The sequence below is a fragment of the Chironomus tepperi genome, unplaced genomic scaffold, assembly GCF_022539635.2.
Source record: "Chironomus tepperi strain 1889 unplaced genomic scaffold, CSIRO-AGI_Ctep_v1 contig_48, whole genome shotgun sequence".
In the NCBI taxonomy this organism is placed as follows: Eukaryota; Metazoa; Arthropoda; class Insecta; order Diptera; family Chironomidae; genus Chironomus; species Chironomus tepperi.
Window position 1 is genome coordinate 1664719 of NW_027226170.1, and position 115850 is coordinate 1780568.

At 32.2% G+C, this 115850-nt stretch overlaps 11 protein-coding genes and 1 long non-coding RNA gene across 24 annotated transcripts; 7 read left to right on the forward strand and 5 right to left on the reverse strand.

Annotated features, from left to right (window-relative positions):
- Nucleotides 1–545: 545 nt before the first annotated feature.
- On the reverse strand, nt 546–26266 carry LOC139099524 (solute carrier family 41 member 1). 5 transcript variants are annotated; one of them, XM_070652022.1, is made up of 9 exons: nt 26026–26266; nt 7794–8808; nt 4168–4436; nt 3462–3515; nt 2730–3057; nt 2043–2189; nt 1801–1948; nt 1310–1664; nt 546–1244 (listed from the first exon to the last, which is right to left on the reverse strand). In XM_070652022.1, the coding sequence occupies exons 2-9, from the start codon at nt 7963–7965 to the stop codon at nt 1008–1010; spliced, it is 1710 nt and encodes a 569-aa protein (XP_070508123.1). In that variant the 5' UTR covers nt 7966–8808; nt 26026–26266; the 3' UTR covers nt 546–1007. The 5 variants fall into 5 exon arrangements, with proteins under 5 accessions (XP_070508123.1, XP_070508141.1, XP_070508109.1 ...); XM_070652040.1 differs by lacking the exons at nt 7794–8808; nt 26026–26266 and adding exons at nt 13732–13883; nt 17117–17331; XM_070652008.1 differs by lacking the exon at nt 26026–26266 and adding an exon at nt 13732–13877.
- A 1325-nt stretch (nt 26267–27591) lies between these two features.
- Nucleotides 27592–33544, reverse strand: FoxK (forkhead box K). Of its 4 annotated transcripts, none has more exons than XM_070652176.1 (8): nt 32868–33355; nt 32651–32771; nt 31280–32065; nt 30679–30973; nt 30435–30616; nt 30160–30371; nt 29815–29938; nt 27592–29752 (listed from the first exon to the last, which is right to left on the reverse strand). In XM_070652176.1, the coding sequence occupies exons 3-8, from the start codon at nt 31975–31977 to the stop codon at nt 29626–29628; spliced, it is 1638 nt and encodes a 545-aa protein (XP_070508277.1). In that variant the 5' UTR covers nt 31978–32065; nt 32651–32771; nt 32868–33355; the 3' UTR covers nt 27592–29625. The 4 variants fall into 4 exon arrangements, with proteins under 4 accessions (XP_070508277.1, XP_070508260.1, XP_070508253.1 ...); XM_070652159.1 differs by having other exon boundaries at nt 32143–32771; XM_070652152.1 differs by lacking the exons at nt 32651–32771; nt 32868–33355 and adding an exon at nt 33391–33544.
- A 579-nt stretch (nt 33545–34123) lies between these two features.
- On the forward strand, nt 34124–35117 carry LOC139099948 (activator of basal transcription 1-like). The gene is made up of 2 exons (XM_070652491.1): nt 34124–34506; nt 34726–35117. The coding sequence occupies exons 1-2, from the start codon at nt 34179–34181 to the stop codon at nt 35073–35075; spliced, it is 678 nt and encodes a 225-aa protein (XP_070508592.1). The 5' UTR covers nt 34124–34178; the 3' UTR covers nt 35076–35117.
- Nucleotides 35118–35433: 316 nt separating this feature from the next.
- On the forward strand, nt 35434–75035 carry baz (par-3 family cell polarity regulator). 6 transcript variants are annotated; one of them, XM_070652556.1, is made up of 9 exons: nt 57648–57758; nt 66026–66324; nt 66921–67498; nt 67567–67749; nt 67815–69988; nt 70052–70625; nt 73107–73334; nt 73769–74141; nt 74714–75035. In XM_070652556.1, exons 2-9 carry the CDS (start codon nt 66073–66075, stop codon nt 74765–74767), a joined length of 4416 nt encoding a protein of 1471 aa, XP_070508657.1. In that variant the 5' UTR covers nt 57648–57758; nt 66026–66072; the 3' UTR covers nt 74768–75035. The 6 variants fall into 6 exon arrangements, with proteins under 6 accessions (XP_070508658.1, XP_070508662.1, XP_070508657.1 ...); XM_070652557.1 differs by lacking the exons at nt 57648–57758; nt 66026–66324 and adding an exon at nt 35434–36780; XM_070652555.1 differs by lacking the exon at nt 57648–57758 and having other exon boundaries at nt 65704–66324.
- A 2202-nt stretch (nt 75036–77237) lies between these two features.
- LOC139099457 (proton-coupled amino acid transporter-like protein CG1139) lies at nt 77238–78293 on the forward strand. The gene is made up of 3 exons (XM_070651922.1): nt 77238–77382; nt 77459–77884; nt 77944–78293. The coding sequence occupies exons 1-3, from the start codon at nt 77238–77240 to the stop codon at nt 78291–78293; spliced, it is 921 nt and encodes a 306-aa protein (XP_070508023.1).
- A 798-nt stretch (nt 78294–79091) lies between these two features.
- LOC139099462 (proton-coupled amino acid transporter-like protein CG1139) lies at nt 79092–80839 on the forward strand. The gene is made up of 5 exons (XM_070651931.1): nt 79092–79236; nt 79468–79893; nt 79953–80298; nt 80352–80398; nt 80457–80839. The coding sequence occupies exons 1-5, from the start codon at nt 79092–79094 to the stop codon at nt 80837–80839; spliced, it is 1347 nt and encodes a 448-aa protein (XP_070508032.1).
- Nucleotides 80840–81382: 543 nt separating this feature from the next.
- LOC139099470 (odorant receptor 22b-like) lies at nt 81383–81922 on the reverse strand. Its single transcript, XM_070651943.1, has 2 exons — nt 81500–81922; nt 81383–81412 (listed from the first exon to the last, which is right to left on the reverse strand). The coding sequence occupies exons 1-2, from the start codon at nt 81920–81922 to the stop codon at nt 81383–81385; spliced, it is 453 nt and encodes a 150-aa protein (XP_070508044.1).
- Nucleotides 81923–87295: 5373 nt separating this feature from the next.
- Nucleotides 87296–88424, reverse strand: LOC139099929 (RRP15-like protein). Its single transcript, XM_070652470.1, has 2 exons — nt 87923–88424; nt 87296–87846 (listed from the first exon to the last, which is right to left on the reverse strand). The coding sequence occupies exons 1-2, from the start codon at nt 88285–88287 to the stop codon at nt 87423–87425; spliced, it is 789 nt and encodes a 262-aa protein (XP_070508571.1). The 5' UTR covers nt 88288–88424; the 3' UTR covers nt 87296–87422.
- Nucleotides 88425–88596: 172 nt separating this feature from the next.
- On the forward strand, nt 88597–89755 carry LOC139099906 (RNA transcription, translation and transport factor protein). Its single transcript, XM_070652448.1, has 3 exons — nt 88597–88997; nt 89056–89160; nt 89219–89755. The coding sequence occupies exons 1-3, from the start codon at nt 88715–88717 to the stop codon at nt 89572–89574; spliced, it is 744 nt and encodes a 247-aa protein (XP_070508549.1). The 5' UTR covers nt 88597–88714; the 3' UTR covers nt 89575–89755.
- Nucleotides 89756–91075: 1320 nt separating this feature from the next.
- Lsd-2 (Lipid storage droplet-2) lies at nt 91076–93207 on the forward strand. The gene is made up of 3 exons (XM_070652527.1): nt 91076–91459; nt 92276–92716; nt 92779–93207. Exons 1-3 carry the CDS (start codon nt 91285–91287, stop codon nt 93048–93050), a joined length of 888 nt encoding a protein of 295 aa, XP_070508628.1. The 5' UTR covers nt 91076–91284; the 3' UTR covers nt 93051–93207.
- Nucleotides 93208–93494: 287 nt separating this feature from the next.
- LOC139099981 (uncharacterized) lies at nt 93495–94038 on the reverse strand. Its single transcript, XR_011545387.1, has 3 exons — nt 93886–94038; nt 93782–93823; nt 93495–93724 (listed from the first exon to the last, which is right to left on the reverse strand). It is a non-coding gene; the product is annotated as an uncharacterized lncRNA (long non-coding RNA).
- Nucleotides 94039–109264: 15226 nt separating this feature from the next.
- Nucleotides 109265–112749, forward strand: LOC139099998 (uncharacterized). Its single transcript, XM_070652574.1, has 4 exons — nt 109265–109440; nt 109618–109694; nt 112306–112378; nt 112450–112749. The coding sequence occupies exons 1-4, from the start codon at nt 109389–109391 to the stop codon at nt 112644–112646; spliced, it is 399 nt and encodes a 132-aa protein (XP_070508675.1). The 5' UTR covers nt 109265–109388; the 3' UTR covers nt 112647–112749.
- The last annotated feature ends 3101 nt before the right edge of the window (nt 112750–115850 follow it).

Consider the following 115850-nt stretch of genomic DNA (forward strand, 5'->3'; position numbering starts at 1 on the left):
ACTGACACAAGTGATACAGGAAAAGTCAAAGAAAAAAATACATCCTTAATTACGCTAAAAGGGAGAGAACAAAGAGACATGAAACATAAATGTCCTCTTAAAATAGTTTTTTCATCATTTAATATCATTATTAAAACAAGTGATTTTACTTCCACTTATTGAAACTTTGGCCTTTTCTTGTAATTTTCGTATTTTCTTTTAAATTAAAAAATAATAATAGTAATAATCTACAATTATTGTGTACTAAACAGACGAAAGCTAATTAAGTATCCCGAGTCACAGATGTTGACAATTGCCATAAAATGGTTGATACTCGGGCAGCAATCATCACGAATTTTTGTGAGGAGAAATAAAGGAGGAGACAAAAAGTTTAAGATAATGAGAAAAAAAAATTCTGTTAACTTTTCAATCAATCGATTCACATTTTTACATAGAAGTAACTTTTTTTTCTGGCTAAGGACACATATTCCGTCATCATTGATAGTTGTTTATGCATAAAATTGCTTCGATATTTCTGTTTTGTTTTGGGTTTTTCGCAGAGCATTTAGACGCTCTCAATAGTAAGTTTTCATAATATTTTCTCTACAATTAACTTGATTAATTACGTCAGCAATACAATCGGAGCTAATGTCTTTCCACTGGCATTTCTGTAGCTGCTTGAATAAATTTTTTGGTACTTTTGAATATTATATAATTATTCTTGTACAAAATAGGCATTTTCATTGAAAATATCTGTGCTGTGTACCAACTAAATGTTTCAAAAGGTTGAAATTTCGTCAATTCCCGAAGTTGAAATGCTCAATAACATAAAATATCGATCAAAAAACCTTTTGAATAAAAATAAATTTAACGGTTTTCAAAATTTTGAAAAAAATTCAAATAAATTTCCGTTAAAAAAGTTAATCAATGGAAAGACATCAGAGCAATCATGCACTACATAAGAAATGTTCTTTTAACGATTAAGCAGAAAAGAAAGGAAATTTAAATTTTTTAAAGGAACTTAGAACTTAGATTGATGAATCAGTAAAAGGATTAATTGTTGACAGGAAATCATCCATTGAAGCAGGTCGTTCTTCATACTCGTGTCCAATATGTCGCAAGAACATAAATGCAAGCAGTAAAAGACTGGAGCCAAACAGATCACCGAGTGCCGTTAAATACGGAATTGATGAACTGTCGGGATCAATCTTATACCTCCACATTGCATGTATCATAACGTGTGCAATAAAGAGAAGTAACATTATCTGTGAATGAGAAGAATATGTAAAGAATTAGGTAAGAGCTCAAGTGATGGACATTAATTCCTTACCTGAATTAAGCTAACTGTTGAATATGAGAGTACAAACGGGACACCAATTGTCGACGAAGACATGTGAATGTAATCGGCAATAAAAATAAAGAGCACCTGACCCGGAATTGACATTAAAATGAGAATGCGGGCTGTCTTTGCATATGGAGTTCCATGAAACAATGCCCGCCAAGGCATTTCAAAAATTCTTGTATGTGGAGGAACAATTCCAAGAAGTGAGCTTTGATGAAGCATCGTTGATATTTTGCTCGCTTGGACGGATACCAAATTACCACCAATTCCATTGATGATTGGCTGGAACACGACAAATCCACTGAAGTTGTCTACAGCTTGTTCCAGTACCAGTCCGCCAAGTCTAATTAATAAGAAGAAAATCATGCATTAATTTAGTACTAAAATTTGAATTTTTAACGACTTTTGAAAATTTGAATTCTATTTAACCAAAAATTCAAATATTTGAAATCCGTTACAAAAATAACTTTCAAACTTACCCACTGATGAACAATGCTGATAAGACAGGAACCCATCCATTTTTTAATACTGGTCGTGTATATCGATTACGTAATACTAACATTATCCAAAAAGGTAACAATAGGAAATAGGAACCAATCACAATATAAGTTATCCACAATGCTGTATCTGTTGATGTGTAGTAACAAGCAGAAGAAATGTGTTAATTGCCATCATTAAAGCTTACATGAGAGTAAGTAATAAGGAATAAATCTCTAATTACCTAAATTAGCAAAAAGAATTGATGTGATGAAACTGAGCATCGCGATGGAAACAAGATCTCCAATCGAGGCAGCTAGTGGAGTTGCCATATTATCAGGATTCACTTTATATTTATTTGATAATAAAATCACAGCTACCAACACAAAATCTGGGAAAATAAGTAAAGTAAATTTTAATTAATTAATATCAAATTGACAGCCGATAAGTTCCGATAATTGGTGATAACAGAAATTTGCTATTGGGCATTCTGCACACAAAACGAGTTGAAAAATTTGTACACAAACTACCTATTTCGATCATTGGATTAAATTCAAAGATTAAAAAATAACGGTCAAATATTTTTTAAAAAATTTTTGACATTTTTTTTCAAATATTTTGAAACCGTTATTTTTTGGTCAAAATTTTACACTTTTTAGTCCCTCAAAAATGAGCTTTTGTTGATCAAGAGTCACTGACCCCACTTTACAAGCGATTACTAATTGGCATTCTTTCACGTGATGCTTATAAAATGGCTTATCTAGCAATTTTATTGCCTCATCCACGCGCATTACATTTTTTATGCCTCATAATCAACTCATTAATAGTATGCAGCTATGAGACTAATTAGTCTACATATTACGGATATGCTATTGTAATTTAATCAAGTAGAACAGAATTAAATTACAATTAATCGGTTGAAATTTCTTACCTAAGACAAAACAAGACGATGTCGCTGTAAACATTGCGGATGACGTAAGAAGTAGTGCATGATCAAAATCGAAATGCCCGCCATTTGTTGCCGTTCCAACACCCATTGAGAAAATAGAAACTATAAATGCAGCCACTGTTGCCTGAACTTGAACGAGAGCGATATTTCCTACGACCATGTGTATAATTTCCTTTCCGGATGACATATTGCCCAAATTAGCCTGTGTTGAGAGTCGAGATGCAAGTGTCATGTCTAAATTTCCTTTTAGACCCAATAATGCAGGAACAAGAATAAATAGTTGTGGGATATGACGAAAAACTTCCCAGTGCTGTAGAAAATAAAATTAAGAAAATGTTAATTTTGGGGAGGTAAAGCAAGTTGTTTGACATTTTGACATTCTACATGTCTTTCAAATGAATGGCGAGTAAATGATCGGAACTAATTAATAGTGATGCAATTTTCATGACTAAGTTGATGTAAAATGGCTAAAAATAAAGCCGGTAAGTAAACACTCGACACAAAAAAATTCCCAAAAGCAAGGCACACTTGTTAGTATTTGTATGACATAACGTCACACACTTGAGGGAAGACTAAAGAATAATGGGAACTAAGTTAATACTGCAAAATTAATGAATTAATATGCTTATGAGGTTCTTTTTGGAATCATCATCATTTTTATGGACTTTAAAACCAACAAAAACAAAACGCAATTCGTATCCAGTTACTGCTTACCGCATCAAATATACTTAAGAATTCAAAATGAGCAGCATGAGAACCTCCTTTATTCTAGAAATTTACATAGTTTTTTTGTGGATTAATGGATTTCAAGGTGGAAGGGATAATAAAAGAAAGAAGAATAAAGACATAAATAAGATGTTTAAAGCTTGTGAAGAGCCTTGACATGGAACTATCAGTGATTCAATTTAGAGTGAAAATCTGAAGGACTCTTGAGAACAAGTAATGTCGTAAATTAGACAAGAGCTTCTAGTTCCAAGAAATAGCTTTTTTCTAGGTAGATGCTCGAGTACTTAAGTGTATCCATTGAAGGCTATTTGCGTATCTATTACGATTAAAGTTATTGCAAGGAAGTAAGTGCTTGTACCGAGTAATCATGTGGTTTATAGAAACCAAAAATGCCAACGTTGTTATGCTTCACATAATTTTTAATTTAAAAACATTAACTATGGCTCGTAATAACAATAAATTTGTAATGTATGTGCTCATTTCTGAATAAATCTTAATCTACTATTATTCATAAAGGTTGAATTTAATGCTTTAATAAATGTACAATTAAATCGGTCAAGACTAAGCAATAACACTTTATCACTGTTTCCCTGCTCTAATATCCTCATCCACATGTATATGTATGCATTCCTTCATGTAAGTCAGAATGAACAGAAAGATCCAGTAAAGAAATTTAATTAAAATTTAAGCTCACCTCAACTCTTCCCAAGATGATACCCGCTCCGATAGTTCCAATTCCAGCAATAAAGAATGGAATAGATACTTGAATCGTTGTTTGCCACCACTTTTCATGCTGAATTCCAATTAATTGTTTCTCGCCTTTATCATCTCCCCGTTCACTCGTACCACCATCACTACCTCCGCCACCAGCGAGATCCTTTTCTGAAACTAAAGAAGTCGTTGTGATTGAGCTTAACGAGCCAGTTGTTGATGCCGGTAAAACTGATAATTTATCATCATCACCTGTTGTCATAAAACAAAGGATGCATTCATTAATTTTTTATGCTTCTTTTGTGCCTTAATTATTTCTGAGAATTTTGTAAACTTTTCACATTTGATTGATTTAAAGAAATATTTAATTATAGTAAGCTATTCTGTTAGTTAAACACAACTAATTTAATTTAATTAAGCAAAAGAATTACAAGCAATTTTGATAGAAAATAGTAAACAGAATGTCAGAGTTGGTGTCCAAGAATCTGTACTAAAACATCAACTCTGTACTAAAAGTAAATAAAATTCAAATGCTAAAAAGCCGTTAAATAATAAAATTTATTGTAAGCTTGATTAAGTCATGCAAAAAGCTATACAAGAGAGAAGTTATGTGATTAATGATATAATTGTATGGTTGTGTCGCCAATCAATCAATTGATTAATGTACTGTGTATATTTCGAATTAAACAATGTGTCAATTTCCAAGATTACTGCATAGTATTGTGTCGCATGATTCTTTATTTCCTTCATGACTGCACTTGAAATATGATTTAAGATGATGCAAATATTGTATTTTTGTAAAAGTATAGCAAAATTTGTGCTTAAAGCTTGAGAATGTCCATTTGTGATTAGCTATTCATGATTATTGCAATTGAGCTGTGTACCTAAATGCTTGAGCAATTACGCACGGACTAATTTAATTCTTCTTGTTCTTTATGTTTAAATTAGTCACAAATATAATTAAATTTCTGGTGATTTTTTTATTTGTGGACAGAATGTGCGGTGTTCATGTTAAGTATAATCATTTATTTCATTGTTATTAAAAACGCATGAGAATTGAGGCTGTCCACATGCAAAATAATTTGGTTTAATCAGTTTCCTGTATGCTCATTAAAATTAACCTTTTAACATTGTTGAGTCGCAAAAATCCAGCTATAATTCTCACCTTCCCATATATCCACAATACTACATTTTTTATTAGATAATCTCATGTTTAATTACGCTGATAATTTTATGGAAACACTATTTGTGCATCAAGATTTATGTCAATATCAACAGAAATTCTATTCTCGGCTTATAAGCTCAGTGAAAAGCTATAATTAATATTTTTTTTTCTCATTGTCACTTGTAATTATTAACTCGTGTTATCTAACTGAAGGAGTCACGGAACAATGAAAAGCTTTGGAAAATTTATTTCTATTGAGTCATGCTGGGAATTTTTAAACAACTCAGATTTAAGCTTAAAATCACATGTTCCTTGAGAAAAAGCTTCTAAAAATGTTAATACATTAAGCTATCGATATCACATCCAGTGATTCACTTTATCATTTAATTTCAATTAGTTAATGAACGGAAAGATATAAATCGAGACAGAAGAAAGTTGATTTATATCTAAATTCCTTTGACGTTATCAAATTGAATCGACAAAGCTTCCAATAAGTTGATTGCCTGATATCAGGAATTTTCTGACATGATTCATTTAATTATTAATGAAGAAGATAAAAGATAATTTTGTGTAAAATTGATTGAGTTTCACAAATTTCCAGAGTACTTAGAACCCAAAGTAATTAAAAATGTAGATACACAGGTAATGTCAAGTTTATGGTGAAATACTTTTTATTCTGATACGTAAAAATCCCCATGAGTAGGTGGAATTTACGTAGATAGATCTTTACAATAATAATAATGTTGTGTCAAACTTATTTTTGATACCAAATTTCATCAAGCTTTCATCAAAAATTATCAATTAATTTCATCAGTCGGTCGGAACTAAAAAAAGTATCATAAATTGAAGCCTGTAAGATTCTTGTTTCAATTTCTTAATACTGGCTCGTGTTCTAGACATATCCAAGTAACCTGATCTTTTTACAGCTATTGTTAAGCAAGCTTACAGCAACAATTTATTCATATGGACTGACTAAAAGCTAACTCGAACAGACAACGAGCATATTCATGAGTGTGCTCACAAAGTTAGGCATACTCAATTATATTAATTTGAGAGTCAAAGTGTTCAGGCTATGATGGGCTCAGCATGTTATTTGAAGACCTGCACGTGCTAATAGAACTTGTGGACGACTAAAGAACTCTTGGAAGCAAACTGTCGATAGAGACATTAATGCATTTGGTATTAATAATTGGCAGACGGAAGTCAGCGATAGACCCATCTTAAGACTCGATCTGAGGGAGGTCATGAATCACAATTACTCTGGATGGTCAGTGAAGTAAGTAAGTTAGTAAAGTATAGTCATTAGCTCGCTTGCTTAGGTTAGTATGCTCATTGTCTATTAGGGTTTATTCATAATGGTCTGGTTGCCAGGAATTCTAGAATGTTTTAGTTTGTAAATCACCATAACCAAAATCGACGTAAATATACAATTTCAAGGAATTTAAACATTTAATTCATTACACTTCGATTTGTCATGAACCAAAATTAGAATTTCTCAATTCAACTATTTCTGCTTATTTTTTAGTTCATTCAATTTATTTTGACAACAATTGCAATTGGCAGCATTTGCAATTGACTTCTTTAGTTGATTAAAAGTCAACATCAACCACTCCACTCACATCTTTTGAAATTTACTCTTGCTTAAGTTAATACACTCTTATATCAATGTGAGAATTAAGTGGCAAATAGAACTCGAAGTGTCGACTCGGATTTTGTATTTAAAAGTCGTCTCAAATTCCTTTAGTCCATATACAAATTGAGCCGACTTCGAGTTCTAGTGTCAAAAAAACTATTTTTATTAAAAGTCATCAGATTCTCTCAATCATCTAAAAATAATCATTGTTCACAAAAGCTTGAAGCAGTTTAGCACACTTATAGTTTCTCCCATTGTGTATCAATCAGAGAACCTCAACCGCAGGCCAATAAATAAGCTTACACCAAAATGATTTTGATTGTTATTCAATCATATGGTGAAATTGCCATTTTTCTGGCACTTAATGTTGAAACTTAGTTTTGGCTTTAAGAAGCAACAAGAAAACAAGTTTTATTGTAGTTGTTATTTGCATTGAGCTTTCATAATGCGACGCATCAACACCTTGCTCATAATGAAATTGAGCGAGAAACAAAACAAAGTAAAATAAAACAAAAAAATCCCCAAGTCGAGACATGACGGCGCCTTGCATATAATTAGCATATAAATATAGAAATTATCGAAATAAAAAAAAGTTAGGAGGAGGTGAAAGAATTTGAAATAAAAGATAGAGAAGTAAATAAATAGTAAAAAAAAGTAATTTCCTACTTCCACATGCCAATAAATTCAACAGGTATCATCACCAGAATTAAATAAATTTAAATGTAAATCAAGCATTTAAAAATAAAGAAGAATAGCACAAAAAGGAATTGAGAAAGAAAAAAAATAAGCAGAATTGAGGTAGATAACTCACCAGGATTTCCATAAATCGTGAAAATATTGTCATCATTCTTGTACAAGCCTGGAATTCTTCCAATATCTTTTCGATTATCGACTACAGAGTCGGGCAATTGGACTTTCTTCTTGCCATTTCCGGCAAAAATTGTATTGTTATTAAGCTCATTAATCATATGAATGTTTGTCATGCTTGCAGATTTTTTTTTACAACTTTTCGTGAGTGATTGGTAAACTAATTGTTATATGTGTTTGCTTTGAGGATGGGTTTTATACTAGTTTAATTAACTTAAAAACTTATCGACGAAAATTAAAATTAACCAAAAAAAATGAAGAAGGTTTGATTTGATTTGTTCCTAAATGTTTCCTTATCTTATCATTCAAATTTAAATTCTTCTTGGTTTTTTTTGTTATTGTTTGGTCTTTCGGTATGCTTGCTTGCTTGCTTGTTCGATTTCCGTAGAGAACAAAAAAATTAAAGGTAAATTGAAATTTAATTTGCTTGACGTTCCTTTTCCTTAATGAACGTTATCACTTTTATCACTTATGAATTAATCAAGCTATTTGAGTTCTTTTGTCAGTTAAAAATAAAAGAATTTAAGAGAAATTTTGATTCTTTCTCCTTCCTTTTTTTTTCTTATCTATCGATAGTTATTTTTTCAGAATAACGTATCGATCTGGATTTAATCAGTTACATTTTCGTTTAATACACTGTTATTTCAACTTTCCGTCGCTTTTCACAAAACTCTTTGAATCTTCTCTCCTTTTTTACTTATTTATACACTAACTATTTGATTCTCGCTTTTGTCACCCGATGAAATTGGTGTTGGCATTAGACTGCTGTACTTGTGATCGTTGGTTTGATGTAATTTTAATAATTTATCAAATTGTGTCATGTGTATTATTGTTATTATTATATTTTTAGGTTATTAAATCAATCTAGGGTCTTTAATTCTGTTTTAGTGACTCAAAGACTTGCTATTAATTAGTTTTAGATTTTTTTTTGCTTATCAAAGTGTTGGAATTTCAAGGAACTGTAATGAATTTTAAAAATAGAAAAGAATTATTACAATTACTGGCAATTACTACTAGCTCTGCTGGATAGAATTGATTTAAAACTATTGTGGCTTATTTGAGTTTATTGCTTGACTATCCGGCGCCAAAATTTAAACTTGTCCGGGCAACAAAAAATAGTTAGTTGCATTTTTCGACATAAAAATGGAACTAACACTGGCGTCATGGTGCAGTCAGGCAACTTCATGACGCATCTATTATATGGCGACGCAGTGGTGCCCTAACGAACATGTTGTGCTGTTCGAGTTGTCTTGTCAAAAATCAAGATCGATCACAACATATGAAAGCAGCACAAATCGAGAAGGGTCACGGATGTCATATGGGAGTCACACAAAGGCGGCTTCGATTAGGTTTTTAATACAGGAACTAATACATTAATTGTAATACATTAATACTAGAGCTTTACCGGAGACCTTAATGCTCCACGATTTAGCCTTTATCATTTGCGTAGTTTGGGATTCAATGCCTTGATAATTAAGAATCAAATAAAAATTGCAGATTTCCCTCTCAAAATATGCATCAGCACACTTAATTGATGGTTTAAAAATAATATTTGGCAATTATAAGTTTCTGCCAATTTAAGAACGAACGCGGCATGATTAAAAGAAATCAAAGTGATTAACTTCCATCACGAATTAATTGTATTAAAATGAGAATCACCGGATGGTCTCTGGTTTTTAGCACTTTAAAGACGTTTTATTTTTACACTAAAATTAGCACTTGACAAGCACTTCCCAGGAATAAATCTGCTTTATTTGTTCTTATGGACATGAAAAATTAACACAATAAATCCACAAAAATAGCTTTAAATACGCTGATCCGGATGAGCTAGTTTCGTATGTTAAATAATTTTTTGTATAAAGGTAGTTAACAAGTGGGATGGAATTAACGGAAGTTCTTAACAGCAATAAAAAAAAAATATTTATCAGAGTGAAAGTTAACTTTAAATTCCAATTGAACCATGAAGCTATACTGCAATAGCTTTAATTAAAAACTCGATAAAAGCTTCAATAATAAATAACAATTTTTGAGGTCGGATCCAACAAAACCCATAAAACTTTCAAGAAAAATTGCACTCACAGCCTTGAACTTGTTAAAAGAAAAACTATTTTCACGACGAAAACCTGTTTGTTTATTTTTCTTCTTAATTTTCCTCAATGAGTTTTCTTTTCTTTTTTTAAGGTATTTATATATCCTTCCGATCACCTCAATGAAATCTTATTCACTAAATTGATTCACACTGTCAGTTTCTATTTCGTCTATTTATTTTCCTGGTTACGTTTTTTTGTGAAAGAAATAATAATCTAAGAGAGCTTAGACGCGCGCGATGCTTCTCGTTCGAATGCCAATCGACGAATGAAAAATTATTTCATAATTGTTTTGTGTTTTTAAAGTAAAAACAGTAATTGTTTGCAAACGCGGTCTCTCTGCATTAAATGATTTTTTTTTGTATTTTGTAGATACCTATATGCTGCTTACAAAGCTAAACGCAAAAAAAATGAAAAGAAAAAAAATGGAGAAGTCGACTAACTTTATTTATCATTTAATGAATTCCAGTTAAAAGCTTCTGATGACATTTGATCCAGGTGTGACTTTATGGCTTGAGTTTTATCACTTTTTTGAGCAATCGATCATTTTAGGTATGTTGTGCAACACAACAAATGAGACGAGATTATTTGAATTTTTAGCAAAAAAACCCCCATAAAATAGATACTTTATTACAGAGTTGCTGTCTTAGTGCTTTGATAGCTCAGACTCTGAGGTTTGGTTAACAAATCAAATATTTCCATACTTTATATCAAGTCTTGCATTGACTGCAGTCTAATTTATAATATGTCGCCTTCCTCCCTACCTCATAACTCAATCCGATCATGTACATTGATTCTAGAATGTTTGACGGCCCACCTCTTGTTTCCCACCACAATTTCTTTCAATTCCCTCTCTATTTCTTAAGCCTTACTACTGCATTACTTAGATAAAGTATGGAATTCTTTGTTCATACAATTTCCTACTGATATACAATGTAATTCCTAAACAAATTTTACAATATCCAATTCTGTCGTTCAAACATGCAATTGAAGTTGCCTGATCGTGCATTAATTATTATCACTATTCAAGCAATGCCTTAGATTTAACGATAAATTATCGGAAATGTGACTTTTATTGCTGTTTGAATAATTGGAAAATTCATTTTCGGTACGACTTCCAAGTAAGTAGGGAATAAGGGAATCCCAATTTGCTCATGAATTTTAATTTGGGAGAAGCAGATGAAATTTCAATTACGAGTTTAATTAAGAGTTTTTTCAATTACATCTGCGGTTATCTATAGAATAAAATAAGGCGCTGTACAGACATTTTTCAAACTATGGTGTTGGTTCTCGACGCTAGACTGCCACAGATGCATAAAGCAGTTTGGAGACATAGAATAACTAGCAGGATCCAACCCGTAACTATATAGAAAAACCGGTTGGAAACTAATTTGATGTTCTTCCTTATTTAAACAAAACTACATGTGCCCATGTGCCTAGCAAATGAGCATGATCAGCATATTATTTTGTTCATTTGTTGACACAATTGGCTTAATGTTTTTATTAATTTTATACGTCATATCCACATATGATATAAAAAACTCATCAATAACAGATACACGTTGATGTACGTCACCAATCGTCATATCAATACGACATAAAGGAATTTAAGTATTAACTATCAAATCTTCGAATAATACAAAAAGTGAATCCAATGCACAGGATAATGTGCGATTAATCTGTATCCACAAAGAGATTTACCATTAGCAAGTGACTGATAAGAAGTTGATAATAATCGCGTGATCATCAAAGTGAGGTTTAAATTATAATCCATTAATTCATAGTAGGCATGGAAATATCATTTTATTATAACTGTGAATATGTTTCGGCAGTCAATCGATTTAAAGTATATTAACTTCCTACATAAAGATACTTAAAGGTGAAGAATTGCGTACATTTGACCTATATTCTTTATCTCTTTGTTCCGATATGGATTAATAGTCTTTTTATACACAAATTGTTTTGACTGGCACAGTTAGATTATGACAGACCTTCTTTTAAATTTTCGGTGCTACTCGTACCATTTTGATATTATTGATTCATTTAGCAAATGAATGGAACCGGATTAAGGTGAAAGATTTCAAGAATTGGAATCATTAATGTCGAAGTTTTGAATTCTTATGATTTTCGTTAAGCTAAGCTGTTTATCTATGATCCATTTCTTAGAGATCATTAATTGGCAATAAAATTATGACAGAAGTAATCCATAATTGATTTCTTCTCAGAACCGATTGATTTTTCATATAAAAATTGTTCATATTATCCATCCATTAATATAGGAACGAATTAATTAGCTCTAATAAAGCAAATTTCGATAAATTATTTCTTGGTAGACAGATTTTCTAATCAGAAAAATTGGCATCTAAGCAAAACAATTCATCCATTATAAATATAATGATTTCCTAGATTTTCTGTATCTTTATTATGCTTAGCTATACAGGATTTTTAACGATTGAACATCATAAAGTAATTGTCTGTTGATTTATTGTCAGAATTACCTAAGTGATAAATGTTATCAACTAGAACAATTACAGCTTTAATAATTTTCAATTGCTGATTATCAGCCTGTCGATTGCAAAATTTATTTAAAAGACTGATTTTCTGTGTAATAACGGTTATTTCTAATTTGAATAAAAGTATTTAAGACGTGATTGTTTCTCCCTTTTCATACAAAAATTCAGTCATAAATTGAATTTTAATCAGTAAGCATTGCAATTCATTTAATTGCAGCACATAAAATTACAAAACTCAGTGTAGGTATTCAAAAAAGTATAGTTCCATGCATTTTATTGTTGGATATAAAATATCAATAAAACTTTGGTCAATGCCAATGAGATAGCATACTTTGCTTATCTTGATTTTGCACAAAAAAAAATCATAAAATCAATTTTAAGCTTTAGATAAAGAAAAACGTGTATGGAATGGATTTGATATAAATCAGCAAAAGGGAACTTCTCATGAACTTTTATCCATGACAACTTCATCACGATTTTGAAGGATTCCAGTCTGAATTGATAACAAATAACAAAAATTTATGGGTGTTCCAAATAAAGCAAATCAACCACTTGAATAAAGAGCTTTGATAAACAATTAACAACCGATAAACTCATTCAATACTGAATCTTAGATACCAAACTCCATTTCACTACTTAAAACTGTTAAATACCAGACATTTGCTATGTTTTGTTGCCTAAGGTAGCAAAATAACAACAAACATCCTTGAGCCAATGAAAAGTTTGTTTTGCGAAAATTGAAGCTTATCATCGTGAATACATCATACACAATGGTACACACGAAAAAAGTTTAATAAGTCAATAGTAATCTCTGATGACAGAAAAGTACACAAGGGATATTTGTGAAAATAAGAGAATCTTATCAACACTTGATTTACAATAGAAGCTTTAAGTAATAATTCTATAATTTATATCAACAGAGATCATTTCTTCAAACTTCAATCACGAGTCTAATAAGATTAAGGAACGTGTAACCTAGGATGCAGAATACTTTGGTAAGTACTTTGTAGTTTTTCCGCCAAATAATACAACTCGAGTAAACCTTTCTCAATACAAAAGGATCATCGCAGTAAGCTATCAACTTAATTACTTGTGGATTTAATATATTTTATGACTGCTAAACAAATAATCATAGGAACAATTGAGATAATGTGAGGTCATTAACACCAGTCTAACAGAGAATTTGATAAAAAAAATTTAAAGCAATTGTTTTACTGCGCATTAGTCATCTAATCAACGATGGATTTGTTAGTAAATGATACTTAATATATAATAATCTTACGTTTTTTTGCAGTATGACGTTTGCGTGGCATATTAAACAAGTAGTAGACTTTCCACCAAACTTTGGCTTTCTTGACTTAAAGTTTCAACTCCAAATTGTTGCTAATCAAAATTCTTCTTCACGTTTCTTTGTTATGTGTGAACAGCTGATTGCTATAAATAATGATTTCTTAAGCTTTTACACATAATACTTTATACATAACCTTCGAGAATTTTTGCAGCAATTTTTATGAAATGTTTCAAGGTTCAAACCTAGTTTTATGACTAATTTCAAATAATATAAAGTTTGTCAATCAGCTCAGAAACTCTTTATTTTGACAGAAACTTTTGCCTGTCAATTTAAATTAAAAACTTTTTCCTGTTGAAGGAAGTGATAAACTAGTGTCACAAAACAAAATAATAAAATGTTCTCGTGTAATTGTCGGAATTAGTAGCCAAATAGCTATAACGAGTTCAATCAATTTCGTTGTTGTATATATAACACATTCCTCACGTGTCCTCTAATTAATAGACTTTCTTTATTCGTATATAATGTCTACATTACTCTTTGACATGGGATGGCGTGAAGATGCATACAGAACAATTATTTAATTGAACATGTTTTCTCACTTTCTCGGGGCAAGTTGATAATGAGAGGCATCGTGTGGACAACTCAGTCACTTTTTATTTAAACACAGACTTAAATATTCAATTGTTTATGTCTAATCAATGAACGTGATTGTCTAAAATAACCCATAAAGCTCTATCTTCCTCATATATAGAACTCAGCTTCATTTTCATATGAATGAATGCAAATTACATCTTAGACTAAAAATAGACTTTGCCTACACAGACAATCATGACGGCGCGTCAACGCGAAATTGTCTAATGTAAATGAATTTGCAATTTTGTTGTTTTTGCCGTCTCACTATTTCCTTTTTAGTGATTCATTCATCGACTATCTTTGATTTCTATTACTAAACATTCTTTTTTATATCCCTAAAGAATCATGTGCTTCTTAGATGATATTTAAGAAGAAGATAATCCACAAAGAATAAAAGAAAAAAAAGGTTCAATGTCTGGTTTGATTCGATTTTGCAACAACACGTTCTAACGCGTTCTTAACGTCTTCATATGCTATATGTTGATGATATTCACAAGAAGAATCTTTTCGGAAATTGTTTTCATTCATTCCGCACATTCTCAAATATTCTAAGAGAGTTCATCGATGATATGATGTTCAGGTTTGCTCGCAATAGTTCGTGTATATATTTTAACAATGAATGAATGAGAATGCTGGCCTTGAAATATTCATTGACGCGTTCAAACATGCCAGTGCCCTTTCTAGTCGTGTCTTTTTATGTGTTCTATATAAACATACTTCCTCTTTGCTTACTACTTAGGTTGAGTGGGATCTTCGATTTGAATGAAATTGAGTCATTTCAAATAAAAATTTAACGGAAATCTGGCATCAAAATTAAAAGAATTTGAAATATTTCCTGCGGTAAATCTTGTATTCAAATCAAAGACCACCCGGTAGTTCTGTTGTATAAAACTTGATATTTAAGTTGATAGTTTGCAAAAAAAATATTTAAATCTATCAATTGGATTCTTTTGCTCGTTTTAGAAACACGTGCTGTAGACTAAGCAATAGAAAGTGAGCAGCATTAAAATTTATTTATATCGTATAAGCCGTCATATATAGCAATTAAATTTACGCTTCAGTAAAGTAAATTTCATTAGATCGTCGATGGCTATTGCCGATAGAATTCCGGATATTAAAAGCTTCTTCCTGTACACGATGTAGTTTATTTAAAGCTCAACCATCACACTATGCATTTATTTCATTGACATCTTCATTGAGAAAAAATTTTTGTGCCGTAAATCTTTCAGTGTGATGCATGAGATCGAGTGGAGAAGCTTTTTTGATTGATTGAGTGCAATTTCAATGTGCCTGGCAAGTTGTCACTTTAATTTAAAATGACATCAACAGATATAATTGATTGAATTTTTATGGAAAGTAATTTCTTATCATAATTGGACAAAAGCTTTATTGGTTACCCGGCAACAAAGTCAATCATTTCTCTGTAGAGGAAGTAAACGACTACATATTGATATTGCTTATCAATAAATTAAATAAACTGATATCGCTTCGTGCACATTTTCGCGGATTCTTTTTTTTGGTTTGTTAAGTAAGTTAAGTCCTTCGGGAATTTTTAAAAATCCGAAATGTTTACTAACACTTGTTGTTACTGAAAAATACCCTCATTTGTCACTATTAGTGCTACTCAGCTCGTTAATTATTATTAAAATAGTGTTTAATCACAGAAATTAATATGAACATAATCAATCATTAATCTTATCATCTATTTAATCGTTGTTACATGTTGTCAACAACAGCTTAATTGCATTTATTATTGATTTAATTAGAGTAATTAATATCTGATCACACCTCAATTATAATCATTATTTTTCAAAACAAAAAGGGTACTCAAATACGATATTTATAGCAAATAAGATATTTATAGTAACTTTTCAAACTTAAGAAACCGTTAAAATTCAATTAAATAATTCTCACATTTTTGTCTTGAATGCTCACTACAATGTGACTTATTAAAAAGAAGAGCAGCTGAAAATTTGCACTTTTCAGTTATCTTGAACTTGAAAATGATATTTTTATTACAGTGTACACTGCCTCGTGAGCTTGAAAATCCGCTCGTCAGCCTCATCACATTATATTAATTATTTTAAGCAAGTGAATCGTTATTAGAAGTAATAAGAATTTAGAGAAATTTCGTATCTCAATCTCGTAAAGATAAACTTAATTGCAATATCTCAATACCTAAAATTAGCATCATTAAGCCTGTCACTAAGTGCGCAACTTTAAAAAGCTTAATTTATCTTTAATCTATACATTGTATCTTGAGTTTTGAGCTGTAAATCATATCCTCTTCAGAAATATCTTGCCATTTGTTGCTAGAGACTGTTAATAAATCCATCGTCCATATCATCTTGCCACACGAATAACTGCTACATTGCCAAAATTTCTTATTTTTCGTAAGTACTTTTGAGGTAGTCTGAAGTACTTTTTCCCCGAAAAACCTTCAAATTTTGAACAATTTTGATATGACTCGTGCAGACTAACGATAAAGAAAGTCGGCAACAAATCAGTTCCAATCGCTGAGCTTGACTTACAATTTTATTTATTATTAAGTAATCATCGACATTTCATTTCACTTTCGATTCATTCATAAAAATTGCTTCCAAATATTCTCACGCCAATTAATCAATAAGACAATTTAGAACTTGCGATCTACTTATAGGTAGGAACACACACAAAAAAAAATAAATATATAGATTTTAAACAAAATTTTCTCACGGTCTTTAGAAACAACAAACAAACTCACAGTATGAGAAATGCCACGAATATATAATTCCTTCTTCTTCTTGTACTTCTTAAAAATTTGTGAAATTATTACGAGGAAAAAGAATGTCGAAATTAACAAAAAAATAAAAGAAAGATTTTTCTTTCGAGAGGAATTGTTGGCAGCAGTAAATATAAGAATACAGAAAAAATAAAAAATTGTATCAACCGAAACCGAAGACAATCCGATTCCAACAAACTTGAAGCGAAAACTAAAAAAAAAGAGAGAAAACAATTGAAAATTGTGAGTTTTTTTTAATGTCGGCACCAACACAAGAAAATTTCAAGTTGCAAAAAGAAGTAAGAGAAATCTTAAGGGTGTGTGTCGGGATGGCTCATGTGTGATAGCACCAAGAAAGAGTCTCTCATGTCTTGTGTCTGGTTGTAGACGAATTTAATACTCTCTTTTTTGTTCAATATACCGCTAAGACCTTCGCTGCCAAGATTCATGCTTACTTTAATTGAGAGAGCGGATCATAAAATGTAACAATTTCAAGTATAAGAATATCATTGAGTAATTCCTCTGATTTAATTAATTTCCTTCTTTTGTGTATTTAATGATCAATTTAATTACTCGGTGGGATTGTTCATTAATTACGTTACTGAATAATCAGCTTTATATGAACAATTAATTGATTTAGACTTACCAAAATCTCGATTTATCCCACCAACCTAGGAGGGTCCCAAAAAGTATATTTCGACATTATTCGAACATTTCGAACTCAACGTATTTTGAAATAAAAATTTACGTTACGAAGGAAATTAAAAATAACGGTCAAAAAAATTTGAATTTTAACGACAAAAACATTGTTTTTTGGAAAAAATTAACGGTCGTTTTTGAGACATCCACACTCTGGGGGGTCACCTCTTGAGTGCGTCACGTAATAAGTGAACGCCCCCATTTGGAATTCTCGGAATTTCGATTGTTTAAATCAGATATACCCTCGTCTTCAACGTCATAACCGAACGTCCCCTGTACGGAATGTGGAATTTATGTATTGTAATACTGATAAGGAATTTACTGTGCGTTTTTTTTTGCAAAGCATGTAGACTTCAATATTTACTACGATTGCGATTATATATATTTTTGTTCGATAATAAAACGAACGATTTGAGAGTTTAAAGTAGCTTTAAACACGTGGAACACGATTAAAGTATCGAATGATAAATTCATGTCTACTCAGTTCTCTCAGTAAAGTGTGTCAATGGGAATTGATTTTATGATCAGAATTGCGCTCCCTGTACATCATGCATGCAGATATTTAAGGTCATTAACAGAGTCATTCACCCAAGAGACTCAACATACGACAATGCATTTTGTCTTAACCTTTTCCTTGCATTTTTAATCGTCATCATAATTACAGACAAACATGAGAGTGAAATATAATGCGAGAGAAAGAGGCCCGACACGAATGTCTCTATATCATGCACGTTGTCAATTCTTTTATTTTATTTTATAAAAAATATGTAGTATAAAGTAAGTAAATATGTGTATATGAACACACGCTACTTTCCTGACCTAACTCAACTGTATCGTAAGCTCTTTCTCGTTCTCTTCGCACTCATTTACACCACACACACACACACAATATCTCGTGCAGTTAAAGGAAGACAAATAATCGAAGCGAATGCGCCAGAGCACAAGTTTTTCTCATTGTTGCTGTCGTCTATGTACTTTGTACCGTTACATTTTTAATCCTTTAATGCTTTTATTTCTCAAATAATAAGCTTTGGTAATTCTAGAGACGGAAAAAATCATTTGGAATGAGATATCCCGAGAGTCATAAAAATGAGTGATTCAGCATGAAGTCGGTGTATTGTCACTGGGAATTTCAACCACATGCTGATGCCACGCGTGCTTAAAGCCTCAATGTTATTCGAAATTGAATCCCATTGGACAACTTCCTATTGGAACTTGGAATGTTCCTGAGAAAATGTCATTAGTCGACCGTAGGTCTAGTTCTTAACTTAACATGATGTCAAGTTGTCTACTCGAGAAAGCATCTCTCATTGTTGCTTCAAAAACTGATGTTGATCTGAAGTTTGAATGAGACTTTTAATGATGATTAAGATCAACAGGTGGTTTGCAGCAGCAAGCAGAAAGCTTTCCATTGATTTCTCGGAAGACCATTCAAATGGTTTTCTTGATTACGACATGAAAAACATACCTAATTGGGAAAACAAAATAACAGCACTTAAGTATCCATGACCAAATTCCCATGAGAAATATCCTAAATTAATATTCAATGATGATTCCACAGAAAAAACAAGACCAAAACAATGAGACTGAATTCAGGTACGCAATTGTTTATCAAATGCTCTTATCCATTGAAGTGGTTCCAAGAATAGTATTTAAAAGAAATTGTGTCTTTGGTTTTCGAAAACTATAAAGCAACAAAAAAAAATTGCGTGTAATCTGAAGTGCCTCTATCGTATGTTGGAGAATTTCTTCAGATTAGAAACTTTCAAGTCATTCATGCTGAGTTTAAATCTAGAAGGCTTGATTCTGATTTTCAAGAAATCTAAATTTATAGTTCAGACATTCTTGAAATTCTAAAATTAAAATCCATCAAGCCTGCTGTGATTCGAAAGACAATCATCAATTGCCGTACACTTGCTGTCACACGCAGCTGATGAAGTTATTTCAGTTATCAATAAAGACCACCCATAATCATCGACAGACTTGTTTATAAAATCAAAGTATGGAGAAATAATTAATTTAATCTTCAAGTATCGCAAAGTACAATTGCCCCGCCATTTTTTGGTCGCCACAAATGACAAGGTTCAAATCTCACTTTTTTGACTTTAATTTATTGATAGCTTAAATGGGAAATTTATCAGATACGGAAAGAATCAATCACGGAGGTTTTCAAAAAAAAAATTATCGGCGATGTTATTGTTTTTTTTTTTTTGGTTGCACAATGAGTCATAGGACCATAATCACACCTTTTTTAAAGTTCATGGGAATCCAAATCACAGCAAATTATCACCAACAAACTGGATCCGATCAAGTAATTCCCGTATAATACAAATAAATTCCGACGTCTTTTTGGGTTAAGTTTTTTATATCATATAAAAATAAATCACGAGTGTTGTGACTACTTGAAACTTAATTACCTTTTATCGATAAGATATCTTTGATATAATTAAGAAATTTCAAAATTAAATGAATATAAAAAAATTGTCACACTATCGTAACGTGCTGTTTTAACTTCCATTACTTCCTATGGCTCTTGAACGTTCTTATACATTGATAATTTTATGGCAATAGACCTAATGCTCTCGAGGTTCATTAACTTTCAATTCTCAAGTGATCCTTCTTACCGCATAAATTCCGTAAACAAATGGTTACTTAGATTTATTCAATTGGAATTTTCCATTCAATCTAATTAAACACTTTCTATATCTATACCTATAGATAGCTATTAATCATATATAAATTATATTGACAGTTCCACATCACTTCATTAACTAATTTATTTTTCTAGGAGATGAATACTTTATTTTTTTAATTATATTTTCTTTTAAACACTTGTTGAAATATCAATTAGGTAGGAATAAACCGGAATAAATTGATTTTATCTATTTATTTCACTTATAAGTCACTTTACAGTACCGAGACAAAAATTTACGTCTTTTTAGTTCTAAGCTTCGACGATAACTGAACGTTCAGCTGATAAAAAATTAAGTCCGTAAAGCTTCTTTTCTCAATGATAAAAACATTCATTTTCGGATTTTTCGTGCAATTTCGGGTTTCTTCTCTTCTTTCATACGCTCTAAGGTCTAATTCACTTTCGGTTGTCCTAGATGAATTCGTCGTAGCATAACAAAGAAACATGAAGAAGATGGAGAGCGTGGGAAAACACGCGGGAAATATTTTTCTTGCAAATTTATATCTTTGTGTAGGCTGACACGTTCTTATGAAGAGCTTTTAAAGCTTTCTACTATGATGCGTCATCAAATTTTATCAAGTATTACGTCATGAATGTTTTAATTGTGTTTGATTTTCATTTTTATTAATGTTGTCTACGTCTATGGTGTACTGTAATGCTTGTGGCATATCTGATAATTGGAAATGGAAGAAGTTTGATTTTTACTGCGATGAGTTTTAATCAACGGAAGCAGGTATGGGTGTTTTGATTTACATTAAAGAATTCAGAGAAATTAAGTGTTATTTTAAAAGTTATTTTATAACGGTCATTAATTATTCAAATTGTATTCATTGTTTCATAGTTTACTCTCCCTTTTCACACAAAAAACATTTTTCAGTGAATTTCGAAGAGTAAACATTGCATTTTAAAAATTGTTAGATTTCTGATTAGATTCTGATATTCCAAAACTGATCTAGCAGCCTTTTACAGCATACTAAACTGCATGAAATCTAAAATCAACAATTCAAAAGCACATTATGAAACATTTCATGAATATTAATTCAAAATAAACTTTTATAATCTTATTTTCTTCAACAACTGCAATATCCAAGCAGATCCAAATATGCAACATTTGGTACAGATAACAAAGCATTGACATACATTTAGAATTCAAATTTGAATGTCACGGATATAAAATATTGCAATCTTGATCTAATTTTTTTTTTGAGAAAAGCAAGCATCTGCATAAATTATTCATCATCTTTAACACTGATCTAGATTTTCATCACCATTGAACAATTTTAAGTACGTAATCCATTATCAAAGAGACTTTAAGGACTTGAATGTTATTTGATATTCCGAAGGATATGAAGCACCGCAAATGAGCAGAGACAATTAGGTTACTCGTATTTAATTACGTTGCTTATAACTTCCGTGAAAATGTTTGTAAAGCTACCCTTAAGCTATTTATACAATAGACTTGATGTTGCATACAGCAAAGCACTTAAAATTGCACGACTGTCTCGAACATGACGGAAAAATCGATACAGAAAGTCACAAGTTTTCAAATTGCATAAAGCCAGGATTGCCGAAAGTTATGCAAGAAGTCCATAACCTTGGATGACTCAGTTCTCTTCCTTCTAGAAAATCGATTTTAAATGGGAGAGCATGCAACGTGAAAGATCAAGGACATCGATAGAAAGTTTTTCATGCTTTTTTCCCAGCTGCAGATACAACAATATTTATCTCACATGCTGTGTTTTCTGAAGGATTTTCGGAAAATTATGATGACCACTTTTGGGAATTTCATTTTATGATAATTGTTAATCCGACAGAGGAACTCCGACCGTAATCCTCGTATGATGACATATAAATGCAGATGAGGCTTTTGTTGTGAAATTAATACATTTTTGTCATCCAGATCATGCGCTGTTGCAAGCATGAAACTATTTTAAAGTAGTGCAAGGGACAAGTAAATTAAGCAGAGCTTGTTGTGGAAGTAAGATGCATTTTTCATGGTCTACTTGGATGAGTTTTCAATGGAAATTCTTTTCTATTATTAGAGATCTTTTAGTCCATTATGCTTTAGGGTCGACCATAAATGCTGGGTGATAAAAATTGAAGGAGTCCTGGAAGGGAGTCTAAACCAATGAACTGTTGAGAATGCAGGAGTTGACATCATTAAAAGTTAACCCTCCTTGATCACCACATGAAATTTTTGCGACCACATAATAATCAAGTCATTAAAAACAAACATTCATAAGATATAAAAATTAAGCATCAATTTCTCATAAACCCGAGCGACATAAGTTGCCGAGTAAGTAAGTTGCAAGTAAGGGCAACTTAATATCTCACAATTATAGCGGTACCTTAGTAAACACTTTGTACTGTTCGGGTCAGTGTCCAACATAAAACTCATTCTGTCTCGCCCGTAAGCACTAAAAAATATAAAAATTTGATTACGTTCTCATTTCTTTTTGGCCATTCACATTATGCATTAAAAGAAGCATCGCTATATGTATGAAATTCGATCTCAAAAGCAGAAAATAAAGTTTGTCCGCATAATGAAAATTGAGCCTCCCTGAAAGCAATCAGCAGGCATAATAATATATACATATACATGTAGGAGCATTGAACACGATTATGAGAGTTCAAAAATCTTTCGATGCATTAACAGACGAAATATACATGAAAAATTTGAGCATATCGGAGGAATTAAAGGGAATGAGAAGAACAACAACAATTAAATATATATATATCGCGACAGCATCATTCATCGGGTGAATGCAAATGTTGTCTGAGAATTTGAGAGTTTCCTTTTAACTTTATGCTACTTCTTATTCATCCTGCCTTATTCTTCTGTTACTATGAGTGCTAAATCTTTATGTTCACTTATTCGCTTGCTGGAGAGGTCAAAGAATCGGAGTTATGAAACATAAAACTTGTAAACAGCACAACCAAAATAAAAAAAAAATTCTCTCCCCCTTGTATATGCTGTTGTCGTTGCCGATACAGTACATAAATAGAGTAAGTAAAACAGGTTTCAATGATCTTTTTCAGTCTTCATCTTATTATTCTGCTGTTTTAGCATGAAATCAGCAGACATCGTTCATTGTCGCCGTAATTTTGTTTTAAGCAAGCATGCACAAAAAATACATGGGGAGAGAGAGTACAACAAACTGTTCATTCAGCTATGAATGAATGTTTTTTAAATTATTAGAAAAGGGACTGCAAATGTGGTATGAGAGGAGAGAGGAGATGAGAAAAAGGTACGAAATAAAAAATTAAAAGATGTCTGTAAGTGCTTTTTATTCCTGAAAGTCTGTCTAGACATGAATGACAATATTCCTTACGGTTGGATTTAACTTAGACAACTTTTAATGATGATAGTAAATTGGATAGAAAAGTAAACATTGAGGTTAGAGTTTGATTCTTATGGATGTCTGGATTGATTGGCTGATGTTGAAGACAGCCATGCTTTCATGGAAGATCAACATTTTAGATTTATATTACATTTGAGATGGAAAGGGAGATGTTAAAGCAACTAATATATTATGGATATGAAACATTCAGGTTAGGAAGAGAAACGAAAGGATCTGTTGCTTTACCAAGGAAGGTGATGCAATTGTAGTTGGTGTAAATGTAATTAACAGCCAACAGATCATGTGAAAACTCAATTCGAGCTCTGATTTGTTGACAATGATGTTTATTCTTCGGAGTTCAATAACAGACTGAACTTTTGTAATAAAAGGGGTCTTCAACTATGTAAAATAAATAATATTCAAATCTCAAATGGACGTTATAACAGAAGAAAGTAATTAAAAGGAACAAAATTCTCAAAGACCAATTTACGACATGAACATTCTTATAAGCACGACAATAATGTCTAATAAGTAATACCTTAAAGGAATCCGACTTCTATTTTCAATTCCATTTAATTTCCAATTTCCATTTATAGCCCCAAAAAAATGTTTAATTAATCAATTTAAGACTACATGAACAGCCATATCAATTTGTTTATTTATTAATCCCACTTGATTGCTGTCAACCTTCACAGTACATTTGTAATATTTTACAAATTATTTACTGTACATGAATTATTGTTATTTTAAAGACTTCCGCATTTTATAAGCACATATGCATAAACTTTTCCGCAATTGCCATTTTCCAAAGAATTTTTGTGGAAGTCTTCAATTATTATTCGATTCAAGGACTACGACGTGTGTTCCTTATATGATGCGTAAATGTGATTTGTTATGTATGTCTGTGGTTTTGACGTAAATGTCTCATTATTATTCGACTATATTTAGGTATTAAGATTATTCTGCATTATAACTGACCACGTGTTTGACATGTCATGTGTATTAAATTTGTATTACATTAACAACATATAGTCACAAAAATTAGATGAAATTATTAATTACTACTATGAAGCACTTAATACTACGAAATAAGAAAATGAAGCCTTCTTGGACCAATTTGAAATATGGCAGATATTAGCGCATTTTCCTTCCGTATGGCTCTTGTAAAAAAATAATTGAATACAAAATGTAACCGACAAAAATTATTTGAAAAATGTTATGTAAGCATTACGTTTTTACGTGAGACATTTCAATAAATTTAAGTGAAAATAACTAATTAAACAGACTTTTTAACAAACTGGATGTTGACAAAAAAGATAAACAGACAAAACGCCGACACCAGCATAACATCCCTTGTAGGAAAATGCGCTAAAAGATGAAATGAAAACTAATTTTTTTGGCGAACGTTCAATGGCGAGGATTTTTGTTTCTTGCACAATGATGTAAATTAATTATGAATGATGTGATAATGAAAATTATTATGGCACTGATGAAATGTTTATGGATGATTGATTAAGGGATTAATGCACACAAAAAAATAAATAATATTTAAATTAATTATAGGAATTAAAAGTTGTACACAGAGAACAAAAAAGAAAGCACATTGAACGACTCACTGGCATCATTTGGATAGTATTTTGTAGTTAAGTACCTAAAAGTTTTGACGTTGTTCCAACTTGTTCTGATATGATTGCAGTATACGTATAATTATTTGCAGGCTGCGTGATTTTTATGACGATTTCATGCAAGGGAATCATGGATATATCCTTTATTGTAATTGCGATGTGATTATTATTGACTTGATTATAATTTGACTATCAAGAATGGCTCTTTTATGCTCAATGAATAAAGAACAAAATTATGACATTAAAGGAAGTAAACTGTTGAATTACATTCTATTACTCTCTCTTTTTTAATGATTTTTAATGCACTTTACATAACTTTTTATCGAGATTCTTTTCTATTTGATTTTCAGCTATAATGAAAATACAAAAAAAAAAGTTAAATAGGAATTAAATGAACCTTTTCACTCTGATTTTACAGCAACTTGTGTGGTTTTGTGGGGAAAATTTCAATAACAAATAAAAGTTAAAGGATGAAAAAAAATGTCGAGAGCTTTCGAGCATCCAATATGTATTTATATATGTATGTGGACTAACCAGATGATGAAATTATTTAAAATTTTCTCATTTTCTTCCTTGCCAGACAAGGAGGAAAATTCATTCACAGCTTTTTATCGAAATTTGAGAGCACTTTAAAGAATTTCTAGAGCACTTATTGATTTTTTTTCCTTTAATTTACTACACTTTCTGCACTTTTGTGGATGTTTTGTAGGCTCTATTTAGTTTAAAATTCATCCGACAACGGAGGAAGCGAGCGCTAAAAACTTCTTGCACGTTACATTTCTTTTAACTGACTGAAAATTATTTTCGTGAGCGGAACAAATTTTTTTTATTTCCGATGAGAAAATCAAGAGAATCTTAGCCCTTTTTCCAGCACATACATGTGTTTTTATGGAATTCACTTTGACCTGAATTGAGTTTAATGCTTATTACTCTGCGGTTTGAATGGTTTGATGTTTGTGGTCACTAAAAGAATTTTAAATGATCAGTTCTACTTACCTTCATTTTTATGAGATCTACTTATGTACTGCTAACTATATCATTTATGTTGATGGCTTATGCTGGAGTATATTATTACTTTTTAATGATTTTCGCAATTTAGACAATAATTCCATGATTTTTGAATTTTTAAATTTGCTGAAAATTCAATTTCACAAAACCGATACAAAATTTGAATTCTACAAAACCGTTAAGCTTTGAATTCTAGAAAACCCATAAAAATTTGAATTCTACAAAATCGTTAAAATTTGAAACCGAAAAAAACTTTGAATTTTACAAAACCGATAAAAATTTGATAATTTCTAAACCGTTAAAATTTGAATTTTTTTCCAAAATTTTTAAATTTTTAATCTTGCAAAACCGCTAAAACTTCACAGTATTCAATACACAATTCTTCCTGACTGAGTTAAAATGCGCCTCTTCCTTACAATCAAGAATACAAAACAAGACAATATAGAGCGGATCATATGAAAGGAAAGAAAATAAAAGATTGAGAGAGAATCAATTTAATAGAAGCACACCAAAAAACATGCTTTCTGTTGCCATACATTCATCAGACAACACAAAACCTTATTCTATTCTCTCCGTGCGCATTCGCAGAGTTCTTCTGGAAAATGATTTAGGATTTTTTTTTTATTAGGACATGCTGTAAGTAAAATGCACAAACGTGAAGCGAAAAAATCAATTTCATATTAAATTTAAAAACTGCAATAATTTTCTTTTACCTTTATTACTGACAATTTCCACTATAATTTTTCATCTTTTATAAGATTTTTTTTTTTATTTTATTTATTTTCATTTGTTTCTTTTTTTGTATCATGATACACAATCATATTTATTTATTTATTTTCATCTCTTACTTGAAAAATTTGAACAGAACGAAAAAAAGTTGATTATGCCAATTATTTAATTTACTATTTAGAATGCAATTAATGGAAACAAGGCGAAAAATTTGTAAACTGTTGCTGTTTGCTCTTTTTTTTATATCTGTGAGGATGGTGGGAATTTTCACATTTTTATTTTATTGATGCTGTTTGGTCTCACATTAATGCTTGATTATTGATTTCCTTTTGAAATTCAGATATTAACTTCAAAGTCACGTGGTTATTTTTGAAACTCAATATGTGTGTCATTTGAGAATCACTTGTGCTGAATTTTGAGTTTAAAATCGCTTTTATTCGAGATCTTGACGACTTTTATGCTCAAAAAAAATTGTCAGCATAAATTTGAATTTTTATAAAACCGTTAAAATTTAAGTTCAAATTTTGAACACAGCTAAATTTAAATGTTTGAAAACCGTTAAATTTACTTTTTGTTTCACAAATTGCTGATTTGAAATCTAAAATGTCGTTAAATTAAGCAAAGGAACTCACGTGCATTTGTCGTTAATTCTAAATGGCAATTTCATGTCAATTCTTTACGTTTATGTTATTCATATAATTTATATTTAGTAAGTTAGCTTTCACAGTAGCCAAATCAATTGATTTCTATAATTATACAAAAAGTTTAATTAAAAATATGAAAAAGGAAAATCGGAGACAGACGCTGATGGACTTTTTTGTGTGTGGTTTTGGGATTAAGGGAACGGGAAAATATAGAAATCTCTTCATTTTGATGTATTTTCCTTATGATTTAGGTACGAGTTTTTTTTTTTTGTTTCATTTTTTCAATGTATTTTTTTGCTTTTTTCAAATCATTTTTCTCTTTTTTTAAGATTTTTTCAGGTTTTTTTCTGTATTTGATTAAAGAACAAGATTTTCCTCATTTATGATGCATTTTTTGCAGTCAATAATGTGTGATAAATTTCACTTTTAGTGGAATTACACGCACATATTCTCCAAAAAATTTACAATTAGTTAAATGTGTGTTTTTTCATCATTTTTTTGCTTTACTAGAATATATTTATATATTTATATTATTAATCTTAAAGTAACGACTTTACTTCACTAAGACCATTTAATTACATAAAAAGTTATGTACATAAAAAGGTGCTGTGATCCCAAAAAATCATGAAAGAAAAGAACTTTTTTATTTTTTGATTTCACTTCTCGTTCATAAAGTTTGTACGGAAAAATTCGGTTCGACTGATTTTCATTTTTTTTGGACACTGGACAGGAAGTACTATCTTGTTACAAAATTCGTCTACATGCTTGTAAGATTTAATTTTTCTAAATGCAGAGCTAGCAAGCTGATGAGTATCACTGATTTTTAATTCTCTAACGGTCATTTGGAATTCAAAAAATTTTTAGGTTGATATTCCCCTAAAACTGATTTTTTTTAACGGACATTTAAAATTTGAAAATTATGTTTCGAATAAGCCAGATTGTGCTACTTTGCAGAGCTCTGATTTAGACACGTTTTTGAAACAAATTTTAATTTTAGACAGGAAATGAAATGAAAAATTTTTTTGCTTAAAAGGATCACAATTCAAAGGAAAGTAAAAGTGAAGAAGAACGAACAGAAAAACTCACATGACGCACAATTTCCTCACTTTTGTTTTGTATCATAATAAGCAGCATTAGCAAAATAAGAAACAACAGTTAAAATGAGTTTATGTAAACATTATTTTACACCAATTTCGTTATTATTTTCAATAACAAAGTTTTCAGTTTTTCCTTCTTTTTAATTTAAAAATTTGTAAAATTTTCCTCACTAATCACTTCCATTTCTTCCTTCTTTCTTTTTAGTTTTTTTGGAATCCTAGAAATTCTTATCAATTAAATTTATTATGATTTTTTTTATTTTTTTTCTTTTCTTTTCATTTTCTATGAAATATGCATTTCAACATTACCACGACGACGACGACGATTATCAACAATTTTTTTTAGATTTTTTTTTTTCATTAATTTTTTTGTGTCTCTTATGTAAATTTTTGTTTTTAAATTCAGCGACGCATTATGAGTCATCATACATAAAACTCATTGGATATTTCTCAAAAAAAGAAAGTATGTTGGTGGTACACTTGATTTCCACGTCTAAAAAAGATTTTCCTTTCTTGATTTTTCATTACAAATATAAAATTTGTTATTTTTTTTTGTTTTCTTCTCCTTTTTTTGTGTGTATATGTGTGTGTGTGTCTGTCTGTGTTGATTAATATTATTGCAAACATCTTGGATGACAAAAAAAAATTCTCTTTTCTTAAACTTCCTTCAATCTTTTTGCTTCAAACTCTTCTTCATCAGAATATTCGTATGCTTCCTCATAATCCACCTCACGTTCACGTTTGAGACTATTATTGTTTGAATTCTGAGGACTGACAAATGAGCTGTAATGACACGTGAAAAGAAAAATTAATTCAACATCTATGTTAGATTATGTTATACTTACGCATATTGACTGTTGTATGATTGATTTCGTTCACTACCGGAATAATTATTTGAGCCTGGCGATTGGGGTGCGGATTGTAGGACAACATCGTTTAATTCTTGCGGGGAATTATCTTGAGAATTATCTGTAGATAGTAAGAATTGTCATTAATAATTTATGCTGTCATGAATTAATCAATAATTTGATAGGTCTGTAGAATGTCAAGGAAAGTAAATTTAACCTAGTTATTATCGGAAACTAGGTCAGCAAATGATTTTGTGTGACATAATTTGGGTTATATGAGATGCAAAATGAAAATTAATCTACGGATTAAAATAAACCCGAGGATTTAAAACAAGATATTACCTATGAGACTCGGCGAAACTGGAGCTGATCTTGGCATACCAAATGGTGCTCTAAAGTTTTGATTACCTCTTTGTCGTCGCTTACGAAAACTTTGATCAATCAATTTACTCTCACTCATTGGATCAATTCGCCAAAAACTTCCCTTGCCGGGCTCGTCTTGTGAGCGTGGCACTTTGATGAAGTAACGATTTAGACTGAGATTGTGACGAATACTGAACATAAAAAGGGAATACATTAGATAAGTATAGAAAGCTAAATTATGCAGGATTATATACCTATTCTGCCATCCTTTGTTAGCTCCAGTACGATAATACGGATAATTCTTAGAAATATATGAGTAGATGCCTGATAGTGTCAATTGCTTGTCCGGTGCTGCTGTGATTGATTGTACGATCAGCTGAGCATAACTATATGGTGGTTTTTCGTACTCTCCAGATGTTGAAGGCGCAGTAAATTCCTAAAAGTCATTCATCCATATTAAACTCTCACATTATAAATAAGCAATAAATATTTATGTACCTCATTAAAATTATGACTGCCATTGTTATGTTGCGAATATACATCATGATAGTTATGACGTGGACTTGTAGGGCATGAATTTGCTGCTGACATTGTACCTGTTGGTGATGGAAATGGACTTTTTATGTTCTTTAGTGCTGCTTCTTGTTCAGGTATTGAAATTTTCAATGGACGATATACGGTGTTTGTATTCTCAACAGATGTAGACTTTCCAGTTGTTTCATGTTTATGGTTTTGATCAACCAAATTCTCAAATTGTATTCGAATATTTGTACTTGGGAAACGCAATGTGCATCTACAAAAAAAAAAAATAAAACACAAAACAATAAGAAAACTTTAGTTTAAAATACGAGAAGAGTTTAATGAGGAATAAGAAGGAAATTAGAACAAGTGATTGTTGAAAAGTCATACATTCTTCACACGAGATTATCCAAATCAGTAAAAACTTTTTTTTTCCTTCATCAAAAGCGCATAAAACATTTAAAGAAAAACGGTCAAAATATATTTAAACTTATTTTTGAACTTTGAGTAAAGTTCAAAATTTTCAAATATGATTTTGCCGTTAAAATTTAAATATTTTCTGACAGTTAAAAATACTTACGAGCTGGGCAATACAGTAGGATCAGTACCCTTCCGAATAAACTGATCGTCAATGAAGACACCGTTTTTACTAGCACAGACCAAAGTGAAATCTTGTCCATCGTAATGCAAGATTAAATGTTTACGTGATACAAAACTATTTTTGCCAACATGAAAGTCGACCGATGATTTCGATGAATTGCGACCAATTTCAATGACATTTTGACTGATTAATAAGATGTTATCTTTCGATACAAGACGTCCAATAAACGATTGATATTGTTGATTAGAATTTTCTCTTTTACCAAAACTATTCATGAATGCAGGTTTTGGTGTTCGGATTCCCGTGGAAGCTTGATGACCAATTGATGACGGTAAGTATTTTTTGATACTAGGTTTATGAATAATTGTGGACGGCGGCCCATCGTCAGGAATTGTGGTCGCTATTGTCATTGTCTGGACATCCGCGCATTCAGTATCAATAACTTCACTTATAATATTGCTATCATCAAGACAATCCTCATCATACGCCTCCTCCTCCTCAATCAGATGATCTTCAACAATTTGTTCTTCCGTATCATCTGCCTCTACAGTTTGATAGTGTAAAACTATTTGAGGATTTGGCTGATCATTATGATTATTTTGATCTGCAATCTCTTGTTCCGATGAATTTTTCTGCAACATCACACGAGGCAGGTGAAAATTGTTACTGTCCGTCATATCTTTAAGTATATATTTTTTATTTCCAATTCCTTCTTATGATGCTTTTTTAGGGATGAAAATCTTCCACACTATAAATCCTTCAATTCTGGATGGATAGATAGAAAAGAAAAGATTAAGAAAATGAGAGAATGAAAGTTATGAGCAGCAGAGAGTCAGTCATACTATAATAATATTATTTTTTTGCACAACCATCAGTAGGCTGATGTTTTTATTTTCATTTATTTTTTTTCTTGTTTTTGTTGTTATTTTGTCATCGAATGGTGCTGCCTGCTATGTAAATATTTAGCCGCGCGTTGATCAAGTATGAAAAGTAAGCTTTTTGCGTCGAAAAATAAAAAGATTTCAGCACCACGTTTTTTGTGTGTTGTATATTCTTCGCAGTGCGCTTTACAATAGAACTACAATTACTTTATGTCTATTTTTCTATAATATTAAACATAAGAGACGACGAGAGATGTTGAGGAAGAGAAAATGTGTGTATAATATACACTAAAAAAAAGTTTTTTAGAAACGAACACCTCGAATAGAATTGAAATATTTTATATTGCGTAAAGCATAAGGCAGGCACAGGCAGGAAAATATTTTTGTTTTTTTCCTCTCCACTAAATACACTCCGCTCATCTCAGCAAACAAACAAATTTTCCAAAGCTTTCCCTCTTCTTATTATTACTTTTTTTTCTCCTTTCCATACTCGAACATTGTTGCTATTATTTCCATCCCTTCGATGCTTTTTTCTTTTCTTTCTTCTTCTCGTGCACAAAATCGCACAAACAGCACCAAGCAGGCAAGCACTGAGTAGTGTATATATATTTAAACATACACATAACAACAAGAAAAAAAAACATCAATCAGCTATAAACAACAGCGGAAAAAGGTCAATAAATTACAATTATTATGATTATGCCACCAAATTGCTGTTCTATTTTTCAATTTTCACCCTTTTTAAACACTTTAAGCACAGGTTCCTTTGGTTTTATAACTTTAACATCACTTCCATTAAAACTCGGATATTTTTTTTATATTATTCCATTTGACAACAGAGTGTCGAGCATAGCTTCTATACAAAACAAACTTCACATCGAGAGATATATACACGGACGGAGAAGAGAGGAAAAATGGAAGTATAAAAATAAATAAAAATGTATTTAAGTGAAAAAAAACAACGTGCTTGTATGATTTTTAATAAAATTCCGGCTTCGCGTTGCCTCAAAATCCCTACCAACTTATTTAATTAGAATCCAGCTAGTCGCTTCCAATGATATAGCAAGGCATTAGAATTAAAATGTGTTTTTATATCCTGATTTGACCCTGCAGAACTTTTTATTTATTTTTTTGTTGTTTAGGTTGTGTGTGATTTTTTTTCACGCTTTCCGATCGCTATTTTTTCCATATATTTCTAACTAATTTTACCTTCTTCCACTTCTTTGATCACTTATTAACAAGTTAAAACACTTTTTACTATAATTAAACACTCCAAATGGAATTAAAATTCAATTTTCAGTAATTCCTAATGTTTTGAATATAGATGTTTAAGGGGAACAAAAATGCGCTGAAAAAAGTTTTCAAATATTTTCTCAACCGTTATTCCCCGGTGTTTAATTCACTTCTGCATGCTTTTTTGCACGTTGAGTGCTTGTTGCAAGTTTTATAACAATTCTCATTTCACAATTTCGTGTACATTTTTGGAATAAAGTTTCAAATCTTTGAAAACTATTTGTTGTCAACTGTTTTTTGCAATTTTGAATTTTGCATTCACTGTTTTCCGAAATTTGAGATTCTAAAAAATTTCGCAATTTTTGCAACAAATTGTCATTTTTGTTCATATTACGGTATTATGCAAGATAAATGTTGTGCTATTAGGTTCTTGATCCTTTGAATATAATTTTTGTGTATTTTTTGAAGATTTTTGAAACTTTTTAAAGGCATCCAATTTCGAAAAAATTCGGAGATAAGATTCTAAAACTTAAAAACCGTTACACAATTTAAAATTTTTTTTCCGTTATTTCTGGTAAAATTAAGTTTTTATTCAATAAAACATGAATTAAAGTTATATAAAATAATATAATTTGTTTAAATTGAGTGAATTCAATTCAGCATAACAAAACCGTCAAATTAAATTTAAACATTCGAACATAAATATAAATAAAGAGAACTCAATACACGTGCATAGAAAAATATTAAAAAAAATTATTAAAAATATGAAAAAATCTAATAAACCAGGAAGTTTGCTTAGAGTTAAGCAATTCAGTGAATCTGAAAGTGATGGAGAGCAGGAAAATGATGAAGTCATTGAGAATCAAGCTGAAAATTCAGTAGAAAGCGAAGAAATGGACCAAACATCAGAAATTGAAGAAACTCCAGAGGAACCAACAACCAGCAAAGATAAAAAACAGAAAAAGACTCGAAAGAAAGGTATAATTTACATAGGAAACATCCCACAACATATGAATGTAGCAATTTGTCGAGAATTTATGGAACCGTTTGGCGAAGTTGGTCGAATATTCTTACAACCGGACAAGAAAGGAAGTAAGTTAGCCACTCTAATTTGTATAATATTTTTATTGCATTTTTGAAACTTGTTTGGTGACTTGAATCTTACCAGATCTTGTTTTAGATCCGGAAAGTGGCTTGAGTCTTACTGGATCTTTTATTATGATCAGAAACTGGACAAAAATGCGCAAAAGTTACTCTATAAGAACGAGTCCTGTTGTATTTATTTAACTAATCATTGAAATTTAATTATAGTGACAAAGAAAGCAAATAAAAAGAAGAAGAACGTAACATTCACAGAAGGTTGGGTGGAATTTGAGAAGAAGAAGGTAGCAAAATGGGTAGCACAACACATCAACAATACACCGATCACGACGAAAAAAGGATCAAAATTCTGTGATATTCTGTGGAGCATAAAGTATCTCTCAGGATTCAAATGGATTCATCTTAGTGAAAGACTGACATACGAGAGAGCTGTACAACATCAACGAAAACAAATGGCCATTAGTAAAGCTCGAAAAGAAGCCAGCTTCTTCCAAAATAATCTCGACAAGAGCGAGAGATCTGGGAAAATCAGAAAAAAGAAATCCAAGACAAGTGAATAAAAAATTGTTTATTTTACAAACTCAAAAAGGAATATTGAAGAATTGTGCCTGTATATTCCATAAATTTGTTTATTATTGCTTCTTAAGTTAGTCTCTCACATTTCAGGTAGATTCGGTTTACAGAAGTTTTAATGGGAATGTAAAGGGTGACTAGCTTGCTTTGATTTTTGAATTATTAAGTTTGTGGACGAAGATTCCTAATTAATTAAATAATTAAAGTAATTAAATTAAATTAATAATCATTAGAATCGACGCAATTAAGAATGTCAAGCAATAATTTTAATGTACGTGACAAAAGAGAGTGAGAGAAGTCTAGTCAGCCTCTCACCACTGAAGAAATTTGTCAGTTGAGTTTGTATTTTGAACGCGCGTAGACGTATTTTTCGTTTACTCTAAAACGATAAATAATGTGTTTTTATTCAACATGTAGCGGATAAAAAATTGTTTTTAGTTTATCGTCACCTTGTATCGATAGATTAAGTTAAATCACAGATGCCATAATTAACAAAAAAGTTAGAAAAACAAACATTTTTGCAATTTTTTAAGAGAGTGAAGGGAAATAAAAAAAAAGTTTGAAAAAAATTTCATCAATGTTGAGCAGGTGTGAGGCACAAAGAACGTCGATTTTGTTGTGCTGTTTGCGTTTCAACTGAAAAAAATAAGTTTTATTATCAGAAAATAATATAAAGTTTAATAAAATAGTGAAAAAGCAATTTGATTAGAAAAAAGTGGCAAGAATGTGTAAAGTGTAAGAAGTGCATTAAGGCGGAGATATTCACCACTATACTACCGAGTTATTAAGGCTATTTAAAGAAATAAAATAAAAAAAAAAAATTCTTCCTCTCTTTGAATAAAAAGAGTATATAAGGAGTCCAGTCAGTGAGCCAGCACACAAGCATAATAATAAGAAATATATATACATATATCCAGCAGATACATGAAAAACCTGTTTCTATACCTCGTAAGGTCTCTCGCGTAGTATTAAACGTTTTTTTTTCTTCTTTCATTCTTCTGGTCTTAAATAATCGAAAGCACCAACAAGAATATCAACAACAACAAACTCGCGGAATGAAATGAGACAAAAGGAATTCTTTTTTGTGTAAAGCGAGCATCCATGATATTGAAGAAGAGTTATAACATTATTCACGGTGTTTTTTTTTTTATAACGAACTTTTTTATGACGATTATTTGCTGCTGTTACTCCTTCCTTATACATTTAAAAAAAACCTATATCGCGGTCGTCTGTGTATATGTATAATTGAGGTAACTAAGCAGCACAAAAAACTATCAACAAACATACTTTATTCGAGGAATATAATAAATTTTATCAAAGCCGCTCGTTCTCATTTCTCTCCTTAATACTTTTTGTGCTATTTTTTATCGATATTAAGTACGCCGTGACACTGAATGTACAAAGTGAATTTTATGTTTTTTAAAAGCATTAGTCCTTCTCAATGTCATTAAAAGTGAGCTGTTACATAAAAAAGTGATTTATTAAGAAAATAGTAAAGAAGGACAAACAAGCAAATTATTAGTCCTGCTGATAAGGCAGAAGTGGAAAGGAAATTAATAAATTATAATAATAATGAAAGTAACAGTTTGTTTTGGTTCTGTTCGTGTCGTTGTGCCATGCGGAAATGGCGACTTATTGGTTCGAGATCTCATCATAGAATCAATTCGTCGTTACAAAAAAGCTACAGGAAAGGTAAGCAAAGATACTTCTTATTTGATTCTTAATTAAGTCTCATTGACTATCCGATTACGACCAACAAAAAAATGTATAAAAATTCATTTTTGTGGTCATTGCGGTCTCTTGGATGTACTTTCTGTTTTCTAACTTGCTTCTGTCTGTTGTCGGTTGCTTCTTCCTCCCCTGAATAACGAATATTTTGATGATTATGCTGCCGTAACCTTGAGAGCTTTAACATTGTCCAAAAAAAATTATTTTTGTGAAGCAGCGACGACAAATGGACAATAAAACGTAGAAAAAAAAATATCATCAAGATTGTTTATGATGATTATTGCTGCTTTTGTTTTGTTACCACCACAGTAAAGCAGAAGAAGATCTGAAGCATAACAATTTTGATTTATTTACCTTCCCGGCATATTCATATTACATCATTGTATAATGCCTAGGGCTAAAGACGGGAAGTAATCTTGCCCTTTTTCTCCATACTTGAGGGATTTTTTCATGCAACCCAATTGATGACTCATTTCCCCCTTTCCACACATTATTATTTTTAACTATAAATGCATCGAGTTGTGTAGCAATGGAAACAGCAACAATAAAAGATAATTAAACGTATGCCAAGAATTAATTTTTTTATTTTTGGTTGCATGCCAACGCCAATAAACTGATGATGAAGTTACAAGGTGTGCTAAAAATAAAGGAGGTATTATGTCGATGAATAGGTTTTCTAATCAACCTCGATTACACAGAAATACTCATAACAGACGTATGTCTGTTGACATATTTGTTGGAAAAAAAACTGTTCGATAAACGACCCAGCTGACATTATAAATCATACATACCTAATGCTATAATGAAGGTATGGACGAACAGAAATGGAAATAAAATGTTTTAGTGCATCGATTATGCAATGGTTATTGATTATGCGTATAAAACATTAATAATTTAGTCATTCAACATGCAATGTCGTAAACCCCTAAACATCATTTTAATTCTAATTCCACCTTTTGCCCTTCTCTGTACATACCTAGCTCTATACCTAATTTTAGAATTGACATGCATTTTCTTGCTTCTGACTCGTACACAATTACAAATTTACACGCAAGAATATATAAAATTTATAAGACATTGACATTGATTTTGCGTCTGCTTTGCTGACTATTTTCTCTCATCGTGAATGTCCGATGCGTGTGTGCAAAAACAAAATGTAGAATTTGTATTATTATATTCCGTCAATTTGAAAATTATACTTTAGGTTGAATTCATTTCAATGCTTATACTTTCTATTATGAATTTTTTGTTAGTAGACAATTTGCGGTGTCTTATTTCCGCTTTTTAACTTATTACTGTTCCAAATAATGTTCCATTTATGGCTTAAATTGAATTTTATCAAAATTTCTACGAATTCTTCAGTGTTTTGAAGCAGAGTTGAGTTTTTTGTAGATCTGGGAGAGTTTCGAGGCTTAGTACGATTCATAGCTTCATATCCAAATAGATTCCTTGTAGAACTACACTAAAATCCCAAAACTTCCGTCAAAACAATCAAAAATTCCAACTCTGCAATCAAAAAATCAAAGCATACTCAACTAATCCTTCGAAAATCCATTTTCCAATTAAATTCTATTCACAGAATGAAGTTCTCGACATCAAGTATTGAAATTTGATATTTTTATTTCAACGAGGATTGAAGAATGAGAAATTGTAAATCCATTGAGCTTTAAACATGGATTATGGATTGAAATCCTTATTGATTCCACAATAATGTGAAGCCATCAAACTTTTTATTGTACTTTTCACGAATAAGTCAAAAATATAAAAATAAAATCTGAGTCATTGACATCCATATAGTGAGACGACAATGTTGAAAACGCGATTTAGTGATTTACCAGTGCGGAAACCTTTTTATATTTTTCTTCGAGCGACATTTCATTACTTTACATTTGGAATTTGAAGAAGTTTAAAAGACTTTATTTCATTTCTTAAACAGAAATGCTTTATTTTCTGGAAATATAATAATGAGTGATATCCGATTTCAAATTTCCTTTTACTTTATACTACAACATCATTAAGTGTATGTTTCACCCAAATAGCTTAGCTTGTTGTTATGTTAAACATGAAAACATATCCTTTATGATGGCTTGAATCGTCGTTATGATTTCATCATCTACATTTACTCTTTATACTGCTGATGCATGCAAGATGTGTGAAACGATGATGTTAAAGAGAAGAGACATAGCAAAAGAGAGAAAGAGACTTGAATGCCCGCATGAATATCTTCACGAAATATCAAATGTTTGCACGCACAAGACAGTCTTCCTTCGTTGAATTTGAGACTTATATTGAAATACATCTTTTGAGCTGCTTTTTGAGGGATGTTGGACTGTTTGGTTATCTGGTTTGTCTATTTATGTGGTTATGTTATAGTCTGAGACGTAAATATCACGTAGGTTCTTAGAATTTGAATGTTTCTGGTTCCTAAACTAATTCTGTTTGACTTCACCGTCAACAATACCTCATTTGCATAGTAAACATGTAATTTTCCCATATAAAATGAGTCATAATTGCTATAACGTTCATTTGAGATTTGAATAATATTTATTATACATAGTTGAAACCCCTTTTTCATACAAACTTTCAGTCTGTTTTTGGACTCCGAAGAATAAACATCATTTTAAAATCCGCAAGGAATTCTTAATTACATTTACACCCAACCGCAATTATAAAAACACCAACTCATTCATAAATAATTTGCAACACGATTAGATAGCTACTGTTACAGGCAATAATTCCCTGGCCAATAGCATAAACTCATAATGTGTATAAAGATTCCTGAATATTGTGAAAACATTTTCAATTCCTGTTTGTAAAAGGAATTGCATATCCACTGACTCATTGATTATGTGCGCCTAGCTCATTCATCTTAAAAATATTTCTCATTTATGTCGCCCTGCAATAATTGTTTTCTTTTCTTAAAGATAAACAAGAGAAAGAAAGAGAAGTTCTTTAGAAAGGAAATGAGAGAAGAAGAAGAAAAATTGTCAAAGTAACTCCGAAGTTCATTGGAGCATTTCGAGAAATTGTAGACTTTAAGTTTCATGAGAATTTCGATTCACTTTTAGTGCATTTATGGAGAATTAATTTTCCATTCTTTCCGTATCGATAGTCACGTTTCTTGTAAAAACGAAACAATACTAAAAATAATAATCCGTATCAGTTTGTCCCACTGACATTAAATTAATACCTTAATAAACCAGTCGAGTTTCATTCATTCGATAATGAATACTTGATTGTAATTTTTTTAATAAATTTAATTCGAAACGACTATTTTTCGAACATGCTGCGGTAATCAGAGACTAAAGCTCGCTATGGAGTCTCGTGATGAAGTTGAAAAATTGTGAAATATCATTAAAATTATTAATTTAGGCATACTTAGTTTAGTAATGATCATTATAAAAATACTAAAGATATTCATTCGGTACGAAAGTGAAAATGACATTGCCAAAGATTACACACATTTATGTCCAGTAACTCTCAAACTGTATACCATGGCACATTAGCACGTCTAAAGAGATTCTTAGGAACATGTCAAATATGATTACTGTGCCTTAAAGTCAATAAAGTTTAACCAACACTGAATTGTGCCAACAATTTACAAAACCAGTTTAATCACCAAACACAAGATTGACTGATTTCAGAATGAAAATTTCCGTTAAAATTATAATTTAACGGAAATTAAGGAATTCGCAATCAAGCAAAATTACAGTCGAAAAAAATTTGTCGTCGTGAAATGGAACTAAAAAGTAATTACTTTTAAAGAGAAAATTGAAATCGAACATGACCATTGTGAACTCTTGAACAAGAGTCAGCAACTAAAATGACTCATATTTCGATATGCAGTTTTACAGACTTTCTGGTTTTTTGGATCAAATTTTTTTTTTCTTTATTTAGTCATACTAAGTGCCTTTAAGTGAGCCGCACAAAACACTTGTTGACTTATTTTTATCTCCTCCCTCGATAAATATTCTAACGGACTATCTTTTTCCATTACACATATCTAATGTGTATTTTGTAACTACTTAGTGTATATACACTTAATATTCAAAACATGTCAAAAACATTTAGAAGCTGCTACTGCTGATGATGTTTATTTTCATATATTTTTGAATACAATGTGCTTTTATTTCTTACTTAATCTTGTTATCGAGCTGAAATCACGAACCACTTTACTGTGTTTATGAAAAAAATGGATAATTAATTTAATGAATAGTCGACCGACAATTTTTTTGTGTTTCTCAGTTCTTTCTTTATTATGACTAGCGTAGAAAATTCACTTTTAAGGTTAGTAGTTTTGGGTACTAGATGCAGTGGGTTGTGCATTTTGGGTATGTGGCTGGTAAATGAGGTAGAGATTGGTACTAACATACAAAGAGCATGATCTCGTTTAAAGTTCGTCGGAAGTTGGATCTGTCTTTAGATAAATTCTGCCAGTTACTAATTTCCAGCACTTTTTCATCGTTGCTCACACAGTTAGATAGGTTACTCACTTTAAATATACCAAATGAGCATGCTATAAGAGCTATAAGCTATAAGCTATAAGAGCATAGGCAATCTCCTACCTTTCTCTGCTCTTGAGAGCACGTTCTTTACATGCTAGGGTGACCATAATCTTGAAACTGTCAATTCAACTTATTTGCTAACAAAACTGTCCATCAGTCAGGTATGACAGGTTGAATATTTCATAAGATTGTGAAATATCCATGACTTTGTGTCTATGCGGATGCTATACATACATCATTACATTTATCAAGATCTAGTATGAATGATTCACCTAATAACTATCCAAATGCGCTCTTGTCTTACTCACTCATTAGTTCCAATAGTTTAATTTTATGCCTTTTCTTTTACGCGTCTTCTTATGATGTACCGCGCGATTTCGAAAAAACAAAAATCAGACTCGCTTCTAATGAAAATGCGTGAAAAACACCTTCAAGTTCTTTCATCATTCTTTGTTGCCTTTTCTGAAATTTATGTGGAAAAGATTCTCATGCTTTAATATGATAATGTTGATGTTGATGATGATGAAATCGCAAGTGCTTGGGTTCTGGCAATTCGACAAAATTTAATGATCTATGAAAAAAGCAGCAGTAGAGAATTTAAGCTTAATGGCAATCTGCATGTAAAGTGTTTCTGGCCTTATATATTCTTTAATTAATAATAATGTGTGTACATGTACAGTTAATCAGTGAGCCATATGATTAACACAGTGGTGTCTGTTCTGTCGTCATAACCTTTCAATGCCATTTATGGATATGTCTTTAAAATCTATTCAAATAGTTGTTTTCATTGATCCACAAAAAGCTATAAAATGGTTTCAAAAATGAAGAAAAAAATCAAATAATTGTGCGAGAAGAATTAACAAGCAAATTATGAATGCGCAATTTTATAGAGAAATATGTGATCGTAGGCAGTGCTTAACAATTTGTATTTTTTGGGGTTTCCGATAGTTCGCTTCCTTTTCTGTCAAGAGAAACTTTTTTAGTTTTCGTTTTGTATGACAAAAATAGAAAAAAGTGATAAGCATGTGATGGATTACGTGAAATTATTAACACATTTGTCTGACAGCTGATTAAAGTTTTCATGTGTCTTAGTCCAGGTCGATAATTAGAATCGCAAAACAAAGTTCAATAGTCTCCGATAGTTCTCTAACACGAAACCTCTAATTCTCTTTGTATTTACACATTGTATTTTTTCTATAAATATTTCTCTCCCCTCAAGCAATCTGGCTCCTCGACAAGTTGTTCTGATCGTTTTTACTATTTATGGCATTAGACTATGTCTGCATTAAAAACATTTTTTTCGTTGAGTAATCACATAAAAAGTACCATTGAACTCATTTCCTTCTTATCATACTTGAAAACAAATAATTACGCCTAGGCGTTTATTGAGCGAAGTGAATCAACGACAACGTTTGCCTTAATCAAAAAATATAAAAGTAGTGTGAAGCTTGTTGTGTATGACTAACAATATTTATCTACTGATATACACGTAGAAATTTCATAACGAGTAAGAAGAATTGTAATCATGTGAGTTCACCCTCCCTAGTGCTTAACTGTATACACATTTCTACACACATTTTTTTTTTGCCTTCCCTCAAACGTACCGGCAGATGCTCAACGATACACATAGAACAGTAGTTGGACGACCGTTAAACAATTTTGCATGAATGTCTTTTTTTATTTGTATTGGTGAATTGTTGATACTTTTATTTCTTCCTTCTTCTCTGAATGGATCTTGTTGATGCTGCTCGTTGATCTTCTTTATTTCAAAGCCAAAACATATGCTTAACATATTTCCGATATCTTTTTAATTTTTCTTCTTCTTTTCCTCTTTTTTTTTGGAACTAAATTTTTAAATCCACTTTCATAAGTTTCATCTTTCTCTTGCTGGTTTCTTTGTGTGTAAGATTTCCAGCAGTGCTGATTTTACTATTTGCAATACTATTATTTCAATAGTTTAAAAATTTATTTACATTTTCAAGTTTCCTTGAATTCTGAATTTCACAAATTGAAGGGATAGAAACTACGAAAGGGGTTATCAACTACGAAGCTGCTAAGATTATTCAAATATAAAATAAACGTTAATGTATTGCTGTTATAAAAACGTAATAAATCGTATTTTTTGCTTCAATTATTAATTGTTAGTTCATCAACCTAAGAACAAACGTTTTTCCCACAAAAACTTCATTTGAATAGCTCAATTTAAGTTACTTGTAGCAATAAATGGCTTGATGTGTGTTTTGGAAGTTGTTTGATGTTGAATTATAGCAACTCATTATACTGAATTTAGATCTAGTGTTGCTGTACTTAATAAAAATTACATAAAGTCTCAAGTACAATGCTGTCAAGCATCTGTTTCACAAAAAAACGTGCCAAAAAAATGATCCAAAATATTTATGCAAGTATACATAACAGCGAAAAAAATATTGAAGCAGAAGATAATGATGGACGATCAACGTAATTTCATGAGACAATGTACTCCTCGCTCATTCATAATACTCAGGTATCTTTTTTTTTCATTCTCCTCAACATGGTGATGTGTGTCGCAATTTTATATATATATTTATTTTGAGTGAATAAAAGAGCAACAATGGATCTACATTTGCGCTCATAAAAAATGTATGTTCGTTCATATATGAAAGTGAAATGTAATTGCATAATGTAACACATTATATTTAAAAAAGGTTTCCTTCTTCTTCATGTCCATATCTTGTTGAAAAATTGCGTTCTTTAATAGCAATGCAAACTGTCTAGTTGACCCAACCCTATAAAAAAAGTATGAAACAAAAGTGAAAATCAGTTGCAATTGCCACGTTAACATTATTTTATTTCTTGCATAAAATTCGTGATGCGATCTTATCATGGAACTAAATCTTAATTGTAACGTTTATTGAAATTTCCCATGAAAATGTACGCCTCTATTTTCTGGACTAATATTCAAAGGGGGTCTGTAAATAAATATCATATGGTCACAATCTGGCTATTGTTATCGAATGATTTGTATTCACAAGCCATTTGCATATTATTTTATTTTATTTTGCGCGCGCTAATTGTTATTTGATTTCTTTATTAACACATTCAGGAGGGGCTCGTTAGTCTTCATCACCTTGTTGTATAATTAAATGTAAGATGACATTGGACTTCATCTAGGGTTATGTTTAGTTTACATTAATGAGCAACATTAAATGATCTTTTTGATGTTTACATTTGTCGCGGAGAGTCAGCGACGTTTTGAACATGCCTTTGCTTGCTTTGTTAATGAGGTACTATTCCTTCTCAATATACATATGAATATACTCTATAGTTCTCCTAATTTGGTGTTTTGCTGTGACTTGTAGCCCGGATTGGGTATATTATTAGGGTTCGGGCAATGACTCCATACCTACCGCTTCAGGCTGTACCTTTAGTTCGTTCAAGAGTGCTAGTCTGCAATTTCTAGACAGACCCGAATCGCCGTGCTGTCAAATATTTACATATGAGTCGATTTGACGGGATTTGAGAACCTTCGAATCTCATCTTGATCGTATTACAGTTGAAGAATCCAATCCGGTCACTTGAGTACCTTCCTTAATTTGACAACATCCCATACAGATTCAACCATTAAAGTCAATTAGAGTTAAAGATGAATTAAAATCACTTGTTCAAATTTGACAATTTTACCGCCTAATTCCAAGCAATATTCGTAGGTGCTAGCTTAGGCATTTCCGAAACAACTGTTAAAACACCCATACTTCTCATCAAACCTAAAAATTACAGTGAATCATTCAATTTTATTGTAATTAGAGATAAGACTCATTTTACGTCAATAAAGTATCATATTCGTCAACCTTAATCTTCATCTAGCTAGCTTGATAGCCATATCTATAAGATTATTCTACAAGTCATCTAACTTAACGAGATAGACAACTCCATTACATAGTTAATTGCTGCCATGTGTCATTAAATTTCAGTACGTACATTACATGTGAAATATTATTTATTCATTAAGCTACAGATACAGCAGTAGCAATAGAGATATAGAGAACAAAAAAGAATGATGTGTATATAACCTGAAGGAGTAGAATAATGACATAAGTGACACAAGTGGGTAATCAAAAACGCAACAATGATGGAAGGGCTGAAGAACGTGAGCTATGAGAGATGAAAAGCCAAGAGCATTTATGAGATGATTTATAAGCAAACAATGAGAAATTGCCACCGGTTACACTACATATTAAATTCTCTTTTGTGATGTGCTTAGTGCTCTCATTCCATGAAGAATTGAATGTGTTCATATACTTAAGATAAAGATTTAAATTAATAAACCTCTTCGTCGTCTTCATCTCTTGTGTTGTGCTGTGTATTATTAAATGTTCTACATTAAAAAAGTGACTTCAAAAATTCATTTCTTTCCATCGTCGACTTTGTAGTAATGTTAATGTATGCAAAAATATGTAAAATGATTTCCACCAAGGCACTGAAACAGAAAAAAAAATCGTTTTCTTCAAGGATTTCTCGCCAAGCGATAAAGTTTAGCCGCTTTTTTTTGTAGTATTTTATTTTATTCTGGTTAATGCGCAATATCTTATGAAATTTAAAAAAATAAATAACTCAAAAATACGGTGGCGACATTAATTTCTCGATACGAGATGTAGAGGAGTTGTAGAAAATTAAATGCTGGACAATTTGTCATTTTATATTTAATTAAGCGTCAAAATCACTTTGATGATTCACTATTCAAATTAAAAATGGTCGTTAAATTCTCGCAATATGCTCATTAATTATTTATTCATAATATAATGTTATAATCCTCCTGATTTAACATGCAAATGCTCCATGAATTATTTGAATAATTCTTGAATTAATGAAAGTGAAATGTTTGTTGTTCTCTTTTATTTACTTTTTTGTTAGTCAATAACGCAATGGCAATTGACGAAAATAGCTCATGAATTGTTTTATTTTGATGGAAAAAAATGAGCACAAAGCATAAGCACAAGCAGTGAAATCTTTTCTTTATGATCTCACTATTTTGATAGAAAGAAATCTTTTATAGATTATTCACTAAATTGGGATCGAAAATGAAAGTCTTTGAGACGAATCAGAAACTGTTAATAGTCACTTAGCTTCTTTTTTTGGGAAAATTCGTAATAAAATTCTTTCATTTTGGGCATTTTGTTTGATTTTGTTTTGACTAGGATGTTAAATTGTTTTGGAGATAGCTCATGCCACTCCAAAATAGGCATTGCTATAATTTTCTTGCTTTTAACTTCCTTAATTAAGCTAAATTTGCGGAAAAAAGTCTTTAAGTGGACGTTTTGAAATATTTAAAAACGATAAATTAAGTTTAAATTTAAAAAAGTCGTTAAAAATTGCCAAAAAAAATATTGCGTTTCCGTTCATAACTTTCTTACGTCTCGCAAGTAACTCCAATCTCTTCATAACACAAAGTGATCAAGAGAATGTGTTTATTATTATAGATGGTATTTATATTTTCGGAAATCTCTTCTCACTTTGATTGCAGACTGTGTTAAACGTTTAATAAGTGGAATCAATAATTGAGGATTTTTAATTTCGGTAGATTCCAATTGAAAATGAATGGGAAAGAAAGATGCAGCGTGATTACCGATTTTTTTTTGTAATTAATTAAACTAGTTTTCTTCTCGTTTTAAAAGAAACTTGAACAGGCTATTAATGAAATGAAGCGTAAATTTGTGAACGCGGCTAAAGCCACCTGCTACACTTGATCGATTTTTCTTTTTATCGCTTTATTGAGAAAAACATATAGCTTTGATTCCCTGATATGCTTCATATAGTTTCTTTTAAGTAGTTTTTAAAAAGCAAATCACTTAAAAAACAGTCACAATTTAGTTGACTTGAGAGTACTAATTCTAGATATAAGTGAGAGGCGTTTAGATTTAAATATTGACTTTGTAATTAATCGTACAGCAGTAAAGCTCACTACACATGGCAATAATGGCAATACTTTAATGAGTAAGCGATTTTTTATTTACGTTGGTATAATGGAATTTCAATGTCATACGTTTCTCTCATTCTGTGCCTGTGTAACAATTGTATGAGTGTTATACACAGATGAATATTGATGCTTACTTAAGTTTAGTTACATAGTAAGTTAAGTCATGCATTTAAATGTCTATACGACACGACAATTCTCTCAAGAGTAGATAATTTTTTTTTTTGATTTAACAATGAAACACACGGCGTGTCTTGAATACAGACAACATCACATACTTACTATGAATATTATTTTGTTTTATTATGGGAGGCTGCTGTCTGTAAAGTCGAAAAACAAATATTGACATTTAAATTTCTTCCTGCATTTATTAATAAAAATAATAAAATATATTTTTTAAAGAAGTAACGAAAACTGTTCACTTCCTGCGTCTTATTAATTATTAGATACATGTTACCTTGATGTTGCTCTTCATGAATGCAAGTCCATTCATTTGTTATTTCTCTCATCCCACTCGACTTAAATTCTTCACGCATCTATGATGAAATGAAACAGAAATGAATACAGAAAGGAAAATGACGATAAAATCCGGCCTTTAATCCTTTTTTTTCTTCTTTATTTCGTTAATGAAGGCCTCTTTTAACTTTATTTTGTTGTATTTCATTAGAGACCGATAGACAATCTCGTACCCATATTTATTGCTTTTATTGACGATTGAAATTTCTCAACATTTCCCTTTAAATTAAATCACATTTAATGATGTTGCGTTTGTCTTTCCCATTTTGTTCATTTTTAACAAGGTTTCGGGGGACTTTTGTGATTGATTATTGGATGGAATGCTTAGATCAGTGGTGGACGACCTGTGTGCGGCGGTACCTTTTTGAGTACTTGGAGTTAAAGAGGACAATATGCTCAATCAATGTAATAAATATAGAATGTCGGGTTAATCTTGTTGAGGCTAAGGCATACCATGCCATAAAAAGGTTGTCCATCCCTGACCTAGATATAGAATGAATGATGAGCCATGTCCTCCTGACTAAATAGGAATTTTATCTCTTTTTGATAAAAAATTGACTTATTGCGTACATTGTGCGTGACATTCTTAATGGAAACTTTACAAATTTAAGCAACCATTGCCTCATCCCTATCCTCTTTCCTGATTGCTTCTTCTTAATCAGTCGGGTCATGAAGAATAAAAAGATGGTAAATTAAAAGATGGAAAGAAGAAATTGGTAACATTGAAGTTAAAAAGGCATTTGAAGTGAACAAAAGGAATTGAAATGAAAATTGTACCTCACTCCGTCATTCCTCTCAATTCATTTCATTTAATTTCGATAATAATGCATGTATGTATAGCTTGAATCTATATTACATTGTGTACGTTAATTACTTTACAATTTTCTTCGATCAATCTACCTTTCTCTCTCTCTTGCTCCGTCCAATCATTCTTTCATTCTCTCGACCTTCTTCTCCTCGTATTCCTCAAACATTTTATGTAATCTGGATTCTCACCAAATGAAGAATTGAGTGAGGTTTTTAAAAAATACACAAAAAATCACTTCACATTTCATTTCATTTCTTTTATTCCCTTTTTTGTTGTTCTCTCTTTCATCATCAACTGTGAGCATCTAACAAGCAGCAATAACAGAGTATATGTGTGTGAATTCTTATTCATTAATTTACCTGCTTCTCCTATCAATACGTAAAGTGAATGTATTCTTTTTTTGAAGAGGAATAAAAATGAAAATTAGTGATGCCTTTGTATTAGTAAAAATTGGTCAAGATCATCCGCCATCGATTAGACGTAGCGATGCTTTTATTTTTATCACGATTTTCGTTTGGGTTGAGTGCTTTTGCTATTCAGTTTGGGATGATTGCTATTGATAATCTGTATAGGATCATGTTTGTGAGATTAGATGAAAAGGAACTGGACTACTTTGGTCTATTGGCATGAAATCCTGCATGGAATGTGTAGAACTTGGGTATATTCTGATGATTTCTTTGAGATTCTGCATGTTAAATGTCATTACATTACCCAAATTTCTGGATCTTTTAGTTGATTTCGATTAAAAATCTCGTTTCCAGCGTCAGCACCAACTGGATCATAAGCCAATTCTAATCCTTAACCTAGAAATGCGCCCAAGTCAATTGACCATCACACAAATTTATTGCTTCGGCATTCAAACAAAATTAAAATAAAATATATTTTCTTCTTCTTGCTCCTCATCTCTTTTCACTCAACATGCCGATCGCAAGTCAAGCTTAAAAAGTTGTGGCGAAGAAAAAGAATTTCGACCTATAAACTTCAATTTTATTTCTTTTTGAATTGGTATTTCGGTTGGAATGCTGCATCATGATTTTTATATTTTTATTTCTTATGCATGCTTATGTATGTATAAAATAAAATAAATTCTTCCATCTCACTCACTCAATGTTTGATTCCAATTGGAATGGATTTGAATGCATTTTAGACGTGAACAGCAAAAATATAGCTCGTTGACTACATAGCCTAGTATATTGGAATGCGATGTGATGCTTTTAAAAGAATTAAGATCAGATTGCAATGGAAAAGAGTTGCAGTGTAATGGATGTGTATGTGAAAAAACCACAGCACGAGCTCAAATCGTTCTATTGAAATGCGACATGAATTAACACTCTTCATTTCTTTTGTTAGCTTAATGTCACATTAATGAATCATCTTATTTAGCACATTTTCCATATATGCAGTAACAGACTGCGAGGTGCTAATGATTTTAATTCGCTGGCCGGTTCCTTTAATTTGCTTTTGGTTAATTTTTCAAGTTCTGCTAAAATTGGATTTGAGTTTCATAACCAAGGTCAATACTGGTTAATGTCCAAAAATGCGTTCAATAACCAGCCAATCAAGCTTCATTACTTTCTTCTTCTTTGTCGTATTATTTCAAGTTTGTCACGGCTTTTTGAACTTATGCGATTTGTCATGTTTTATGCCTCATTTTTCATATTTACATTTAAAATGATTCTTACCTCTCGCTATGTATATTTTCACCTCCTCCGTTCTCTTTGTTATGTTTTTGATAAGCCACAAGAGGGAATATGTAGAACAAATGATCTCCTTTATACCATCCGACAATAACACAAAAACATATTTAATATTCTGGATGAAGAAAGGTTTTATCTTAAATATTTACTTTTATACCCCGACAAATGATGGATATCAAACATCAACATAAATATAGACACTAACTCTCATGAGAAATGTATACAATCTATTCCCATCCATGCATGCATCATCAACATCATTATGATAATAATATTAATATAACGATTTCATTGGTATTTGCTCCACATTTACTTAATGTATGATGCATATTATACTTATAAAGCTGCACCGAGTCAATTGTGTAAACAAAAGCTACAACACGTTTATCTATCCGCGCCAAAATGAGAATTGAACTTTCAATGATTCATACATTCCATTTCCAATTTTTATTATTTTATTTTCCCAAGTGTTGTGCGGCTTTCTGTGTGGTTTTTCTGTTTGGTAGTTGCTGATAGCTTTTTGCTAGTTAGCGCATTTTACATAATGAAATAATTGTGGTCTAGAATTGTTTAATTACCTGAAAAATCTATTGTTGATGAGATTCTGATCGAAATTTGTTGTTGAAGAGTTTCTATTGGAATCTACTGTTGTTCTTTGATTGCTGAGACTGCTTTAATATGTTTAAATATTGTTTAATATGTTTACACTATGAAATCTCAACGCCTACTAAAATTACTGTGGGAACAGGGAAATAATTATGCAAGGGGAAAACAATTATGCAAATAGTTCAATTTGCTTAGAAAATTCAAATTTTAAATGACAGTTAGTACATTTTTATTGCTCAATTCGCATTCAAGCTCATTCACCGCCAATAATCTTAAGTTAATTTTTCATATTATGTATATCGGAGGGCACGATATGCAATTTTCGCTTTCATGACCTGAAATTATGAATAAGTTTTGCGGTACATAAGACATATGTATGCATTAACAGCAGCAAGACGAAGAAACAAAAAAGTTAAAAGTTCATGAAAGAAGGAAATTCTTTATATGCTAATATCATAGCACGTGAGTTGCAGTACACGGAAATCTTGCTATTGTAGTTATTGCTGGCTCATCATGAAGTCTTTAATTTTGATGATTTTTGGATTCACATGGAGCATCGAAATTGGTAATTCCAATTGAATTAATGTTATTTGTGCATTACAGCCTGACTGATTTGTATCCGATTCAAGTCTTAAAATGTCCAAAGCAAAGCTGATTTATGCTGCGCCATAAGCCGCACACTTCCAATCACATTCATCTGCACAAATCTTTTGTAATTTACAAAAAACCAAAAATAATTTTTTTAACATTGTTGGATGTAATGCAGCAAATTTCTGCCTTCTTTTGTGAGTGCCTGTACAGATACATAAATTCTGAATTATAATAATAATCGACGAGAGTCACGGCATGAATCTCAATTCTGCATTTGTACATTTATATTTTTTTGTTAATTTAACCTTCTTGCTCATTCTTGCAGTATGTATCATGAATATTGAGTTTCCAGACTGTCCACATTCCAAAGAAATCTTAAAATTCTTAATACTTTTATATTCGACGTTGACCTCTATAGCGACCTCCTCCTCATTTTTTTTTCCATACCGGAATCTTCTTTTTACCATTAAATGTCTCGTGAATGAGTGAAGAAAATCAAAGAAATTTGTGGAAGACAAACAGACGTTAAAGGATTATCATCAAAAATTCATTCCTAAAGCGCAAAAATAACATAATTCCACCCACGCTCGCTTGTGCTGCTTTCAAATGAATATAATATAAAAAATTATCATGAATGTGAATGACATTAGATGGAAGTTTCAGTTGAGCATTCTTAAGCATTCAAATCATATATGTACAGACATAAACAGAAGTAATTTCAATGGATTTCGTGTTGTTGTTTGAAATTCAAGATTGATTCCTGGAAGATTATGAAGAAGATTTATGTGAATTCCGCACCTTCATTTTTATTTATTTTTTATTTTATTTCTCCATTCCATGCGTCAATTTTCAATGATCCATAATGATGTTTGTCGATGATGATGATGATGATTATGATTATATAGTAAGTGAGATCAAGAATGTTTATTGCTCATATGAGTGATATTATTTCCAAGAAAATTCCACACTTATTTACATAGTGACTGCGATATTCAGTCATAATTTTTATGGTTATCTGATTGCAATGGATTACATTACACATGAATTGCTTGGAATTATGGTAATGTTGAGGATTGAGACTCGTTATCGCCACATTTCCTACTTCATTTGATCCCACTTGACGTTGCTGTTTTCATTATGCATGATTATTTTCTGACTGGATTAAGTGGTTTGAATTTGAGTACTGTAATTCTTGGTAGGAGTCAGGGGTGTTGCCAGAAGGACGGAGTGGAGGTGGATCTTTTTTGGATTCGTGGCCTTCCTTATGCGTCTGACTCTTTCGCTGACTTCCATTTGTCAATTCCCGATACCAAATGCAATGCTTTCTCAATCGACAGCTTCTCTCCATGAGTTCTTGGGTCTTGTTAGTGTTCTTTTACCATTATTTGATGGAGCTACCACAGGTGTCCAACAACCTGTCCTGCCAACGGGGGTTCTGGAGTCCTCCGAGGAGTAAAAAAGCTCTAGCTACGCCCCTGATAGCAATCATGTAAGAATTGTCTTTTGACTGCCAAATTACCTCGATTCTTATCAGATTATTCTCTAATTCCAAAGCCTAATTAGATTAGTCCACAACAAAACTAAAGTCATTACGAAATCCTGTCCATCGGAGCATTACGAAAATGTGACAAGGCAATTAAGCTTGATTATCTCCTCTCCTCCTCACGATTCGCTATCATTTCGTTGTCTTTTGCTTGTGGACTTCAACGAAGCATGCAAAATATTTCGTCTGATTTTTCGTCATTAACAAAAAAAAATGTTATTGCATTATACTTGAAAATGTCAACTCAATACGACAAAAGACATGATTTTTTTTGGGTAAAGAAAAGAAAAGAATGTCGGTGGAATACGAATATTGAAAAAAGACGAGCTAAAAATATCAAATAAAAGCAATGAAAGAGACATAGCGTAAACAAAAGACGGCGCTCATTTCGCGAAATACCCGAGTATGATTCACAGACTTCTTTTGAAAAGCTGGTTTTCAATTCTGTTTTTTATTTTATTATCGTCATGAATATTTTTTTGTTGTATCTCCTATGTCGTGAATGTGTTAGATCGAATTAGGCATTTGGTTAGATAAGTGTGGCAAAGATTGCGAAATTGGGTAGGAATTTTACAGAATGAAAGTTATCAGCATATCTGAAAGTAATTGTTAAACTATTTTGTTACAAAATTGGCTTGATAATATCAGAATAATTGCTAAATTGTGGTAAAATAGGCAACAATATTCATTGCTAAGCTTATAAGTTAAACACACAAGTTTCTTGTACAAGTCTTCGCTACAAGCTACAATTAACCAATACAAATGCAATAAGTCAACATGCATATGTGTAGATCATTTCAAATTATTTTTATCCGTTACGATATCTACAAAAATAGAAAAGCTTCTGCTAGACAGAGATAGAAGATTAAAAGCTTTCTGTCAAAACAAGTGCATTCACAATTATGAAACCAGCTGAGTAAATTTATTTTGACGTCACACGATAGCGAAAATGCTCTGCTGATTCTCCTTCTTATCTCTTTTTATTCGGGTCTTTTTAATCATGAAGACATAAAAAAGAATTAGGTCTGAGAACTTGTAAAAATCTAAGAATTGAAGTAATTAATTCTTTAAATTACGTCATTTTTGAGTTCCTTTACACTTGCTAATGAAACCATAAAAGTAGCAAATTCTTACCTCAAAAAAAGTATACGAAGAAGATTATTTCGCATTGTTTTATAAATTCAGTCATCCATGAGCAGCCAAAAAGAGCCGTGGATTTGATTTTTATAGGCAGGCTGTACTCAAATACTTTTGTTAGCAATTTCCAAGTTGAAATTGTTTTGATTCTGCAGTATTTGCATCTGGATGTCTATTTTTGAATGGCTGCTTGTTTTGCATTGATTATTGGTGATGGCTGGATGTTGGAACAATGCTTATTTATAAATAGATATAATTAAAGAACTTCTTAAAGGATTTAAAGAACTTTATTGTTTGAAGTTAGAAAACAGATTATAATATTTACATGAAGGGGCAACAACTATGAAAGGGGAAAATCAACTAATTGAAGTTACAAATATAATTTGAATATTAAATGACAGTTGAGATGTTCTCAACACCAGATATATGCGCTATAAAGCTCTATTACTTTCTCTCGGTTACTTCTTATGCCTTACTCGTACCTAAGCAATTTCTATCGCGATAATAAAGCAATTAAATGAAAATAAATTACGAAGATAAAAAGGAGAATCATTCACATCAGTTGCGAGGTCTTTTACACAAAAGTATTAGCAATTGTTAGCAGAAATTTAGATTGTGAGCACAAAGTTTTTCACATAATGGAATGGAATTGTCTTGTGACCTTTATGCTGCTTAATAAAGGCTTACACTTCAAGTGACAATAATCAGTTTCGCTTCTTTTGTTCAACACGAAAGTGTATTTTTGGAGAAACAATTGAAAACAATGAGTAATTGCTGGCGCTGGTGCTGCTGACAGTCTTTTTTATATTGAAATAAACTTTATATTGAATTTAATGGAAAAAAAGATAAAATAAAAAAGTTTCAATTCTCGTCTTTTGTTTAAAGCATTTCTTATCTGAAACTCACATTCCTATATTATTTTTCATTTTCTTGAGGTCTACGTGAATTAGTCCGCGTGTGAAATTGCAGGCATTCAATTTCTCTCAATGATAATTTAATCATTGAGCCTGCAACTGATGAAATTTAATCTCCAAAGATTTTTTTATTCGAAAAATTTCTTCAAGGTATTTAGTAACAAAAAAGTGACATGAAATTCCATTTGTTGCTATGTTATGATCTCTCATGCTTGAACTTATTTACTCAAACTTGAACTTGTTTACTTGGAAAATCAAAAAGAAGACAGTGATTTGCACTGAGTGGCACCAAATGTTTATGAAGAATCTTTTCAGCAAAGTTTACTATGTTTTTGCGCGTGGAATGTCCATAAAAGTCAATAATACTTGAATTTTAGCTCAAGATCGGAGTGAGTTTGCGTATTTGTTCGGTATTGCTTGTTTGACAAATGCATTAGATACTTATTTTGTTGACTGAGATAGAAGTTGATGAAATTTACTAATATTAGTGCCTCTAGATAATTTATATGATCAATATTTTGCGATAAAAGTGTCTAATCTATTTGAAATTAACTGAACATCATTTTTGCCACTTTTTTGAGCAAACTTAGCGGAAATAATGTTGTTAGTTGAGCATTTAAATTGATTAATTTCAAGAAAAACTTTTTGAGGTGAGAGCATTAACCTCAAAATTATTATTTTGATGAAAATTCAAATTTTAAAATATCGTTAAAAATAGACAATTTTAGTGGAAGTAAATCACATTAAATGAACTTGTTGATTCTATACTACAGTGAAACTGTCGTCATCCAGATAAAATTCCATTGTTTTTTCATAATGTGATAAGGCACGAATGTTCATTAATTAAAGGTTACGCGTAAATTTTTTATCATCATCGTCATAATTTATAGCAATAAGCAATTCTATTCTTTACGATAAAGCCACAAAAAAAAGAACTATTAAACAAGTTTGAACTTGAAATGACAATAAAAATATAAAAAAACTTGAGAAGATTCTTTAAATTTGGAATGCAGTTTAAAAAGGAATTTATATAATAATACGGAATCATCTGTGAGATTTTTCATAAAAGAATTCTTTCAAACATATTCAACAACCAGCATCTCTCATTACACAGCAAGGGACAAACACGACAAAGAATTTGAGTATTAAATGTACAATAGTGAGAGAGAATATCCACTAAAATATAAAGTTTTACAATGGAATAGAGAAATAAAATAAAATATAAAAAAATATACACACATGCACACTGGAGTTGAGTAGAGAATGCCACAACAACAAAACTAGGCAAAATTTTTACCTCATTTTCTCTTTGGATATTCTCTTTTAAATTGCATTATGACCGGCTGTTAGCTGTGGTTGTGATAGTTTCGTTTAATAGAGCATTTCATTGTCATTAGTTCTTGTTATCATTAAGGCTTAAAAATAAACGAATTCATGACTCGTCAGGTGACTTGTTTTCAAATTTTCAAGGGAAATAGAATAGAGAGCATTGAGGATTTTTAGGGAGTTGATCACTTATGAGTATCAGAGGGAGTAGAGTTGCTTCTATCGTACCAATTGAAAAGTCTAGGAATTTATTGTTTCTGGATCTTAAAATTGCTGCTTTTTATGACTTTTATAGTATCTGTATGGATAGCACCAGGGTTAGCCTTGTCTTACAATTAGCATGATTAGTGTTGCTAGGGAACGATAGTTTTTGTTCGAGCTCGAAACTAAAGCTACAGGAACAACTAGTCTGTAATATTGAACAACCACTTGGTAACATCCGTTCGAAATTCAATAAATGATAAGATGCCTTTTCAAGAAAAATCCAGAGCTGAAAATAATATGCTTCAAATCGCGTCGTTTGAATAGTCGAGTGAGTGAGGATTTGCCACCGCCTTTAAACCTAAATCTGCAATTTAAAGAAAGTAGGATCCGAACCACTCCTTTGACGATAATATTTGCTGTATCCTACAACTGGGCCGCATTACCAGTTCATAAGATTCGAGAAAGAACATAAACATTTAGTGTACCGATTTTCAAACTTATCATTGCTTCATCGGTAATGAGTAGGCGCCAAAGTACTAAACCATACCGGTATAGCTTGACTTCAACCTGAATAGATAGTTAGTCTTCATATATTCCTAAGCCAAATTAGTGCTCAAGCTGCTCAAACACCATAAAAAATAATGCGCATTACACCCTCGTTCACTAACATACCTTTCCCAAACATACTTTAGTGTTTTGTTGTACTTACGTATTTCGTACGGTGTAGAAGAGAAAAAAAAATTTTCATTCAGTTTGAAGCCACTTCAGTTGTATTTGAGGTCGCGAACAGTTACATTCTACTATCGAGCTTTCGCAGTATTTTTTTCATATTTTTATTTATATTTATCTCCTCCGTCTATTGTTGATTGTGATTTTTTTTTGTTAGAAATCTCTGTGTGTAAAGTAAAGTAAAGTCGCGAAGGCATATCAGATATATAGAATAACTTACTAAAAAAATATTTTTTGGGTAAATTTTTTTTGGTGCTGAAAAATTTATTGTGCAAGTTTTTTGAACAGTGTCGAAAGAAATAGACGGTGTGGCAAGGAAATAACAAGAAGAATTGTTTTAATATTAAAGACTTCTTCTGCTTCTGCTCATCATACACACAACAAAAACCGAAATAAAAAATGATTCTTCAAAAAATGTTAAAGTCACAAAACTGACTGTGCAGCAAGAAAAGATAAAGAAAAATGTTACCAGCAGTGAAAAAGACAGTGATGGGAAGTTGGAATTGTAAAGTCTTTTTTTTAGGAAGAACTTGCAACGCAATCACCTGCTTCTCTAATCCTCCTTACTATTTTATCTTCTTCTTTTGTCAAGTTCCGATTATTTATGTGTGACTGACTACTCTCAACAAGAGAAAAAGAGAGATGGGCATTGAATGAGTGTGACAAATTGAATTAGTTTGATTTTCTCCAGATCAGACAATACAGAAGTGAAGGTATCGTGTTTGAACTTGGCTGAATGGCATTTCTTTATGATGTGTCGAATTTCTCTTAAGATCCAATCCGATCCAATATTCCCGGAAATCATACAGTGTAGAAATGAATGAAAATTCGGCTTCAGGTCAACTTGACTTTGGATGAAGTCTGGCTTGAGGACGGATTTGATCGAATATGGTCTGAGACAGAGTCATGCTGGCATGAACCCAATTTTCAGCTATTTCTACGTAGAATTCGTTCAAAACTCTAGACATACTGTCTTAGACGAAATATAAGACAACCGAAATCTACAGGCCTGCAGTTCATGCCAGAACCCAATTCTTACGTCATGTGCTACCCGGGGTTGAACTTTTGAAGATCATAAACAAATTTTTTTGGTTAGAAGTCATTTGACATTTCAAAAAGGCAAATTTCCTGAGAATTGCATACCCAAATGTATCCAGCAGTAAAGTCTGACAAAGTTACCTCAAATGTTAAAGTAATTAAATCCACTGTGGATTTATATTCTCATAAATTATAAGAATTTTAATAATTTATGGCTATTTTCGTCCTCATTAATAACCTTGATCGTTTATGAAAAAAAAGTCACCTTCAATATCTCGATATCCGATAAGAATCCACGATTAATCCCCTTAAAAAATGAGTGCAAGTTTCTGATAAACCAAGTGATTTATTATGTCAATTAAATCAGCAATTTTCTTTCTATTAAATGCTTAAGAGGCTCAAAAAAGAATTATGCTTCAAAATTTATAGCTGCATTGTAATGCAATTTGGGATTAATGACCAGCTATTTTTTTTGTAATGGCCGCAATAAATCCAATTGCTTGCGAATGTGAAAAATCAATTTTTTCTATGCAGGCTGAAAGTTATCAGGTTTAATGGAAAGTTAGAAAGTAAATATTAAGCTGGATGTGCTAGTAAATTTTAATTAGAACATCACATGCTGAATCTTATCATTGAAAATACTTCCTATTTATTTAAATTGAATGGAACTAAATATTCACACATTTTGAATTGCGTAAGCTTATATGCTAATGATAACGCCAAAAAAAAATATTTTGCGGACTTAATCAGCATCTACCGAATATGTGTAAACAAATGATTCAATGTGCTTTATGACTGAAGAAATATCAAAAGACTTGAATGACCACCCAAATTAAAATGAGCATTTAAAATGTAAATTCTGTCGGTAAGAAGATATGGATGAATGAATATTGAATGACAAATTCAGCACAAAAATCAATTACGGACGATATTAAATGGATATCCATAAAAAAAATTTGACTAATTTCATATTTTCTTCTCAAATATCTCAGAACTTTTAAGGCCATAAAGTTGTGCCAATAATTAATCATTATTGCGTAGCAGTTAAGGTTCAGACACCGAAAAAGTAATCTGAAGAAGAATTGAGTTTTAATTTCAAGTATGCTGTCAGTACGAAAAACAAAAAAATTTAAGGTCATTTGTTATGTAATGTTCATTAATTAAAATAACAATTAACGAATTTACCTGCTGTAACGCAATTCTGTTTTTTGCGGCTGTCTATTTGTATATTTTGAGCTGTTCTAGAAGGGCTTGAAATTGATGTTGTTGGTTTTTTGAGTAATGGTTAGTTAATTTTGTTTTGGGCAACAGTTAGCTAAGCTGAACAGCGCAATGTGTTTGTTGGAGCACTGTCATGTCGACGTTTCAAACGGCAAGACTTGAAATTGTCTTGATTGCAACATGACAGTTGATTTTGATCCTTTTTTGTGACAAAAAATACGACTTATCGTGTTGTGCTGCTCGGAATAATGTGCATTAATTCATGTGATATGCTTCAAAGCTCACCCTGAGGTTAATTGTAAAACTGATTTTAACATAGACCTTGTACTTTGCCGTCACAATATTGGCAAAAAGCTGAATTAATTCTGAATTGTTTGGTGCCATATCTCTAACAGTCAACGAGCAACCTGACTTAAATGAACTTACTCTAAGTATACTCAATGAATATAATTGATGCAGCTTGTCTGTTTGAGTGAACCATCAAATTTAGAATTATAGACTGTTCCTCAGTCAGGAACTGTTGAAGATGATGGAATCAAAAATGCATTTTCATGAGCTTTAGTCTTTAAAAATGTACTCAACCTACATAATTCGTACCAAATTTGAATTACTGTCTATAATATCCAATCATTCAAAAGTCATCCACCCCAATCATCCATTACCACTAATCAAAACTCCCATAAAATCAAGGCACAAGCGAAAAATATTCAAATTTAGCACACATGTAGCTCTAGCTTGAACTCTATGTGCTCTAATTTAAACATATGTTTAAGGTATGTTGAACATCAATATCCAGTAATTTACACAATTCCTCGCTATCACTTAAAATCCAATTCATGGATCAACAAGACTTTGAAGCAAACCGCGAAAAAATAAAGGCACAAAAAATAATTAATATTTCCGGTTTGGAAAAAAAAATCATATTTCATGCTTGCACAAAGAAGTTCATGAACGCTAATTGTGTAACCGAAAAAAAAAACAGCACAGCACCGAAATAGAAATTTTATTCAAAACAACTTTTTTTTTTGTGTGCCTTTATTTGTACAGTCAACGCAATTGTTTTTCGTTGTGGTAAGCATGATAAGAAGAAAGAATGAAGAAATTTCATTTCATGCCTTTTTCCACCTCATTTGGAGATGATTGAGAAATTCTTGTTTATCTCACCTCAAAAGCCACTAGATAGACTAAGCGTACGGTAATGCATAAAAAATAGTAATAACATAAATGTTAGTCATGAAATATCGACGTTGATGATGATAAAGAGAAAATTGTTTGAGAATGCAACATGCAATTTGTTACTGTCGATTTTAGATATATAGAACATATATTTCATTCAAGTTTCTCGTCTACGTTGTTTATTATTATGCATAATTTGAGGCTGAACATTCATTTTTTTTCTTCTCTCGATCGACTACTGTGCCACATCAGAGATTTGCTACGTCACTTGTTCTTTTATGTCAATGGTTGTTACGTTATATTAATCATTTCCACTGGCATTACCGCCATCGATCAACTTTGAAGATGCACTCAAGTCATCAATCAAAAGTGACTTTTTCCTTACAATTTTATACTTTATAGTTCATATTTATGTTTATGGCTTCCTATAAGCCATCCCATATCACATGTTGCAATGTAAGCACTTAAGTCGTTCAATTTACTAATCAAACATGCATACACACATACGATAGACAATGTCTCATATTGTGTGATTAATGCATGTAATGAGCATATACAATAATTATTTAATGAGAGGACAAAACATACATAAAATGAGTAAGCAGACACGAGAGAGAGAGAGAAGTGGATATAAAAAAGTTGGCAACAATGTCCAAAATAATACCTGTTGATCTACAAACAAAAAAAAACGATGATGAAAAATGTATAACAATGAAATGAGAAATCAACTCCAAAGAAGATGCAGCAATTGCTTCGATTCCAATTCATTTAGTTTTTTTAATGATTTATTTCAATTTGTAGCAGATCTTCTTCATCGCATTAATGAGCATGCACACACGAAATCACACAGTGAGTGAGAGAGAAAGAAGATTAATTATGATAATTGCGCATGTAAAAGTCGGCTACAAAGTTTAATCAAGTGAAAACAGTCTGTGTGGCTTTAAATTTAGCGAAAACCTATTATGAGCCACCATTCATTTTGTGTTTACTGCACAAAAAAATAAAATAAGAAGCTATTATATGCAATAATTATGAGGAAATTTCCCATAATCATTAAAGTGAAAATATTTTGTGCATGCATTGTGCAGTTGAGGGAAAATTTGCAATATTTTGATGAAGATCAGTGAACAATATAGGTAGTAACCGCATGATGCATTCACATCGGTGCTTGTTGTTTTTTTTTTTTCGAAAGTCAATGACGCAAAAACGTGACTTTTGTTTTCATTTGAACTGTCAGAAGGATAATGCTTACTTATGCACGAATAATAAAAGTAAGTTGTGCAATCGCGTGTGACTTCTTAACTCGACATACTTTCTTTGCCACTTCCACTCCTTTCCTATCAATTTCTTTTAAGTTGATGGATTATGGATTGCATAAGATTGATAATTTCCTTTCCAATTTCTTTTCTTTTTTGGACTAATTCATACAGTATTCATTATGGTTTTGGGTATGCTGTAATTTTGGTGTCTAAAATTGCAGTCTACTCCTTAATATGGGACTGTCTGTATCAAATGATATGAAGAATAAATCAGAAACACCTCCAAAAGTAGTCAATTGCGGTATTAATGAGTGTTAATGCTATAGAGATCAATTTACTGTGGTTAACTTGACAGAACATCCTGATCGGCACATATGCCTTGGGAAATTTGGATGTTTTAGCCAAGTAGCTGCCAGTTGGTTCTAAATATACTGCCACTTCATCATCGTGGTGGCAACATTTCAACTATGTGGTGATCGGGCATTAATGCCTAAGATTCTCAACTAAACAGTTAATAACTTCAAAAATCCCAAACTTGGAAGTAAACAATTAAAGAACCAAAAAAACGATTTATTTCCTATTCCATTAAACGTTAGGGAGAATACCCATCGTCTTTATAAGTACATTCATTTCCGGTGTGTCCACATAAAACAAAAACTCATCCGTCTACATGCACAATGTAATAATAGCAAAAAAAATACTATATGAGAGGATATGCCATTTAAAATGATAATCACATGCATTATTTTATTACATTTGCTTCTCTCTCTTTCTATATTTATATACCTGCTAAAGTTCTAAAACCTTCTGACCGTAAACATAAAATTATGTTCCGCTTCTTTTTTGTGCAGCGAACTGCAATATCCAACACACTGCTTTGTCATGTATGTATGTACGCTGGATGTGAGAAACAAACCAGTTGGACAAGACGAAAAAAAAAATTTAAATGATCATAAATTTTAATTATCTAATCTAGGCAATGCCTTTTTGCTGTTTGCTGCTGCCGTTACTGAATATGCCGGCATACATTGAAATCTAAACTGACAATTAAATTATTAATGTCCATAGAATCTCTGAAGATATGCAAGAATACCATTCTGTGTATCTCTTAATCTTTAAATGCTTTAAAGAATGCGTTCCATTCATTGAAATTGCAATATTATGAGACTGAAATAGACGAGGAATTGAGAATGGCCGTGAAAAATTCTTTTCAAACTGTGTGTTACACAAAAAACAGAATCGCGTTATAAATTAAGTACGAAAGGGTAAATGTTGGTCTGCAGCATTGAATTGTTACCTTCTAATTCCGTCTGAATAGTTTACTTGCAGTGCTGTCTATATTGTGTGCCGCGGCATTTTCTGAAAATGTCTTGAACCGCGGTTTCTGTCGTGGCTTGCCAGCAAGCCGTGCCGTCGCAGAAAGTTTGAACAATACTGGAATACCTAACTAGCAGTGTTGATTCCGATGCTATTGAGTCTATAAGAATGTAAATTGATGTTATGTCCCCGGCAAAATGACAAGTTTGCAACACTGCTGTCATTTATAATTTATGTAATCCATACAAAGCACGATAGAAATATTAAAGCTGACTCTTTTAACTATTTAACTCAAATGCTGCACCACAGCGTCTATTTATGCAAGCTATGTAGGAATTAATTAGAATATTTTCTTCTAAAAAGCCAATATTTATACAAACTCGATATAAAAGCTCATTAAGAAACCCAATTAAGCGATCGTGTACTGGTTTTATATTATATTTTACATAAACTATCCACTTACTCACTTTTTCCCATATTCCATGCACAGTGAAGAAATGAAAAACTTTCATTTCATTGAAATTTGAGTGCAAACTGCTTTGCTTTGCTTTTTGCTTCCAATTCCTACTTCTATAAACTCTTTGAGTTTTGTTAAAGTTGATGATGCGTAGTTTCTACTTACATATTTATTTATATTTCTCGGATTTCGCCCAACAAAACGGTAGCAATTGATTGAACAACATTATTTTGTGTACGGCATTGGCATGAGAGATAGATAACAGGAATGAAATGGAAAATTTTACCTGATTCGGAAGAAACACTATACTAGAATTTGATGAATGAATGGAAGGAATGATTGAAAAGCCTTTTATTTCAACTGTGGCAGGCAATGTCTATTTCTTTTTTATTTTTGAATTGTCTGAAAATGGTATTGAAAAATAATCCCATTTAATTTTGCTTTTACTTGCTTTTTACTATATTTTTTTTTGTTTCTTCTATTCTTTACCTTTCTCTATTTCTCAAAGACATGACTAAGCCTTATTGAAAGGGACATTGTTTGGAAATTACGTCAAGTTGCACGACTGCTTTTTTGTTGAGTAAATTCTTTTTACCTCGTTTTTTGGAATCGAATGTTTTTGTTTGAATTTTTGGAAATTTTGAAAAAAATTGTTTCCTTCGATTCAGAAGAGTTACTGGATCTTGATTATTCTCAAGCAGGCAATGAGTATACTTACCTAAGTGAGCGTTTGTTTATGCAAAACTATTCCATACGATTTTATTTAATAATTAAGATGTTTATTGTTTGAAGTTCTAAAACAGACTGATTTTTTATATGAAAAAGGGTAAACAACTATGCTACATTTAAATATTATTTAAATTACAAATGACCGTTATAACATGTGGTCATGAGTTTACTCAATCAATATAATAGAACATGCTCAATTTTCTGTTCGGACTTCTACTTCAGAATTCTTCCCAAAAATCATGGAATTTTCTATTAAAATATTCAAAAAATTAGCATTTGAATTTTCTCACACAAATTGACGTAAAATAAACAATCTAACATTTTGATTGATTTTCAGGAAGTAAAAGTTGTAAAATTCCTAAAGTCAGAACTGAACAAAAATCACCTGAGCATTAACATAAACATTTGAGATAGTTACTCGTTCTTCCATGAAATTCTCCCCCAAAATAATTCAAATTAAATTCATGAATTCAGGAATTGCCATTCTTCTTCGGAAGGGACATATTAAGAAGCTTTGTGAACAGGTATATTTTGTGGTAAGCCCGATCAACACAGTGATGTTGCCAGGCACCACAATGCAAAGTTTTCAGATAGCTGCATAAACTGTGCCATGGTACCATTTGTATTAGTCTAGACTCTTAACAATATCTCTATATAGGCATGCTTATTCATATGCAAAGACACTGCCTTGGTAAAGACATGTCTTGACAAAGGTGTCAAGTCTGTGCTCAAAGCTACCGAAGTGACAGAAAGACGCGAGGTTCCATTAAGGGCTTCATTTAGGCTGATTCCTTAAGTGAGCCAAGATTAACCTTCGCGGTGTCGTCAGAGTAACTTCCTGTCTTCCAGTCAATATGACGACGGAGCGGTGACCTAGCAAACATTATGCTGTTCGGGCTAATTTCCTAAATGCCTCACTGCTTTTAAAAATATGTAATTGAGATGAGTAAGCACATAACTTATGTAGGAGGGTAGTCGATGGGTGTGAAACAAAAGAGGTGAGAGTGTGATACGCTTTAAGACATTCCATTCCTTCACACATTTTTTATATGTCTTCTACATATTTTTTCACTGTTGGTAATTTGATAGCTGAGAAAGAGAATATCTTTGAAAAAAAAGTCTTTAGTTCCATTTCCATTGAGTTCGCTCGCTGGCTTGAGCGAGCGTTATTAGATTTTAATGTAGAGAGCGGCCTGATTCAATTGCGCATAAATTTTTATATCTTATGCTTTGACTTGAAAAACTAATATTTTTACTGCTTATAGTAAGCAACAGAAACGGTTAATAATTTATGTGCTAAAAATGATTTTCGATCAAAAAAAGCTTGCTAGTTTCACTTCTCTTTAATGGATATTAAAAACAGAATTTTTTGTTGTTGCACATACAGCAAAAAATGTACATAAAGTTGTGAAAAAATGAGAGAAGTTTCCGGTGGTTGTGTGTATGTCATGCAGAAAAAAAATAATGATTTATTGCTAATATTCAGCAGACATAAACTAGAACTGAGAATGAAAGGTTAAGCGATTGTTAATAATGGATAATGGGAAAATGTTTGATTATCCACCAAAATGTCCGGGAATGTTGACGTCTAAATTATCAAGTATATTTGGATGGCGGCATACATATCGCGTGCATCATAGACAAAAGGGTCTTAATCATTACTATAATAATAATAACAATAATTTACATAAGACGTACTCACTTAATTTACCACCAAAGAAAATTCATGAAACATCATCATCAAATCCATCGCTACCAGAGGCTTCATCATCTTCATCAAAAACGGTAAATGACCTTATAAATTGCACACAATTGCTGTAGCGTGTACTTAAACGCAACACCTTAATCGATTCGAAATGGAAAACAATTTAACCTTGAAATTCCGACATGATTTACCTAAACTGAAAATATTTTTCCTTTATGATGCTTATCAGCATGACAAATCTCATGTTTTTGTGTGAATCACATGTATGAGCAGCCATACAACAACAACAACAAGACACGGTAGCAGAAAAACTCTTATTTTTCAATTTATAATAAGATCATCAAAGTCGTCTTCGCATTCATGCTCTAATTAATATCTAAACAAATTACGGTTAATGAAAATACTCGAGAGTTGCTATCTAAAAATGTTGTTACAGCCTATGCCACTTCTTTATCATTATTACTGTTTTCAGATGAAAAGTAATTGAGATGAAATATACGCAAATAAGTGTTAAACTGTTAAATAATTGCTATTGTCGCATGCTTCATTGATTTTTCTTTCACACGTGACTGGATATCCAGCAATTATCAAATACCTTGAATTATGCTTCCAAGAGACCAATTATTTACATCCTCAATGACATTCACTAATTATTTCAATTTTTTTGTTTTCACAGAATCCAGACTCATGGGTTGTTGTACATCATTTACAGTCACAATCAGGAATACTCGATCCAGATGATCATGTACACGACGTAGCAGACGATAGAGAACAAATATTAGCTAGTTATGATGATCATCCGGGACCTGATCCGGGTGTATTACAAGGTGGTGGTGATGGTGCTAGTGGAAGTAGTGTAGGAACTGGAAGTCCTGATATATTTCGTATTCAGGATGGAAAATACACAAATCATCATCAAAATGAGAGTATCTCAACACATATAGATGTGACAGAAACAGATCAACCACCGAATGGTCTAACGTTGCAAGTCAGACGTGGAAGTGAACCGTCATTGCAGACATTAGATCCAAATACAAAATTATATGCATCAGATAATTCTCAAGAAACGTCAAAACGTTGGTCAGCAGCTCCAGTATGTCGTGATGAACCCGAGAGAGTGCTTGCCATGACAAATGGATCATATTTATCGCCAAAGTGGACAGTGCCAGAAGAAGATATTTCAAATGAAATGATGCCATCAACATTCACACGCTCGGGACGATTGTCAATGCAGTTTTTAGGCGATGGTGCAAAGTAAGTAGTATTTTGGCATTTTAATTTGCCTTTTATGTGAGAAAAATGCTCATTCAAACTTTTTACAGCTATCGTTGGATTGAGGCTGCAGAAAAGGCAGCACACAATCACAGCAACAATAATATTAATAGCAGCAACAATGAGAATAATTCATACCATTCAAAATCTTTGCCGCGTGATGCAAAACAACGAAAGGAGCCGCTCGGTCAAGCTAATGTTTCAACATATGAGTCAATCCGACAGAAAAATGGGTAAGTCAGTCACAAGTATAAGTGTAAATATTTATGCAATAATTTATGTATGCTTGAAATTGCAGTGAAATGCTTCTTGTTACAAATGAAGTTGGTGGACCATTAGGATTAACGGCGATACCAGATCAAGAAAATGGTGGACTTCTCGTTCAATCTGTTGAACCAGAAAGTCGTGCCGAAAAAGGGAGATTACGTCGCGGCGATAGAATTTTAGAGATTAACGGAATTAACTTAATGGAATTGTCTGAGGCATCAGTGCAAGATACATTAAGAAAATGTATTACGTCGTCTGAGCTTCGGTTACGTGTAATAAGAGCAAAATCAGAGACAAAAGATCGCAGTAAAATTGAAATGTTTGAAGCTGAAGAGAAATCAGCAGTTGCAAATAGTAAAGTAGCTCATGTTTCACCGACTCGTAAGCCTGGATCAATTGCAACAACATCATTGCAAGCTGCAAATACAAGAAAACTTGGACGTAGAATTGAAATATCATTAAAGAAAGGCACACATGGTCTTGGCTTTAGTGTAACAACACGTGATAATCCAGCTGGTGGACATTGTCCTATTTACATTAAAAATATTCTTCCGAAAGGTGCTGCCATTGAGGATGGACGATTAAAGCCTGGTGATCGTTTACTTGAAGTCGATAATGTACTAATGACTGGAAAATCTCAATCAGAAGTTGTCAATATACTCAGAGCAACACAGCCTGGTGCAACAGTCAAAATAGTCGTGTCACGACAGAACGAGATTCCAGAAGTTGATGAGCGTGAGATTGGCGGTGTGATGACAGAACAACAGAAAAGCACAACATTACCAAAACAGCCACCGCCACCGATTCTTCCGAAAAATGTCATAAAATCACCGTCAGCACCAAACATTTGTGATGTTATCGAAAAGAAGATTGAGTCAAAGGATGATAGTGTAAAGATGAAGATTAAGAAGTTCAATTCATCCACACCAGACACATCGATTGATAATCAAAATGCAAACATCTTCCCATGGCGTAATCGTGAGATTCTCACATTCCATATACCAGTCCATGATACAGAAAAGGCTGGTTTAGGAGTTAGTGTAAAAGGAAAGACTGGATCATCAAATCCATCAATTTCCAAGCATGATGGTGATTTAGGTATATTTATAAAGAGTGTATTGCATGGCGGTGCCGCAAGTCGAGATGGGCGTTTGAAAATGAACGATCAATTACTTAGTGTTAATGGAATTTCCTTATTAGGACAGTCAAATGCAGACGCTATGGATACATTAAGACGAGCTATGCTTCAAACCGGTGGTAAATATCCCGGCGTTATTGTACTCAAAATAGCAAGACGAGCATCATCACGACCTGGAAGCACAATTGAAAATGGAGATCTAACTGTTGTGGATAGCAGTGGAAATGGAAGTGAACAGTCAGGATCAACTGTCATCTATTTATCACCAAATGAAAAGAATGCAATAAATGCTCAGAATTGTTCGAGTCCAGTTACACCACCACAAGAGAATGGAAAGCGATGGAGTAATCCAGTGCTGGATCGTTTGACTGGAGGAACTGGAAATAATCGAGTGCCATCCACACTCATTCAAATGCCACCAAATCTAAGAAATGATAGTTATTACATGGCAACAAATGAAAATTGGAGTCCAAATGTAAATCTCAATGGAAGTAATGGTGTCTTAATTGAGGAAGATCCAGAACCAACATCACCGATTCTTCCCATTCGACCAGATCTTCATCATCAAATATCAGCATCAACACCAACAAGTGTTGGTGATATTACATATGCAAGTCAATTATCATTAGAAAATCCAGTTGATGCATTTAGTCGCGATGCAATCGGTCGACGAAGTATGTCGGAGAAACATCATGCAGCATTAGATGCTAAAGAGACTGGAACATATCAACGAAATAGAAAAGTTCGTGAGGAACGTGAGCGAGGAAAAAGTGTATCAAAAAATAGTTCACAGCATCACAGTTCGATTGAATCTCTAAATAATATGAATCGTATTGGAAGCATGAAGACACGACAAAAATCAGATCTTAAATCTGAAGCAATGGATAAAGTTGGTGATCTCGGTCCATCATTGGGTATGAAAAAGTCATCAAGTCTTGAATCATTACAAACGATGGTGCAAGAGATTCAAATGTCAGACGAGCCACGAGGTCCAACAGCCTTAAGAGCACCGAGAGGTCGTGGACGAGAGGAAGTTCTTCGTGCTGCTGTTGAAAGACCAGAGTCACGTAAGTATAATTGCTTTATTGCCATTTATAGGAATTTAATTAAAGTTAATTTAATCTTATTAGAGCCCCGAAAACATTGGCTGCTTGAAGATGGAATGACCGACAATGACGGTGGATTTGGAAATCGCGGCACACTTCAATCGTCAACAAATGAGGGAAAAATGAAAGATCAAAAGAAACCAGGATTCCTTAAAGGCATTGGTCATATGTTTAGATTTGGTAAACATCGAAAAGATGTCTATCCAGCACAGACAGAAGTCATTACAGATTATACAAGTTGGTCAAATGATGTATCACAAAAGAGTGCTACACTTGGGCCATCATCAATAATTTCATCACCGTCTGTAAACTCAAATACTTCACAATTACAAAATCAAAGTTCGACTCAACAACAGCAACAGCAGCAACAACAGCAGCAGCAACAATTACAGAATTCGCAAAGTCATAATCATCAACAGAGAGAGACGAGTCACGAAAGACAATTATCATCAAATTCATCGAATGGTCCGCCATCCTATCATGCGCCTCCAAATACAATGTTAAACGGACACCCAAACAGTAAAATAACACAGAACGATCTATTCAATCATAGATATTCTCACTATGTGAATTATGATGAGCTTCAATTACAAATTAGGTGAGTTGCAAAATCAGACAAAAAATAAGTTCTTGTATATTGGATGCTTGTGTATATTTTTATGGGCTTACTAACAATCCTCCTTTGTGATTCCATTTTCATCTTAACTCATTAATTTATATACTTTTATGCAAATATTTTTTATTCTTATTTTGGTGAATCTCATTCTGTCTTGTTATAAATATTTCTATTTATTACTTTCTATCTATCTGTTTTGGTGATGTTGTTTCGTCTCTACTGCTTGCTGCTCTTCATAGACAAAATTTTTTTTAAATAATTTAATTCTAATTCAGAAATATTGAAATTCGGTTTAAGTTGATTGGTTGGGAATTGTATCATTTTTGGTCATCTCGGTAGTAAAATATTAGTCATCTCGGTTTTAAAAATATATTATGTCGGTAGTAAGATTTTAGAATTTCATTATAAAAATTTTGCCATCTCGGTATTAAGATCTTGTCATCTCGGTATAAAAATTTTAGCATTTCGGTAATGAGATTATGTCATCTCGGTATTAAAATTTAGCCATCTCAGATTTAGTCTTCCCGGTAATAAAATTCTGGTCATTTCGGTATTAAGATCTTGTCATCTCGGTTTTAACGGAAGATTTTGGCATTTTGGTTTTTACGGAAGATTTTGGCATTTCGGTATAAAAATTTTCAATCTCGGTATTAAGATCTTGTCATCTCGGTTTAAAGATTTTAGCAACTCGTTAATCAGATAATATCATCTCGGTTTGAGGATTTTATCATCTCGGTATTCAGATTTTGACATTTCGGTATTAAAATGCTGTCATACCAGTGTTGATATGCTATCATCTTGGTATTAAAAGTTTGTCATCTCGGTATTAAGACTTTGTCATCTCGATAAAGTTTGATAAATTTTCAAAATTAATTTGAATATCTTCAATCGAAATTTTGATACTTATGGAAAAAGCTGATCATTTTGGTTCAAATAAATTGAAAACTTGGTCATCTCGGTTAAAATTTCATTATCTCGGTAGACATTTTGTCATCTTGGTATCACAATTATTAAAATTGATCTTCAGTTAAATTTTGAATATTTTGGAATAAAATTGTCATCTCGGATAAAATTGCATCATCTCGGTTAAAATTGCATCATCTCGGTATCAAAATTATTAAAAGAAACCCACATAAATCGATCATCAACTAAACAGTCAATATTTCTTTTTCATTCACTTCTTCCTCATTTTCAATAAATTGCACCTAGGGTAATCAATGTATTTTTGGAGGTATTTTGTTTTTGGAGGTATTTTGCCTTCAATTTTTATTTTGCAAATATTTTCTATTCTAGCTCGTTATATGTTTGGGAAAACACATGAAAATCATCTTATTGATGGCAAAATATGTTTTGGAGAACAATATTTCCTATTCGGCAGCTCTTTAATTAAGTTTTTTATTTTTTTGTTTCAACAGCCATTTTTTCTTAGAATGAAGAAAATTTTGACCAATTTTTATCGATTATTTTTGTCTTTAAAATCTCATTTTTCTTCCTTATGAGTAACCAAAAATGACATTTTCTATCTATTTCTGTGTTTCCATGAAGTTTTTAACAGTATTTACTGCTTAATATTCGAGAAAACAGCATTCCAAAAAATGACGCGTTAAATGTATTTTTGGAGGTAAAAAAATTTGTTTTTGGAGGTATTTTTAACGGAAATTTTTTGAATTTTGTCGAAAAAAATGGTTTTGTTTACTAAAATTTTTAAGTGAATAATATTTGTGATTAAACATAAATTAATTAATTTAAGTGTGAATTATCTACTTGAGAGAAATTTTTGGAAAACGTAAAGTGATTCGATGAAAAATTAAGCAAAATGGAAGATAAACTCTTTTCACTTTTAAAATAATTATTTTTTTTTCGTGTTAGAGGATCGATAACGTAAAATAAACGCCAAATGTTAAGTTAATTAATGTCTGTAGCATATATTTTAGCCGTAGAGATTGCTCTAATGGATTTTTTGGCTTTTTTCCTGCGAAAATTTTATCAACGGTCTTTTTGGAATTACCTCCAAAAATACATATTTTTACCTCCAAAAACAAATTTGATACCTCCAAAAACAAAAACGAAAATAATGCATACAAAATCATAAATTATGCTTAAATGAATGAGAATTACAAAAAGTTAAGCTTGGTATATGATTTCTGCAGTATCATTTGATCTTTTGGTGTATAAAACTCTTTCATTCATGCAGTAATTACGAAAATATTAGCACTCAAAGTTTTCAAAGGGCAAAATACCTCCAAAAATACATTGATTACCCTAATTTTTTAAAACCTAAAAAATATTTTGTTTCGTTTTTTTTGTCTTATCTGTGCCCCGCCTACACAAAACAAAACCAATAAAAAACACATCACCAAATACACACCGTCGTCATCTCTATAAATGCGCACACTATATGTTATTTCCTCAAACACTAATCAATGTAATTGTCACATGTATAAAATAAAAACTAAACAAAAGTGAAAATCCCCCGTCTCGAAACTCTAGAAATAAGTTGATTGTAACTAAACACCAAACAAATCATCAAAATCTAGTAAAAAATTCAAATGCATATCTCGGCGATGAGCTGTCAAGTTCATCCGGTCAACAATCGACCGATGGCGAGAGTGCAAATGATTTTTTGACGGATTCGACAATTGAAAAAATGCGACTGCAAGTGAGAATTCAAAGGGAAAAGGTGGAAGAGAGGTAAATTTAATAAACTATTGCACATCTGCAGTGTTGTTTGTCATTAATGTCTCATTTGATGAGAGATAATTATTTGTCATTAAAAATTTTAATCGTTGCATGACTGTTAATTTAATTGAGTACATTTTGGGTAGATAATATCGGCAATTAATTATCTCTTGATTAAATCTGATAATACATTATACACAATTAGAGATTACCGTATTTGGCACTTTATGTTTGCACAAAATTTACCATTTATTTTGCCTGTTTTTGCATGCACAAATCTGTGTGATTAATGTTCAATGTGTGATTCAAAATTTTAACGGACTTTTGGAATTTGAAAATTTTTTTGGAATATTTTCAAAGGAACAGCAAGTTTTTTTACACCCTTGCTGTTTCTTAAGAAACTCATTTTCTCATTTCTGTAATTTAACATCATCTTCTATTTAAAGTCGACGAAATCAGCACTACCACTCACAACGCTCAGCACGCAATGTTGACTTAGGACATTATCATCAATTTAACGGAGTATCTCCGATAGTTAATGGCCATAAATATCCACAACAGTCACAACAACAGCAGCAGCAGCAACAGCAACCACAATCAATGCATCACATGCGACCAATATCCAGTTTTTATGAATATGAGACAATTAATCCAAATGGACATTACAGGAAGCTCGGTGAGCATCCATTTCCATTACAAAACAGTAATAGTAGCAGTAAAATAATTAATGGATCAAGTTCGGTGAGAGTAACAGGAAGTTCAGTACGAGGACCTATACCAGAGCAAATGAAACAACATCGCGGACCATTTATTACGCAGGTATGATTGAGAATGTGTAATTATGGATCAGTGGTGGGTAACCTGAATGCCGCGGTACATCTTGGTGGTAAGCCTCGACTGAAACCACATTCGGCAGCAGAGTTGTCACAGGCAAAAACCGTACAATTTCTTGATAATTTGTAAGGTTTTGTGAGAAATTTAAGAAATTGTACAGTTTTTGTCTGTAACAGATGCCTGTTTCGCAGCACTGCATGGCAGTTACACTGGTGTGTCATGACACACAGGTTGTTCATCACTGATTTACAAGGAAGCAACCCGTGTGTCAAGACACACTAGTGTAAAAATGCCATGAACCCGCAACCGTGTGCGGTTTAGGTCGAGCCTTACCACCAAGGTGTGCCGCGACACACCGTTTGCCCACCACTGGTCTACAGGTGGACAACCTGCGTGTCACAGCACATTAGTATGAAAATGTCATGAACCGTTTGCTGTGTGAGTTTAGGTCAAGGCTTACCATCAAGGTGTGCCGCGACACAAAAGTTGTCCATCACTGACTTATAGACATGTGAATTGTAAATTAATTAACACGTAATTTATATCTAACAATTCAGGTTCATATTCGTGATCAGAATGGCAAGCATCATCCGTCAGCCAGCAAAGTTTGATTGTATTTAAATGGTGATGACTATATACTTATGAGGAGAGACTGGAAATTAAATTTATCCTACTTAACATTACGTTACCGAGCAGTCGGACTAATTAACTAATTAACTTTTGATTTACACATTTTTTTTTAAAAAAAAAGTATTTTAATTTAACTTTTTGTAAATTATGCTTCATTTCATTAATTGAAATTCCTTCCTTTATAAAGAGAGATACATAATGATTTTTTGATTACATTAAAAAACATAATCTGTGATGTGATTAAGAAAATATGAATTATTTACTACAAATTTTGTCAAAATTTGACATTATTCCATTTATTTCAAAATTATTAAAGAGACGAGATTCCGATATGGAACCTAAAAAAAAATATTAATAACGCCTTAATTCTATGCTAAACAAGAAGTAACAAGAAAAAATGTAATTTACTCGATTATTTTAGAGCATAAGCGAATGTTCGTTACCATCAAAACTTATTATTTAAATTAATGAGCTTTTTGTGGAGCTTACAATGAGGATGAAAAGATAAATAATATTTTTGTGTAAATTAAGCCTTTACTCAATAAAAAAAAAGAGACAAAACAAAATTTATGAATGAGAAATAAAATATTAAAATATTTGTTTAATTTAAATTAGTTTCAGGAAGTTCCTTCATGCTTTATATGGGGAGTCTTAGTGTTGAGTGTCTTTGATATTTAATTATATATGTAGAATCGTAGGAAGCTTGTCAATAATGATGTTTCACAGTGTCAGATTCAGGGGAATCAATTAGTAAACCTAATCTTGTCAGCTTTCTAAGCTAACGGATTAGTCTGATTTGGGTGGTATTTTACAATTTCAGATATCCCTAACAGACAATCAGCATAGTCACTTGATGATCATGCTTATGAATATACTCAATCAATATAATTAAGCATGATCCTTGTTTGTTCGAGTATGCTGCTCGGTTGTGTGATAAATTCTCACTAGACTAAGGTTCGTTCATTAATTACTTTACAGAATAACGAACTTTTTTCAAAAATGAGCAATGGAATTCTTAGAATTTCAACTTCCGCTCTCCTGAACGTAATAAGTTAAAGACCCCTTATTGCATTTATTTACTCAGAGACAAGCGATTGTGCCGATTTAAGAACCTTATCTCAAGTGGACACGTTTTATTGCAATAGCTGTAATTCTAGTTCTAAAGATATATAATGTCTTAATTCTTTGAAAATTAAAAAAAACTTCTTACTTCCTTGGCTAAGGCGCATCGCCCATTGCTGCGATTACAAAATGTCTGTTGACAGTTCTTTTGATAATTTCTGTTAGTTCGGGATACTGCGAACTCTAGCGTCCTTATAAACACATCCAATATATGAACTTTTCAGTCTTCCTCTCGATCATTTGCCGTAAATAAATCTACAAATGTTAAAAATAGTTACAATATCAGCATCCTAAAAAAGAAGTTGCCCATCTGGTCCTAAATTGAGAATAGTTAGTTTCACTTACCTAAAAGATGGACTCTTTATAGGAACGGAACTTAAGCGTAGGTAATAGTCAAATTAAACAAAATCAACTTCGAGCTCTGGCCCTAAATCATTGAAATGTGATTCTTAATCACATGTCCTTGAATATTAAGCCATTCATAACTTTTACTATAGAGTTCTAGTAAATAGTGCGGAGATGCATACTGCATAGAAAAACAAATCATGCAAAATATTTATTTAATTTATTTTCTTAAACAATATTTTTATTGTCTTGACTGAAGTTCTCTTATCAGAACTACAAACAATTTTTTATCAATACTACTATCCAGGTGTGAACAAACTGTCTTTTCCTGAGTATGCCATTAAGCTTTCTTTCTGTCTTAATAATTCTGTCACTCTATATTGACTCTTAAATTAATTGTGAAAGAAATTAAATTTAGGTATCGAATCCTGTGAGGTCTCAGCAGAATGGAATATGGGGTATCGAGCCATACATAGGCGAATCTGCCAGTGGTTAACGTCTCTGCAAAGAAAGGTCTCTGTAGCCGAATGATTAAGCAACAGTCCGGATATCTATTGCTCTGCTATGAAAACTTGTATTCGATTCCCAGCAGAGATGGATATTATCAATCAATCAAAAATTATGGAAATAGAACCACATATTTCAACTCATAAAGCGTATCAAACAATAAAGTTTGTGCACATCTGTTACGATCTTAGAAGATATAATTCATACTTTCTGAATCAGCTATCAGTAGTCAATCATACCTTAAGGGTGATATGCAATTATTTTTTGCTGAGCTTTGAGGTTATTACTGACATTAAAGCTCTATTTTGACCATAAAGTAGTATTTATTTTACGATTCTGTGACTGTAATGAGTAATTAAGTCACTAAACCAATACAATTGACAAACTTACATTGTCTATTTTTGTGCTTGCTATAGTAAATAGCTGAAGTTCGTGCAAATAGCTTAATAATTTTTTTTAAGGTTAAGGAGAACTAAAATGACAGAACTAAGAGTCGAAAATGCAGCGGCTCCGCCAAAAAAGAAAGTATCTCTTCCAAAACATGATGTCCATCGAGAGGCACAGCCACCAATATCATACATTGAAGCACTTGCTAATTTATTTAAAGGAAATGTAGGAACAGGTAAGTCACATCAAAAATCCAAAGTCGTGACTGAAAATAAGCAAGCAGGCAATTAGAATTTCAATGTTCCTTTTAGGATGCTTTGCCATGGCTGATGCCATTAGAAATGCTGGAATAATCCTCGGACCAACAATCGTGATAATCATAGCAATCATATGCATTCAATGTATGAAAATGCTGGTCAATGGTGCTGAATACATAATGAAATCGAACGAGCTTAGTTCACGACCAGCATATGCTGAAGTTGTTGAGCTATGCTTCCTAGTCAATAAATCTGAAAGTGTAAAATGGAAAAAATATTCAGCATTAGCGAAAAAAATCTGCAATATTGCAATTTGCGTCACACAGCTTGGATTTTGCTGTGTCTACTTACTATTCGTATCAAGTAGTATTAAGTTGATTCTTGATCATTATGACGTACATATGAAGCTATCAATTGTTATGACGATTGTATTGATACCGTTATGGATGTCAATTATGGTGAGGAAATTGAAGAGAATTGGTGAGAATTTTTGTGACTGAATTAAGGCAATGATCATTCAATACTTCATATCGTTTCAGCAATATTCTCGGGACTAGCCAATATCTTCATGATCTTAGGAGTTATTTTTGCAGTTGGATATTCCTTATTAGACTTGCCACCTATCAGTGATCGACATTATGTGAAGATTGATAGCCTGCCTTTGTTCTTTGGAACTGCAATGTTTGCTTTTGAAGGAATTGCTTTAATCTTACCTCTTCAAAATGCCATGAAGGAACCGAAGAAATTCGTTGGACTTCTTGGTGTCATGAATGTTGGAATGGTCTTGGTATCTATCATTTACGTTGTAATTGGATTCTTCGGGTACTGGAAGTTTGGTGAGAATTCAGCTGCATCTTTGACGCTCAATCTTCCTGTGGATCAGATGTAAGGAGTTTATAGCTTTTAAACTTTATTCAGATGACCTTGACTTAATATCCAATTCCTTTGTAGATTGGCGCAGGTCATAATTGTTATGGTTGCTACTGGTGTGCTGTTCGGTATGGTCTTAAAGTCAAATCTGTAGCTCAATTTCTTCAAAAGTATTTTTTTTACAGGATATCCAATTCAATTTTATGTAGCCGTTCAAATTCTGTTCGGATCAATAGTTGTGAAAATGGAATTTGCAAAGAAAAGTCCAATAACCTCCGAGTTACTCTTAAGATCACTTCTGTGTTTAGTGACATTTACAGTCGCACAGCTGATTCCCAATTTGAGTATTTTACTTAGTTTAATTGGTGCTGTGTTCTGCAGCATTCTCGTATTCATATTCCCAGCTATAATTGAGCTGACAACTAGGAAGGCGCAGTATAATAGTATTGGACTAGCTTATTGGATTAAGAACATGTTCATCATCATGATAGCAGTCTTTGGAATAATTCTGGGTGGCGGACAAGCTCTTTATGAAATTTATTTAGGATTTTTTAATTAATTTAATAAAAATTTGTATTATACTTACTAAATTTAAGTCTATTTGTGTATCAATATCCCTCCCACTTTCTGCATGCGCTTCTGTCCAATGCACTTCTCAGTGCTGCAAAAAATGTTGAAAACGAAGAAAAAACATTTTTCAACTATTCGATTTCCAATCGCAGATGGCTGAGTAACGAAAATAATTTATTTTATTTTTTACTGTGCAGTTCCGAGTTTGTTCTTTAAAAATTATAAGTTAGTGCTAAATTGATCCGAGATGATAGAATCTGTAGAAAAGTCACAGCCCAATCCAACCAAGAAGAAAGTGTCTTTTATGGGATATGTAGAACTTCATGAATTGCAGCCGCCAACTTCCTATGTGGAAACACTTGCTAATTTGTTCAAAGGAAATTTAGGAACAGGTAAATCGTGACTGGAAAGTTAAATTTTTATTTGGATTTGCTAGAAAATTTTCAAATTTTTTCATTAAAAACTCGAAAGTTTCACGTGATTTGCGGTAAAAATATGTAGCTTCAATGCCATGCAATTTATTGAGCAATAACTTGCCATAACTGTTAATGGATACATGATGTATTTATAATTGCAATTTTACAGCTTACTTAAAAAATTAATTTTATTCAACACAATTATAGGATGCTTTGCTATGGCTGATGCAATTAGAAATGCAGGCTTAGTTCTTGGTCCAACACTACTGACAATCATCGCAATAATTTGCATCCAGTGCTTCAAAATGTTGATTAATGGCGCTGACTATATAATGAAAGCAAATGAATTGACTTCACGACCAGAATTTGCAGAAGTTGTGGAACTGAGCTTTTTAGTCAATAAATCTGATAATGCCAAGTGGAAGAAATGTGCAGCTATAGCCAAAACAATTTGCAACGTTGCAATATGCATCACACAGCTTGGATTTTGTTGTGTCTACTTGATTTTCGTTTCAAGTAGTATAAAGTTGATACTTGAGCATTATGAAATCTATGTGAAGCTGTCGGTTCTTATGACGATCGTTTTGATTCCTGTCTGGTTGTCAATATTGGAAAGGAAGCTGAAGAAAATAGGTATAAGGTATTGTGCTCTATTTGTAATGACATTTAGTTGACATATTTACTATTTCCAGCAATACTTTCGGGACTTGCCAATGTTTGTATGATATTAGGAGTTTTTTTCACAGTTGGATACTCCTTAATTGACTTGCCGTCCTTCAGTGATCGAAAGTATGTGAATTTTGAGAGTTTGCCTTTGTTTTTTGGAACCGCAATTTTCGCATTTGAAGGAATTGCTTTGATCTTACCTCTTCAAAATGCCATGAAGGAACCGACGAAATTCGTTGGACTTCTTGGTGTCATGAATGTTGGAATGGTCTTAGTCTCTATTATTTATCTATTTGTTGGATTCTTCGGTTACTGGAAGTATGGGGAAGCGACAGCTGCATCCTTGACACTCAATCTTCCTGTGGATCAGATGTAAGTATTCACAATCTCACATAAGCTTGACTTAACATCTAATTCCGTTATAGACTAGCACAAGTCATAATAGTCATGGTCGCAACCGGTGTGATGTTTGGTAAGCATTAAAAGTAAAAGATGTTCCTTAATTCCTCTAACTTCAACTTTTTTCTCAGGATATCCAATTCAGTTCTTTGTTGCCATTCAAATTATGTTTCCGCCAATTACTGAAAAAAAGGAATACGCAAGGAAAAATCCAGTGACTGCAGAACTAATATTCAGATCCTTTATTTGTCTTGTGACGTTTGCAGTTGCACAGCTGATTCCAAATCTGAGCATCTTGCTTAGTTTGATCGGTGCTGTATTCTGCAGTATGCTTGTGTTCATATTCCCAGCTTTAATTGAGCTGACAACTAGGAAAGCACAATATGATAAGATTGGATTGAAATACTGGATTAAGAACTCGATCATCATATTGATGTCTCTCATTGGCATGATTTTAGGTGGTGGACAAGCTCTTTATGAAATTTATTTAGGCTTTTTTAAGGATTCAAATTAATAGAATAAAGAATGTATTTTTAATAATTAATCAGATCCAGTAATTATACACAAAATATGAATGATTCGGCATTTTTTATAAAATAATTCCCAATTTATTAAAACTTTCTATGTCCTTAAATTTAATAATTTATTAGACGATATAATTATGTTTACATCCATACAATGAGGAGAACATGAAATACTTTTTGGATAGTCAATACTCAGAATTCTTTGCATTTATACACGATTCCGCTGTTGCTGAGACTAAATTACTGCAGTTTGAAGGTTACAGCAATTCTGTGAATTTAACTACAACGCAATTCTCATAAAAAGCATATACAAGAAGGTGACTTGAATAACCTGTTAAAGTTTGGAAGTAATTTAGAGTAAATTACTAGAAAAGTTTGATTAACTTTGTTCAGAGCTCGAAGTCGAGTGAAGTTGACTCGAATTGAGTGACGTTGACTCAAGTCGACTTAAATTCAGTTGACTTCCTCGAGCAACACAAATTAAGTAGACTTCGAATCGAAGTTTTTAGGACTCTGCTAAATCTATTTTGACATTAAATGAAAGCCGCCTGTAATAGACAGCCCTGTGGATGCCATACAGATTAGATTTATAAGCTTACTTTATTTGTGTCGCTCGGATTCAAGCTCTGAGCTTTGACTTTGTTCCTTACCCTCAGAAAAGTCTTCATCTGAAATGAAGATTCAATGCCAGCTTTGATGTAGCAAGGCTTCTGCATTAGAATGATCAGCAGTGCCTTCCTCACTTGAATATTTCTACATTCTTGCCAATTTGTACTATAGATTGCCATGTAGATTTCCTCGTCTTCATCCTTAACATCTTGACAGAAACAGCAGAAGATGTAAATAGTAGCAACAGTTGGCACAAATATTAAACCAGTTACTAATCGATCTAAAGTATTATTTGTTGCGATGAAGATGCTGATTGATGCGAAGAAGAGCAGTGGATATAAGATGAACATGAGAAGTAAAGATCCTCGGAAGGTGCTGTTGAATTGCTTGACAAAGTTAATCAGTATATTGTGCTTGTCAACAATTCCGGATAACTTTTTCATATTGAAGGTTTGGATATCCATCATGGCATTTAGGACTTCATGTTTCACTTTCATGGATTGGACAAGGATGAAGGATATCTTGACAAAAATCAAAAGATGTGACGAGAAGAAGAAGATTGAGAAATTGGTGAATGTCCAAAAGATCCAGGCTGTAAAAATCACTGCATCCATAAGATTATTGACATCTATTATAAGTAGGAATGTATAAACTTTTTCTGATGAATTAATGGATGTTATGAGGCCCATCATAAGCATAAGTCCAACCAATACAAAGAACATTATTGTCACTGCTGTAAACATGTTTCGGATCAGGTTAATAAGTGAAAAGATTTTTGAAATCCTTTTCGATCCATAAGCTTCAAACATTGGGATGTGCGCATTATAAATTTCCGTGATCATTTTCTGGATCTTATCCCTGTGAATCCACAAACTAGTCATCCGTTCCAAATAATTTAAAGTTGCAAAGACTGCAGCAAATCCGTACAATTGAAAGATAACTTGATTCTGTTTAAAAATTATAGTCAGCCCATAATGAATCAAGTACATTCCAATATTGAGGATTACTAGCAGCAAGTAACAACTTTTGATAGCACTTATTATCCATTTAAACTTAAAAGTTAAATTTCTGTGTACTAATTTGTATGAAAATTGATATCCGAGAAGTTTTAATGAATTGACTGCAACTTGAAGAATATCTGAAGGAACGTTTGGATCGTACGACATTCTAGCTATAACTATTGGAAAATAACAAACTTCTTGGGTAAGGTTAAAGTAGAAAGAAAAGTCATTGAATAATTTATATTATTTATTAAGTTAAAATTAGAGTTCTGACAAGTTATTGTGGATGTACAAAAGGATTGATATTTCCACACTTGCGAAAAACATTTAATTCATTCCTACGCATACTTTGTTTCTTGACATATATAACAAATTAAAAGTTTATTGGAATTTTTCAACCTTAAATTTAATTATTTACTAGACAATATAAATTTTTTTTTAAGGACAAAGAAGTTTCAACTAGGGTTGGGCATATACACGTATATCATGCAAGGTTGCTGTAATGATATTGTATTACTTAATTCTCAAATTCTTATATATTCCTAACAATTTCGCTAAGATGATCAAATTTATAACGGTTTTGAAATCACTATCAAGTCATCTCAGAAATCATTTTATTTTTGATTTTGGATTCAAAACACAACATTTAGATTTTTTTAAGTCTAATTAATTATTTTGTAGTTATAAAGTATGACGTGCTACTTGTAATGAACACCATTTTCTATTTTCACAGATATTGTCATGGGTTGACAAATATAGTTTCTAAAAACAAACATTGTTGTCTATGACACAAGAATATATGCTTCTGTAAATTTAATATCCCGTAAAGAAAAACGAAGTAAAATCAATAGGGCTTAGTCGTTCAAAAATTCAGTGTCAGAAATGTGATGTAATTTTTCTCTTTTCCTAGATATTTTAACTTAATCTGAATTTTTGGACAAAAATGCTTGTAATTTTATGAATAATGAGTCCTAAGGTACAAAAATTCGTTTAATTTTTTTGTAAAATCGTTAAGAAAATTTTGAATTTTTACAACAACAAAAATATGCACAAAAATTCAAAAAAAAAATTAAAACTAATAACTTAATTTGTTAACTAATGAACTGGAATAAAACTAGAGGCTGCATTTATGTTGCCTTTTTGTATTTTGGTACTAATATTATTAATAATAATAATCATAATAATAATTGTTATGTCGCTCCAAAACTGTCTATGTATTTTATTGGTCCTTTAATTAATAATTTATTTTAACACTTGTTGTCTCGTGTAATAATCTGTTAAAAACTAAACATTATAATCATCGTCAAACTTAACGAAACTAATTTAAATAATAAACCACCGTTACAAATTGTAAGTATTTCACAATCAAAATAATAATAATAAACATAGGAATAAACAAGAAAAATTTTGAAAAATAGCGACAGTATAATTTTTGGAGCAAGTGTCGATTTTAATGTAGGTTTAATCGAAAAAGGCTTTGGCGTTAGCATTATCAGCAGTGACTTTTTGATTTTCTTGTCCACGATGTATGGCCAATTTGATTCGTAAATTACAGTATTTATTTCACCGCTTTCGTCCTTGACATATTGACAAAAAGTGCAGAAAATGAATAAATTAGTAAGAGTTGACACAAAAACTAAAATAGCTATCATTTGATCCAAAAGATTATCTGATCTAAAGAAAATGCTTAAGTATGTTAACAGCAGAAGGTAGTAGAAGTATAGCATAGATTGTAGTGTTCCTTGAAATGTATCATTGAATAGTCTAACGAAATTAATCAATTGTTCTTGCTTATCTACAATTGCTGATAGCTTCTCCATACTAATATCTTTGATATTATTCATAACAATTGATAGCTCATGTTTGATTATGAGGATTTGTATCAAGATGTACGAGATTAGGATGTAAATTAAAAGATACGACGCGAAGAAGAAAATCGAGAAATTGATGAATATCCAAAAAATCCATGAACCGAAAAGCACTGTATTCCAAAGATTTTCAACGTCTATAATCATCAAAAATGTATGCACTTTTTCTTTTGAACACATGGATCTTAAGATGCCCATCATCATTGAAAGTCCGAGAAAAGTGAAGATAAAAATTCTGACTCCAATGAAGGTATTTCTAATGAATGATATTAGCATGAAGGTTCTATGAATCTTTTTGGATCCATTTGACTCATCAAACATTGGTATATAAGAATTAATCACTTCCGTTATCATTTTCTGGATATTTGCACTTTTTCGCCATAGGGTTATCATTCGTTCCAAGTAGTTTAAAGTTCCATAAACAGCAGCGAATCCATACAATGTATATTTAAACTGATTATCTTGTTTGGAAATCTCCATCAACCCATGATACACCAGGTATATTACAATATTGATAATCAATAGCAATAGATATAGATTTTTACCAGCACTAATGATCTTATTTATCTCAATCAACAATTTATTTTTCTTTAATCCATAACTAAATTGATATCCGAGTAGATTTAATGAATTTACACAAACTTTGAGAATGTCGGAAGGCACTTTCGGATCGTACGACATTTTAAAAAGCAATAACGGAGTTAACTGAGCTGAAACAGGTGAATATATCATCAAGAAACTAGAACACGTAAATAATTCAAAAATTATATCCCCAAATTGTCCTAATTTTATAGAATTTAATAATTTTATATCCGAAAAGTTGCTAAGCACAGTTTTCAGTATAAAATCCATGTTTAAAGAACTCCATCAATAATTCAGGACATTAAAAATTTATTGGAGTTTGGTCATTTATTAGTTTTTTAAAATGTTTCTACAAATCGAAGTTTCATACAGTAAATCGAACAGTCAACACAAAATTTTAATTCATTCTTTCCTTAAATATTGAATTAATTACTTAAGATAATAAGTAATTTAAGTAAACACTAATCTCTCTAGCTATAAGGATATAACTTAAAGTTAAGGAAGTTAGGAAAGTGTAAAAATAAGTTTTAATTTTAAAACAGTGAAAATTCAATAATTCACACACAAAATTGGTGTTTATTTAGTGAGACACTAAATGCTAAGGAGATAGAACAACAAAACTCATTTTAGCAGAAATTAACTATAATTAAAGAACTTTCTAATTTACTTAAGTACGGATGATGTTTATTGTTTGAAGTTAGAAAACAGACTAAAATATTTATATGAAAGGGTCGACAACTATGAAAGGGGAAAATCAACTAATTGAAGAAGCACATAAAATTTGAATATTAAATGACAGTTGGCACATTCTCAACACTGAGTACACTATCAAACATTAACTTGATTATAGAGACAAAAGTCTAAATCAGATTTCTCGGTGACGTGAGAAGAACCTCACGTCTTATCGTTGATAAAGCTGTTCAGGTCTATTATTTTTGTTTCATTAGTAGTACCAGTCTCATGAGGGTCATGTATATGATTGTAGCTTGAACAACCTGTTGAAGAAATACAATGGTAAATATTCATGCATCCAATAAATATCCATGAAAATAAAAGCCAAATATCTCAGCAATTCTGAAATTCATTATGATTTCTCGGATATCTTGCTTCGTGGCTCAAGAACATTCTTGAAATTAATCTTGAATATCTTTTTTTTAGTTGGAACTACGATGGACAACAATATGAACTTTTGAACTTGTTACTTACCTTTAGAAAGCTTCTCAATTTAAATGCTGACTTGAATCCGGATTTAATGAAGCATGACTTCTGCCTGAGAATGATCAGAAGTGCATTTGTCATTTGGATATTCATATTGTTTGACCATTTTGAGTTGTAAATTGCGGTCTGGATTTCCTTACTCTCATCCTTAACAAGTTGAGAAAAATAGCAGATAATAAATTCTGAAGCAGCAACAGGCATGAATACTATAAGGGTAACACACTGGTCTATAGTACTGTCGGTAGTAAGGACAATGTTAACTGTGACAAAAAACAGCAGTTGATACAGGATAAACATAGCCTGCAGAGACTTTTGATATGTGACGTTGAAATTATCCACAAACTTGATTAAATTTACATGCTTATTGATTATTGCTGTTAACTGCTTTACATTAAAGTATTCGGTATCTCTTGTGGCATATAGAATTTCTGACTTAATTTTGAAGATTTGTATCAGGATGAAGGAAATGAAAATGAAAATTAAAAGGAAAAAGGAAAAGAAGAAAATGGAAAAATTGACGAATGTCCAAAAGATCCAAGTGATGAATGCCACAGTATCCACAAAATCATCTACGTCTACAGTCATTAGAAACGTATGAACTTTTTCCGTTGAATTGATGGAACTTGTAATGCCGACCATCATTAATAGCCCGGTAAATACGAAGAACATGATTATTATTCCAATGTACATGTTCCTGATTACTTTGATCAGACACAAAATTCTACAAATCATCTTGGAATCATTGCAGTCATTCAGGATCGGAATATGAGCACTGGCCACTTCTGTTATCATTCTCTGAATGCTTGCTCTATGAATCCACAAGTTAATCATCCATTGCATGTAATTTAATGTGACAAAAAATGATGCGAATCCATACATTGAACATGTAACACGGCTTTGTCTTGTAATAACCATTAGTCCATGATATAGACAGTATATCCCAATATTGAGAAACACTAGTAACAGATAAACACTTTTGGCAGCACTAATTAATCCACTTTCATTTAAAAATAGATTTTTCTTCCTTAATTTATATGAAAACTGATATCCGAGAAGATTTAAGGAACTGACAGCAACTTTAACCATTTCAGCAGGAACGTTTGGATCGTACGACATTCTGAGAACTAATGAGTAACCAGAAGTGTTGTAAATTTCAATAAAGTGTGAATGAATTTATGAATTTTTAATTAATTTTATTATTAACCGGGAAGTTCTTAATAATGCAGGATATCCATAAATTATTCTAGGTTTTATTTCATAGAATCATTTTTTTTACACCTTATAATTAATTTTTTTTATTCCGAATCACTTTCCATTTCGATATTATCCGACTCCTCATCGTCGTCGTCTTTGTCCCAGCCAACCTTTTTGCCTGTCATGAAATCATCCCGTAATGCACTCCATGTCGATTTCTTATTACTTCCCTCATCTGATGATGATTCTTCCTTCTTCTCTTTTTTCACACGTTTATCGACCAGCTCAGATTTCGCTCGTGGACCAGACATGAGTGTGTCAAGGAAATGCTTCTTATTGTCTGCACTTCTAATGATTTCATCTCTCTTGCTCTCTAACTTTGTTGACTGTAACTTTTGTTCCAAATCTGAATGCTGACTTTTTACTGCATTGAATAACTGTACCACACCTTTTGTTGCTATTTTTCTTAAGGTTCTTTCTCTGTCAAGGTCAGCTACTGATGGTTTTAGACGGAGATTTAAGGCTCTTATTTTACCCTGAAATTAAATTAATTTAATTAAATTTTATAAAATATTTAGATTTGGATTTGCTTACCTCTAGCCTCTCTCTTCGTTTTTTCCTAGCTAATGCTGTCTGAAGTACTTCCTCGCTGGGTTTCTCTTCTTCACCTTCTACTTTCTGTTCTCCTTCAATTTCAAATGTGTAACTTTTCTTCTTCTTCTTTTTCTCTAAATCCTCAACCTTTTTGGCTTTGGACAACACTTCTGATTTCTCTGAATTAAGGATTTTAGCCATCGAATTTGCCCATCCTTTTTTTTTAGTGTCTTCTGGCTCATCGTCAGCTTCATCTTCCGAAATTGGAAATTCCTCATCATCACTTAAGCGATTTTCATCGTCTTCTATCTCATCCAATTCGCTTTCTGAATCTGTTTCAGGTAATACGACTTTTGACTCTACTGCTGCCATTCTATCAGTGATTTTTTAATAAAACTATAAATTGTGATCACTGCACGTTGCTTTGTTTATTTACGAGGGGCTTAGAACTTTTGTTTCATTTCAACGGACAAAAAATATTTGAATCATAAATAAACGTGAAGTTGGCTTCAATCCAGAGTTATTTTCTGGATGTACAAATCTACTTTACAAAATATAGCTAGGGAATTGGCTTAATTAGCAAGAACTATAATATTAAGATGTTACAACATCTTAATTTACGGTTTATACAGTATCTGGATGGAATATTACACTAATAATTTTTTAAAATGTTTAATAAATCAGACATCTGGATCACCAACTCTGTCAATAATAAATCTTTCGGCAAAATATTGTGAAATCAATAAATTCCATAATATTCATTAATTAAAGGTTTAAACAAGTACTTTATCTGATAAAAATGCTTCGAAATAAGCTAATTTCTTTAGGACATCCAAATCCTGACGTAAATACGCAAGATATGAAGTCATTTAGAAATTTAATAGTGTGGCTAGAAGATCAGCATATTAGAATATATAAAATTGAGGATAGAGCGGATTTAAGGAAGATAACAAGTCCTGAATGGAGTAAAGCATTTGAGAAATACAAGGAAGTACTAAATTGTCCAAAAGAGTTAAAAACAGAACTAGAGCAACTAAAATGGATTGTGTCATATGCCATCAAATTAGAATACAGTGATAATTGTAAGGCTTCATGCTGACTATTTTTGACTCTCTTAACTAAAATGTATTACTTTTTCAGTGGACAAATATCGTTCAATGACATCAGAAAAGATTAGGGAGGCTGAAAAATCACAATCTAGTGCGCCTAGTGTTAAATCCGTAAATCCATTTGACAATCTCGATTGTAAGTATATATCCTGCAATAAATATTTACCATCTTGATGACATCATTTTCAATTTAGTTTCAAGTCCTCAATTCGAAGCTGGAGTCCGTACCCTCGCCACTAAACTTAATGTTCCTCATCATCCCGATCACTTGGTAGTTCTCGATGCAATTAGTCGAGTCCTCAAGGATAACTTAAATAAAGAAGCTTTAAAGATATCCATTCCTGAAGGCAAACCATTTCCAATTTTTGATGGTCAAGGTATGAATCAAAAGGACGCAGATATAGAGACAGCATCACGAATTTTGAGACTATTACAAGTTCAGAGTTTACGAGAAATTCAGACAGTCATTAATGAGACAATTGTCGAATGTCAAGATCTTATTACATCTGAACCAAAAACAGACACACGATTGGGAAAAGTCGGCTTTTAAGCATCAAATCTCAAAATAATAAAAATATTAAATTCTTGATTTAAAAATTGTGTTATTTGGAAATTCTGTGAATGTTATCAGTCATTTTCAGCTACGAAAGTTCAAGCTGAAGATTTATGGAAGTACGTTAAGAATTAAACTGTATTAAATATTATCAAATCTAGAACTTTGACACAAGAAAGGCATTTCCTACTTTCATTGATTACGATAGTAAGTCAGTGCTGTTTTCGATAGCAGTCCAATCAAATCTGTTGTCAAGGTTTGTGTATGTTTTTCGAGACGATATCTATCAACTGCGTGTGTTCTCGTCTCTCTTTTGCGACGTTGTTTTTTTGGTTGATTCACACTACCATGACTTATTTTGGTACGAAAGTTATGTTTGTTGATATGGACTTTTCAACTGTTTTTATCAGAAATTCCGTAAATATCGAATGATAAGTCTAAACTCCAAGTTCTGAAAATTGTCATTTTGTTGACTAAATTGCAATATCTACTTACTTGCAAGCTATAAATAAATCAAGGAAATCATACTAGACGAAGAAGTGATTAGAGTGGCTTATCGATAAAATATTGCAGAGGTTGCCCAAAATTTAAAGCTTAAAGTCCAAAGAGCTTGATGGAAACAACAAAATACAATTGTCATGTATGTTGTAATATCTTCTAAGGAACAAATCAGTCAGTCACACATATATTAGTAAATTTTCAATTTATCGTGAAATCCCCTCAGTCGCTAGATATACTAAAGTTCAAAGTCTAATAAACACTCAACCCAAGGTGTCATATAGTTAGTTTAAAAATGTTATGATTCACATGCTCAAAATCAGGCGTGTATTAACGTGATTTTCTTGAATGTGTTTAACGTTAAGTACCTCAATTATTCCTGTATTGCATATTCATAATAAATATTGCTCGATTAAAGATTAATTACATGTTCTAGTTTGATCTCACTACGTGACATGAGATACATGAGACATGATTTCAATACGATGTCAATTTATTAATTATATTGAGTGGATGTCCTCAAATAACTTAATGTTTTATTTTAAATGGATAACGGTTTTCTGAAATTCAAATGGTCGAGATACTTACAAATTCTAGAGAGAAAACCGTACAAATTCAAATTTTTCGTTAAACATTTGTATTGATCTAAAAAAAATCGTGATTGTGTGAAAAAAATTAAATTAATTAAATTTTCAGTGTTTTAAGCAAGTTTAAAGCTCAATTTATTGTATAAAAGTGAAGCTGAAATATCAAAATAGCAGTCAAAATTATTGTATTTCAAAAAATTCACTCAAAATCAGAGTAATTTCCCATTCTTATCATTTTACGTCTTTCAAAGGCATGTAATTAAATGAACAAAGTGTGAGACATAAGAAAACAGTGAAAAAAAAAAAGTTTGACCGGCTGATCATTCATGCATTTTTGAGGCACACATTATCAACACAGCACACATACAGCCATAAAAATTACTTCGGATTTATATATGAGTATAAAAAACGACAAGCGTAATAATTGAATATTCCAGTTTATCGGAAGTGTTCGTTCAGAACAAACGTGTTTTTAAACATCATTCTGTTTTTAAAATAAATATTTTTTTGGAATTTGTTGAAGTATACATTGTTATTCGGCAAGAAAAAAAAAGCAATTCATTAAAAAAATCATCTTGAGGAATTTTGAAGAAAAATCAGGAAGACATAACAAGACATAAGAATGGCAACGAATGAAAATAACAGTGACAAATCAAATGGCACCAATGGTGCATTAGAGAAAGCATCTGAAGTATCATCATTGCTTCCACATTTAGAGTCAATTGATCGACTTTTATCATTACCATCCATTTCCATTGCATGGACACAAAGTCAGGGTGTTTATGGAAAAGTAAAAGGTTAGTTAAGGTCATAAGAAAATGTGCAATTGAATGATGTTCTTAATTTCGTGATTTCTAGACGTTTTTGAGTGACATCCTCATTATATAATTAAATGATTTTTTAATCCTATTATGTCCATATATATTGAACATTCTATACTTTCTATTATTGAGTAATGAGCATACATAATAGAATAATTTTTTGATAAGAAAGTGAATCAGACAGTGACGAAACATATAACACGAGAATTGTCTAGATAACGGCAACAATAAATAAGTTTTTTTTCTTCTCTTGGAACTTCTCTGGCCAAAGTTCAGTCATTAAATATGCGGCTTTTTACTGATTTGAGAATCAAGCAGGATTCTACATGAAAAATTAAATTTAATCAGTCATCACTTTTTTTGAAAAAATAAAAATTGATTACTTCATAGCCACGACAATCAGCAGTGATTGATATTTTTAATTCCATTCATTTACCTTTTGCCAAAAAAGCTGATTTTAAGCCACAATGTAACTATAAACATAACTGTCTGTTTCATTAACGTACGATACTTATTACTCATTGTGCGCCAATGACTTATGACTTGATAGAATTTGAGCTTGACTTGGCTTATGAAGGTTGATTAAGAATATTTTGTTGATTAAGTCTAGTTATGGACATTGAAATGCGTTTCATCAAGTAACGAAAAGAAAATCATTTAATCAATATGTTTTTGAGCTCTCGCATGTTCCTTATCGGAACTTGTTAACTCGTCTGATATCTCGACAAATTTCATTTGTATTTAATTCTTTAATTAAGTTCAAACTTTAATTCCTTTTTATTTTTTTTATAGATTTTAATCCAATGTTCAATTGGGCATTTAGAACAGCTGAGGATGTCGTGAAAGGCGCTGTAAATATTTCGGCACCAATTGTTAATGCATTTGAGCAGCCAATCAATTATGTTGATCAGACTTTAGTAAAGGGAATTGATAAATTGGAAGCATCAGCACCAATTATTAAGGAACAACCAACAGAGATCTTAAATCAAGCAAAGACAAAAGTTTTGGATGTTGTTCAGCCACGAATTGAAAAAGTTTGTGAATTAAGAAAGTCAGGAACTAGAAAGGCAGCATCATTGAAGGAATTATCATACAATAAGGCAAATGAAGTGTTGGCTACTCATTATGGATCATTGGCTGTATCAGGCGTTGACTCAACAGCTGCATTAGCAGAACGTCTTCTGGACACTTTCTTTCCAAAGAATGAAGAAGATGAATCACATGAGGATGACAGTAAGTAGTCACAAGCTTAATAATAGTGTGGATGCATACTTAAAGACATTTTCATTTTCTAGAACCAATTTCTGCAGCAGAAGATCCAGCTCTACATACAGTTCAAACAATCGGTGCCCTTTCGAATAAAGTAGCACGACGTGTCTACCGAACCGTATCCCTTCATGTAAAATCCCTAAAGAAAGAAGACCTCACCGAATATCTTGCATCCCTCATTGCCGTTCTCCGATTGACACAATACCTTAACATCCTTAATGAACGTGCCCAACAGCAGGAACAGGCATCGACGAGTAGTGAAGTGGTGAAAGCGAGTCCTAAAGTTGATGTTAATTAAATAATTATATTTAAGCCTGCTCAGGAGAGCATCTTTTTGATATATTTATAATTGTAAATCCAATGAAATAACATAACTTTGATACATACTTGGGGAATTTAATTGTCTAATGCAGTTCCTATGCTGCATAAAAAAATAAATATTTTGTGAATATAAATTGCGTCTTATTTAATGTTCATCATGTTGATTAAATTGCATAAGATTCAAGGGGAACTGTGGCTTAATATTATATTTTCAATCCAATCGGTTACGTCAGAAATCTTGGTATAAAGTCCAGGCAGTTCTGAATTACACTTTGTATTTATTGCTGTAGTAAATCCGTAAATGAAGAATGTGTTATTGACTAGCACGTGGATTGGTCCATCGGAATTTATGCTACATTCTTTAGACCTTCCACAAAAGATATTGGAAATTCCATCAATAAGCTTGACTTTGTGGTCAGTTCTATTGTATATTGCGTCACATTTTGAAACTTTTTGGACTTTATTTTGTATTAATTCATTTCCCTTCCATCCACTGCGTACGAACTTTTGGTCATTGTCTAATACAATTTGGGAATTATGCAAACAAACAGGAAAGGCAAGGTCACTTAGCTTAATGGATTGCTTCAGTAGAAGTAATGCTATATCAAAGTAAGCTTCTCTGGGCAGATACAGTTCATGAGGAATAACTTGCTGGAAGATAACATTATTGGATATTGATTGATATGAAGGATGTGAAATTTTGCGTACCTTAACATTGATGCTTGATTCCTTGACATCATCTAATCTGCCCTGGAATGGAATTAAGTCATGTAAGTGCAGCAAAATTATTGACTAGACCAGATGTCACTTACCTTACCCAACCGTACGATTGGCATACTTCGTCTCACATAAACAGAATGTGCTGATGTCATTACAAATGTTTCTGACAATAAAACTCCAGCGCCAATGATACCTTTTTCTTTTAGCATTATTTGCACCATAAAAAGAAGCTCTGCAATGAAACTAGCTTCGTTATGTCCAGTGCTGTTGATCTTCAAAATTTCTTTTGTTTGGACAATTTTTTGGCACAAAGGTGATAATTTTGGGATTGTTATGGATGAATTAAAAGGACAACAATAAATTCCTATTTCGCCTGTAAATTGGCATGGCTGGAAATGACTAAAGTTGCTGGAACTAATTCTTCTAAGGTTATCTTCACATTCAGTAAAAGGTTTGCAAATTCCAACAATCCCTGACTTTAAAATGCAACTTTCATTCACAGTTGCACTTAGCCTAAAAATTCCAAGAAGTATCCAAAAGGTAAACTGCATCATTTTGCGCCAACACACACCCTCTACGTACTAAAACTGATCGCAAACTAAACATTTTATTTTGATTTTTTTTAAAGAGATTCAGGTTGTTTTCCAAAACTTAGTCATGATCACAACATGTTTAGTGCCGAAATTGTTACACATGTATGCTATGATCGATAAATTGATTTAATTGAATTTAGATTGATTTATTGCTGGAATTGTTAATTTTTTCGGTTTTTCATAGCAAGTGAGTTAAAGTTGCTTGTTGTAATAATTCAGTACCTAGATTTTGTGAAGCTAACACTGCAATCATGAGAGTGCTGGAAACAAAATGTTGTAACGTTTATTTGAAATTTGAATAATATTTATTACACTTAGTTGAACACCCTTTTTAATGTAAAAAATAGTTTAGTTTGTTTTTGAAATCTGATAAATAAACATCTCATTTATTTATAAGTACTTGAGGAAGTCGTTTTAATTAAACTACATTGACCACAATTACAAAACAAAACATCCAGGCACATCCAGTATCATTGCAATGAACTACAGATAGAAATGACATCTAAGAAGTTGTTTGGATCTAGCTTGAACTCTTAGTGACAACCAATACTGATTGCCGATCGACGTCATTATTAATATCCTTAATTAGATATGCTGCTCATTACAATTTCGATGGAAATAACAAGCTATTATCTCCAACACTGTTTTCCTTATCTACAAGGATCTCCATAAATGTACTTTAAGCACCAACTTATTAAATCCAAACTTTCATTTCATTGTCAACTGCTGACCAAATCAGAATGGAACCGATCACCAAGTTCTTAATTTTAATTATTGGATGTTTGAGCTCAAAAATTGGTAAAATTCGATATTTTAAAGTCATTAGACTAAAAATGTCACTTTTGATTTCAGTTCTTGCACATTTCTGCTTTGCTTGCGACCCAAAATATCCATACTTGGATTCAACTCCTCATGATGTCTGCATTTCTAAGCAAACATATTCGCAATTAATGAATATTGTAAGTTTGTGGTTATTTGGGTTGAAATAATATGTAATAGAGAATATTGTGGCTGTGTCATTGACATCAACCTTTACTCTAAAGATGATCAGCTTTAGTTAATTTATAGACATGAAATAAAATCCATAAAACCTGTTGTTTTACTTCAAATTCCATTCCAATTTACAGACATGCAACAATATGACCAAAGAGGATGCTGATAGAGGTGCAAAGCATGCATGCTTCAAAATTGAAAGATTAAGTAAGGAAATTCAATCTGTTCTTTATTTTATGATAATTTTTAGGTACGGTTCCTTTTGAATGTCATTCAATTCATTATTGAATCTGATGGCACAAAGGAACTGTAGCTGAGGTCTTTATTGACATTCGGGGCTCTTGATACTATCTGAAGCTTCAAGTAACTTCATGATCTCTCTCAAACTGATCGACGTCATTTATGAATGACCTCTAATCACACAATCCTTTCATTCCAAAAAAGCAACAAAATATGGAAATGAAACGTATGTCTACGACCGTGGATGTACAGTAAAAGGAGGTGCCGTTGACTTTTGTGCTGAGAAACGGAGGAAGGAACCTGAAATTGAGTGCTTTTTGTGCGATGACAACAACTGTAACGATGCTGATGACATGCATGTCATAAGATGTCTGATGTGCTTCTTGGCAGTTCTCATTGTGCTCTATATGAGGGACCAGGCTGAACGGAATCATATGAGAGATGCTAGCAGGCATATTAAGTGGTAGAAAAATGTAACAAGTTTGGAACTGGATGTTTTTGAATAAAAATGTGAATTTTATGGTTTTGACTGGATTTAAGTTTTTTTAAATTGACTTTTAGAAGTAGTCTGTCCAAATTTTGTCAGGTGTCTAGTTTCTCAGCTGAAAATCAATACACTTCTAATTCTTTATCACTAAATCTTTAAGTATGTTAAAGTTGTACCTTACAAATCTTGATACAGTCTTTCTAATTCATTCAAACTTTAGTGTGGCAGCAGCTTTCATAGGAGTCAAACTTATTGTCTATAGTCTCTAAATATTTGCAGGAATGAAGTTCGTTCTAATGTTTATGATCGTTACTGGATATCTGATTATCAAAAGTTTGTAAAAAATATTGATAGTTTTGTTTGTTCCTTTCAGTTCCTTTACAAATGACCCAAAAGTTCTTATTATGTCCGATTTTGAGAATCCAGAGCTCGAAGTCGATTCGAATTTTGTATGCAGTCTACTCGACTTGAGTCGCCATTTTCATAAAAAATTCGAGTTGACTTTGAGTTTCAGACTTTACTAAATTCTTATTTTGTAGATTCAGCACTTATGTGTTACTACTGCAAAAGTCACCAGCACGCAAGTTGTGAAGCAAAAAAGGGTAAATAAGCTATTAAGACTACTTATTACCATGAAAGTCTGTACAAAGTTTATTTTTGATTTTCAGATCCACCAAATTTCACATCAATGGTAAATCAATTCCTTGTTATTTTTATAATGAAGTAACTTCTTCCTGCTAATATTGTTGAATGTTTTAAGAATTGCGAGGCAATACCTGAAGCAGAAAAGGCACTTGGTGCACAAAATTATTGTTACAAAATCAAAAAAGAAGGTAAGCTTGTTAAAGCAAAATCACTCACTTCCTGATTTAGTTCTTGCCTTTTGAGTTGCTCAAATGAAGATCAAAATACTAAAGAAGAGACTGATCAATCAACCTGTTGATCAGTTACTGTTGGAGTAACAAATTCTTATGGATTTAAATAAGAATTATGTTTATTGTTTGAAAATAGAAAACCAACTAAAATATTTATATGAAGGGGTCAGCAACTATAAAAGGGGAAAATCAACCAATTCTTCTCTCAAATATAATTTGAATATTAAACGACAGTTGACATATTCTCAAATTTTATACTAATAATTAACATCTATCAACATATTTTCAGTTCTAAATGGACCCAATAATGTGTCAATGTCTTACAATCGAGGATGTACCATTGGAGGTGGAAAAACGGACTTTTGCTTGCAACAATATGTCAGAGATCCTGAAGTTGAATGCTTCTTGTGCGATGAAGATCGATGCAATGATGGAAATATTTTGAAAATTACAAAATTTTTAATGGGCATTTCCACAATTTTGTCTATTGCTTGTTTTTATTTTGGTCATGTTTTGATTATGTAAAATTGAGATTTTGAGTGAAATTGGAAATAAATGATTACTTTGATGTTTTATGGAATTGACCTTTTTGTATAACGCTCTTTCTGACAATCTTTATCCACCTGAGCACGATCTCTCAATTCCCAAGCAGTACACTGTGTTTGCTATGGCACTGCTGTGTTGGTGTATTAAGGATAAGACGCGAAATTGCCCTGATGGCACCGTGACGGCTGATCACATAGAGTGTTACCTAAAATCTGGATCAATTTCCCGTTTTTCGGAGAAAGGAACTACCTCTATATACTTTCCATATTATTCATTACAATACTCATGTGAAGATGACTAGCGCCATCTACATTTCAATTCAAGTATCAACATCTAATTTCTGATGGAACAAAGCACTGCAAGTCTGCATTTTCCAAGAACAGTTAATCATTCCTTTCCTTTACCTCCACTGCATGTTGTTAATTAATTGTCCATTAAATATTAATTCTACCTTGAGAGTCCTACACACTGGTTATGAATGTCGCGTGTCCATATCATCAAAGAAGATCTTAATAGCACAGATTGTCTTGCTCTTTACCTTTATTTTTAGTTCATTAAAGTTCAGTTCTGTTGCTCATTTCAAAGGAGACTTTTGAAAAGTTCAAACAGGATTTCGATTGAGTTTTGAGGATCTTGAGACATAGAAAAATGAAAAGTATGTTCTATGCAACAGTGCTGCTTACAATTTTCTTACAAGGAGGTATGGTCTGCTTCCATTTTCAGTGTTTATTGCATTAACTTTGCTTATTCCTTAGCTTTTGGGCTTTTTTGTCATACATGCGTCAAGTCAGCCAATAGCTCATGTATGCCTGATCGTAATCCTCCACAAACTAAGCTTGCGGTAATTTCGAAGATTCCAAAGATTCTAGATAATTGTCTATACTTCTTTTAAAATTTCAGATCTGTCCAGATGTTCCTGAGGATGAAAAGCAATTAGGAGCAGCTCCACTGTGCTATAGAGTAATAACGTCAGGTATAATCTTTCATTTCATTCCTTAATTATTCAGCATCAACAATTTTGATGAAAATTTCCAGTGATTACTGACAAGGAAACTAAAATCATGTCAAATCGTGGATGTTTCTATGGTGGTGGTTCTGTACCATCTGAAGCATTTTGTAATAACATCACCAAAATTGATCCGAATGCTGATTGTCAATTTTGTAGACCTGATGCTTGCAATAAAGCAGATGAAGTTGAAATTTTCATTCCTTTAGTTTTGTTGGCTGTAATGTTGAATGCTGTTGTTGGATATTATGAACATTAAACACTTTTACTGTCGAGAAATCAATATTGCGGAGATTTTGCCAGGCAAAGAACCTGTCAACAAGTACCCTTTACACCTTTAAGATGTATTGTCAACTAGTTCTTAGTAATTAACTGTTTATTTTTATATATTTGTGAATCATCTTTATGAGTGGAAGAATGAAATACTTATGCATACAAAGAATGTAGAACAAACAATTAAAATTAGATGTGACGTGTCAATATACCACAATTAATTACTTTAAGTGCCGTGCTGTGTTATTATGAGTTTGAATAAAGTAATCCCGTGCAATAAAATCATGGATTTCTTTAGAATGACTTATTGACTTATTGTTCTTAGTGACTATTTCATGATTACTCGAGAGAGACAAGACTCCATTTGGCATCTTTTAGTAAACCATACAAGATTCCTGTTGAGAATATGCCAACTGTCGTTTAAAATTCAAATTTTATTGGCAACATCAAATAGTTGATTATCCCCTTTTAAAGTTGTTGACCCCTTCATATGAATATTTTAGTTTGATTTAGAATTTCATAGAATAAACATATGTACACAATTCCAATGGACTGAACTGCTCGGGAAAACCTCAAACATCCAGTCACGCAAAAATATTTACCTGATTTATACATTAACTTCCTTTTTAAATAATCATAATGCACACAATCATTTCTGTTGTCCATTATACTGTCATTTTAATAAAAGCCTCAGGATCGATCCATCATCATATCATTTGACAAGAATCAATAGATTAGATTACTTTATATCCTGTATTAAGACATTACTAAGAATTTTAGAATGGAAGTAAAAGGAATTGTTTTCTTCTTTGCTGTGATGCTGATTGTTGAAAGTAAGTTACTAAAATTTGATAAAGGAATCTGTGGGAAGTGAATTTTTTCCTTACTGGATCTTTTCAAAATGATCCAAAATTTGAGGTTAAATTGATTTTATATCTTATTTCAGGAACATCAGCATTCATGTGCTATACATGTTCTCAAGCTAGTGAGAGATGCGTCACAGGAAATTCTGAACTTAAAGCATCTGTAAGTCTTCTTCCAAAATTATTTCCCACAGTTTAACCTCAATTATAATTCACAGAATTGCTCATCATCAGACGATCGAAAGGATATGCTAAAGTATTGTTTTAAAACAATAAATTACACAGCAGGAAAGACTGAACTTTACAATCGCGGATGCCTAATTGGAGACGCAAAAAACTTTTGTGAGCAGGAAAAGGAAAAAGATCCAAAAACTGCTTGTTCAATTTGCAATAAAGAACTTTGCAATTCTGGAAGTTTTGTGAACGGATCGAAAATTTTGTTGCTGTTGACTGTGATTGTAGCAATGTTTTGGAAGTAATTTTGATAATTTTGAGCTTTACATTTGGATGTGACATGTTTCGAACCTGGTTTGGAATTGATAGGATTGGTATTTGAGAGTATTTTGGAAAGTAGCACAACTTAGTCGTTAGATCGAAGCATAGATGTCAAGATTCGAAGTTTTTGTGAAGTCACGGCATAGTGTGCTGCTCGGCTTGAAAAGATTTGAAGATGTTTTGAATTTGTTGTTTATTTTCTTGAACATTTGTAAACTTTGATGGAATTTTGGAAATAAAGTATAATCACAACTTATATTAAGAGTAATTCTAACCTTAACGGCACAATTGATTAACAGATTTGGATGCCATACAAAAGTAGATTCATCATGTGGTGGAGCTATCTTAATTTGTGTCTCTCAGGATAAACAACTTGAAATCTATGATTGTATTTATAGATTATTGTCAAGCTTTCAATGGAGCTTGCTGGGGCTTCTGCTGGATCTTCAAATTGAGCGAATCCTTAATAATATCTCTTGACCTAATTAATCATCAAAATAAGTAAGTCATCATGTCATCAAAACATTCAATAAATTAAATATTGAATTTATTTGCAGTAAAATCAATGCAGAGTATGCATGCCATCATAGGCAATCCATAATTTATTCTTAATAATATATTTAACACGTTTGTGTACTTGACAAAACATCCAGCACTTCTTAATTCATCGTAAATAATTAAGAAAATCTATTAAACTTTGATGACAAAACTTATCTATAAAAGACAAAGACCTTTGTATTTGAGGGTCATTTCCTATCTAAAATCCATTTGATCATCACCAATAAATATGCAAATTCAAATATATTTATTTGTAGCTATTGCTGCATTAATTCCGTTAGGTAAACATTCAAAAACTAACAAAATCACAATTATTGATAATTTGAATATCCATATAAAGTTTTCAGCCTAAAATGCCATCATTGTGGACGAATAATGCCTGAGCGGTGTGAAAAGATGTTAAATGTACCTAGGAAGGTAAGAACAGATGACAAATATTATCATAGTTAATTTTACACTTAATGCTAATGGAGATGCGATTGACAAATGTTGAACAATTCATTTTTACGTTATAAATTGGGATTTACTTTGACAGAGGTGGTGCACTAGTGTACCTCGATATACTTAACTACTTACGTTATACATTTCGCGATGCATTTTAAGTTTTTAATGACAAACTAAAGCAGTGTTGCGCAATTTGTGTGTCGCGACACATTATATCAGTGTTGAACAACCTGTGTGTCGTGACAGAATAAAACAGTGTTGGACAACTTGTGTGTCACGAGAAACTAAAGCATTGTTGGACAACCTGTGTGTCGCGACAAATTAAAGCAGTGTTGGACAACCTGTGTGTCGCGATAAACTTAAAAGCTCAGCCTACCTGGCACAAAAGAGATTGTCCACTACTGAACTAAAGTATCGTGAGCCATAGCTTGAGTAGCACTGTCTAAATCATACAAAATGTTAATATGGATCAAAAGCATTAAAATCCTTTTAATCAAACTAAGTCTAATGTCCATTCTTCCAGGAATGTACTGAACCATCAAATGAAGAAAAGGATAAACATGATGCAAAAGCTGTTTGCATCACCTCGGCCTATAAAAGTATGAAAATCTAAATAATGATGGCAACAGCCTTGACATTAAGCTTTATATTCTAGTGGACAATAAAACGTACTACAATAGATTGTGTGGGATTGCCAATATAATGAATGATACATGCTCATTCATCGGTGAGAGATATTCGGAATTTCAATTTGAGTGCTACACATGCAATGAAGATCTTTGCAATTATGTCGAAGCATTGAGCAACAGCAGAAAAATTAATTTTGGATATGCGATGTTATTGATTCCTGGGATTTTACACTTGTTCTTAAATTAGACTAGCTTCATTGGATACTCGATATCAATCAGATAATGTTTTACATCCATGTAGTTGAAAATGTACAAGTCTAATTGACATGTTAATCCAAAATATAAATCAGAACCGCTTACTTATTGAAAATTCTAGTTTGTATTCAGTTCTATTGCAGTGACAACACAGGAACAGCATTTGATGAACATCAGGCATTTACTTGGGATTTTCGGGTATTTTCTGCTCTTGGAAGGTGATTAAATATTATTTGATGCTGTATAGGATGTTATGCTATGTAAAATAATTATTTTTTTAATTCATTAGAGACATTTGGGATCTACTGTTATGACTGCGTTACAGCTACTCTCGAACAATGTAATAAAGGGTTCGGACTGGAATATATGGAATGTTTTGAGCCTATAAATTATGATAAACGAGAGTATGGATCACAAGTAGCATGTCTAAAAGCAAGCGAGACTGGTATGTTGAGTTAGTTCTTCAGAGTGCAGCAAAGTAGCTGCTGGGTGTTCTTAAATGATGTCCTGCATATAAATGGCTTAATGGAGGTTATCTCTCGAGCAGCACAATGTGGTGAACCGTAGTCATCACGGTATCGTCAAGGCAACTCCGCGTCCTACCGTTAATTCCACATCATAGTAGTGCCTTCCAGAACACATAGTGCTGCTCTAGTCATTGACAATCCACTGCTTATTTTCATATTCTCACATTTATTTACAGTCAATGGAACTGAGAGAATCTACCGAAAATGTGGAGTAGCCAATGGACCTGAAGACTCATGTGACAAGCTTGCAAACATCTCAAAAACCATTGATTGCACAACCTGCTTACAAGACTTTTGCAATTCTTCAGACAATCTTCAAATAGAATTAACAGCTATTGGATTTGCTGCCTTCTTACTCATTTTGTCTTATAAATATTTTTAAAAGCCATTCTAGAACTTTACATACTAAGTTGTGACTGTTAACAAGACTCTAATCTGAATGAACTTGTAATTTTTACCTCGTTTTTCTTAACTTGCTTTCTTATCTGTCTGTCTTTCTGTCTTTCTGTCTTGGTCAAATCTTGCGATTGAATTTTCGACCACTTCTACTACTCCAATCGAGCTGAAATTTTTCATGCATGTGTGTTCTCGATGACAATGCAATATTAAAGCATTAGTTAATCACAATATAGCTTAGTTATGCTATAATTAATTAATTTTTAAAACAAGCTTACGTTTTACGTACGTAATTTTTACGTAATCTTTAAAAAAGAAAATTTTTATAAAATTCTAAGCCGGTAAAGGGTTCAAGTCTCAAATTTTCCAACTTTTTTTGTCATACTTTTTCATACTTTTTTGATAATTTATAATGTTTTAAAGAAGAATTTTCCATTTTCACAATTTTCTAAGCTTTTTTACAATGTTTTCTTGGAGTTTAATATTTCTCATCACGCATTTTCACATAAAATTCTACGTTTTTGTCCTCATGATGGAAAGTATCGAAAAAAAACTATATCTTTATTATCAGAAATCAAATTTAAATTAAAGCTAATGTATAAATTTCTTGATAATTATAATTATAATAATAATATCAAACAAATAATTTTTATTAATATTAAGAATTTAACCACTTGTTGAATATAAATAATATGTCGTGGTGGCGTAATGGTTAGAGTACAGGTTCTAATAAACATGAGGTCATGAGTTCAAGCCTAGGCATGAGCAAATTTTCTTTTTGGCGTTTTCTTCTTTTTTTGATAATTTTGTGTTCTTTCATAAAATCCAATGTTTTGATACTCTACATGATTCTGTGCAGCCTATCGGTCTATCTTAGTGCCTCAAACTTATGCCAAGTGAAGCTTGGCCTATCGGTCTAGCTTAGTTCCTCAAACTTATGCCAAGCGAAGCTTGGCCTATCGGTATAGCTTAGTTCTTCAAACTTATGCCAAGCGAAGCTTGGCCTATCTGTCTAGCTTAGTTCTTCAAACTTATGCCAAGCGAAGCTTGGCCTATCGGTCTTGCTTAGTTCTTCAAACTTATGCCAAGCGAAGCTTGGCCTATCGGTCTAGCTTAGTTCTTCAAACTTATGCCAAGCGAAGCTTGGCCTATCGGTCTAGCTTAGTTCCTCAAACATATGCCAAGCGAAGCTTGGCCTATCGGTATAGCTTAGTTCTTCAAACTTATGCCAAGCGAAGCTTGGCCTATCGGTATAGCTTAGTTCCTCAAACTTATGCCAAGCGAAGCTTGGCCTATCGGTCAAGCTTAGTCCTTCAAACTTATGCCAAGCGAAGCTTGGCCTATCGGTCAAGCTTAGTTCTTCAAACTGATGCCAAGCGAAGCTTGGTCTATCGGTATAGCTTAGTTCTTCAAACTTATCGGTCTAGCTTAGTTCTTCAAACTTATGCCAAGCGAAGCTTGGCCTATCGGTCTAGCTTAGTTCTTCAAACTGATGCCAAGCGAAGCTTGGCCTATCGGTCTAGCTTAGTTCTTCAAACTTATGCCAAGCGAAGCTTGGCCTATCGGTATAGCTTAGTTCCTCAAACTTATGCCAAGCGAAGCTTGGCCTATCGGTATAGCTTAGTTCTTCAAACTTATGCCAAGCGAAGCTATCGGTCTAGCTTAGTTCTTCAAACTTATGCCAAGCGAAGCTTGGCCTATCGGTATAGCTTAGTTCCTCAAACTTATGCCAAGCGAAGCTTGGCCTATCGGTCTAGCTTAGTTCTTCAAACATATGCCAAGCGAAGCTTGGCCTATCGGTCTAGCTTAGTTCTTCAAACTTATGCCAAGCGAAGCTTGGCCTATCGGTATAGCTTAGTTCCTCAAACTTATGCCAAGCGAAGCTTGGCCTATCGGTCTAGCTTAGTTCCTCAAACTTATGCCAAGCGAAGCTTGGCCTATCGGTATAGCTTAGTTCCTCAAACTTATGCCAAGCGAAGCTTGGCCTATCGGTCTAGCTTAGTTCCTCAAACTTATGCCAAGCGTAGCTTGGCCTATCGGTCTAGCTTAGTTCTTCAAACTTATGCCAAGCGAAGCTTGGCCTATCGGTCTAGCTTAGTTCCTCAAACTTATGCCAAGCGAAGCTTGGCCTATCGGTATAGCTTAGTTCCTCAAACTTATGCCAAGCGAAGCTTGGCCTATCGGTCTAGCTTAGTTCATCAAACTTATGCCAAGCGAAGCTTGGCCTATCGGTATAGCTTAGCTCTTCAAACTTTATAAATTAAATAATATTTTGACTAAAAAGTTGAAAATAAAATACTTTATAAAAAAAAACTTTTTAAAAAATCCTCGTTTTTCGCGTGGACTAAAAAGGAGAAAATAAATTTTATTTTGTGTTGTAGAGAAATTGGTTTGAAAGTTGAGACGACACATGAATTACAAACATGCACCTTGACCTTATCGTATAGTTCTACAACTTAAAACGAGGGCGCTTGTTAACAGAACTTCATCAAAGCTTTGCGCCCTCGTTTTAAGTTGTAGAACTATACGATAAGGTCAAGGTGCATGTTTGTAATTCATGTGTCGTCTCAACTTTCAAACCAATTTCTCTACAACACAAAATAAAATTTATTTTCTCCTTTTTAGTCCACGCGAAAAACGAGGATTTTTTAAAAAGTTTTTTTTTATAAAGTATTTTATTGATTTTTTGATCATCAATAAAGCTATTTGGTTCATGTGTCAAAAAAATGAAGAAGGTTTTATGTATCATGTCTTGTGATTCTTGTTCCTGATATGATTTGATAGCATCTACAAGTCCATGAAACAGCTTGAAAGTATTCATGCATAGAACTCATTTTGGATTTACATTTTAATCAAGGCAGAGTTTGAATATTAAGAAGCTTTAGATTCAGTTCCTTCATAAAAGATGAGATCCATCCTTATCCTTTTAGTCTTGCTCTTTACTTACGGTTTGTGATAACATCCCACAACTCTTTATGTCAATCAAAATTTCTATTTTTAAACTTCTTTCCATTTATCAGAGAGTTTTGCACTCAAGTGTCATCATTGTGGACGCGTGGAACATCATCGTTGTGAACAAGTGATAAATTTACCAAGGCGTGTAAGTTTTTCTATTTATTATGCAATGTGTGAGTTTCGTAAATATTTGATTCTTTGTTGGCATTGCTCATTGTGTCTCATTTTTAATGAGTCATAACATTTTGGCATATGAAAGTTTGGGTGATAAGTTCTAGAAATTTTAAGATAACAATTGTACATGCCTAAGGGGAACGTTCTTAAATGATGTCTGTTAAAACAGAAGTTTAGTTCTACCCCGAGCTTCATAATGTTGTGAACTGCATTTTTCGCTGTAAACTAGATTGAAATCAGCTGACATGGCGCCATCAGAACAACTTCATGTCTTACCGTCAATTCGGCAAAGTAGAGGTGAACACTTTGTGCTATTCAGTTATATCACATCCTCAGATCCTGAGGATTTATCAATGGTTTCTTTGGTGATGTTATGATACAATCTAGTAAATTCAATACTTTAATTTTGAACGTGTTGATAACGTTACTGTTACTAAAATTTTCTAACGTACTGAACAGCACTATGCACTTGCTAGTTCACCGCTAGATTGCCTTATAAACGACAACATGCGAGGTGGCCCTAATTATTGCACCATGACAGCTGATTTTGACCCATTTTTGCGGCATAAAATGTAGCTTGCTGCATTATTTCGTTCGAGAATATAATCGAGAACCAGACTAGAGCAATAACCGTCATGTTGTCGCCGGGGCAGTGTAAATACGTCCTAGCCAACACTATGTGCTGCTCAAGAGAATGCTTATCAATTTATCAAATTTCCTTTAAGGACTGTGACGAACCATCTCTAGATGACAAGGAAAAATATGGAATGAAGGCAGTTTGTGTCAAAACTTCAAGAAATATTCCAAGTAAGTCATGATATTTTTTAGATAAGAATATGTGCTTATCCCGAGCGACACAAATAAAGAAAGCTCCGTCACAGAGCTTTTAAGGCTTCACAAAAGCTCTTCGATGGTTAATAAATGGAAGCCGTATAAATTTAGCAGCCATATAGATGACACACGCTGAGCCTTAATAGCTCCATGGCGGAGTCTTCTTTATTTATGTCGTTCGGGACATATCTAACCCAATTTACCTTCCAGACAGCAACAAAACATTCTATGAACGACAATGTGGAATACATCAAACCGAAAACGGAACTTGTGCATTTTTAGAATCCCTCCATGAAGATTCAAGCTCAAATTTTGTTTGCATTGAATGCGAAAAAGATTTCTGCAACGGAACCACATCATCATATGGCAGTATCATTGCACTCGTCGTCATAACACTTTCAATTTTATTTACAAAATTGTTTTAAATTAATATCTAGCAGGGGAGATTGTTGATCTAAATTGAAATTGATTGTTTTCTGTGTGTTGCTTCTTCGAGGTTGGAAACAAAAAAAAAATTAATTTGATGTGATTTTATTGCGTATTGTGGGAAAAATAAAATTTTATCTTGTGGATTTATGGTATTTTTTGGAAGCTTTCTTGATGCTTTTATTGATTCTAGAACTTGAGTTAATGTAGAGCTTTCTAGCTTGATATTAAAAAACCCGGGATACACAAGTCGCTGAGGAGCCCTAACAGCATTGCACATCGTGACTTTGCCTTATTTCCTTCAATGGTCGTACAGATCAACTGTGATCCATGGCCTCCCTCAGATATCGCCTAAAGCCGATTCTATCGCCAGCTTCCGCCTGCCAATTGCCAATACCAAATGCAGTACTGTCTCTATCGACAGCTTGCTTCAATGTGACTTTGCCTACACTGTCGTATTACAACATCAACATCCAAATAACTTTTCTATATTTTGTCTTGCTTCAATACCTTATGTCTACATATGCCTTTAAAATACCGGCAAAATACCAACGATGGAACTAGATTATGTGTGAAAATAAATGTTTCTCAGTTCACATATTTTCACATTTTCGTTATCATGTCTCAACTTTATTTTTGCTGTAAAATTTCCAAGTATGCCACAAGTTGGCACGAATATGATTAATGGTTTGATTTTGATGACTAGCAAGCATTTTCTTTTTCAAGGTTAAAAGTTTCTGTTTGGTAGAGATTGGTGGTTTGAATTGTCATTTTGTAGAAGCCTCTTAAGGGAGTGCTGTCTAAAGTGTGTGGTGCGGAACACTTCTATGCTGTAGAACAGTGGTAGGGAACCTTTTATTCTTGCAGGACACCTTGATGGTAAATTTTGAACGAAACTGCATACGGCATACAATTCATGGTAGTTACAAACAAAATTTGGGTATCACAAATGTGCCGTGGAACACAGGTTGCTTACTACTGGCCCAGAACAACCTCAGATGTATTGGAATTCAAAAAAATTTGAATTATATAAAGTCGACTTTGAGCCTTGCTTAGAGATTAAGTTTAAAATACGGATTCAAAAGTTGATAATTGGTTTCGGCCGATTTCACATAAGTGACCTAAGTCGTTTTCTGCCACAAATGTAGTAGATTAAGCTAACAGCTACAGTGCCTTATCAGTACTTTAAAGTATTTTTTGACATTTTGCAGTTAAAGCGATTACATAGCGAAGTCGTAACTATGAATTTTTTCCAAAGCTGCAACTGATAAGTTGACTAGTCATTTATGGTGATTAACACCACTTCCATATATATGCATACTCCCTTAAAAGTGTCACCAATGTGCTAACAAACATGACAAACTAATTATTTCTGATAATTTTCAGATATTTGTAAACATTTATCCAGTTGGGAGTGGATGTGCTATTACTTTAAACTTTAAGTCACGCAATACTTCCATGTTTGACCTTGAAAAGTTTTAACAGTTTCGGCTTGATCAAGCATCCAAAAAATAATAAATATTAAGTCTGAAGAAAAAAGCCGGCAAATATGCAAACAAACAAAGGAACCCATGACATAATTCTTTCCACAATACACAGCTAAGTAATAAGAAAACAGGCATCACCCTCAATAAACAGCCTTTTGTTGTTGTTATGACGCGACTTCAGGTTCGTAATTCGACGAAAAATTGAAAAACTTCCAAAAAGCGTCGTCGTAAAACCATAAAAAATTACGCATCAAGTAAACATTTTTTATTATAATTCAGCACTGTTGTTGCGCACATGCTCAGCATTCGCATATCCCTCACTTCGTCTAATAATATATGTATATAAAAACAGCAGTGCTGTGTGGTGAATATACAGACACAAAATTTTTATTTCATTTTTCTTTCTGCGGCAATCATCCGCTCAGTTTCGCATCAGATTTTGACCATTCAACATTTGATTTTCCACCGCTAAGGAAGACAGTCTAATTTAATTAGTTCACTAAGTTCCAATAAGAAGAAATCTTCCCAAAAAATTAATTAAAATGAAAAGTTTAATTCTTATTTCATTGCTTGTTGCTGTTTGTGTATCATCAAGTAATTTTGGAATTGTTTTTTCTCATCTGAGTGATGCTTAAATGCTTCTGGATCTTCATACTTGGCAGATAAATTGCATTTTGATTGCCAAGTTTGAGAGTCCACAAGTAATTTAGTTCCACTCAGATAATGTGCAGTGTGTGACTTAATAAAAAAATAATTTCAATTGTTATCCAGGCTCAGCACTTCGATGCTATCAATGTGTCTTTCCCGGTGAAGCAAAATGTCAAACACCAAGTGACTTAACACCTGAGGTGAGATATTTAATTTAATATTTTATAGCTTAATTTGTACTCGATTAGCTGTGAAGCGTGAAGTGGCTGAATTATTACATTAGAAAATAAAGTGTCGAAATATTGATAGTGGAATTTGTTAAGGCTTGATTAATATGAATTTTTGAATTAATTCTGAGAATTCTTTTGTGAGATTTTTTTGGGGGTCTTTGGTTTAAGTTCAAATTTAATTAAATGTTATTGGGATTTTTTGGGGGTCCTCGGTTTAAATTTAAAAATTTTGAGAAAATTTCGGAGATCTTCTGAATAAGTCCAGGTTTAATGGAAAATTTTTGGTTGCTTCAATTTAGTCTCAGATTTTTCGAAATTTTTGGGGGTCTTCGATTTGAATAATTCAACCTTAAACAATTTTTATCCTCTAAATTTGAAATATTTCTGTAACGAAATTTTAGAGTTCAAAATTTCAACAATTTCTCCAGAATTTTCTTACATCCAAAAATTATTCAAATTGTAGACCCTCGCAAGCTCTCAGAGTATTCTGCGACTTAACTTTAATTATTATACAATTCCTTATTCGCAATGTCCACAGATAAGAATAAAGTCAACAAAAATCATTTGAACTCTCACTCTTCAAACAGAAAAAATAATACAAAATTGATTGTGTGAACAAACAAGCTTTTAGCTTTAATTAGGAAGTCATTAAACGATGAATTTACTCAAGTCTGATTTGGAATGTGATTCATTATCACTGGTAGAATTCATGCTGAAAGCTTTAACATTCATTGCTGTTAGATAATAAAATTCATTAATATTCATGAATAAATTATCTCATTATGGGTGTGGATTTTATATCCATACAGTATGCGGCTATAGCTGAGGATGTATTTTCCATTTTAATTGGAATAAGGCTTGGAATTTTCATGTCCAAAAACATTTTTTCATTTAATTATCAAATTTTTTTATGCAGATCTATTAACTGGATCTTTTTTGTGCCTTCATAGTCGATGATCTCTATTTTTTTTGGAAGGGCGCCCTTACTTGAACATTCTTTTGTATTCCTCCATATTTTTACTGTTTTATTATGAATCTGAATTTTTTCGTATGCTAAAATTAGATTTCTGTGAATTTTTTTGGTCGTTCTGGTGAAAAAACAAGGAGAAATTTTCATCGCATGATACATAAATCGTGATCTGAACATTTGAACCTGTCGTGGAATAAATTTTCAAAAAATAACATTTTCAACATTTTATTGACCAACTTTTTAAAAACTGGTTAAATATTATTATGAGCTGAAAGATTTGATTCTATTTAAACAAAATCTTGGGAATCGTTATTGTAATATGCAGACTGAGGATAGCCGAGAACTTGTCTTTTAAGTAAAGGTGACATTCAGCTGTCTAAATGTGTTTCTGATGTGGTTCTCAACATTTTTACCACCTTATTATTGATATACCCCTGCAGCACAATGTGTTTGATAAGGTTTCGCAATGTCATTAACATCTAATATTAACAATTAGACGTAAAGATTCTGTGATTGTGAAGACTGACTCCAACCCACATTCAGGACAAATAATGTGATTAACCATACGTGTAGTCGGGGAGTATGTTCAGTGTGTTTGCAAATCAAATGACAAAGCTTCAATCGTTTGTGTAGCTCGGGTAGGATGTTCAGTGACACGGTAAATCTAACGACAAACCTAAAATCGTGTTTCGGCAAAGCAGTAGTGTATCTCGGAATAAAGATTGAGAAGCACTGGTTTAATAATTGGATTCAAGATATTTAAGATGGTCACAATTATTGAGGTTGAAATATGGAATGAAACATTCAAACAGATTCGTCCTATTTAGTGACTTTCATTTGTAGGGATGTTAAGGAGTGAAAGTTGAGTGTGGGTATTTAAATCCAACAAAACATTTCCTGACTACACCCCTGGTAAAATTCCAATTAAATTGGTTATTCTCAAGGTTATTCTCCAAATTTACGAGCTACAAACGGCTACAAACTTCATTAAAGATTCACCTACAGAATCTTAAATCAACAAATCATTTCCATTCATGTATAACTCTTCTCCAATAAACAATAAGTTGTAATTGAATTGAAACAAGAATATTTTATGTCTTCATTCATGAAATGAACAATTCAATGTCAGTGTAAGTTAGTTGGCGTGTTTCACATCTAAATAAATCTAGTTCCTACATTCTATTGGTTATTTATATCCAGCAATATTCAATAATAAATTTAATTGAACTTTTTATGATGTGTCATGTGATTTTTAGTATTGAGATGTGAGTAAAGTCCGAGTAATGAACTTAGTTTATCTTACAAAAATAGGAACAAAATCTGCCGTCAAGGGGTCGTCTGGGAAGCTTATCGTGTTCGAGTTAATACGGCGACGCATCAGTGTCTAAGCAAACACGGTGAGCTGTTCGGGACTGTACCAAAATTGAATTTTAGAAAAGCTTATCATGAGCTGTGTTAAAACTTTTTGAATCAGATGTCCAGTTCTTGATGGTTTTTTGTTGAAAAATTATTGGATACGCTTTTGTTCAGCCTCATTATTATCAAATTCCTTGCATAAAAACCCGATTCAAAGTTCTAACCTCAAAAATTCCATTGTATTCTTAATTCCAGACATGTACCGAACCAGGAACTGCTGAAACAGCCATCGGTTTAAAATCTGTATGTTTGAAGAGCGTCATTGATGGTAAGTTCCAAAAAATCCCAAAAATCCAAAATTCATATTCTAATTCTGTATCATTTCCAACCATCCAACAGTTCAAGGAGTTAAACAAATCACAAGATCATGCAGCAAACAAGGTGCTACAGTCAATGCCTGTTCAATCTTCAAAGATCACGTAGAACATTGTTCAGTTTGTGATTCCGATCTCTGTAATGGATCAACTAATGTGATCGTCAGCATTTGGACAACACTCATTCCAGTCGTCATTGCAATCTTCATGAAATTCTTCTAAATTATTTTAATTTATTAATTTTTATTATTTTCAAAAATTTAAGAATTCAGTCATCAAAGTATTTTATAAATGACATAATAAAAACAAAAATCTTCATCTGCTATTTTTAATGCCTTCAAAAACTTTATAATCTCGCTTCGTACAAATGGATGACCTCATGCACACTACATATTTAAAATAATTTATTTAAAAAAGTATCTTGTGAATTGCAATCTACATTCTCGGTTCACGAGATTGTTTTATAAACATGATGTATCCGTAGCTTGAATGATCACGAACTAGACATAATATCAATATCTATTCAGTTAATTACTTATAGGGAACTATGTAACAATTATAGAACTCTTAAATAGTCTGTCAACGATTAATCGTGGAATGGCAAGGGTAAAGGAACAGTTTGTAATTTGTGTCATTCGCGCGTGCAGCACTACGTGTTTACAGTTGCTCTGACGACACAGTGACGGTTGACTTTGACTCAGTTTTAAGTCTAAACATTCAGTTCGTAGCATTGTGTCGCTCGAGTTGACAATAAAATTGAGGATTCTTGTGATTAAGAGCATATGAATCAAAGGATGTGATTTTAAATCACTTTAGTGATCCAGGGTTGAGATTTTCAGTTAGTTTGTCATTAACAGAATATTTGCATCAATTCTAATTGATTCAATATTCCAGAAATTCTAACTAGTTATTGTGTAACTTCCAATTAAATTGAAGACTTCCAGCAATTCTTAAAACAATGATATCTTCATATTATGCAAATAAAGCTACAACTTTGCATATGCTAATCGTGTCTTTAAACGACATATTTTCATCAAAATTTGACTTAGAATATTCATTGCTGATTGTGTGGACGTGATTGCCACAGTGAGAAATAGAAATTTGTATGCAAAATTCGATGTCATCTTAGAATTTCTAGACTCGAATTCGATTTGAGTCCTTAGTCGACTGAAAACCGAGTGACACAAATGAGTGCCTTTTATGACAGAGCATTCTTCTCAATTTGTGTTGCTCGGGGAAGTTTACGACACTTAAAATGTCTTTAGAATCCACTTGAATTAATGTCAATTAAATTGCTAATTCAGTGGCTAATTTGACGGCAAGTCTTCATTAATGAAATTGAAACCGGGTTGATTAATTGACTGATATGATGATTGTGTATAGCTCAGGATATTCATCGTGAATCTCATAAATAACAATCATAAAGAATATTTTTAGAATGACATCATTAGAGTCTTATGACTGAAAAATTAAGCAAGATGTTTTGCAGGACATAAAAATCATTTGTTTATTTCAAAAATGAATATGTATTGACTTGCTATCTCAACAGAATAGATAATATGTGTGTAACTTAATATTTAGTAAGCAAAAAGTCTAAACGTACAGGAATTAAGATGACTAAAAGTTGATAAACAAAATCGTATTTTTTTCATTGGATATACGCACAATCTCTAATCGATTGAAGACATACGGCGACACAATTTCGCAGCAGTTTTATGTTCTTACTGTTGGAAGTAGAAGAATGAAAGCGAAAGTTGAGAAAATATTTGCGAACCATTTAAGGGAGGAAGAAGAGTCTTGTCATAAATTGTTTATGCTGTATAAGTTTCACTTACATTCTTGTCATACTTTTCTTTTGTTTAAGATTAATACATGCAATATACAGTTCTATCATTTCAATATTATATTAAATTACATAGTGTGTTTTATATCCGCCTTGTCGGCTTTTAATGTATAAGATTTGAATATGAGGAGAAATTAAATAAAAGAAGGGTAGATTTGAAGAAAATTAAAAAGGAAAATTTTGATGGAAATTTCAAGTGGATTCAATTTCAGAAAATGATTGCTTTTTGAGTAAAAGCTTTATATTATGAACATCAACTCATCTTTGGCGTCAGACAACACACACGATGTCATAAAGATACCTACATGTCTCTACCTGTTCACATGGCGGTGAAGAAAATGCTCTAAAATATGACAATTTCCTCATATACCCCAAGTGGAACTGGCTTTTTAGAAGGCAAAAACTTGCTTTTTCAAGAGCAGATAAGCTGAGAGCATTCTTAATTAGTTTATTTAAGCTTTTGAAGAAATGCTTATTGCTTATTAGGTAATGCGATTTGCCTAGTTAACAGCTTGCCATTTTTAGAACTTACCATGAAATGTCACGTTTGTTTCTAGAACATCGACTAGTCGCGGTCTGCGTCAATCGGGAAGGCTTAAATATCCAAAACCATAAAGCTAGCTTGCCCTAGATCTGAATTCGGATTGTCATTGAGACATTAACTTTTCGTGTCCAATCTACTGCTATGTATAACATCTAATAATAAATTTCTATGTTTTCAAGAAGAAATCGTTGAATTTTACACCTGTTCTTTATACGATCCCACTCAATCATCTGTAATCTTAATGATCACTACACAGTTTTAAAGATTAGTTACATAAAACTATAAAAAAGATGTTAATTGTTTATTGTTTGAAAACAGATCACATAATCATCATATAAAGGGGATTAACAACTTAAATAGGGGAAATTAGTTGATTGTAAATATTTAGATAATTTGAATGTGAAGTGACCGTTAAAATGTTCTTAGCACTTGTTGTAGATAATTTAGTTTCTTTTAGTAGCAATTCTTTGAGGCAATCAAGCACAGAAAGCATTTTCGAAAATTTTATGATTAATGGATTTAAAATGCGCAGACACTTAGGCACGTGTAGGTTTTGTAGTATGGATGAAGAGACAATCATCCATATTCTTTGTAGATGTAGGTCGTTATGTATGCAGCTTGTTCAACACTTTAAAAAGGACTTCATTATTGTTGAGGATATACGCAAACAGCGCTTTTTGGACATTTTTGGATGTATCAAGGACATGAACATTATATAGATGCTTTGAGATGGTACAACTGATCGTAGTGCCGATTTGCTTTAATTACACGTGTATCATTGACTGACTAAGTGACATCCAAATTTTCCAAGAATATCAATTCCTTTTATTATTTATTTTGAATCATCTAATTGATTCTTAATGCAATATAAATCACACTTCAAGTAACGTGAGTCATTCATCATTAGAACAAAACACCATTTTTCAAGGTCATAACAATACACAACTGAAAAACATTTATTGTGCCGGTATGTCGGATGAGATAATTTGCCAAATGTCTCAAAAAAAATATACATTTTGTTCTCTTTGTTCTCTTCTCA

Bases quoted from the DNA above. Each gene is read 5' to 3' on its own strand.
- LOC139099524 (XM_070652022.1), bottom strand. From the start codon at position 7,965: ATGACAAACATTCATATGATTAATGAGCTTAATAACAATACAATTTTT. The intron at 4,437-7,793 runs GTGAGTTATCTA...TTATGACAACAG, and splicing joins CACGATTTATGGAAATCCTG to GTGATGATGATAAATTATCA. The intron at 1,665-1,800 runs GTAAGTTTGAAA...CTTATTAATTAG, and splicing joins TCAGCATTGTTCATCAGTGG to ACTTGGCGGACTGGTACTGG.
- FoxK (XM_070652152.1), bottom strand. From the start codon at position 31,977: ATGACGGACAGTAACAATTTTCACCTGCCTCGTGTGATGTTGCAGAAA. The intron at 30,617-30,678 runs GTACATAAATAT...AATGACTTTTAG, and splicing joins GCAGTCATAATTTTAATGAG to GAATTTACTGCGCCTTCAAC. The intron at 29,753-29,814 runs GTAAGTATAACA...GTGTCATTACAG, and splicing joins TCATACAACAGTCAATATGC to CTCATTTGTCAGTCCTCAGA.
- LOC139099948 (XM_070652491.1), top strand. From the start codon at position 34,179: ATGAAAAAATCTAATAAACCAGGAAGTTTGCTTAGAGTTAAGCAATTC. The intron at 34,507-34,725 runs GTAAGTTAGCCA...ATTTAATTATAG, and splicing joins ACAACCGGACAAGAAAGGAA to TGACAAAGAAAGCAAATAAA.
- baz (XM_070652556.1), top strand. From the start codon at position 66,073: ATGGATAATGGGAAAATGTTTGATTATCCACCAAAATGTCCGGGAATG. The intron at 66,325-66,920 runs GTAAATGACCTT...TTGTTTTCACAG, and splicing joins CATCATCTTCATCAAAAACG to AATCCAGACTCATGGGTTGT. The intron at 74,142-74,713 runs GTATGATTGAGA...CTAACAATTCAG, and splicing joins GCGGACCATTTATTACGCAG to GTTCATATTCGTGATCAGAA.
- LOC139099457 (XM_070651922.1), top strand. From the start codon at position 77,238: ATGACAGAACTAAGAGTCGAAAATGCAGCGGCTCCGCCAAAAAAGAAA. The intron at 77,383-77,458 runs GTAAGTCACATC...TGTTCCTTTTAG, and splicing joins TAAAGGAAATGTAGGAACAG to GATGCTTTGCCATGGCTGAT. The intron at 77,885-77,943 runs GTGAGAATTTTT...ATATCGTTTCAG, and splicing joins GAGGAAATTGAAGAGAATTG to CAATATTCTCGGGACTAGCC.
- LOC139099462 (XM_070651931.1), top strand. From the start codon at position 79,092: ATGATAGAATCTGTAGAAAAGTCACAGCCCAATCCAACCAAGAAGAAA. The intron at 80,299-80,351 runs GTAAGTATTCAC...ATTCCGTTATAG, and splicing joins AATCTTCCTGTGGATCAGAT to ACTAGCACAAGTCATAATAG. The intron at 80,399-80,456 runs GTAAGCATTAAA...CTTTTTTCTCAG, and splicing joins CGCAACCGGTGTGATGTTTG to GATATCCAATTCAGTTCTTT.
- LOC139099470 (XM_070651943.1), bottom strand. From the start codon at position 81,922: ATGGATATCCAAACCTTCAATATGAAAAAGTTATCCGGAATTGTTGAC. The intron at 81,413-81,499 runs GTAAGGAACAAA...TGGCATCCACAG, and splicing joins AGATGAAGACTTTTCTGAGG to GGCTGTCTATTACAGGCGGC.
- LOC139099929 (XM_070652470.1), bottom strand. From the start codon at position 88,287: ATGGCAGCAGTAGAGTCAAAAGTCGTATTACCTGAAACAGATTCAGAA. The intron at 87,847-87,922 runs GCTAGAGGTAAG...GGGTAAAATAAG, and splicing joins AGGAAAAAACGAAGAGAGAG to AGCCTTAAATCTCCGTCTAA.
- LOC139099906 (XM_070652448.1), top strand. From the start codon at position 88,715: ATGCTTCGAAATAAGCTAATTTCTTTAGGACATCCAAATCCTGACGTA. The intron at 88,998-89,055 runs GTAAGGCTTCAT...TTACTTTTTCAG, and splicing joins ATTAGAATACAGTGATAATT to TGGACAAATATCGTTCAATG. The intron at 89,161-89,218 runs GTAAGTATATAT...TTTTCAATTTAG, and splicing joins TCCATTTGACAATCTCGATT to TTTCAAGTCCTCAATTCGAA.
- Lsd-2 (XM_070652527.1), top strand. From the start codon at position 91,285: ATGGCAACGAATGAAAATAACAGTGACAAATCAAATGGCACCAATGGT. The intron at 91,460-92,275 runs GTTAGTTAAGGT...TTTTTTTTATAG, and splicing joins TGTTTATGGAAAAGTAAAAG to ATTTTAATCCAATGTTCAAT. The intron at 92,717-92,778 runs GTAAGTAGTCAC...TTCATTTTCTAG, and splicing joins TGAATCACATGAGGATGACA to AACCAATTTCTGCAGCAGAA.
- LOC139099998 (XM_070652574.1), top strand. From the start codon at position 109,389: ATGAAAAGTTTAATTCTTATTTCATTGCTTGTTGCTGTTTGTGTATCA. The intron at 109,695-112,305 runs GTGAGATATTTA...TCTTAATTCCAG, and splicing joins CAAGTGACTTAACACCTGAG to ACATGTACCGAACCAGGAAC. The intron at 112,379-112,449 runs GTAAGTTCCAAA...ACCATCCAACAG, and splicing joins TTTGAAGAGCGTCATTGATG to TTCAAGGAGTTAAACAAATC.